The sequence below is a fragment of the Cavia porcellus genome, unplaced genomic scaffold, assembly GCF_034190915.1.
Source record: "Cavia porcellus strain 051 isolate PalLab524CR breed Dunkin Hartley unplaced genomic scaffold, mCavPor4.1 scaffold_40, whole genome shotgun sequence".
In the NCBI taxonomy this organism is placed as follows: Eukaryota; Metazoa; Chordata; class Mammalia; order Rodentia; family Caviidae; genus Cavia; species Cavia porcellus.
The window spans coordinates 8,798,388-8,916,762 of NW_026947523.1; the positions used below are offsets into that span (position 1 = coordinate 8,798,388).

General features: G+C 55.0%; 3 protein-coding genes, 1 long non-coding RNA gene and 4 other non-coding genes across 17 annotated transcripts; 7 read left to right on the plus strand and 1 right to left on the minus strand.

Moving 5' to 3' along the window:
• Positions 1-5,310: 5,310 nt before the first annotated feature.
• On the minus strand, positions 5,311-29,273 carry Syngr1 (synaptogyrin 1). Of its 3 annotated transcripts, none has more exons than XM_005003926.4 (4): positions 29,108-29,273; positions 14,032-14,269; positions 12,772-12,917; positions 5,311-8,670 (listed from the first exon to the last, which is right to left on the minus strand). In XM_005003926.4, the coding sequence occupies exons 1-4, from the start codon at positions 29,204-29,206 to the stop codon at positions 8,449-8,451; spliced, it is 705 nt and encodes a 234-aa protein (XP_005003983.2). In that variant the 5' UTR covers positions 29,207-29,273; the 3' UTR covers positions 5,311-8,448. The 3 variants fall into 3 exon arrangements, with proteins under 3 accessions (XP_005003983.2, XP_063099753.1, XP_063099752.1); XM_063243683.1 differs by lacking the exon at positions 5,311-8,670 and adding an exon at positions 11,217-11,443; XM_063243682.1 differs by lacking the exon at positions 5,311-8,670 and adding an exon at positions 11,695-11,912.
• Positions 29,274-50,418: 21,145 nt separating this feature from the next.
• Rpl3 (ribosomal protein L3) lies at positions 50,419-56,094 on the plus strand. The gene is made up of 10 exons (XM_003470506.5): positions 50,419-50,570; positions 51,389-51,581; positions 52,059-52,227; positions 52,813-52,948; positions 53,654-53,840; positions 54,138-54,298; positions 55,002-55,103; positions 55,411-55,506; positions 55,762-55,881; positions 55,995-56,094. The coding sequence occupies exons 1-10, from the start codon at positions 50,568-50,570 to the stop codon at positions 56,037-56,039; spliced, it is 1,212 nt and encodes a 403-aa protein (XP_003470554.1). The 5' UTR covers positions 50,419-50,567; the 3' UTR covers positions 56,040-56,094.
• On the plus strand, positions 51,019-51,082 carry LOC111757036 (small nucleolar RNA SNORD43). The gene has a single exon (XR_002791423.1). It is a non-coding gene; the product is annotated as a small nucleolar RNA SNORD43 (small nucleolar RNA).
• Positions 52,758-52,812, plus strand: LOC111757057 (small nucleolar RNA U82P). The gene has a single exon (XR_002791440.1). It is a non-coding gene; the product is annotated as a small nucleolar RNA U82P (small nucleolar RNA).
• On the plus strand, positions 53,878-53,971 carry LOC111757051 (small nucleolar RNA U83B). Its single transcript, XR_002791435.1, has one exon. It is a non-coding gene; the product is annotated as a small nucleolar RNA U83B (small nucleolar RNA).
• Positions 55,229-55,322, plus strand: LOC111757050 (small nucleolar RNA U83B). Its single transcript, XR_002791434.1, has one exon. It is a non-coding gene; the product is annotated as a small nucleolar RNA U83B (small nucleolar RNA).
• A 13,103-nt stretch (positions 56,095-69,197) lies between the features above and the next one.
• Positions 69,198-74,969, plus strand: LOC134474871 (uncharacterized). The gene is made up of 3 exons (XR_010045764.1): positions 69,198-69,668; positions 70,076-70,142; positions 72,342-74,969. It is a non-coding gene; the product is annotated as an uncharacterized LOC134474871 (long non-coding RNA).
• Positions 74,970-102,455: 27,486 nt separating this feature from the next.
• Positions 102,456-117,956, plus strand: Pdgfb (platelet derived growth factor subunit B). Of its 8 annotated transcripts, none has more exons than XM_005003856.3 (7): positions 102,456-102,589; positions 109,826-109,922; positions 112,040-112,129; positions 112,724-112,929; positions 113,998-114,142; positions 116,154-116,307; positions 116,550-117,956. In XM_005003856.3, exons 1-6 carry the CDS (start codon positions 102,527-102,529, stop codon positions 116,279-116,281), a joined length of 729 nt encoding a protein of 242 aa, XP_005003913.1. In that variant the 5' UTR covers positions 102,456-102,526; the 3' UTR covers positions 116,282-116,307; positions 116,550-117,956. The 8 variants fall into 8 exon arrangements, with proteins under 8 accessions (XP_005003913.1, XP_003470553.1, XP_013008530.1 ...); XM_003470505.4 differs by having other exon boundaries at positions 116,157-116,307; XM_013153076.2 differs by lacking the exon at positions 102,456-102,589 and adding an exon at positions 102,888-103,048.
• Positions 117,957-118,375: the final 419 nt, after the last annotated feature.

Consider the following 118,375-nt stretch of genomic DNA (forward strand, 5'->3'; position numbering starts at 1 on the left):
ATGCTGAAGCAGGATGATCTCAAGTTGGAGGCCAGCCTGGGCAACTTAGTGAGAGCTTGACTCAGAAATAAGAAAGGAGGGGCTGGGGGTTTAGCTCAGCGGCATAAGCACCTGCCTTGCATGCAGGCGGTAGTGAGTTCGATCCCCAGTACTGATAAAAATGAAAAAGACAAAAAAAAAAGAAAAGAAGTAAGAAAGGGGCCACGCATGGTAACGCCCAGTTGTACTCAGGAAGGAGGCTGAGGCAGGAGGGTCACTTCGAGTTTGAAGTGGGCTACACAGTGAATCCAGGCCAACCTGAACTACATAGTGAGAACCTGTCTCAAAAACAAAACAAAACAAAACAAAACAAACAAACAAAAAAAACAGGTAAAGCTCAGTGCAAAGGCCCAGGCTTCTATTCCCATTACCACAAAAAAACAACCATCAAAACAAAAAAGCCACAACAAGCTTGAACAAGCACACGGATAGAGAAAAGGCACAGAGACTGGGGATGCATGCGCTAACCAGAAGGCTTCCCCTCACAGCACCGCCGAAGGCAGGTGTGCAGTCTGCAGACTCCAGGGGCTGGAGGAAAGGGCTTCCATTTTGCCTGAAGCCTTGAAATGTTTGAAGTGGCATTTCTAGGACACATAATTGGGACAGAACTTGGGAAGACACCAGAGCTGGGCAAGCACAGGCGACAGAGGGTAACCACAGCGGTAGCCTTGGCCTGTGGAAAAACATGCAGGGCAGGAGGATTTTCACATTAAAAACAGACTGAGTCACCACGAGCATATGCCACAAACTTAATAAGAGGAGCAGAGTGGCTAAGAGCCTGGGTGTCAGTGCCAGCATATGACCCGCTAGAGTCAGGCTCTGCCCCAAGGGACCCAGCGGTGCCATGTAGCAGAGCTTCATCTGTAGAACAGGATCATCTTGAATCAGTGTGGCAGCACATGCTATTAATTCTAGCATTCTAGGAGGCTGAGGCAGAAGGATCACAAATTTGAGACTAGTCTGGGCAGCCTACTAATACAACAAATTAAAAAGAAGTGCTGGATGTGGTGGCACAGGCCTGTAATCCCAGCACTTGGGAGGCTGAAGCAGGAGGATCATTGTAAGTTCAAGAAACCAGCCTGGGCTACAAAGTGAGCTCAAGGCCAGCCTGAACTGCATAATGAGACCCTGTGTCAAAAAGATAAAAATAAATGAAAAATAAAAAGAGCTGGGGATCCAGCTCAGTGTAAGGGCTCTGGGTTCAATTCCCAGTAACACACACACACACACACACACACACACACACAAGCTCTGCCTTTGGCTGTGAAATGCTGTGTGTGGAAACTCTTAATAATTTTATCTTTGAACCTTGTGTTTTGTAAGCAAATCCAGAGAACAGAAATTACATGGCAGGGAGACTGGGCAGAGACATGGTGGGCAGCACAAGTGCCCTGGCCACCTGATGGGCACCCACATGGCTGGGCAATCTGGATCACTGTGGGGCTGAGAAGAGACTGTGGGGCTGCGACATGTGCCCAGATGAGAGCAGCAGAACAAACTGGCAGTGGCTGCAGCCCGCTGGGGCCGCGGAAGGGAAGTGACAGGCAGCGACAGCACACAGAGTGGCCATCCCTGCCGCAGGGGTACAGGGGGAGCTCCTCAGCAGATGGTTATAGGACGAAAGCTACACCTGGATGGCACACGGAAGCCCATAAGGACCACTTAGACTCCTGCAAGGCACTTAGGATCCCTGGTTTTGAAAGTGCTGCAGCCCACAAGCTTAGGCAGAAATTAAAAGAGCACTGCATGCCATGGAAAGCAATTATGCATTCATGTAAAGTTTCACTGTTAATGAGGAAGGCAATTTCCAGGTGAAGTTTTCCCTGTAAGTGAAGATACAGCACTCAAATCGCATAAATATGTTATTCAAATTATATGCAAATCATGAAGTCATGTTCAGTTCCTTCTACAAGCCCTGCAAGTTGCAGAAACTGTCAGAGGAAGCACTGAACATCGCCATACAAAGTGACAGGTGGAGCTGGGGATTTAGCTCAGAGGCATAAGCACCTGCCTGGCAAGAGGGAGGTTGTGAGTTTGATCCCCGGAACCACCAAAAAAGAAAAAAACGAAACAACAAAAAAAACCACAAAGTGACAGGTGAGATTGAATTCAGACTTTGATGAAACTGATATAGGCAATTGAACTCTTTTGGAAAAACTGTTTCACAAGAATCAGCAGTGTTTGTGATACTAAAATTTATATTTGAAATTTGTCAGAAATTTCACTTTATGTGACAGCCTATAAGATATTCTGTTTTTGTCTTTTTCCTTTTTTATCAGTACCGGGGATCGAAACTCACAACCACACACGAAACTCACAACCACATACTTGTAAGGCAGGCACTTAGGCCGCTGAGCTAAATCCTCAGTTCCAACGTTTGTTCTTTAGAGACAGGGTCTTTCTATATAGTCCAGGCTGCCTTTAACTCACTCTGTATCCCAGACAGGCCTCGAACTCCTGGTGATCCTCCTGCCTCAGCCTCCTGAGAGCCAGGACAAAAGGTGTGTGCCACCACATCTGGTTTCTGTGATACATACTTGGTGGGTACAGTCACTGTGGCACTACCAGAAAGATCCCTCTCAATATTTACAATTATTTTAAAAAGTTCTCTTGTATTTGCTTAAAATAACTACTGTAGTTTTCAACTTAAATGAAGTTGCCAAAAGTGTAAGATTTGATGACTTCAATTCACAGAAAAATCGAACCAGAGGAATCCTATGATCAGCCATGTTCTCACATTCACTTGGTATTACTATAATTTTATATAAAATGACAGCAAAATATTTTTGTAATTATAAATTTGTGGTGTTACTCAGGAACCACTGTTACATTTTTGTAATAGAATATTTTGAATGGAAAAAGCGTTCTATTTTAGTACCTGTTAGTCTGTTAGTGCACTAGTTTCTACTGTCTTTTTTTTTTTTTTTTTTTTGAGACGGGGTCTTGCTACAGAGTTCAGGCTGCCTTATGTAGCCCAGATGGCCTTGAACTCAGGGCGACCCTCCTGCCTCAGTCAACTGCTTTTGGAACAAGAGGTTTTGCATTTTCATTTTTGTATTTGGCCTTGCCAATTATGATAGAGTAATTTACACCGTAAAGCTTTGTTGTTTGATATTTTTGCATAAGTAAATATGTCTTTGAAAAATAAAGGATCAGTATTTTGATCTTTTTTTTTTTTTTTTTCTTTTTCCTTTTTATTGGTACCAGGGATCGAACTCACGACTGCCTGCGTGAAGGCAGGCGCTTATGCCGCTGAGCTAAATCCCCAGCCCCAGGATCAGTATTTTGAAAAGTAGTATTTTCAAATAAGAATTAATACTTTCTTAAATTGTTCTAACTTAGTGAAAACTCTTTCAGGTCTCTAATAATTCTCAACTCCAAAGCTTGACCATCAATTGTAACAGTTTTAAAAGCTACATCATGTGGGGCATGGTAGTATGTGTCTGTAATCTCAGCCGTTCAGGAGGCTGAGGCAGGAGGATGACAAATTGGAGTTTGGCCTAGGGAACTTAGAGGAACCCTGTTTTAAAATTTAAAAATAGAGCTATCAAAATAGCTCAGTGGTAGAGAGCATGCCTAGCATACATGAGGGCCTAGGTTTAATTACCAGTATTGTAAAAACAAAACCACATCACAGTATAGACAGCTGGCCAACTTAGCAGGCTGACACGCCCGGCTGTCCAAGTCATCCCTTTGGGAGCATCTTCTTGAAGAGCCTGCCTTTGGCTTTGGGATCACCCAGCAGGTGGCAGAGCCGGGTGGGAGATGCAGCAGGTAGAGTAGGTGAGGGCGCTCCGGCTTCGGAAGAGCGCAGACTGCAGGGGTGCACGCCTGGGGGTGGCGTGACTACTGAGCAAAGACAGGACCAGCTCCGCACCTCCTGCCATCTGGCAGGCCACCACACTGCTTGGTCTCCGGAAGCCTTTGGGGGAAGAGGCCGTCAGATGAGAATTGTTAACCGCACGCGCGAGCAGGGTGGGTCACGCACCCGCAGTCCCTAGCTGGAACTCTCTCCAGCTGTTTCCTATAACTGCTTCCCCATGGGCTTTCTGCAGCGCAGGGTCAGCCTTCTAGAGGGGTGTTGGGGCTCTTGATTTGGAGGAGCTCTGGCAGAAGCCGCCTTAAAGATTGCAGGGTGGGGGCCGGGCACGGATAAAACGGAACCGGGACCTTGACATCTGCCTATCTCGCTTTCTCCACCGGTCACTGGCCTTTCCCACTTGGCTTGACCAATCCCAATGCCCCATCCTGGAGGGAGTCAATCTGATTGGCTTATTCACCCACGCTCGGGCGTGTGGGGGTATGGCCAGCACTGTGATTGACAGCCACATTGAGGACCTGGTTCACTGATTTTTCCTTCACACCGGAGCTTCAGCGCCACCCCGACCAGAGTTGTCACATCTTACCCATGTTATTTGTTGCCTGGCGCTTCCCCAAATCTTGCTTTTTGCCACTGTTACCTCATCCTGGCACTCTATCCGCACAAGCCTCCTGACTGCATCCATCCCGCCACACCAGGTTGGCCACTCATCCTTCAGTGTTGTCCTGGCACTAATGACCCAACCCCTACGGAGGCCTGCAAGGGTCTTTCAAAGATCCCCTAGCCTGACCCTTATCCTGCCCGTCCTTCTGGCTTCCCACTGCCTCTCCCCCAGCCAGATCTCTAGAAGTCACCAGTCCAACCCGGCCACCCATCCACCTGCCTCCCAGAGAGCTCAGGCTGTGTCACCTGCTAGAAGCTGTGTCAGTTCCTCCTGGTCTCAGTTGCATCTTTGGACCTTCTCACACCCCGCGTCCACACTCACATTTGCTTGCAAGTTGATTTTATTCCCTACCCACACCCCCTGCCCGAGGTGGCTGTGTCTGTCAGGACAGGGTCTCTGCCTGGCTCCATGTTGAACTCTAGGGCTCAGAACTAACTGCCTGGGACTTTCTAGGGTCACTGTCAAGAATGAGTCCGGTTATCAAGATGTACATACAAAGGAAAAAGCCTTACCTTGGCTTCCTCTGGGGCTAGGAAGGGTCAGGCAAGAGAGGAGTGTGTGTGTGTGTGTGTGTGTGTGTGTGTGTGCACATACATGTCAGGTGGGGATCTGGGCTACAACTGCAGTGATTCTACTTTTCAAAGGAGAACATGGTCTTAACTCCACTGTGTAACTAAGATTTTAAAACAATAATAAACCTAGCCCAGGTCAGGGGAGATGGTGTCAGGCAACCCAAGCCACACTCGAGAGAACAAAGAAACGCTGGGACGCACCTGCGATGCGCTGGTGGGTTCTGAGTCTTCACTTTATTACTATGTCACCAGGAGTCACCACCTTCACTTGTTCACCACAAATGGACGGATGTCAGAAAGGAGGGGGCCCCGGGGCCACTGGATTCACTCTTGAGAGACTTAACCAGGTGGTGGGGGTCGAGAGCAGGGGCCAGGACAGGGCCCGTCCTTCACTGCACACAGATATATTTGTGGAGCTTAAATTATACATCTTATATATAGAAAATATATATATTTATACTATACACAGGCAGTAACGCTGCAAAGGGGCCAGGCACCCAGACAAGGGCTGTGGGCACCAGGGTGTGGGGCGCTGGGGTGGGGGGCAGCGCTGGGAGACAGCTGGGCCAGGCCATCCTCCACAAACTCTGGGGTGGGGGTTCCCCCTTTTTGCTCCTTTGAGAATCAAAAGGGTCTTGGACCAAGGTTAGGGTCCCCTAAGACAACAAGTAGGGGTCTTGGTTACATGAGAGAAGCCAGGGACCCCAAGTCTTTGAAGATCAAGAATCACCAGGGCAGAATGGACTGGGGAGCCGATGCTGCTTCCTGGGAGCCTGTCCATCCACGTCACACCCCCAGCTGTGTCAGGAACCACCCAGGCTCCTGTCTACGCAGAAAGCAGAGGCCTGGGCTCTCCACCTCTCTCTGTGCTTTACCTAGGATAAGTCACTGTCTTCCTGTCCCAGCTCTAAACTTATATGGAACCCCAGTATCCTGGGCCCCTTCTTGTACTTGATGGGGAGAAGGGGCCCAAACTCCACAGGACTTGGAAGGGGCATTTCCCCAAGGATAGTGTGGGAGCAAGTGCAAGCAGAGGGCAGGAGGAGGAGGGGGTGACAGGTGCTGCTGGCCTGCGGGGGTGGGACCCCCCAGGAACCCCCAGTAACGGAATCAGCAGTCTACGTCTCATCCCAACCCTGCCCTGTCTCCCTCTCCCTTCTACTGGGGTCCCTGCCAGGGTCCTGCCCAGTGGTGGACCATGCTGGGGGTCTGTATCAGGCTATACCCAGGGGCTATACCCCCAATAGGCTGTACCCAGGAATGAGGGGGTGCTTACTGAGATGACTCAGCAGCCCCACTCCTGCCCAGGGTCTTGTAAGTGCCCACAGCCTGAGCAGCAGGGCCAGTCTCCAATACACGTCCAGGATCAGCTGGAGGTTAAGGGCACCCTGCCCTCCGGCCAGCACAGCCGGCAGCTGACTGGTACCCGTGGAGAGATGGAGTCTCCCTGGGCCCACAGCAGGGGGGTCTCCTGGTGGGGCTGGGACTTATCCCAACCTCCTGCAGTGGGCACAGAACTGTACCAGCTGGAAGCACTTCCACAGCCACTGTGGCCCCACCAGGGATGCTCAGGGCAGAGGTAACTGACCCCGATGCCGTCCCCAATCCAGGCACCAGGTGGGGGTGGTCAAGAGAACCCCTTCCTCAGATGTGGAAAATGGAAATCAGCAACAGGCAGGGGCCTCTCCCATCACTGCTGCCCTTGGGGGGCCTGGAACAGATGAGTTCACATCTGTGCTTCACTGCTAACTCACTTGTGCTCAGAACATTTCCCCTTCTCGTAAGTGGGGAGAGTGACAGTACTTGTCTGCCTAAAGCGCCCACCTCCCCAGCACCCATGCTCCCTCAGGACCCTGCCTCAGGAGCCCCTGCCCCAGCACAGGTGAACTGTGTGCCCTACCGGCGGCAGACTCTGTACCGTGTTTAGTGCTTATCCGCCCCTAGCGGCCGGGAGCTCTGGGAGGCAGAGCCCACACACCCTGGGACTCTCCAGCCCAGGTGCCACAAAGGGCCAGTGAGTAGCCTGACTTGCTGGATCCTGGGAGGCCTAGGATGATGGTGGTAGGGACCCTGTCCCCCTGGGCCACCCAGAGCTCCTCTGCTCTGCTCCCCAGCATGCGCAGGGCACAGATGTGCTGCTCTCCTATTCCTAGAGGGTGCTTGCCTGGCCCTTCGAGCCCTTTTGTGCGTTTGGTGCCATCAGTTCCCCTTTCTCACTCTAAGGCTCTCCCTGTACTCCTGGGGCAGCACCCCCCATGGGCTCGTGCACCATCTGCCCTGTGACTCTACCTGACCCTGCCTCCTGCTCCCAGAGACCTCCCCACACCCACAGGGCCCCAACTCCGAATCCAGCCTGACCCCGTGTCCCACCCAGGTCACTTCCATTTCCAGGGAGGTCACAGGGTGGGGAATCTGCACCTGCTGGGTGACTCGGGGCAAGAAGTGGAGGCAGGAAGCCAGTGCTGCCACTCATTTGAAGAACCCTGGCCTCCTGGTCCACCCCCTCCTGGCCTGAATGTCGAGGACAGTGATCCCCCGAGAGGCCATAGAGGGGGCTGCTGAGCGCCCTGTGGGACAGCAGGCAGAGCACAGGGTCGGTGAGTGATGGGAGGCCAGCAAGCAGCTGGGGGAGAGCTGACTTGCAGCAGAATCTGGGTGTCTCTTGGGGCCAAGGTCCCCAAATTTCCCACAATGAGGGTAACACCGAGCGAAGGAGCCCCAGGCTTGGGGTTGGGGACAGTGGACAGGAAAGAGCAGCAGGCAGGAGCTAGGGGTCTGGGTGGCCTGAGTGTGGCCTTGCCCCTATGCCAGCTGCCTAAGGGACCCTGGGTGAGCGACCCTGTCCTCCCCGGGCCTTGGTTTCCTCCACCATACAGTGGGGACAGCCTCACCAAGCCCATCAGGCTATCACAGGGGGAGTCTGGGGGTGCCAGCCCATGTGCCGGGACTGAGCCCCCACATGGCTAGACTTCTCAGTACCATACCCATCTCTGTCCTACCATCCCCCCCACCTCGGTACTGACAGGGCCCCTCCTCAGTGTCCCCCTTCCAGGGAGCAGCACTGCCTCTCACCCCCATGGTGAGCACGGGCCTGGGCCCAGTAGCACTTCGAGTGCTCATGGACACGGAATGAATGCGCTGTCCCGGTCCCACCTTCCAGGCCCCGCTGGGGTTGGACACGCTGGCACACACAGGTAGACACTCCCACACCTGGTGACCCATCCCTGCCCCAAGCCGCCCTGGGCCTCCATGGAGCGACCTGGAAGTGTGGAGGTGCTGGACAGAATGGGCATGGGGCAGGGTGGGGCAGGGCTGGGGAAGAGGGAGGGGGTGGGGCAAGCGGTCACTGAGGCTCAGTAGCCTTGGGACTGGTAGCCCTGTGGCTCTGTGTCAAAGGCGGTGGCCGGCTGCTGGTAGGTGCCGCCCATGCTGGCGGGGTCCGGCCCTGTGCTGGGCTCCACGTAGGGGGCGTAAGGCATGCTGGAGTCCTGGCTGGGATCCATGTAGTCCTGGGAGAAGAGGGCCGAGTCGGCGCCAATCTGGTACCGCTGGAAGGCCAGCACGGCCTGGCCCGCCTGGGGACGGGCCACGGGGACAAGGATGGGAGGAAGGGGGTGGTTAGGGGAGAGACAGACAAGAGCACTGGGTTAGTAGTTGTTAGTCAACAGGACACAGGGTTAAAGATCCTCAAAGCACCAGATGCAAAGCCAAGCTGTCCCAGCTGCTACCACCAGCCATCCAGAGGCCAGAACCACAACATCCAGCCCCATGTGGCCCAGGTCACTGGAAATGTTCATCTCCACTGTGGAAGGTTAAGGGGGCCCAAAAATCTCCAGTCTTCTCCAACTGTGTCTTTAGGGATATTAATGCAGAATGGGGAAAAATGTTTTTTAATAGCACAGAGATCTCTTGGCATTTCCTAAACGCTATCCTTCTAGATCTGACAGCTAGACATAGTCATATGACTGAGTTTTGACCAAGGAGCTATCTCCATGCTCTCTGTCCTTCCCTCTGACCTGATGCCTGGAATGCATATACAATGGCTAGAGCTCTAATTACCAAAATAGAGCATGAGAGTGGCAGAGGCTTGGGTCACTGAAGATGCCTGAGTCACTATGCTAGTCCCTCCCAGACTTATCTTTAAGTCACTGTCATTTAGGAGTTCCATCACTGTTGCTGAGCCTGAAACACCTGGTCAAACAAAGATAGGGAACTGAGGAAAACAGAAAGAAGTTTCGGGGTGACCTGGCCTTGACTGCCAGAGCCTTGACTATTCGGGGAACTCTGACAAGCACCCCTGCCAGTCTCGCCTGAGCGCCAAAGCCCTTCTCACATAGCGCAGTGACTGCAGCACATATCCCTGTCAGACACCTTTTTCAGTAAAGCTATTGTTTTAAGAACAGTGACACTGACCATGACAAACTACAGAGTTAAACTGTCATTCAAACCAGCCTTGAGCAGGTAAGACAGCAGTGCACGCCCGTAATCCCACCACTCTGGAAAGCTGAGACAGGAGAACTGCAAAGCCTGAGCTCAGGCTGGGCAACCTAGCGAGACTGTTTCAAACCAAAACCAAACCAAAACACAGCTGGGGATGTTCTGGGTTCAACCTCCAGTACTACAAACAAGAAGAGCCTCAAGGTTTATGGCGAAGGCTTCTCCACCACACCTTTGCAGCTGGCCACCAGCTGGCAGTGCGAAGTGCTATGCTGCTCATTCCCGCTGGGGACTGGGGAGAATGAGGCCTAGAGAAGGCGTTAGAGCTGGAGCCCAGCCCTAAACACAGGGGTCTTGCTTCTTCCCAGGCCAGGACCCATCACTTCTTCCCCTCTGGTCAGTCTCCTGCAGAGCACTAAATTAACCAGGAACCCAAAACGGCCAACTGAACAGACGGGGCAGAGAGTCTATTTGGTACTGTCCCAGAGGGTTCTGGAAGCCCAGGTCAGGCATTACCCGGAGGACTCTAGGGTAGCCCTTCCTGGGAAGAAAAGCATAGGGGCCTGGGACATGGGGCAGAGGAGTGCACCTCGGGTCATCACAGGGCCACAGGGGGCTTGGCGCTGGAGCCTCAAGAGGTAGAGGGGTGAACCTGAGTGCTGGTGAGCCTGTGGGAGCCCAAACAAATGGATGACTCTCTGAGAGCAGGTCCACAGGCCTGGTCCCTTGAGCTCCCAGCCCCATTGTCGGAGGGTGGGGCTGGAGCGCCCTCTGCGGACTCTCCCAGGGAGCAGCTCTGGCCCAGGCACCAAGGATGGTCTGGGTATTGCTCAAGGCTGGGTAGCCAAGTTCACAGGACGGGGACAAAGGAGAGGCCTAGGACCACGCTAGACCCGGCTGCAGCGGGGGGCCTCAGAGTCCCGCTCAGGGCCCAGGGACCTCGGTCCACTGGTGTTCTTCCTGGCACACTCAGCAGCATCCCCCAGGCAGCAGGCAGTGTGCACTTATATGGCTCCTGTGCCAGGACACTCACTCCCTGTGCACTTGGCTCTGGCAAGGCTTGGGAGCTGCTCCTCACCTCTTGTGCCCAGGCAGCTGGGCCCAGGGAGGGAAACTGTACAGGCCCAAGGCCCAAGTCCTCCAGCAGAGTGCGGGTTAGGCTCACAAAGACCACCACTAAAACAGCTCACAGAGGAACCCAGCTCCCCAGGGAATGAATGAATCAGTGACTGCCTGAGCGAGCAAGTACGAGAGCTTATGTTTATGGAGCATCCCTGTGCCAAGCCCTGGGTCAGCCTGTCCCCTCTGCACAGCCAGCCCGAGAGGCTGGTCTGTCATCAGCTGTCAGCCCAAGGAGGAGGACTGAGGCCCTCAGTCCACCAGCACAGGAAGCCAGGACCAGGCCAAGAATCCCCCAGCACCCCAGGCTACATCCCTTTGGCTCCTATCTGGGGTGGGAGTGGGGACAAGATCACCCTTCACACCCCAGCTGTGGACAGGCCATCACACTGTGGCCACAGCTCAGCACCTTGGGCCATTGGTACCTCCCAGCAAGCAGAGTCGCCCGCCCCCCGCCACACACACACACTAACAGCCTGGGCAGCTCTGATGTGTCTGTCTCCCTGGCCTCAGCCTGGGGGCTCCTGGGGCCAAGGACTCTAACTCTTCATAGGCACAAAACAGCTGCTCAATAAATGTTTACTGAATGAATGAACACACAACAATGAAAGAGAAGGCACTGAAGGAAGGAAGTGGTAAGGGGTGCATCTTAAGTGCCCTGGGGTCCCCCACACTTCTGGCATCAGGCTGAGGGAGTGGCTAAGGCTGTGCAGAGGCAGGGAACAGCGTGCTGTACTCCTCCTGGAAGGTAAGGTCGTTGAATCTGCGCACGGCCAGGGCTGCGGTCAGACTCTGCCAGAGAGAGCAGGGTGAGGCCGCTGGGGGGACTGGACAGAGCAGGGGGCCGGCCGAGGCCCCTGTGAACCAGAGCGTTGGCTCCGCCCCCAGAAAGCCTGTATCCAATCACTCACTCCTCCCTTGAGCCCCGCCCAATCTCGGGGCTCAGCTTCCAGTCTCTTCCCTGGAGGCTGCCTGCTGGTCCGCAGTTCTCAGGTGCTTTCTTTGGACTGGGATCCCCTGGGGTGACCTTGTTGTTCCTGGCCAGGGTTGAAGACATCAAGAGCCACAGTGACCACAGCTAGCCTACAGAGACCTGGACTGCAGGTCTGTACCTGCTGATACTGTGTTGGGAGGCTGGATGTTGCAGAAGAAAGGGGATATCCAGGGGCCTCCAGCAAGAGAAAGAAATGTGTGCGGTGGGCCACAGCTGCAATCCCAGCTTCTCAGGAGGCTGAGGCAGGAGACTCAGCTTGGTGAGGCCCTGTCTCAAAATAATAAAAGGCTGCGAGTGTAGCTCGAGGCAGAGTGCCCTTGGGTTTGATCTTCAGTAGGGGCAGGAGAGTCACCCCGGAGAGGCGAGGGACTGGGGAGGGCTGGCTACCAGTCTACCAGCCCTGAGGTTTCCTTGTGAGGGGCTTGTGGGGGACAGAGCTGTGGACAGGGGAAGAGGAGCCCTGGGGATGGGACTTGGAGCTGAAAGGACCCTGGATCTGGCAGGAGGAAGAGAAGGACAGAAGAAAGGGGGTGGCTCAGACTCAGGGAGAGAGGGGCCAGCATTTTGAGGAGCTGCAGGGCGTCTACCACCTGGCTGATGCCTGCACTGAACTGGTCTCAGGGCTGCTGGGCCCAGGGATGTGCTTTGACTCACAGGTTTTTTTAAAACTTGAATAAACTACCAATACATAGAGGTCAGAGTTCATACCAAAACTCCAATTTCTGGCTTTTTGGGGAAAACCAGAAGGGCTGGCTTCTGCAGGGCCCCATCCCTGCTTGGCAACAGGAGCCAAGCGGAAAGGATTCTCTTAGGATGGGCAGGCAGGGGTCACCCAGCCCAAGCACCCAGGTTTGTGAGCCCCCCCACTCCTTCCCATCATTTTCCAGATGGAAGACAGGAGCCAGGACAGTAGGGACTGTTCTAGGCTATAAGACGGTCTCCTGGTTCCTCCCAGCCTCAAATCCTGGAGCCCCGCCTTCCTGTCTGGGCCTCTGCTTTCTTGGCCCTTAAAGGGGTGCTGGGTGCCATCCAGAGTACTAGTGGGGTCTGTGACCCCACAAACAGCTGGGAGGGCGCGGAGCTGCCCACCAGGGCCTGGGGTGTGGATTCGCAGTGCTGTACTCACCCAAGTAAAGATGGAGAAGAAGGAGAAGGCGATGGCGGCCCGGGCTGCGTCCGTCCCTTCGTTCAGCGGGTTGTCCTTGGGCTTGGACACTTGCCACTGGTTGGCCAGGAAGCAGAATCCCACGAACCAGAGGAAGGCCCAGAAGGCTGGGCGTTCCCAGAGCCAGGTACAACAGACGGGGTGACATGCAGGGTGAAGAGAGGAACGGGGCAGTTCAAAAGCAGGTCTCCCGTGCTCCCCCACCCACAGGTGACGCCAGGGGATGGGGTGGGGTGGGGTGGGGGGGTGAGAAGGTGCAGGTGAGAGGCAGAGGCAGCAGGGACCACAGGGGAGGGGCAGACAGGGAGGGCCAGGAGCAGACGGCAGGAGACAGCAGCGAGGGGCAGGGGGAGAGAGCAGGCCATCAGTCAGGCGCCTTCTCCCGCCCGTGTGGACACCCAGTCCCAGCACAGCCTGGCCTCGGCTCCACAGCCCACCCCTGGGTCTGGCAGCCATCAGGGCAGAGGATCACTGCCTTCCACCTTGCTCAGGCGTCCAGAGATCTAGGAATCTCAGCCAAGAAGCACCTTGCAGCCTCACAAAGCCCCTTGGAGAGCAGTGACCTGGGCACTTAGCGGGGAGACACTGTAGTGACCAGGGTCACTCAGAGATGCCCCATGCTGCCCAGGATAAAGTATATGCTACGCACAGAGGCACTGCTGGGGCCCTGGGGCTCTGTGGAAGTCTGAGAACCTTAAATTTAGTCCTGGTTCCTTCCAGAAGGAGTAAGGGGCCCAGGTCCGGAAGAAGGGGAGATCCTTCCCCAGACACCCGAGTCCCCAGTCTGGGGGTAGGGTGGCTGACATATGGCTCTGACACTTGACAGAGCATCCACCAAGCTGACTCCTGGGACTCCAGGGACAGCAGGGAGGGAGCCAATGGCAGCGGCCACTTCTGAAGGTCAGAGGGTAGCAGGTCACAACCTGCCCAGCCCTGGGCAAAGGGGAAACTGAGGCTCCCAGGTACTGCCTGTGTGCTGGGTGTCCGGCCACCCCTCATTCGTTCTCCTGAGGCTCTGCCGGGGAGGGTGCTGAAGGAAGACCTGACCCAGCCCCGTCGTGTCCCCGACCTGGAGGGCCCTCTTCTGTCCTGAGGTCACAGACTCTGCCGTGGCCTCATCCTGCCCTTGCTGCCAGTCTGTCTCTTTGTCTGTCTGCTCCTCAGTCACCCCGGTGGGAGGTTGGGAGGGGGTGCTGACCACACCCCACCGCCAGGGCTCACCCGAGACACCGATGTCAGACAGGACGGCCTTTTTGCGGTCCTTGACGCTGCTGATCTGGGGGAAGTAGACGTCCAGGGCCAGGTAGAGCAGGCAGGTGAGGAAGGTCAGCACGCCCACCGCCACACCGTAGCTGCAGGCGTTGGGGTTTCGGTTGTAGATGCAAAACTCCTCGCCTTCTGAGGGGCTATTGAGGTAGCCCTCGTTCACGATGGAGCCAAACACCACGATGGAGAACACCTGAGGGCAGACGTGGGTGTAGCAGGGACAGGTGTGAGCTCCAGTGCCAGCCCCGAGGACAGGGTGGATGCCACCTCCCTGTGCGCCTGGCAGCTGCCCCTCTGTGAGCTGCAAGGCAGGTGCTGACTAGGCATTTCAGAGGGAACCCAGAGAGGCAGGGCAACTTGCCTGGGGTCACTCAGCCAGGGTGGTGTCACCTGAGGACCCCTCTTACCAGCCATGCAGCGTCCCAACTATGGAAGCCCTCCCTGGTCCTGGCACCAAGGTTCCCTCAGGACCAGCCTGGCCTCGAAGAGCAAGTATCTCCGGGGTCATGGCCCAGCCCCCACCCAAAGCAGACTCCTCCAGAGGCCACGCTGCGTGGCCCCACCCATGTGTCCCTCTGTGCAGCAGTGGCTATCTGGGGACTCAGGCCTTGTCCTGGCTCCACATTTCCCAGTTTCCAGGGCAACCAAGGCCCTGACAAGCAAATAGGTGACAAAGAAAAAAATCACAGTTGGACAGCAGTCCCAACTCTGCTACCTCCTTCAAGACCTCAATATCCCCTGCGACAGGTACAACAGCAACAGCTCAGTAGGCAGCCAGTGAGATGGCCCTGACGACCCAGCCCCTGCATCCACGCCCTGTGTAGTCTATGTCTCACGAGGGCTCTGGACTAGGAACTTGCTTCTAAATATAGCAAAAAATGACAGGCTATCACTTTTGAGTACAGGTCACAAAAACCATGGCCAGCAGCTGTGCACAGGGGCTCATGCCTATAATCCCCACACTCTGGGAGGCCGAGGCAGGAGGGTGGCAAGCTGGAGCCCAGCGTGGGCCATTTAGCAAGACCCTGTCTTAAAAAAAAAAAAAAAAGGTTGGGGATGTAGCTCAGTACAAAGGCCTTGGATTTAATCCCTGGTACTCCCCTCCACCCAGAGAAAAGAAGGGTGGGACACAGCTACAATGCCAGCACTTGGGAGTGAGCTCAAGGCCAGCCTGGGCTACACAGTGAGTTAAAGGCCAGCCTGAAGTACAAAGCAAGACCCTGCCTCAAGAAAAGGAAAACAGAAAGCGAAAAAGGACGAGGCTCCCACCTGGGTCACTCCTCGCGTGCTGCCCCTGCTGCTGTGATGGAAGCCTGCTGCTCTGCGTTTGCTTCTCTTTTCACTGCTGGGGCTAGAGCTCGCAGGGCCTGGGGCATGACAGCCACTTACTCCACCGCTAGCTGCACCCTGGCCCTGTCTGCCTTCCCACATTGCCAAGACCTGAAGAAGTCCCTGATCGATAGCCAGCAACCATCTCCCTCAGGGGAGCTGACAGGTGAGACTGTAGCCCTGGGTGTAGCTTTGTGACACAGACACCCAGTTAAACTTTGAGATAACATGTTTGATGTTTTAAGCCACAAGTTTTGGTGCAGTTTGTTATGTGGCAACAGCTAAATAATACACTAGCTTTTTGCAGATGAAGTGGTTAAGACACAGGTGAGTTTTTTTTTGTTATCTGTTTTGTAGTCCTAGGAGATGAATCCAGGATGTTGAACCACTGAGCTTTATCCTCAACGCGTTTTTACTTTTATTTTGAAACAGAGCCTCACTTGGTTGCCCAGGATGGGCTCAGACTTGCAATCTTTCTGCTTCAGCCTCCTGAGTGGCTGGGATTACAAGTGTGTGTCACCGTCCCCAGCACAAGGCACATGTGCTGTGAATATGCCCAAGTCACACAACTGGAACACAACAGAGCTGGGCTCTAAGCCCAGAAACCTGACTTAAGTTCCCAGTTTCTCCTTGGGCTTCTTGATGCCTGTGAAACCATGTAGGACAAGGAGGCCCAGGCCCCAGGGACACATGCTTGAGAAGTGACAGCCCATGTAATAGGCTGGAGCTGGAGCCCAGAAGAGACTGCTAGTGGCTCGTGTCTGCCTGTCTTTACTTGCCATTGGTTTTGTGTGGGGTTTTGTGTGTGTGTGTCTTTTTGAGACAGTGTCTCACTATGCAGTTCAGGCTGGCCTTGAGCTCACCCTGTAGCCCAGGCTGGTCTTGAATTCACAGCAATCCTCCTGCCTCAGCCTCATGGGTGCTGGGATTACAGGTGTGTGCCATTACGCCCAGCTACACTCTCCATTTTTTTCTACAACAAAAAATCCTATAGTTAGGATGAGCCAGGTGCATTTCCTGCCACAGCAGACACCCAGGAGGGTCCCGTGGGTGTGGGGAAAACACATGTGAAGCGTTGTTTTCCTCATCTTATCTACTGAAGATGTCTAGACAGTCACGTGTCACAGAGGCTGCTTCGGTCAATGACGGGCGGTGATGATGGTGGCCTCATGTGACCGGGATCTAATGACGCTGGAGGCGTCCTAGTTTGTGTGAGCAACTCTGCCTGCGTAGTGACAGAATGGCCTATCACACGCTCAGGCTGTGTCCCCATTGCTAAGCAATGCACGACTGTCCTTTTCCTGATTTTATCAGGCCCGGGACATACAGGTACAGTAGGACACATAAAACAAGCACGTCTATGTTTCATGGGAAAATGGGCAAACATATTTCTTGAAAAGAAGGCAAACTCTGGAACCAAAGTTTAGAGACCACCAGTTCAGGACACTATGTTAAGGATTTAGATACTGGGGGTTTAGCTCAGCGGTGTAAGTGCCTGCCCGGCAAGCACAAGGTGGTGAGTTCAATCTGGTACCAAAAAAAAGGAAGGATTTGGACTCAAATGGGCACCAGGAATAACGAGTTAAGAAACTATGCCTCCTCCACCCAACGGATTATTATTCAGCCCTCAAAAAGGAACGGTGCACTAGTACAGCTACACAAGGCTGGATGACGAGTGAGAGAAAACCGCACTAGCAGCCAGGGACAAGGCGCCGAGGAGTGGCATGGGGGTGCGGCGTGTGCCTAGCACGGACTAGGAGCTCCTTGTGGTCCCCAGCACTGCAAACAGAAATCAGACATGAGGGGTCAGCAACTGTGTGTCTCTTCTCTGTGCTGCATTCTCAGGCAGAAACCCAGAGAGAAAGCAGGCCAGCGGGTACCCGGGGGCGGGGACAGCGATCATATGATGAGCCCGGGGGGGGCGGGGTTTATGGTTATGAACCCCAGAGAGGAGGGGGTCGCACAGCACTGGGAACACCCCAAACACTCCTGAGTCACACATTTGCCAACAGTTAACTGCCTAGTGAGCGACGCTGGCCAGGTCTCCTTCCCACCTGCGCAGCTGACGATGGTGGCGGTGAGTGAGTGGCTCGGCCAGAGACGTGGGGACCCGGCACCGGGACCAGCAGGGACGCAGGCTGGAGCGCAGCATGAGTGTGCCAGACCAAACCTCGAGTGCAGTCCGGTGCTCAGGGGCGCAGGACAGGAGGGACACGAAGCCAGGACTGGAGAAGAAGGCAAGGCAGAGTCCGGACGCCGGCGGGCAGAGGCAGCTCCTCACCAGCTGCCTGTGCCATCTGCCCTGCACCCCTGTGCATTGTGAACCTGAACCCTGGCACCATGACAAGTCCAAGGCTCCTACCAACAAACTGCCAGGTCAGGTTCCTGAGGCCCCATTCACGTCATCAGATGCACTAAGCCACCAGAATAGGAAAGCCTTTTGAGTAATGATTTCAGACAATGAAGAGTGAGACGGACCTCTCGGATTCAAATCAGAGACCTGCTGCTCCTCCTGTGTGGCCCTGGGCAAGTGACTTAATCTCTCTGAGTCTCACATCGGTCCTCTATAAAAATGGACCTCTTGGCTGGGGTGTAGCTCAATACAGACCACACACTTGGTTTGTACAAGTCCTGGGCCCACCACACACACCAGAGAGCGAGGGAAAGGGAGAGGGAGGGAGGGCGGGTGGGCCTTCTTTAGAATAACTCTATGGAGAGCCATGTGCCAGTACCCAGAGCAGAGCAGGGCCTCAAAGGAGCTTCACGGGGGCCTCTCATTCTCCAGGGGAGGGATAAGCCCAGTGGGCCCCTTCTGAGCAATACCTCCTAATGGTCACCTGCTGCTGGGCTGAGAAATGACAGTAAGAGGAGACCCCTTCCCAAAGAAGGAAGACTCAGGGTCCCCACAGGCTGGGAGGCGGAAGCCTGGGCCTCAGGGACAGCAGAGGAGGAACCATTACAACTGGTCCTCTTGGGAAAATGAAGCAGGAAGTCCCTGGAGAGGCTAGGAGGAAACACTGGAGATGATGTGTCCCCAGGAGGGAGAGGAGCAACATCACAACACGCTGGAGGGACCAGGCAGACTAGGCACTCTTGGCAGTGCCAGCAAATGCTGGCTGTGGCCATTCACCCTGGCCACAAGAATCTCAGTGCCCAGCACGGCGCCAGGAGGAGCGCTGAGGGTAGCTGGATCCCGATGCCCTCCGGTGCACACCTGGCTGACTGTCCAACAGGTGGTCTGGGGTGTGTGACAACCTCCCCGAGCCCTAGCCCCTACAAACGCAAGTGATGAGCACAGCGGCTGGTGACACACTGAGGCATGAGGGAGGAGGTGCAGGTGAGGAACACGGGGGACCCTGCTGAGCCAGCGGAGAGGGGGCAATGGTGAGCAGGGGGAACAGAAGTGTGAAGGCTGCAGTGGGCAGTGGCCTCATGTGGTGGGAGGGGAGGGCGGAACGACGGCACAGGGACAGGCCCATGGGACAGGCCATAGGGCTGTGGCGAGGACTGTGGCTGTAGTGTTCAGAAGTTGAGGGTGACAGGCTGGGTGGCTCTCAGGGCCCCTGATGCAGCGGCCTTTGAGCGGATGCCTGCCTGCAGTGAGCAGCCCAAGACACAGAGGCCCAGGGTGCAGCGAGCCGGAGAAGCCGCACGGAGGCCAGCAGTGGCTGGCGCAGAGACAGCGAGGGGGGACACCTGGGAAGTAAGGTCGCCAAGGGAGGCCGGAGCTGGTCCCCAGGGCCTGGAAGGGCAAGGTGAGCTCAGGAGCCCTGCACACGTCAGAGCAACCAGTGCAGCTGCCGGGTCTGACTTCGGAAGGGACAGGATTACTCAGGCGGCCTGGAGAGAAAAGATGACCGGGAAGCCACGGGGCCTGGGCCAGGAAGGTGAGGGCTTGGGGTCAGCGCAGGCAGCAGGGATGGGGGAAAGGAAGAGCTGCTGAGCACCTGCCGAAGACAGAGCCCCCCAAATCTGCCAAGAGGTCCCCAATGGGACGAAAGGAAGAGTAAAGAGCTGGCCGGGTCTGGGCTCAATGGGAGCCTGCTCTGCCCTGAGCTGCTGTCTCCCCTGCCCCCCCCCCGACTGGAAGCCCCCCCAAGAACAGCGCTCAGCCTCTCCACTCCCCCAGGCTGATGCTCCCACTCTTGTCTTACAGTGGTGTCCAGGACACCTGCCCAGTCGCGCAGCTGTCAGGTGTGGACTTGGCCCCTGACCCCGAGTCTCAATCTGGTCTGGGTTCCTTGGACCAGGCAGCCTCCCTGGAGGACCTGTGAAGGCTGGATCTGCAGGGACCACAAGGGACACACAGAGTGTGACACTGGAGGACTAGAAATTCAACCAGAATGAAATTCCACCTTGGCCAGGGGGAAATTCTCTAAACAAATAGATCTGCCTTGAGCAGCGAGCAGGTGTGCAGAGGCCGAGGGTGACAGCTGGGGGAACGCTGAAGGCTGCGGGAAGGGCGGCCACAGGAAAAGCCACCTTCCCTGAGCTGAAGGAACGCTGGGAAAACGCACCAGGCAAACAGGCCAGACCTCCCAGTTTCCCACCCCTTATGAACACCACCTTGAGCATTTTTAGAAACAGCCTCCAGATGGTGCTTAGAAAAACAAATCGGAAAAAAGGAAACTCAGAATCACACAAATTCAGAATCTTCTTCAAAGGCACAGAGAATCAGAGACCCCAGTACTGAGCTCTCCACAGTCCCAGCCCGATTCTCCTCCCTGACCCAGCGGGAGAATGGCGCAGCCATGGCGACCTGGAAGCTCTGCGCTGTGCACCTGTGCACTATCCCCACCCTTCTCCTCCATGTCTTCCTCCTTTCCTTCCGGCCGGGACTGGACACAGGATCTTTGCACTTAGCTACATTCCCAGACCTTTCCTATTTTTCATTTTGAGACAGGGTTTGCTAAATTGCTCACCTGCCTCAGCCTCCTGATTGGCTGGGATCACAGGCACACGCCACCACATCCAGCTTCGCTCCCACCTTTGTCATCGGTCAGACATAAACAGCCCTGTCACCCTTGTAAACTGTGCTGGGATGCGCTGACCCCCAGCCACCTTCCCAGCCTCTTCCCCTCTCCAGCCTTCCTGGTGGGACTCATTTATAGGCCTGCCTCCCCCAGGAGACCCTGAGCCAGCCTGCAGTCCCCTGGGGCTGGCACCTGTGGGAAGCACCTTATGAAAACTGTCCCATCAGTCCTCTAACCACAGAAGGAAAAACAAATCTGACCGCATGCCCGCAGGGCAGTCCCTGCAGTCCAATTCCAGACCCCAAGCCCTGGGGCAGCACAAGGCCACTGAGTCCTATCCCTCCCACAGATGGCAGATGGAGCCAGCACGGCTGTGCCCAGGCTTGCTGCAGGGCACTGCAGAGGGAAAGCCACGCCCAGCCAGTGTGAGGACAGAGGCTGGCTGGCAACATCTTAGACAAGCTCTGGGTTTCCCTAGGTGAGCCGCAGCCGTGACACCCGGAGCACGGACAGCGCCATCTCCCCAGCCCAGGGCATCTGTCTGCTCTCAGCCCTCTGCCTCTTGGCCTCAGCCACCATCCATGTGTGGGAAGGCAACAGTCAAGGACACTGCAGCCTCCTCTCCTGCCTCCCCAGCCGACCCCAGTGGGTCCTCGCTGAGGATAAGGTTTATGACCCTAGGACGGCTCTGCAGTCCCTCTGGGGAGCCCGCTCTCCCCTCCAGCCTCCCCTGGCTTCCTGGTGCCCTGAAGCCACCTCTCATCCATGCACCAGCTGGCATCCTGCCGCCCAACCCCATCCAGTCGAGCAGTGAGACTGTCACTTCAGCCCCCCATATAATTCTGAGCCATCCCATGTCCCCACCTGGCCTAGGCCAGTATCACCATTCTGGCAATGACAGCATTCTGGATCCCCTCGTAGCAGCCAGTCTCTTCAATCCTAAGTCACACATGTGCCTTTCACACTAGGGCTCAACCACTTCTGACATGAAATCCCCTCCTCACTGCAAGCCGCACCTCCCTGTCTTCCCCCTTAAACTCTACCAGGCTCCTCTGCAACCTTCCCATGCTCACTCCTGCCTCAGGGCCTTTGCACATGGCAGCCACTCTGCTTGGGATGCCTAACTTCCCTAGGTCTTCCCAGGGTCGGCTTCTCAATGTCCACTCCTCAGTGGGAGTGATGCCTCCTCAGAGAAAGCCCCATCAGAGTCCGGGGCCATAATGTTCTCTCACCGTGGTCAGCAACCATGATAACATCCTTACATAGCTCCTCCCTCTCAGATCCAGAGGGAGCTCAGGTCTGTGGGGCCTGAGAGCAGTGACAGTGAATCCAATGCACAAAGCATCCCTGAATCCCTGCCTTGGGCCTCTGCCTGCGTAACTCTGACCACAGGGAGCTCCCTTCTGCCCAAGGGGCTGCAGTGTGCCCTCTGGAATGGGTTCTGCCTCCCTGCCAGGACCGACCATGGGGCAGGCACCCAGGTGAGCAGAGAGAAGGGGGTGAAGCCAGTGTGGGGCGCAGGATGGCACAGGCAGCCCCTGGGCTTCCTGAAGAGCTTGCTCTCCTTTCCACCCCACAGCTCCAGAAGTGGCCTTGGGGATTAGGCAGTAATCTGCCCCAGGCTGTCCCCGTGGTGCCGGTGTGGGGGCAGGGTGGGCTGGGCTGGGGAGGGACTGGGTCAGAGACCTGAGTGGCCAGCCCAGAGGTGTGCCCAAGACTGTCGCCTTCCTCACGCTCCTATGGCTGGGGAAGCACAGTGGCCTCAGCTTCATCAAACAGGGGGAAATTGAGACCCAGAGGGGCTTGCTTGACTGTCCCAGCACCCCTGCTTGGTGGGAGAAGCGTTTGACCTGTCCCCAAAACTGCTGCCAGCCCAGGCCCTGCTGCCTGTGCCCTTTCCAAAGCTGGGAGCGGGCAAGGGATGATGTCCCACCTGGCAGAAAGGTTACCAATGCCAACCACATGGCGCTACCCAAGGAACACTAGGGATCCAACCCCAAGCATTCACCCCGAGTTACATCCCTAGTCCCTTTTTAAATTTATTTTTCTATTTTGTGACAGGGTCTCCCTAAGTTGTACAGGTTGGGTTTGAATTTGTGACCGTCTTACCTCAGCCGCCCAGAGTGCTGGGGCTGCAGGTGTGTACCGCCACACCCGGTTGGTGGATCCGTTTCACAGACAGGGCCACAGCGCTGGGAAACAGGGCTGACCAAGCAGGCGGCCATCAACCCCGACACGGCCAGCACACTGTCTCTCCGAGGATCATGAGTAGCAGTGGCAGTCCCTGCCCTCTAGCACTTACCACCTGACTGGGGCGCTGGCCACTGCCCTGCTTCACCCCCTCACTCTCCAGTTTTGTCCCTTCCTGCCCAAGGCTGAGCAGGGTCCCTCAGGGTCTGTGTCACCTCCATTTGTTGTGGGAGGCGGTGAGACAAGCTCTCACTATGTATTCTCACTATGTATTCAAGGCTGGCCTTGAACCCACTATGTAGTCCGAGCTGACTTGAACTTGCAGTGATCCTCCTGCCTCAGCCTCCTGAGTGCTGGGATCGCAGGCATGTACTGCTACTGCATCCTCAAGCTACTGACAGGGCCAGTACCCAGCGGCCTGGGATGCTGCAAAGGGAGATGGCCTACGGCGTGACATGAGGGACCCAGGCTGCAGAGGACACAGGGAGGACAGGGGTGACAGTCAGACACTGGCAAGGGCCAGGACTCAAGAGGCCCAAAGCTAAGGAGCACAGAAGACCAAGTCAGTGTGGGAGCCTGGGACAGGAGATGAGGAGGGCCGGACCTGGGGACAGGGGAGTGAGCAGCCTGCAGGTGGCAGGGACAGTGCTGAGGCAGGTGAGAACCCAGCGGTGAGCGTGGGGGCCAGAGTGTGCAAAGGCCTTGGGAACAGGCGCAACAGTGGCCAGGACGGAAGGCAGGGGTGGCGCTAGAGAAAGGGGACTGAGGCTGGGGACAGCACTGACCCGGGCTGGAAGACAGCAGTCCCCAGCAAAGGCAGGCTGTGGTAGAAAACTGTCCCCCTGGACAACAGGGTAGCGGACAGACCAGGCTACAGTGCAACTTACACAAAAAAGCCATAGACCTTAGGACATTCGAGGGGACAATGAAGGTCACGTCCTCCTCGCTGGGACTGAGCTGCCTGAGAGGCCTGAATTGCTGGGGTCCCTGCCTAGCTGCATATTGCGAATGGGTCCCTGCAGCTTGGGGCTGTCCCTGCCAAATAGCCGCCCCTTCCCTTGGCTCCCGGGAGAGGACAGTGGACACAGCTCCATTCCTGCAAGAGAAAGCGTCCCTTCCGTGAAACACCAGCGACGTTCTAGTCTCCCTACATTCATGGACCTGGGGTCCCCTCTGCTGCAGCTCCCACAGAACACGGGGTGGTATTCTTTTGCAGTATACGGACTGAACACAGGACCTTCGAGCTGTTTCCTCAACCTGTTTTATCTTTTATTTGAGACAGTTTCACTAAATTCCCCAGGTGGGACTTGAACTTGCAGCCCTCCTGCCCAGCTTCCCAGCGTTCAGGGATTACAGGCGCACAGCACCCTGCCTGGCTAGACTGTAGCTCCTGACACTGCTTCTTCAGACAGTCAAATTCAAAAGCCCCCACCTGAAGCCACTAGGAACACACATGGGGTCCCTGAAGGTGGAAGGGTTGGGAGCCACCAGCTCAATCCAGTTATGCCTTTCCCTGACAGATGGGGAAACTGAGGCCCAGCTGGCACCACCATTTTGCTCAAGACACATGGGCAAGCAGGACTGCAGGGGACTGCCACAAGGCACTCACCATGACCTGCTCTCACGTCCTGCCTGCCCTGCGTGCCTCCCCTCCCACTAGACAGCTGGTTCTTCCGGTCTGGGTGCCAAAAGTCTGGGCGCCAAGCAGCCAAGCACTAGTCCTCCAACACCCCGCCATCTGCCTCTCCCTGGCTCCAGCCCCTCCTCAGGGCTTTTCCTCCTCCCGCCTTTGTTCCTTCTCCCCCACCCCTGGGCAGGCCTAAGAGCTCTGCTCAGCAGGTCAGGCGGCCTCCCCACCCCACGCAGTCGGGGCCTCGCTTCCTCAGTCTGAGCTGTGGCGCCAGCCATCCCAGCAGCTCTTGGGCCTCCTCAGGCCTCTGTGTCCAGCTAAATGGGGATCACAGAACTGTTGAGGAAGAGCTTCCAACCTGCAAGGCCTCCTAAGACAAGCAACAACCCCATGGCACTGGTGAGGAAACAGACTGGGAGAGGCAGGGCTCCAAGATCCCCCACAGAGATCCCTGCCCTCCACGCTAAACCCAGGAACTGCCCAAGACACACATCCGAAACCCAGGCCGACACCGCCCGCAGGCCTCTTGGCAGCTGACCCGGGCCCAGACGTGAGGGAGCGGCCGAGCAGACGGCTCTTGCAGGCAGAGAGGCCAGAGGGTTCCAAGATAGTCAGTGGCAAATGCCAAATGGGACGACCACACACCTTCAGCCAGGACACCTGCTGAGGGCCCAGTGAGCTTCACAGGGCCGTGGGTGCCCTGCAGACAAGGTTCCAACTGTGCCCCTGCCAGTCTCAGGCCTTGGGCTGGTGGCAGTCACCTCTCCAGGCTAGGTCTTGCTTCTGTCATTTGGAAGATGGGTGCAAAGATACTTGGCCACTTACAGAACCCCGAAGAGACCAACCCTGGGGTCTGGGGGTACAGCATGTACAAGGTCTGCACATCAAAACAATGTCAATCATGCTAATAAATTCTGATGGTGGTGAAATGCCTAATGCTCTAGCATGTTACTTTGCCAGAACAGATTTTTGAAAACCCTCTTATGTCTCAGCACTGATCTCTCCACAGGTCATCAGCCCACAAAACGAGAATGCAAACCCCAAATAAAGTCTTTTCTACTCAACCAGTGCAGTTCCTGCTGTAAACGCATCATCCCCTCTGGCTCCAGGCCAAAGCGGGTCACTACTGACAGGCCACAGTCGTGCAGCAGATAGATAGCCTAGCGTCCTGTTCAGAGGGGAGACCAACGAACAGGGGTGAGGGGGTGACACGTGTTGAAGGTCACAGCCACTGCCTGGGAACGGAGGAGGCAGGAGTAGCAGCCAATCTCCCAGCCCCCAGCCAGGACATCCCCATCTCCCTCAAAACTTAGGTCAAGGGAGCCTGGTCTGGCCAGTGTCCCAATTCAGCCACTCCAACATGGCTCAGGTCTGACCTGAGATGGCTGAGATGGCCTCAGCCAAGGGACATGCGGGGCTGGAAGGTCCTGTTCCTGCCGGCCAGGCTCAGGGGCTTGGGACTCGGGGCCTCTGGTGGGTCCAGGTCTATCGAGGCCCTGCCACTTTATTTCTTTCCTTTTTTTTTTTTTTGTCCTTTTCCTTTTTATCGGTACCAGGGATCGAACTCACGACTGCCTGCTTACAAGGCAGGCGCTTATGCCGCTGAGCTAAATCCCCAGCCCCATATTTCTTTTCTTTTTTTGGTCTTCTCTGAGACAGAGTCTTGCTATGCAGTTCAGGCTGGCCTTGGGCTCACTTTGTAGTCCAAGCTGGTCTCAAACTTGCAACAATCCTCCTACTTCAGCCTTCTGAGTACTGGGATTACAAGGGTGTGCCATCACACCCAGCAGCCCATCTGCGTTTACAAAAACAGAAAAAGATCTTTCTTGCACAAATTTTACAAAGTCATAAATTCATATGCACAAGTTAGTGGCGCCCCTCCAGGGGGTAGAGAGGGTACCTAGTTCTGGTCTGTCCGGGACTGAGGGGCTCACACTGGATTTTCAGTGCTAAAGCCAGGAAAGTTCCAGCACACTCTGGTGATTTAGTTACCCGCATCTGGAATTCAGGCTTCATGAAGCCCACGTGTGTGTGTGTGTGTGTGTGTGTGTGTGTGTGTGTTTGTGTCTGTGTGGGGGCTTTTGTACATCCTCAGCTTTCTTTATTTTTCAAGACAGGGTCTCACTAACTTGCTAAGTAGTCCAGGCTGGGTTCTAATTTTGGATCCTCCTGCTCCAGCCTCCCAGAGTGTGGGGACTGTCACTGTCACTGTGCCAGCTCTAAGTTTTATTTAAAAAGACCTGAAGAGACACAGTATTGTATTAACTTCAGCTTTCCCTAAATGGCGCAAACTTTCTCTGTTACGATAAAACACATATAGCATGAAACTTGCCTTTGCGGTTGATCTTCCTCATTACCACAGTTTTAAGGGCACAGTTTGGCAGAATTAAGCAAGTTCACATTGTCACACAGCCACTGCATGTGATATATTTTCCAGTAATCAGAGGTATTGCCTTAATGAGATTTTATGAAAAGCTCACTTGTTTTCTAAGGTATCTGTGCGCTGCGTCAGATGCTTCTGCTTAGACAAAGGTAGCGAGCACCAGCGCGCAGGTGTGCACAGGGCTGCGAGGGCTGGGGGCATGGGCATTAGATGCAGCCAGCTCCACAACCCTTCTGTCCTTTCCAATCCTGAAATCTCAGGATTCTGCACTCTCCCTGCTTTAGGGACAGAAGACCTGATTTCCACTGCTTTGTGACAGTTATGCTCAGTTATACACAGCTAGTTACTAGGTCTTTGGAAGAAGCCTCAGATTCTTCAGTGCAAGCTTGGGGACCTCAGGGGGGGTGTGCATGCTCTTTTCCCTGCTTGCCGTGTCCTCCATTGACCCCCCTGTGCATAAGCACAGCTCCTCGCCCCCCACCATCCTGCCAGGCCTAATGGATCTCTCCCTGCTCCATGAAGTTCCTGCCATTCCCGGCCGGAAGACCCCTCCTGACTCTCATGGCTTCTACTCAGGGGCCACCTGGCTGCCCTTCCCACCAGGGCTGTGCCTGAGTCATGCCGCTTCCCTCAGGGCCTGGCATACTCAATACAGCTCTGTTAAATTGCAGGCAGCACTGACCGGAGCAGATGGTTCCCACACCCCCTCATAAGCCCGCGGCTTCACCTCTCAGGCCGGGGAGTGTCCAGGAGGGCTAACCTGAGCAGCTACACAGCACCCCCTTCCACAACAGGGCAGGTGTTCCAGGGACTCTAGGAGCTGGACACCACACCGTCACTGATGAACAAGTTCATTGCTACAATGAACTTGGATGGATGTGCCTGGGGTACAGGGACACAAACATTAACAGAACCAGGCTTTTCTGTATCCCCAGTACTGAAAAGTGCTGTCCATCTGGTGAGCATTTAAAGCTGGTCACCTTTCCTGCAGTCTCAGGAAGGTCTCTAACTTTTTCAGACAATGAAAGTATAGCTCAAGCCAGGCATGATGGTACAAGCCTGTAATCCCAGCACTTGGGAGGCTGAGGCAGGAGGATCACTGCAAAGTTTAAGGCCAACCTGGGCTACACAGTGAGTTCAAAGCCAGTCTACACTACATACCAGACTCTGCCTCAAAAACCAAAACAATAACAAGAAGCCATCCCGCCCCTCCGCCAAATACACACAAAAAAGAAAAAGGTAGCTCCCTTCTGTTCTGGGAGGCCAGAGTTAAATACCCAAGCTGGCCTGATGGATTCCCAGACTCTGTGAGGCTGAGGCAGGAGGATAAAAAGTTTAAGCCCAGCCTGAGGAACTTAATGTTTTAGCAAGAATCTGCCTAAAAATAGAAAACAGGGCAGGGGAAGGCCCTGAGTTGAACCCCCGACCCCAGTACTGCAAACGACTACAGAAAACAAACACCACAAGCTGTCCCATCCAGCCACCAAGCTGGCTGCAGGTATAGCTACCAAGGGCTCCTGACTGTCCCTGCCCAGTGTCCCAGTCCAGATCCTTCCAGTCTGGGCCCATCAGGAAGAGGTGCAAGCCTCCTGGGACAAGACTCACCACCCAACCCCTGGCAACCCCTGGATGGCGGGGGGTGGGGGGGGGGGAGCAGGATTTCTTAGCGCAGGTGCTGCCCAAGCCACCTGAACGCACCCTCTCTGCTTACTCTGTCCCAGTCCCCAGCCCAGACTCAGTACTGGGCACATTGGGCTTCTTGCAGGTCCTGTAAGGCCCTCAGCGGCTTCTGTGCTCTTGGCCTGGGGAGGGAACCTGCCTGGGGAAAGGACCTTCCTTCGGACACCCGCCCACTGGCATCCAGGTCCCTGCTGGGGGAGGGGTTATTCCGGATTCAGGAAATGTCGGAGCCCAAGGGGCCTCAAGAGGCTCCTCCCACCCTCATTATAAATCGGGAAACTGAGGCAAGACAGAAGAGGTGGCGCTCTCCACCTCGGCAATGAATTCCTCGCTCCCGGAGAATGTTTCTCGGGTGGTTCCCAGCCCAAGGTCACGCGGCGAAGGGGCTGCAGCTGCCGGAGGAAGCCAGGTCTCGCGCTTCGGCTCCTCGCTGCCACCTTCGGGGCTCAACCACACAGACCGAGCCCCCTGCCCTGTCCTCTCCAGCGTCCGCGGCGTGCGATGATCCACGCCCTGATCTGCGCTCCCCCACCAAGGCTACCTGAACCGGGGCTGCGTCCCCACAGCCACGCGCAACGCAGCCGTTAGCTGCACAGTCGCGGCCTGGAGGTCACGGCGATGGGGGTGGGAGACGCGCGAACGGGGGCCTCCGGGGAAATGGGGTGTCGGAGCGGGCACCCCCGCTGGCGCCCGGAAAGGGGGGCAGTCCACGCGCGCCTGCGAACCGAGAACCTCCCAGCCGGTTGCTGCGCCCCTGGGGTCGAGGCGTCAGGGTGACAGGGTGTCGGGGTGTTGGGGTGCACCGCTCTAGCCCACACCCCACCGCGGCCGCCCGCCCGTACTTACCCAGGACACGACGCGCAGGATGGTGTGCGGCTGCCGGATCAGGGTGTAGGGGTCAAAGGCGCCCCCGGCTTTCCCAGCTCCGTACGCACCCCCTTCCATCGTGGCTGCACCGCGCGGCGCCCCCCGCTCGGCGCGCGCCGCCGGCTTGTGCGCGTGCGCGTGCGCGGCGCCTCCTCCCCCTTCCTCGCGCGCGGCTTGCGCTGCCCCGAACTCCCGCCAGGGGGCGCCGCGCACGGGCGGGGGCGGGGCTGGGGCTGCGCGGTGCGCGTCCCGGCTCGCGAGGACGCGCTCGTCACTAGCGCGGTGACCTCTTGGCACAGTACAGGGGAGGCGGTGGCAGCAAGTGCAGACGCGTCCCCGCCCCCAGGCGCCCTTGATATCTATTTGTCCGTTTCCTGTGGCTCCGTCTGCCTCAAATATACGGAGAAGGAAAGGGCTGCGTTGGCGTCCTCACCGAGGGCAGGACATTCACGGGGCGCCGCAGGTGCCCTCACGGAATGAACGAATAACCCTCTCCCTGAGCCCCCCCAAAGCAGCTGCACCTGCTGGGACCGTCTTTCGACCTGGCTTTCTCCATGACATCAGGTGTCGTCGCGGGGTCTCTGCATCCCCGCCTGACCTGGGGGCTCCCAATGCCCAGCTTTTGTCTACCTTATTTATTGCTGTATCCAAGAGCCTGGAATACAGTAGGTGCTCAATAAACAGGATCTAGTCCCCATGGCCTCATCACATCTTGGCGAGAGCCCAGGTTTTGTGGAAGTACAGGCTGCAGAGCGGCACTCACATCCCAGGACACCCCTCTACTGAGCTGCAGCCCTTGGGGGCTCTCCATGAGGCACCTCAGTTTCACTGGGTCCCAGAGCAGATGGGACAAGAAGATCTGCAGAGGCCTTTGCCACCCCCGGGATCCTGATTTTCTGTGCTGAAGACACCAGATCTGCGCAGAAATGTGTCAGGCCAGAGGGCACCGCTTACAGCAGCCAACACGCGCCGTCCTTGTCAGATTCAGCTTCTGGAGGCTTCACTCCCTGGCAGGTTTTAAGGTAAGGGCTTTCCCTCGTCGTGGCTCTCGATCCAGCAAATGTATGAGATAGCAGTTGCCATAATGATATAAACTAGAAAAAAATCTGAGACAGGGTCTCACTATGTAGCCCAGGCCGGGCTCTAGCTCACAGTGACCCTCCTGCCTCAGCCTCCCAGGGACTAGGATTACAGGCATGTGCATTCTGTCTCAAAATTAAAAAAAAAAAATGTAAATGACTGAAATGTAGCTCAGTGAGCACATACTGGGTTAAAGTCTCAGACTGGAAGGAAAAAAAAAATGATTGAATTGGGGGCTGGGGACTTAGCTCAGCGGCATAAGCGCCTGCCTTGCAAGCAGGCAGTCGCGAGTTTGATCCCTGGTACCGATAAAAAAGAAAAAGACAAAAAAAATTTTTTTAAATGATTAAATGTTTGAGTTCCTGGATGTGGTGGCACACCCCTACCATCTCACCACTCTACAGACTGAGGCACCAGGATTGTGAGTTTGAATCCCACCTGGGCACCATATTAAATTCAAGGCAAGCATTAATGTAGCAAAATGTGGTTTCAATAGAATCAGAAAAGCAAAATATTTATGAAAGATGTATAGGATCTGAAGGAAACCAGAGTATTCAAATAATTTTTTAAAAATTTGAAAGTTAAACAACTTTTATTATTTATTTATTTATTTTGGGGTTTTTGAGACAGGATCTCACTATGTAATTCAGGCTGGCCTTGAATCCACTGTGCAACCCAGGATGGCCTCAAACTCTTGGTGATCCTCCTGCCTTGGCCTCCTGAGTGCTGGGATTACAGATTTACACCGCCACACCCAGGTTAGAAATTAACCAGTTTTTTTTTCTTTGAAATTAAACAGTTTTATGAAGATAGCGATGTCATCCAACCCCACAACAGAGCAAATCTTTGTGTATCAGATATCTGACGATTTTTGTTTTTTGAGGCTAAGCCTTGCTATGGATCCCAGACTGGCCTGGAAGTTGCTCTGTAGCTCAAACTAGCCTCAAACTCCAGATCCTCATGCCTCAGCCTCCCAGTGCTGGGAGCATGGGTTCCGGCCACTGCACTTTGACTGTCGCTGATTTAACTATTCCTAACCCAGGTGGCCCTGTCAGGGAGGAAAGGAGACCCCGTGAAGATGGACTCATCCTCAAGCCTCGAGTCGGAGGCATCAGACCGGAACCAGAGTGAGGAGGTGGGGCTGGGTCTGAGGGCTTGGCCTCCGCATGGGACTCAGTGACCTGCGACAACCGACAACCGACCACTCTGGGATTTTCAGAAAAGACCAAGGGGAAAGTGTGAGACCATCACCAGGACAGAGTTTAGAAATTAAAATGTATGGTAGTGCATACTGTAGTCCTGGCACTCAGGAAGCTGAGGCAGGAGGACTGACACAAGGTAGAAGCCAGCATGGGCTACACAGTGAGACTGCCTCAACCGACCAACCAAAATAATCTCTTTTTTTTTAATGGGAAGAGCCACCAAATAGATAGTGACAATTCTGCCACAGGGACAGTTGTCCTTACAGGCAAGGAAGGACTTTGGGCTTCACTTGGCCCCAGAAGGTTGTTTCAGAAGGGATCAGCTCAGCAAATTTTAAAGGGAATCCTCTGCTTACTGTGTGTGTGTGTGTGTGTGTGTGTGTGTGTGTGTGTCTCCAGGTTACTATGTCTGCCTACAGGGGGCAAAATCCCTTACTGCTTCAGTTGGCTGTATAAGAGGAAGATTGTTCAGCCAGGGATTTCTCACTAAAAACTGCTTTGTTAATCGATGTACAGAAAGACCCCAGCGCCAGGTGCGGTGGCGCGCACCTGTAATCCTAGCACTCAGGAGGCTGTGGTAGGAAGATACCTTTGAGTTCTTGGTCAGCCTGGGCTACAAAGTGAGTTCAAGGCCAGCCTGAACTGCAGAATGAAACCTGTCTCAAAAAGAAAAAGAAAAATGACCCAGGGGATTATGTTGTCTTGGACTAGAGACACCCTCAGCAAGACAAAATGACAGACGTAAGGGCGGGATAGTTCAGGTCCTTTACTTCAACCATGTGTTCTTTGTTTGTTTGTTTATTTCTGGTTTTAAGATGGTTCGGGCTGGCCTCAGACTCACAGTGATCTTCTTGCCTCAGCCTCCCAGAGCTGGGATTGCAGCTGCCTGCTAGCACGACAGGCTCAGGTGTGCTTTTACCATAAATTACATTAACACAGGAGAGGAATATTATCCCTCTTTGGAGACCTTTTCCTCTCCCCCCCCCCTTTCCTTCCCCCCCTCCCCTCTCCCCCTCCTCTCTCTCTCTCTCTCTCTCTCTTTCTCTCCCTCTCTGGGCTCTTGCTGTGTCTCAGGAGTCATGGGACCGGAACCTCAGGAGGCCCAGGGCGATTCCCACAGTTACAAGTTTTCCAGACATTTAAACTAGAATCTGGGCTTGCAGGCCATGGAAGCCAAGGAGGCTGGGTGTGCAGTGTCCCTTCATTTCTCATCATTTCCTCCAAACACCCAGCCAGAGACCTCAGGAGAATGACCACTTCTATAAATGCAGGTTTGTGCTCCAGGGTACAGTCCCCCAGCCCCTCACCCCCACATTATGGGCCTTTTCCTAAATGCTTTGAGTGGGGATGGAAAGCCGCACACATGTTTTCTGTTCCCAGATGAGACCGATATGCCCCGGCTGTCACCTCCAGGTGCCCAGAAGAAAGCAGGAGACATTGGCGCTTAACTAGCTCTGTGCCCAGCAGCACACAGAGAGGACTGTGGGTCCCAGGGGAGTTGGTAGCCGGACACTGGGCAGAGATCGGCTGATGTGCCCATCTGCAGCTGCCTTGTAGCCCTCAGGGAACCCAGGAGCCCAGCACAAACCCGGGCCCATGTCCCCAGTGGCTTCCGCCCGTGTCCTCATAGCTCTCTGCAAGGGCTGGAGACAGCTCCGGACCTCAGTGGCTCAGGCTGGCAGTGTGGCCTGCAGGTTCCCCCAGAAGCTGGAAACTGAGTTCCCGGGAGCTGATGAGGCCAGCAAGCAGTGGCACTGAGCTGGGCATCCTCGATGTAACAGTTCCAGGTGTCTAGGGCCATCAGGGTGGCCGAAGCAGTCTCCAGTAGAACTCAGAGTGGCTCAGAACTAAAGCTATTGTGACCCCACGCAGAGCCAGGGTGGGGATGATGTGGGCCCAAGGCCGCTGTGACACCCCAATGCTGGGCATTGATGCTGTTGATCAGGATACCCTCTTGTTGACTGAGCCCTGTCACCATACTCATGTGTCTGACGCAGTCCCCAGTCCGCACAGTGCCCCTTCCTCACTGCTGAGCAGAAAAGCACAGGTCTGGCCCGGTGACGGTGACTCCTCCATGCCTGGCTTCCTGCCATGGTGGCTGTTTGCAGACCAGCTGCCCTAAGCCAGCTCTACCTCTCCCAGAGTCACGCTAGCCTTGTCGTAGGGACACAGCAGAAACAAAATGCCTCTTAAGTCTGTAGTGCGTTCATCACTCCGGTGCTCCCTGGGTGCCACGTACGGAGCAGGGGCTTTGCTAGTGCAGCCCACGTCCACTGTCCGGAGGCCAGGACGCCCTACCACCGAGAGGGCATCACCCCATCGCAGCTGTTCCAGCGCGGGGCTCCAAACCTTGTCTCAGCTGCGCCCCTGAAGGAGGCCACCGGGGAAAGCGCACCTCGTTCCTGAAAAGGGGTGCTTCTCCGGGGCTGGGTGATTCTCCTCGTGGCCTCTGGGGGGCAGCACCGAGCGGGGTTCCAGGCCACGCCTCCTTGAAGATCAGGTGCCCCGTGCAAATCCTGGGTTTGAGCTCCTGCGTGAGGTGGGCTGGAGAGGAAGGCGTCTCACGGCTTTCCTCCTGCGTGTGTGTTCCACGTCCCCCACATCAGCAACCCTCTTCTCTACTTCTCTCCCTGCCTTTTTGCTTTTCTTTTCTTTCCTTTCCTTCCTTTCTTCTTTGTATGTTTGTTTATTTGGAGACAGGGTCTCACTTTGTAGCCCAGGCTGGCCTCAAGCTCGCAATGATTCTCCTGCCTCAGCCTCCTGAATGCTGGGATTACAGGTGTGTGCCACCATGCTCGGCTTTCTTTTTTTTTCTTTCATGCTCATAGTTGAAGCCCATGCCTCTTGCTCTCTGGGTCAGTGCTTTGAATGTCTTTCCCACCCTCTGTCTTCCTGTCCTTTCCTTCCCCTCAGTTCGCCTTGGTACCCCCTTCCAGGGTCTGAGTGATAGGAGGCATCCGTTAAAAGCCATCAGCGTGGGGCCAAAATGATGGCCAGGAGACTCTAGTCCTTATCAATGGCACCAGTCTTCTGTTCTGCTACTCACCCTCGTCTCCAGGAATCTCTGCTGTCCCTCCCTGGACACCCAGTGTCCTCTCTCCAGGATACCTGAGTCACCCCCATCCTCAGCTGGACTTGCTGGCAGTGAGTGGGTTGTGGTGCCAACGCAGGTAATCTTAGCACCCAGGAGGCTGAGGCAGGAGGATCACTGTGAGTTGGAGATCAGCCTGGGCTACATAGTGAGACCAAGAGCAGCTTGAACTACATAGCAAGATTCTGTCTCAAAAACCAAAGAAATACCCTCCTCAAAAAATAATTAAGTGAAGGCAAGGATAACAGGTCAGAGCCACAGGGTGTTAGGGTGTGACCCATGTCACCTCCTCTCCAACTTCCCCAAAAAGCCTGGGAAAATTGATGCCCTGAGTGTGCATGTAAGAGCTGCTCCTGGGGGAAGCACTGGGTTTTCAGTGTCACTACTGCCCCAGGTGTGGTGCCACATGCTGTCAACCAGCTCCTAGAAGGCTGAGGCAGGAGGATCACCAGTGTGAAGCTAGGGTGACCAAATAGTGAGACCTTGTGTCAAAATAAAATGAAAGAGGCTGGCGATGTAGCTTTTTTGAGTAGCAGTCCCTGGTTTTGGTCACCAGTCCTGGGAAAAAACAAGTGACCTTTGTCCCTTTGTAACAACTGCCATCTAGTTTCTTAGCCTCAGACAAAGGCCTTCCTATCCTTACACCTGATGCCTCAGTAACAGGCCAATTGATTGACTGACTGACTGACTGATTGATGGAGCAGGGTCTTGCTGTGTAGTTTGGGCTAGCCTTGAATTTACTATGGAGCCCAGGCTGTCCTGGAATTCTTAGCAATCCTACCTCAGTCTCCCACGAATGAACTAAGCTGAGAGAAACCAACTGGAAATGCAATCCCGGTGCTATAATCAGAACAGATAAAATCTCAGTGCCGAAGCTGGAACCCGCACCTCTGGAAGCTGCGATTTGAATTTCCTGCCACTGCATCTGAATCAGCACAGCAGGGACAGAGACACGAAAGCTCTGAGAGTGGGAATCAGCGAACCAAGTTGAGAGCAGGACTGGTGAGGAGCCCTGCATTGACCTGTGGTGAGTGAGAGGAATGGGGACCCTTCCATAGACTAGGAGGCTCCAACAGAGGACATTCTGGGACCAGGCAGACTAGCTGGAACAGGACGCTGCAGTGACTTTAGTCACATATTCCCCTCTCAAGCAGGATTGGTGGGGAGCACTTGGCCTGGGTGACGCCTCGGACTAAGACCCAGTACGCTAGCCCAAACCAGGTCCCAGCGCCTGGTGGTGTATCCTAGCAGTGAAGCCTTCAGTAGGTTGACCTGGAGGGGCGGGCCCAGCAGAGGCTGCCCAGGTCTGTGACTCCCTAGTACACTAGAGTGGGTGGGACCACCTAGCCGGCATGATTCAAACAAACTGTAACTGACAAAGAAAGAAACTGGGCCTCCTATATATGCCTGTATGGAAGGAACAAAAAATATGAGAAGAGGAGGCAAGAAGAAAGGGTCCTTGGCCCTCAATCCTGAGAACACTGATCCGGGAAAGGTAAATGCAAAGGAGAATGAGGCAGAAAACATGCAATATCAGACACGGCACCAATAGACATAAAGTGATATCTCCAGAGCCTCATAGACAAGTTCAAAAGTGAAGTATTTAATGAAGTAAAGCAAGATATAAGTAGAATAGTTAGAGAAATGCTAAGCATCACCCAAGAAAAAGCAGATGGTGGAATGGAAGAACAGAAAAAAAAGGGGAGAATTGTTTGATGGAGAAAATGGAGAAAACATAGAATATGTGAGGCAGGTTCAAAGAGATTACCAGAAAACTAAAAACCATTGAAAGCTGGCATAACAGCTCGAAAGAAACTAAGGATAGATTATCTGAACTGGAGGACAGATTTGTAATGTGGAAGCATGAAATGAAAAACTTCTTAAAAATAACAAGGAAACTAACAGCAATAATACAAAGGCTAGAAGATGATAAGAAGATCTATAACTTAAGAATTAAGAACATAAAAGAAGAAGTAGGGACACAAACAAATGAACTACAAAGTCTATTCACAGAAATAATCCAAGAGAATTTCCCTAACTTAGCAAAAGGTAAAGATACTCAGATGTATGAGGCATACAGGGCTCCGGCCACCTACAACCCAAACAGAGCTACACCCAGGCATATAATAATCAAAATTCCAGAAATCCAATATAAGAACAGAATATTAAAAGCCATCAGAGACAAGAAACAGATCACTTACAAGGAAACACCCATCAGAATTACAGCAGACTTCTCGGCACAAACCCTGAAATCACAAAGAGCGTGGGGAGAAATAATTCAAGCTTTGAAAGATAATAACCTCCAGCCAAGATTGATATATCCTGCACAACTGTCCCTAGAAATTGATGGAAAAACAAGGTGCTTCCAGGATAAAGAGGAACTAGGGGAATTTGCAACCACCAATTCAACTCTACAGAGAATACTGCAGGATATTCTAAAAATGAAAAATACCAAGATTCCAGAAACAGTGGCAGAGAGGCCACAATGAATGGAGCAGAAAGCGACATGAAGAGGACAAACTGACAACTGATGACAGAAAAAGAGCTCAACAGAAATGAGGCAGAGAAGGTTGGATGGTAGGAACAGCTATTTTGGAGAAAACAAGACATCATAATAGCTAGTGCTGATTCAATATCATCTTGTTCTGAAGTTCCATCAAGCTTTTGTTCTTCTGTCTCCATTGGTCTTAGCATATTGTATCTTATTGGATTTTATTATATGTGATAATATAAACAAAAACTTTTATAGACAAGGAGATTATACAGAAACCATTGTTCATTTTCTGTTAGTTGATTCTAAATACCATGTAATACTGTCATTCTCTTGAATGGTTTTACATTGTCTTGATATGTTTGATGTTACAATATATGAAGTTATACTCAAAGATTTCAAGGAAAGAGACACTGTGGTAACTACTTTTATGTCGGGATATCTTGTGGTCAAACACTATTTTGCTTAAATGGTTATGCTTTGACCTGTGCTGTTGTTATGTTCTCTTTTATCTCAATCTCCTTTTTTTATTATTTACTTTTTTATTTTGGTCTTTTTGTTTCTATCGGTACCAGGGATCGAACTCATGACTGCCTGCTTGCAAGGCAGGCGCTTATGTGGCTGAGCTAAATCCCAGCCCCTATTTTTATCTTTTTAATTAAGGGAAAATAAATAAAAATAGCAGCATATATTATAGTAACCCACTTTGATTTCCTATTAACTTGATTTGAAACCCTGTATTGCTCTCACCATCTTGTTTTGACTGATTTTCCTCTATTCTGTTTTGCTTGATAGTACCAAGGTCAAGAGTATAGGCAACAACTGTGAAGACAGTAAGATTCATTATGATGCCCATTCTGGTTTGACTATTATCTTCTTTTGAAGTCCTGTAATGTCTCCAATGTTTTGGTTTTATTCTTTACTGTTTTGTTCAATTTTATTATAACTGATGATATAGGCAATTCTTTTTAAGATAGCAAGAAGCATTATGGTAACCATTGTTGATCACTTTGTGTTTTGTTTTTACATTATGTACTATGTCCATCCTTTTGACTTGACTGACTCTGTTTTGTTATGTCACATTTGGTTTTATTCTCTTCAAAAACGTAATAAGAACTGTGGGAGTAATAAAACCCAAAATGTGTAATTGTTATTGTACAAAAGAGAGGAAAAGAAAGTGCTCTAAAGGATATACTGCATGTATATTTAAGTGTATAAGATAGATAACCATATTACTGAGTTTTGTTGGATCATTGAATAGAACTGTTTGCAGTCTCACTGATTGAATGTCCACTTTCTAGGCTTTAATTTTGTAATTTGAACAACTAGTTCTAAGATGACCATATGCAATCTATTAAATAGTGATTTCCTACCGGTTTTTTTTTTTTTCTGAAATTCTGTATAACTGTACCCTTTTTCTGTTTTTTTTTTTCTTTTTCTCCTTAAATAAAATTTAATAAATAAATAAATAAATGAATGAATAAAAATTTCCTAACCCAGCATGCCAGTGCATGCCTATAGTCTCGGCTACTCAGGAGGCTGAAGCAGGATTGCAAATTGTGGCATTAGCAAAACCTAGTCTCAAAATAGAATTTTAAAACCGTGCATGTTGCTGGGTGATAGAACGGCCCTAGATTCCATCCCAATACTGTAAATCCGTACAGTCTTCCATACTGTAATGCAGAGCGCCCGCAGTGCACCAGTTCACTGCTGGCTTCGTCCCCTGCCGGCCTCCTCTTTGACACCCGGCAAGACTGGTAATTCGGACGCCTCGGCGCTTTACGTGCATTCTGTAGGCAGCGGAGACCCAGGGCCGGCCTGGCCCACCGGAAACACGCTTCCTCCTGCGCCGCCAACAGGAGGCAGCGCAGGGACTCTGCAGGGCCGCGCCCCAGCCTGCCCTCCGCGGCCCCAGGTGCTCCGTGCTGCAGCAGCCGGCGGGCTGGGAGGCGGGGACGCGGATTCCCCGCGGGACGGGCGCCCTCTGCCGGTGGTCAGGCCAGATGGGCGCGGTCTTCACAAGGCCGCTGGGTGCGGTTCCGAGGCGGGGAGGGCGGCCCCCGTGACATCTGCGACGTCTTAAAACTACAAAGGAGGCCGGACGTGGTGGGACCCCTCTGCGATAAAATGGTCTGTGATTTACAGCCCAGTTTGGGCAAATTTAAGAGAACTGCCCTCAAAATTAAAAAGAAATTCAGTCGGGTGTGCTAGCATGTGCCTGTAATCCCAGCCCTTGGAGGCTGAGGCAGGGGGATCTCTGGGTGAGTTCAAGGCCAGCCTGAGTTACGTAGTGAGTTGAAGACGAATTTGAACTACATAGTGAGACCCTGTCACATACACACACACACACACACATACACACACACACAAATAAATAAATAAGCTTCAATTTCTAATCCTCTTGCCTTAGATTCCCAGAATGCTGGGGTTACAGTATATGTCACCATGCCCTGCCTTTCTCAAATATTAAAACAAATTTGCATTCCAGTTTGTCTTTTCTTTCTGGAGACAGGGTCCCTGGCCTTGAACTCATGGTAATCCTGCCTCTGCCTCCTTACTGCTGGGATTACAGGCATGCCCCAGCACACCTGGCGTGTTTAATTTTCAATTGTTAATCCAATCTTGCATTCTTGATAGATTTTCAATCCTGACCAGGTCTGGTGGCGCACATCTGTAATTCCAGCACTTAGGAGGCTGAGGCAAGAGGATCACCTTGAGTTTCAGGCCAGCCTGGGCTACATAGTGAGTTTTTTTTTTCAAAAAAATTTTTTTTTAGTCCCTAAACTAATCTTGCCTCCCTCTTGGTCTCCAGACCTGAGCAGGAGTTTCCTATGAACCTAAAGTCAAGAAAGAAATTGAAGGGCCAGGGTTATATTTCAGCAGTACAGCATCTGCCTGGCGAGCATGAGGTCCTGAGTTTGATTCCTGGTACAAAAAAAAAAGAGAGAAAAATGAAGCACCTCTGCCAGTTCTCAGTATCTAACTTTGTGTGTAGCCAGAAAAGCAGACCTGCAGCAGAATCACCGCTTTCCAAAGAACGAGGATCAGAGGCTGAATCTCAGCTTTCTTCTTTAGGGATTAATGATCACAGCCAGGCAAGGTGGTACACGCCTACAACTCCAGTGCAGAGGAGGCTGAGCAGGGATGGAAAATGGGGGTCAGTGAGGCCCTGACCAAGAAATAAGTACCAGTCATCACAGAGTAAAAAACAAAAAGATCCTTATAATACACACTAAGAATAATTTGTGCATCTATTTTGTTTGTTTTGTTTTTGAGATGGCGTCTCTCTGTGTGGCCCAGGCTGCCCTCAAACTGGTGGCAATCCTCCTGTCTCAGCCTCCCAACTTCTGGGATTATGGGCATCCAACCATACCCAGATCCAAGGTGATTTCTTTGGTGCACTCGCACTACAAGCAGTATCCAGGGATACAGAGTTCCCGAGCTTCAACTCCAGCCCCAAAACATCTTTGTGATATGCTGGATTATGTTCTAGAACTGCAGTGTGTGATGGGGAGATTGGATTTACTGCTCCTCCAAAATAGAAGCATTCCTACCATACAGAGTGGTGCATGCCTGTGATCCCAGCACTCGGGAGGCTGAGGTAGAGGGATTGTTGTACATTCAAGACCAGCCTGGGCTACAAAGTGAGCTCAAGACCAGCCTGAACTGCAGAGCAAGACCCTGTCTCAAGATAAATAAACACATACATACAGACAGACAGACAGTGTGGTGCTTTGTATAGACACCAGGAGGTGTGTGTGCATATGTGTGTGTGTCTCAGTGTTGATGACTGAAGCCAGATTTGCTTTATTTTGCTTTGGTACCAGGAATTGAACTCAGAGCCTCACCCTTGCCAGGTAGGCATTGTATTGCTGAGCTATATCCCTGGCCTCAGCCAGAGTTTTTGAACTGAGTTACATCCCTGGCCCTTTTCTTTTCTTTTTTTTCTTTTCTTTTCTTTTCGGTACCAGGGATCAAGCTCACAACTGCCTGCTTGCAAGGCAGGCGCTTATCCTGCTGAGCTAAATCCCCAGCCCTTTTCTTCTTTTCCACCACTTGTTTCTTTTTTGAGACAGGGTCTCACTGTGCAGGTCAGGCTGGACTTGAACTCATGGTGAGCCTCTTGTCTCAGCCTCCCGAGTGCTGAGATTGCATGTGTGTCACCACACCTAGCGTTTATTTTAAATTTTTGAGGGGCTTGTTTCCTTGTTAGATTGCCCAGCTGCCTCTGAACTTGTGATCATCCTGCCTCTGCTTGTCGGGTGCTCAGATGACAGCATGGTTCATAAAGACCCTGCTCCTTTTTTTTTTTTCTTTGAGGTGGTATTTTTGTTTGTACCACAGGCCAGACCCAAGCTCCTGTGTTCAAGTGACATTTCTGCCTCAGCTTCTTAGGCTTCAGGCCACTGCACCCCGACATAGTGGGTTTTATCGTATTCTATTTTCAGATCACCTTCTTTGTTAGTATGTTTACGGAGGACACTGTTGAGCCCCGAAGGGAGTGGGTGTGTGTCCGTAGACATCTTCACCCTTTCCTTCCCTTCCCTCTGGATACACTAGTTTAAGCTCAGGATCACAATCAAAATTTGGATGTGCCTGAAAATCTCCCGTCCCGATCCCTCCTTATTTTTAGAGCCGGGGTCTCCCTGTATAGTTCACGCTGTCCTCGAACGCACTGTGTGGCCCAGGCTGGCCTCAAACTCCCCAGCCTTCCTGCCTCAGCTTCCCCAGCGCTGGGATTTTAGGCATGCACTCAGCTAGAGGCCCCTTTGCTAGGCTCCTCCCTGTCTCTGTCAGGAGGGATTCTCTTGCATTTGTAGAGTAAATCAATGACTGAATGCTTAATTTGAACTCTTTCCTGAATCCCTCCCTGTTCCAGCAAAGATCTGCTAAACCAATCGAGCTAGAGAGCCACATCAGTGCTAAGAGGGTGGGGACTGAAGCATCCAATCAGGCATCAGGGCGTGGTGGGTGGGAGGAGCTGGGAAGAGAAGGTGTGGCTCACAGAGGGTAAAGGCCAGAGTGCCCAAAAAGTGGAGGCACAGTCCTGAGCCTCCAGTCCTCACCTACTCCTGCTGCGATCCTAGCCCTGCACTTGCTTTTGCACCTGATAGGTTTCTGCTTGAATGAGGGCCCCATCTGCCAGCATTCACTGGGGTTCTCTGAGGACAGGGGTCTGGGAACACTGAAGGTTTTACGATTTCTCTCTTTTCTGATGAACACGTGTTTTCAGTTTTTGTTTGTCCCTTTTATAGTGTATAAATAGTTTTTGTTTTGCTTTGATTTATTGAGACAGGGTCTCACTACATAATTTAGGCTGGCCTTGAACTCACTATATGATCCCGGCTAGCCTGGAATTTGCAACGACTTACAATGTTTTTTAAGATTTTAGTTTCATTGTTGATTACCTATTCGGATTTTTTTTTTAAATTTTAAGTTATTTTATTTTTGGTGGTACTAGGGATTGAACTCAGAACTTCACGCATGCTAGGCAAGCACTCCACCACTGAGCTACATTCTCAGCCCCATACGAGGAATACGAGGTAGCACATTCAGCCAGGGACAATATTTTAAAGGCAGAGACTTTGTTTGCATCGCAGAGTTATCATTTTCCGTCTCTGTTCCATAAAAATGTTACGCGACTTTTATCACTGCTTGCTAAGGAAGACCACAGCGTCCCACCTAAGCTGTCCCCATCAGGCTCAGGGCTGAGGTGTAGATGGGATGGGCGGAAGGCCTGTCCAGCGCTGTGGTGCCAGGGCCTTGGACTCATGAGCAGAAACCTTTCCCACAAGTGGGGCGGGCATGCGGCAACCCTTGAACCCCACTTTCCCACGGGCCTGGGCTCCTGAGGATTGTTGGTTGAAAGTGGGTGGGAGCGGGGCATCCCACTGCCCATGGGGGTGGGAGCAGGGCATGGCCTTGCGGCCTCCTAGGTCAGAGAAAGCAGAGATGCCCTTGCACTAGCAGGCTGCTATGAAGATGAGGAGCCTGGAGACCTCAAAAGCTTGGCTGGGGGAAAGGCAGCTGCAGGAGAGGAACCCGCAGACCTTCAGGGCCGTGCTGGGTGGGCTGCATATACCACTGGCCCAGAAGGATCCGCCCAGGGGAGGGGAACGTGGGAGCCTGCAGGGGGCGCTGCCCTGGGGACGAGTCAGGCTCGGGGTGCCACAGCAGGGGCAGCTGCTGAGGCTGTGAGCCAGGAGAATCCCAGGGCCTTGGCTGTCGCTCAGCAAGAAAAAGTAGGGAGGCTGGGGATACAGCTCAGCCGCACAAGCGCCTGCCTGGCAAGAATAAGGTTCTGAGTTCGAGTCCCAGTACTAACAAAGAAAAAAGTAGGGGAGCAGCTGACACCCCGAAAGGGGAAGAGACAGCATAGGCAGGAAGCTGGGTCTCCACCTCCAGCGCCGGGCATCTGGATTCGGTCCGCGAGGTGGCCGTGGCATAGCGATGGCACGAGTATTTCTTCCGACCGAGTTCACAAAGATCCCAGCCTGCGCACTTCAGCAGTCGAGTCCAAAGATCCGCAGGTGGGTGGGATCTGGGCCAGAGGGCAGGGCCGACAGGAAATACTGGAGCAAGGCTGTCTGCCCCAGGTAGCCATGGCAACGTGGGGGACATTAAGAAGGTTCAAAGAGTCACTAGGCAGGGCCCACGTGTGGCCAGACTGTAAAGTGCCGGTTAGAGGAGGTCACTCTCCTCTCCTGTCCCTCCAGGAGCCGCAACCCGCTGGAGTCCCTGTCCTTCAGCTCCAGCCCGTGGATGATGACCCAGGGGTATTACTGCATCTGACCTTTAAGCCCACCACCAGCCAGCTGAAGGGCCTGATTCTGAGGAAATTCTCCATGAAACCCTTCAGCCATGAAATCTTCCCAGAGCTGCTCAGACAGGTGGCCTGCACCCTGGGGACCCAGTGAGCCCAAAGATGCCTCCCAAACTCCTTGTCATGCTGCCCACCCTGAGCCTCCTGCTCCCGGCTCCAGATTTTCAGTTGCTATGGCAACCAGCAGTTCCTGAGCATCCTACAAGTGCTGCTGCTTCGTGACCCAAGGCCTCAGCCGAGTCACCCAGGGCCTGCACCCCACCCCTCACGAGAGCTGTGAGGCCAGGTGTGTGAGCTGGTTCCTGGACCCTGAGCAATCTTCCTGGGTTCCTGAGAGACTGACACTGCTGCTGGGGGAGAGCAGGCCATCGCCGAGGGTCCGCATCTGACCTCAGATTCCTGCGGCCTGGAGCCCAAGGGGAGCTGGGAAGTCCCTCAGCAGTGTCACTATTGAGGTCATGTTCAGTGTGTGCCTCGAGTTTGGTGCCTGTGACTGAGGTTAGTCTTCCATGGATGATTATCAAGACCTGCACCAAATAAAAGGAAGAGCCTAGGATTTAGCTCAGCAGCCTAAGCACCTGCCCTGCAAGGTCATGAGTTTGATCCCTGCTACCAAAACAATAAATAAAGGGAATGTTGGTGGAAAGTCTGTCCTTTTACTTTGTTATTTTAAGATAATACAATTAAGTATTGATGAAGAAAATGTACAAAAGCCCTCCTCTTATTTCCACAAAAAAATAAAACTTTTATAACAAAATAAGCACAGAATAACAAGTTAGTACACAGTAAGGGCCAAATGTTTCTCAGAGCCCAAGTGGTAGATAAACAAGTCTTCTTACAAAAAGCTAACTGATAACCATATAAAACTTTTTCTTCAATGAACAAAGAGAAAGTAGTATTATAAATGAAACAAATTAGCCTATGTACTAAAACATTTTTGAAACAGACTCAGTAACAGAAGACTTTTATATATGTTTGCTTTTATTAGAGACACCATCTGATACTTAGGATTGTGTCCAAGTTATTTTTACATTATATTCTCTTCTGTTTCATGACCAAAAAAAAAAAAAAAGTTTGTTTTTTATTTTGAGACAGAGTCTCACTAAGGAGCTCAGGTGGCCCAGGAGTACTCAAAATTTGCCATCCTCCTGCCTGGGCCTCTCCAGAGAGTGGAGATTACAGCCATGTGCCACCAGGCCCAGCTGGTTTGCCAGTGCTAACTCAGAAATTTCCTGTATATGGAGGAAAGCAGACATTGGGCTGTATGTTGTCTCTAGGGATTGGCCGCAGGATCTTGTAACATCAAAATGTGACAATGCCCTTCTCCCAGGACCTCTGTCACCTCCATTCTTATTTCTGGGGCCATTTCCAGATCGGCTTCCTTCACTAGGTGATGGCACTGAGATGCCCATGTCACCTCATGGCGTGACAACACTCTGCTGCAAGAAGCACAGCTGAGTTCTCAGCATCCCTGAAGGACACCAGCTCCACCCCACACAGGCAGTGATGCAAGAGCGGCTGCACACATGGGGTGGAGGTCTCCTCACATGCACCCAGGAGCCATTGCTGGTCACTGTCCCCTTGACAACCTTGCCTGGTACAGCTGCCCAGTGAAGGGCATGGCCTGGATCTCCGTTACTCTGTGTTCCAAAGCTGAGCCTGGCACGGAGCAGTAGCTACTGCTTGACCATAGGGGCATGGAGCTCCCTGACATCACTCAGTAGCTACAGACAGGCAAACTGATGAGTCAACATTAGTAAGCAAAAAATGAAGCCAAGTGTGGTAGTGCACATCTGTAATCCTAGCACCCAGGAGGCTGAGGCAGGAGAATCACCAACAGCCTGGGTTACTAGTGAGTGTTAAACCTCTACATAGTGAGATTCTCTCAAAAACAAACAGACAAACAGACACAAGAGTAAACAGAATTTAAAAAATAAAAAAAAAATTAAAATGATGTGACTAGGGCTGGGAAATAGTTCAGCAACACAGCACCTGCCTGGTAAATGCAAGGTCCTAAGTTTGCGTTCCAGTACCAAAAAAAAAGAAATACAATAGAAAATGATGTGACTGGCCAGGGATTTAGCTCAGTGGCCTAAGTGCCTGCCTGGCAAGCATGAGATTGTAAGTTTGATCCCTGGTACAAAAAAAAAAAAAGTTGGTGGTTCAACTCAGTGGTATAAGCGCCAATCTAGCAAGTGCAAGGTCATGAGTTTGATCCCCAGTACCCCCCCCCAAAAAAAAAGAAAGAAAGAAAGAAAGAAAGAAAGAAAATGATGTGACTAAGATGGATAGAGAAAATGGAAGCGTTCTGTGAGGCTGAGGCAGGATTATTACGAATTGCAACCTAGATGGGTGTGGTGGCACACATCTGTAATTTCAGTACTCAGGAGGCTGAAGCAGCAGGATTGTTCCAAATTTGAGACCATCCTGTGCTACAAAGTGAGCTCAAGGCTAGCCTGAACTACATACACAGTGAAACCCTGTCTCAAAAAGACAAAAAACAAAACAAAACAAAATCAAGCTCAGCCTGGGCAACTGAGTTACTGAATGAGACTCTACCTTAAAGTAAAAAACAAAAGAACAACAGCAAAACAAACAAACAAAAGTCCCAGAAAGTTCTGGAGAAGTAGCTCAGTGCAAAGGGCCTGGGTTCAACTCTCAACACTGAAGAAAAAAAAATGTGACAATGTTGGCAGATTTTGGAATAAGGAAAAGAGATTACTGGCTTTGCTTTCAGCGACAGGCTAGAGCTCCAGGATTACCGAGTTCTGCGTGTGGATTAAAGGCTCTGCTCTGTCCTCAGCGTTCTTTACAACGCTGTACGTTGAGGATAAAGACAGCACAGCGAGGAATCTATCTACATACATGCAAACACATTCCTTCCTGCGCAGGGCCAGGTTTACACTCATCAGAGAAACATCTAGTTCTTTGTCTTAATTAATGAGCTAAATATAACCTTTGACATATATTTACTTTATGTCAGGATGAGAGTAAAAAAATTTTTTTCTTTTTCTTTCTTTTTTTATTTTATGAGACAGGGTTTCGCCGTGCAGTTCAGGCTGGATTCGTTACATAGCTCAGGCTGGCCTGGAACTTCCAGGAAATCCTGTCTCAGCCTCCCAAGTGCTGGGATTACAGGCATGCACCACCACACCCAATTGAGAGTCAAATTTAACTTCTCCTTGGGGCTGGGGATTTAGCTCAGTGGCATAAGCACCTGCATTACAAGCAGGCGGTCGTGAGTTCGATCCCCGGTACTGATTAAAAGTTAAAAAATTTATCTTCTTCTCTGTTTCCTTCCCTCCCTTCCTCGGCCAGTACTGGGGTTGGAACTCAGGACCTTCAAACTGAGCTACATTCCCGGTCCCATTTTATTTTTTGAGACAGAGCCTTGCTAAATCACTATATTGCCCAGGCTAGGTTTGAATTTGTGATCCTCAGGCCTTAGCAGTGAGTTCAAGGCTGCTCTGGGCTACATGGTGAGTTTGAGGCCAGTTTGAACTACAAGGGGAGGGGCTAGGGAATTTAGCTCAGCGGCATAAGGACCTGCCTTGCAAGCACGCGGTCGTGAGTTCAATCCCCGGTACCGATAAAAAAGAAAAAGACAAAAAAAAAAAAAAAAACAACCAACTATACAAGGGGAGGTCCTGTCTCAAAACAAAATCACCACTCAACTTCTCCCTTTCTCTTACAAAGCTCCCCGGCCTACACTGGGCTGCTTTCAATTATGCAGAGGTTGAAGAGGTGCAGAAGCCTCCAATTGGACAGAGCTGTTTAGAGACCCAAAGGCCATCTTGCTTGGCCTGCTGTTCCACACTTCTGGCTTTACCTGGCCATAGCCAGCTCTGTCCTTCAGGTATTTGAGCAAAACCTTGCACTTTTCCCACTGCTTCTAATACCATAAGTTCTGTTTTGAAAATCAGGATTGATGAGGGGCTGGAGATTTAGTTCAGCGGTATAAGCGCTTGCCTTGCAAGCCTGGGGTCGTAAGTTTGATCCTGAGTACCGATTAAAACAAAACAAAAAAAAAAAAACCAAGGTGCTGGGGATTTAGCTCAGTGGCATAAGCACCTGCCTTACAAGCAGGCGGTCATGAGTTTGATCCCTGGTACCGATAAAAATGAAAAAGACCAAAAAAAAAAAAAAAAATCGGAATTCATGGATGACCATGATAAATAAAGTCTTCCCATTTCTTCCCAGACTAGGTGTATACTTTTTGTATTCTTTCTGCCAAGATATTAACCTCTTGGCCTCAAGCTTAGTTTTCTCTGCAAAGAGGGGTAATACAGGTCATAATCCTTTGTTTCATTCTTTTAAAAAAATACTTAAATTATTTGGCAGCAAGAGCCAGCATGTTAGACAAGTGCTCTACTACTGAGCTACACCTCCAGCCCCTAATCCACTTTATTTTTTGCTTTTTGAGATAGGGTCTCACTTTGTAGTTCAGCCTTGAGTTCACAGTATAGCCCAGGCTGGCCTTGAACTCAGGGCAATCCTTCTGTCTCAGCCTCCCAAGTACTGGGATTACAGGTGTGCAGTGCTATATAATATGCTGGCCCCATGTTCCTGGTTTTTTTTTTTTTTTTTTTTGGTCTTTCATTTTTATTGGTACCAGGGATCAAACTCAGGACTGCCTGCTTGCAAGGCAGGTGCTTATGCCGCTGAACTAAACCCCAACTCCAAGGAATCACTTTCTTGGTTCCAGGTCTTGATGTCCCTGGCGGAAGAATTTAGTCAAGACATACATAGCTGTGCAAAAGTACAGGTAGAAATTATTGTAAAGTAGGGGCTGGGGATTTAGCTCAGCGGCATAAGCGCCTGCCTTGCAAGCAGGCAGTCGTGAGTTCAATCCCTGGTACCGATAGAAAAAGACAAAAAAAAAAAAAAAAAAAAAAAAAAAGAAAAGAAATTATTGTAAAGTAGATACAGTCACACCTTCAAGGAAAAACATACACAAAACCTGGGCGTGGTGGTACATGCTTGTTCCAGCGCTCAGGAGACTGAGGCAGGAGGATCACAGTGAGTTTGAGGCCAGCCTGAACTATATATGAGAACTTTGTCTAAAAACAACAAAACCCCCGCAAACAACAATAACAACACACACACACACAAACACACACACGTTAATCCTGGGGTTCAGGGAATTAGGATAATGATGATGCTTATCAACATTTTACTTAGAATCGATTTGCGGGTTACAAATTGTTTCTGTCTTTTTTAGATGGAAGAATTAATAGTTTGTTTTTTTTTTTTTTTTGTTTTTTTTTTTGGTCTTTATCATTTTTATCGGTACTAGGGATTGAACTCACGACTGCCTGCTTGCAAGACAGGTGCTTATGCCGCTGAGCTAAATCCCCAGCCCCAGAATTAATAGTTTTAATCATGGAAAAAACTTTGGAACGGTAAGTTCTTAATTCAAACCAGGTCCCAGTCCAACAAAGGAGAGTTTTTTTAAAAAGTAGTTCCTTCCCTGATTTCATTGGGCTGCAGGTTATAGGAGCCAGGAATGCTGTATGCCTGGTTTGGAACCTAGCTGTTCAGGTATCAGGAATGTACATATGTAATCTTAAAATGCCATTGTGCTCTATGAGATAGCTTTTTGAGACCTAACAAAAGATTATATTAGACACTGAGATGTTTCCTAACATACAACACATACTATTTTAGACCCCAGCCCCCTCCCCTTCAAATTTACCAGTGTCCAAGTACCTGCCAAACAATAGATTCGTATTTCCATTCAAAAATATTAATGTGCCTAATTAGAAGGTACGTAATGTACAATATGTGCGTGCTGTTGCTCCATTTTAACTTTACATAAGCACAAACGATGCTGAATTCTGAAGCACGTCGGGTGCCAAAGATTTCCAGTAACAGGCTGAGGACGTAACAATGCTGCCCCTTGGGATGCTGTGAGGATTAAAGAAGAGCATTAAAAAAAACCCAAAAAAACAGAAATAGAAGCTAAGGCCAGGCCCAGAATGGCGATGACAGGGTGGAATGAAGGACACAGCCAGGTCAGGAGTCAGTGCCTAATACCTAGGAAACAGAGAAGCGCCAAGGGAAGCAAGCACATGATACTTGATTCTTACAAAGTTTTGCTGGGCTAGGTCATGACACAGATTTGGGAGACCCTGAAAATGAAGCGCGGGGCACTGCAGCTGGGCACTGCAATGGCCAAATGAGGCTTGATAGAGGCGTGGCCCAAATCGAGTTAACAAGCTGATTTGAGTCTTTTCACCCTACAGCTCGCTAGTATCTTCAATGGCGCTGCAAAATGGCAGCAACGCTTGGTATGTGTGTGTGTGTGTGTGTGTGTGTGAGTGGCTAAAATGGACCACCATATGTAAAAGAACCGTGGAAACGAAGCCCGCAAGAGTCCAAGCAAAAAGGCGACTGCGATCCCCACGAAGAGACGCAACGCAGCTATTTGATTTCATCAGATTTGACCGCTGCCGAACGCCGTACGTTGATCGCACTCCAAATCCTTACGCAGTATCCCCGCGGCTTTCACTAAGTTTGAACCCGACAACCCACCGTACGGTCTCTAACTCATTATCAGCAAAGAGGGCGTCGATTTGGGAATAATTTGGGCAAAGGACGGCGTGCGCGGAAGTGACGCGCGGAACCTGCCCTCTGACCTGACGTTGGTTGCGGGCGCGCGCTCGCACGCCGGAAGGGGCGGGGCTATCCATAACCTTATATAGTGAGAACCACGCTGCGCTCGGCCTCTACAGGCAGGACGAGACGACGAGATGGTATGTGGTGTATGGCGTTTTTGCTCTTGTTCCTGGAACCGCCATGGCGGAATCAGTAGTTTATCGTCGTCATCTCGGTTTGTCCTGCTCCAAAACCTTGATTAAGAAGTTCTGGGGACACAGCAGAGTCAGTGATTAGGGCTATTTTCTAGAAACTCTCAAGGTCTACGGAGAAGGGTGCGTGGATTAGTTTGCGGCCTACAGGTCGGCCAGAGAAAGGCCTCGGGGTGGGAGCAGGCCTCGAGGCTTTACATTTAATAAAACTGTCTTTCTCACCGGATTTAGTGATGAGGGCCCATGAATTCGCCTCGTCACGCGGCTTTCAGTGGGCTTACTGGATGTTTAGGATGGCGGGGCAGGCGGAAAGGGGAGATTGTGCTAGAATTGTGGACCCCGTGTTTTGAAATGCCTTGTTGCAAATCGTAAGCCCCCTGCAATTCCCAGAAACCACAAATGATGAACTTATTGACGGGCGGACAGAGACTGTGTGCTGATTGTCAAGTTCTGATTTGGCTCTGGGTTCTAGAGGCGCCTGTTGCTAGAACTGCAGGGTTCTGTAGAAAATAACACCCGCCACCGATTGTCATCGGGGTCATTCTTCCGAGATTCACACATAAATAAAGCCATTTGTTAAGTGGTTTATTGCCAGTATCTGGTGCTGTTTTGTGTTAGGGAAAATTACCTGGTTTATTTTCTTGTAAAACAGTTTCGTGTTCAGGTGTGGTGTTAGGCCAGGCTGCTTTTCGGGATTCAACATTGATGAGAACACCTAAAACTACAGAAGCCAGAGCTCAATTTGGTTATTTTCTTTCCCCCAGTCTCACAGGAAGTTCTCTGCTCCCAGGCATGGGTCTTTGGGCTTCTTGCCTCGGAAGCGCAGCAGCAGGCATCGAGGGAAGGTGAAGAGCTTCCCTAAGGATGACCCTTCCAAGCCCATCCACCTCACAGCCTTTCTGGGCTACAAGGCTGGCATGACCCACATTGTGAGGGAAGTTGATAGGCCAGGATCCAGTAAGTACACGTTGCATTGTCCTTAGGAGGATGGGAATGTTAAGCTTTAGGGCAGATTGGCCCTCCAAGGCTGCCTGTAGAGCCCTAGAACCTGCTGTGAGTAAATGTACTGACAGCCACAATAGTGTTTAAAAAAATAAAGTGCTTTGAGTTGCTGAGGCTGCAATAGAAACTGCCTTTCTGATAGGTTAACCTCAGCAGAACACAGCATTGTCTACTGAGCAAGTTAGGCACTTAATGCTGTTCTGATCCGAAATGAACTGTGTGTGACACCCTGCCTGTTGAGAGTTTTAAGTGCAGGCTCACGCAGAATGGGAGATTCACAAGGAGGGCAGTCCCCAGGGTGGCCCCACTTCTGTCAACTCTGAGTTGAAGCAAATTGTTGGCCTGGCCTAAATGGAGATTTGACTATTTTCTGCAGAACTCCTTGTGGGCATTTTTTGCCAGCTCGCTCAAGTCTGACTACTTTCTCTGCAGAGGTGAATAAGAAGGAAGTTGTAGAGGCCGTGACCATTGTGGAAACACCACCTATGGTGGTTGTAGGCATTGTGGGCTATGTGGAAACGCCCCGAGGCCTCCGGAGTTTCAAGACCGTCTTTGCAGAGCATATTAGTGATGAATGCAAAAGGCGCTTCTATAAGAACTGGTAGGTGGGGCTGGAGAACAGAGAGTGCCCAAGGAGGGCTCAGTTCTAGATGGGAGGAGCTGCTCCGTTTCCCAGCTTAGTTGCCCTCTAAACAGGCTAGCAACCTGGAGCAGCCAGCATCAGTGTGCAGACACTTGTCATGTGTGCAGGCTAGCTAGTGGGTGTTGGTTAGCAGAGAACCCAGTCACCCTGGGTTGCTGGGAAGTCCTGCATGGAGACAGCAGGTGTGGGATGATTGCACCACTGTGCTCATGGCAAGAGTGCGTGACCTTGGGTTGATAGCCCTTTTTCTGTGAGACTGCACCCACCCCCCAGATAGAAAAGGGAGCTTTCTCTGGTATCATGGAGCGAGAATTGTGTTGTGAATGTTTGTGGCTTATATTAACCTTGTGGCCCTCTGCTCAGCTCCGCTCAGCTTTGCCTGATGAGCTCCATCCAGGCTCCGCTTGCCGGTGGAAAAGGCTCCTTAGAAGCCGGCAATGAGCCCCATCCCCACGTGGTGCCAGTGTACCTTCCGCTGCCCCCGCAGAGGGGTGATGAAGGCCTGCACCCGCCCCCTTTCCCAACTCTGCTCTGCTCCTGAAGGCATAAATCTAAGAAGAAGGCCTTCACCAAGTACTGCAAGAAATGGCAGGATGACATGGGCAAGAAGCAGCTGGACAAGGACTTCAGCAGCATGAAGAAGTACTGTCAGGTCATCCGCATTATCGCCCACACCCAGGTAAGGGCCTGGCGTCCTGCCTAGTGCTGTGTGGGGTTCTCCTCTGCTGTGCAGGAACCAGAATCTTTTGGGAACTAAGGCTCACCTATATGGATGAACCAGCTAGGAACCTGACTGTGAGGTTGGAAGCTGCCTTGTGCCCTGGGGCCCTGCACTGGATGAGCTTTTCCACCAGCAGAGTGTGCTGTGTACTCAGATTCTCTGAAAGGGCAGCTGTAACCTACTTAACAAAGTGGAACTTGACCACCTGAAAGTCGGTCTGCAGTGGGCACGTGCTGGCCAGCCACTGTCACTTGAGTCAGACTTGATAAGAGCTATTTTTCTGTCCCTGTCCTGGCTGCGCATCCCTGGTTGCAGGGGTTCACTGGCTGTGTGTTGAGGGACAGATCCTGTAGTGGGTGCATTGCCCTTGCTGAGGGCCCCAAAAGTTCGAACCCCAGAATTTAAAGGGGAACCGGGGGGGGGGTATCACAGTCTAACTCTGGACCTTGTGCTTGTCAGCCAGGTGCTACACTGCTGAGCTATATCCCCAGCCCCTTGATGGGGAATTTTTCCTGTGAGCAAAAATGAAGGTGGTCCCTGTCCTTCAGAGAGGTGCAGAGTGACTGTGATGTCTTTGATACTTGACTGCTTCACCCAGTGTCAGTTCCTCCCCCAGAGGAGCCTTCGAAGCTGAGCTAAGCTGCATCTGCTCCTGTCTTCCAGATGCGCCTGCTTCCGCTGCGGCAGAAGAAGGCCCACCTCATGGAGATCCAGGTGAACGGAGGCACCGTGGCTGAGAAGCTGGACTGGGCCCGGGAGAAGCTGGAGCAGCAGATCCCTGTGAGCCAGGTGTTCGGGCAGGACGAGATGATCGATGTCATCGGGGTGACCAAGGGCAAAGGCTACAAAGGTGAGCTTTGCTGTGGGTCTGGGGCAGGGTGGGCCTGGCTGTTCTGTGATGAGGTCCTGGGATGTGTGCTGGGCATAGCACCCGAGTCAGACTGAGGAGCCTTTCCTTGTTGCCTTCCTTCTGAGAACAGCCCTGCCCTGCAAAGGTGACATCCTGCGGTGCCCTGGGGCTCTGGTAGCCCACTGCAGAAAGCAAACCTGAGCTCAGGCTGTGCTCCAGGGTGTGGGGTAATGTGGACAGGCAGAGCCAGAAGGACCAGGCCTCTGATGGCATAGTGATGACATGTGTCCTCTCCAGGGGTCACCAGTCGCTGGCACACCAAGAAGCTGCCCCGCAAGACCCACCGAGGTCTACGCAAGGTTGCCTGTATTGGAGCGTGGCACCCTGCCCGTGTGGCCTTCTCTGTGGCCCGTGCGGGGCAGAAGGGCTATCATCACCGCACGGAGATCAACAAGAAGGTGAGCGCCCTCCTGGGAAGGGGGAGTGATGTGTTGGGGTGGGTGTGGGGTCTGGTCCCTGACACTGCTCATTTTGTCAGCCAGTTTGGGTCGCTGGGTGTGATAAATGTAGAGATGCATCCTTGCTGTGACTTGGAAATAAAGAGACCAGTGAGAGGTTTGGAGAGCCAGCCCTGCCTTCACTGCCTCTTAGTCAGCAACAGCGTCTGCCCAGCACCCCAGGCATTTCCAGGGAACAGGTCCAGGGCTCCTGTCCATACACATGGTCAGGCTGGTGCAATAGGAGGTGCTTTAATTTTGGGGTGCTGGGGAATCAAACTTTATTACGGAAGAAGGCATTTAACAATAGGAACCGAGGAGCAGCCGGTGTGGTTTAAATGAAAGTTTTCCAGGGCCTTAACAGTTCTGTGACTTGGGTAGCGGCGGCTGTGTGGTATTAGGACACAAAGGCCCCAGCATTTATGTCCTGTTTGTGTGGTACTAGGCATTGGTCCTGCATTGCATTCTAGGCCTTTTTTCTCCCCTTGAGAGACTGTCTTGCTCGGTCACTAAGTTGCCCCCTTTGGGCTCAAATTCGATTCTCCTGCCTCAGCTTCATGTGCCACCACACCTAGCTCCTAGTGGTGTAGTGCTTGCTTTGGACCTTCTAGACTGCCTGGCCTCCTCTTTCCTTCCCCATGCTGATCATGGTTTTTCTTGTCAGATCTACAAGATTGGCCAGGGCTACCTTATCAAGGACGGCAAGCTGATCAAGAACAACGCCTCCACTGACTACGACCTGTCTGACAAGAGCATCAACCCTCTGGTGAGTGCTGGGAGCATCCCGGGCCTGTGGAGGGTCCTAGGCGTGTGTCCTGCTTTGGCCAGGCTGGCTGTGGTCGCAGACCAGTCCCTGTGCAGTACCCAGCTCCTGCAGAAGGGTCTCAGGCAGCTGTTCCGTGATGAGGCCTTGGAATGCGCGCTGGGCACAGCGCCCGAGTCAGACTGAGGAACCATTCCCTGTTGCCTTCCTTCTGAGAACAGCCCTGTTGTCCTGTCCACTGGAGACAGTCTGCATCTGGGTGTTGTCTCCATTCTTCTGTGCTGACTCATGGCCTTGCTTTTTCCTGCAGGGTGGCTTTGTCCACTACGGTGAAGTGACCAACGACTTTGTCATGCTGAAAGGCTGTGTGGTGGGAACCAAGAAGCGGGTACTCACCCTCCGCAAGGTGAGTGGCTCTCAGCCGCCTGCCGTGGAGGCTCCCAGGGCCGAGTAGGCTGGAAGGGGCTAGGGTGACGTCCCCAGCTGACACAGGCTTTGGAGTTCAGGCTGAGGAAGTGCACTGTCTGGCTTGTGCAGCCTCCACTGCTTAATTCTGCTCATTAGCCTGTGGGACAGGGTGGGCAGAGCTGGGCTGTGTCCTGTGATGGGGTTGGAGCAGCTGCCCTGGGAGCCACAGCTGACCGCCCTCCTCGGCCCGCAGTCCTTGCTGGTGCAGACCAAACGGCGGGCTCTGGAAAAGATTGACCTCAAATTCATCGACACCACCTCCAAGTTCGGCCACGGCCGCTTCCAGACCATGGAGGAGAAGAAGGCGTTCATGGTGAGTGTCCCCACCTGCTGCTGTGCCAGCAGAGACTGGTCCCCTGGCTGTGGGTATTCAACCCCGCTGCTGTTCTTCCCGACTTCTAACCTTTTCCACCCATGTTTCTGCAGGGACCACTCAAGAAAGACCGCATTGCCAAGGAAGAAGGCGCTTAGCAGGAGCACCCTGGGCACCTGGTGGGCTCTCAATGAACAATGTTGTTTCCAATGACTCCTGTGTGTTCTGTGAGGGCTGGGATGGAGCTGTGCTGAGAGATAGACCCAGGTGGGGTGGCCAGTGTGGATGCCAGGACATCCCTGTGTGCATATCACCAGGGCGAGACAGACACGGACAGTTTGCTCTACACAGTTTGGGAGACAGCCCTGGGGCTGTGGAGTGGGATTTGGCGTTCTTCGTGCCTTTGTGGCACTGACGCATGTGGACACAGCTGGCCCTAGAGCTGCCTGGTGTGCACAGAGGTTATTGATCCCCCCAAGCCAGTTCCCATGTGACTTTAAGGTTTTTTGTTGTTGTTTTGTTTTGTTTTTTCTTTTTTTTCCTCTGTACCGGGGAGTGAACTCACGACTGCCTGCTTGCAAGGCAGGTGCTTATGCCACTGAGCTAAATCCCCAGCCCCTGACTTTAAGGTTTTTTAGCCCAGCTGCCGGCTCAGGCCCTGGGCAAGGGAGTGACTCGCTGGAAATGAGCTGGTTTGCCTTGAGAAAAGCCCTGGTAGGCTCTGTCTTCCAGGCACAGCTGGGTCACCTGTCCAGGCCTTCATGGCTGGGGTGGGGTAGCCCATGTTATCACTCAGGAGCTCACACAACAGAAATGACCTCTGCATGTAGAGGACATAATTGGTCCCTTGTGACTGCAACCCCTGATTGCCTTTCTCAGCGCCACAGGGCAGCTCTCCTTGTCACCTGGGTACTTAAGGTTAGTGTACTGGTGGCAAGACATCTGCCTGTGGAGTGAACCTTCACACATGAGTGCCTGAGGTCCTGGAGTGTCCGAGGGACAGGTGTCTTGAGTAGGTGAGGAGGGCAGGTCTGGGCCTTGCCAGGCTCCATGTGTGTACTTTGAGACAGTGTCACTGCAGCCCAGGCTGCTGCCACCCGGCTGGGCTCCATGTGTATTTGTTTTGGGGAGACCATTGCCCTATGTCCTGATTACTGCACTTGAAGGCTGTGGCCACCAGGGGGTGAAAGTGCAGCATTCAGCCAGACTGCCCCTTCCCTAGCCCATGTCACCCTTGCAGGGAGCCGGGCCTGGGCTGTGCCTCCAGACCCAGTCCTGAATTAGGGAGCCCTGTTCAAACCCTTGACCCTCAGCCTGTGGCCTCCCATCTTTAGGATGGTCCTGGAACCCTGCTGTCCACCCATAACTGAGGAAGAAATGCTTTACCCAGAGTGCTACCGAGCTGGTGGCCTGGACAAGGAGGATATGGGTGCCAGAGTCCAGGCCCAGGGCGGTCTCCCCAGGCTGGGTGCAGCACCAGCCTAGTGCCCCAAGACTCATGGCCATCCATCCCTTCTCAGGCTTGCCTGCTCTGAAGACCCGTGTGGGGACTGGGTTACAGAGGGGTCAGTTAAAGCTGCCACCATGGCACCAGTGAACATCTCAACCTTGAGGTCCCAGTTGAAGAGAAGATGGCTTTAGGAGTAAATAGGTCACTGCGTGAAGGCCTGTCTGCAAAGGCCCTGGGGCCAGGTAAGGCTCCAGGGGTTTTATGACTGCAGAGCCCCTGACTTGGCAGCACTAAAACTGGTAGCTATTCTGGGAAAGTAAATAGAACCCTGCAACCCCGGGGGATCTATGGGGTCCTGGCAGGGGATGCGATGCTGGTCACTGTCACTTGCCACACTACCCAGTGCATGTGTGCACTTTCCGTGACACCAGCTTTGCAAGAAACCCCAGGTGGGCCTCAGGGAAGTAAGTCTTCAGGTGACAACATAGAACCTCATTCCAATCCTAAAAAGAAAATACCTGCTGGGAATTTGAGCAAGTGGGGACAGGGTCGCGGCAGCACGGGAGCTGCCATTACCTTAAAAGGTGCGAGGGAGCTAGTGTCCTGGTGCTCACCTGGAAATGGCCCAGTGCAGGCGGCAGGCCAGGCCGGCTGTCTGCCAGCTCAAGGGGTCCTGAGGCCCTGCCCTCTGTCCCTTCCCTAGGGCCCCAGCACCCCTCCAGTGGTTTGCTGCAGGCCGCTGCTTGCCTGAAGCTTCCCGAGTTTCTCTGCACCGTGTCCTGATGTCTGGGCTGGCCACTTTTGGTTCAGCCTCTGCTCAAGTGGCTCCTTCCCTTTGGCCAGGCCCAGGAGCCCAGGCTGTACCACAGAGGGAGAAGGGACTGGATCAAGCCCCTGGGAGTCCAGAAAGTGATGGGCTGAGTCCCAAAATGTGGGACGGAGGAAGAATCCAGAACCTTCCAGCACCCACCCTCCCCTTCCCTCCCATGAGAACCAGGTTCTTACTCGGTGGTGCCAGCTGCAGGTGGTCAGGATTGTGACTGCCTTGATCCCTGTCAGGCACTGAGTACCCTACGCAAAATTGAGGTTTCCAGGGCACTGCTGGAGATGGGTCCCACCATCACCCCATTTTATAGATGAGAAACAGGCACATCTATAATCCGTACTGTCAAGGCCAGTCTGGGCTATATAGTTGCAGAAGAGAACCTGAGGCTGGGGACAGGTAATGTGCTCGGGGCACACAGGTCTGGGCCCAGGTGTCCCTATCCAGGACTGGTGAGGCCTAGCAGGGGCATGGAAAATGGAGAAAGCACACTGCCTCAAGGGAGGAGAGTGCTCATCGTGTGCCCTGAGTTCTTAGTCGCTGTAGCCACCATTCCATTCCCAGAAAATGAGGCTGTTTGGGTCCGAGGCCTCTCTCAGTTCACATGCTGAAAACGCCCCAGCCAGGCCCCAAGGATGATGCTCCAGCCTGCAAGGAGGGAACAGGTACAGACGGCCAAGAGCAGCAAAGCAGGGATTCGGACTCTGGAACAAAGTGCTTACCTGCTGTCCCACTCTACCCTCACCGGGCAGTGCCACCAAGGCTGGTGATGAATGAGAGGCCGTGCTTCCCGGCAGCCCCTGTGGCCCAAGACTGATCCCCTTACTCCTGCCCAGCTCAGCTCCAGCTGTGACCTGTTAGCTTCCTGATGCCAGTGGCAGGGACTGGTGCCCCAGGTACCACAGCAGCCCCACCCTCCTGGGGCAGTGGCTGACACCACCAGACAGGAGAGAGGGCCCTCCCTGCCCTCTGCTCAGCCAGTGGTGTGGGGGCCACTGACCCGGCTCCCCATCCTCACTGGCCACCACCTGGCACTGGTGGTCTCCTCCGGCATGTCTGCCCGCCACTCCTGAGTCATCACTCAGCACAGGAGAAGAGACGGGGAGGTGGTCACAAATAGTGACAATGACAGCCAGGATGGCTGAAGTTTCTCCCCAGCCATGGGCCAGGCAGGATGTGCTGGAGACCCCGCCACAGGAAAAAGGACATTACCACCACCACCCCACAGCTCCCAGGAAGGCGCCAGTCCCCATGGACACCTCCGGACATGGGCACGACCCCATCCTGGCCCAGCCCCTGTGACCATGTCCATGATGGGGACCCCCATGTCCATGGGGTCCCACAGGCCGTTCATAGATGGATGTCATCATCTGGAAGCATCACCGCAGATCAGGAACTTCCAGCACTGGGTGAGAAGACTTCAGCGCACTGCTGGCCACCCTGACCAGAAGGGGTCAGCAGCCAGGCTGATGTCCCTAGAGGTCAGCGTCCTGGGTTCAGGGCTGGGGGAAGGGTGGTCTGAGGCTGTGGAGGGGCAGACAGGAAGCCTAAAGCCCCCCTCTAAGTGCTTTATGGATATGAACAGTTCTGTGGTTCCACGCAGCACCTGCATTCCCACACCGACAGAATTTATGAGGCACCCAGTGTGTGCCAGGAAGTCAGGGCTTCTCACAGGCTCACCCCAATCTATCACTCTCGGGGGTGTAGCAAAAGTTCATTCATTATTGTTACCATGTTTGCAGTGCTGGGGATCAAACCTAGGCTACAGTGAAAATTAAATGAATTTATATTTATTATTTTTTAATACTTTTTTTTTCCCTGGTTCTGGAGATTGAACTCACAACCTTGTGCATGCCAGGCAGGTGCTTATGCCACTGAGCTAAATCCCTGGCTATTAATATTTTTTTTTTTGAGACAAGTTCTTCCTATGTAGTTCAAGCTAGCTTTAAATTCACTATGTAGACTGAACTGGCTTTGAACTCAGTGATCCTTCTGCCTCAGCTTCCGGGTGCTATGATTATAGGTCTGCACCATCATGCCCAGCATTTTTGGGTGTGAGACAATCTTGCTATGTACTGTAGGCTGGCCTTGAATTTGCTTATGGAACCCAGGCCGGATGCCAACTCAGGGCAATTCTTCTGCTTCAGCCTCCCTAGTGCTGGGATTATAGGCATTCGCCACCACACTTGGTTTACTTTGTGTCTGAGACAGTGTTGGTTGTGTAATATCACCTGGCCTTGAATTTGCTCTGTAGCCCAGCTGGCCTTGAACCCACAGTGATCCCTGCTCATCAGCCTCCCAAGTGCTGGGATTACAGCTCTGTGTCGCCAGACCTCATCCAAGCGAAAGTCGGAGTATCCCTTGGGACTCTGGTCCCACACTTCTGGGTGGCTTCAGAGTTTAGAGAATTTCAGATTTTGGAATATCTTGCATAGGCTTTACCACTGAGCACTCTTAACCCAAAGTAGTAGCTTTCAAAAAGCTTTGGATTTGGGGCAGTTGGGGTTCAGGGTTTGGACTGGGGTGCTCAGCCTGGCGAGCATCACGTGCCCAGTGCAGGTCCAGGCAGGGACTCACCGCTCACTGTATGACCCCTTTGGGGCCGCTAAGGGCTTGGCGGGCATCGGGACTGCCCTCTGGGGTGAGGACATCGCCCCACCAGATACGCAGCTGGCAGATAGTTCTGCTTGGCCCCTTGCTCCTGAGCCCTTGATTTTATCTGAGAAGCCAGTGGCAGCAAATGAGTCCAAGGGTCAGCCCGGCCCACAGCCGTGTCTGGTGCAGCCTCAGTGTCACAAAATAAAACCGCCGGAGCTGATTTTGAAAGTACAAGAGCTCTCACTTTGAACTGGGATAGCTGGGATTTTTTCTTCACTGGGAAATGGACATTCTGGCTTTTTCTTATTTTTTAGAGAGTCTTGCTATGCAGCCCAGGCTGGCCTTGAACTCGTGATCTTCCTGCTTCAGCCTCCCGTGTGCAGGGATGACAGGTGTGCCATGCCTGGCTAATGTTTCAAAGTTTCCTTATTCCTGAGGACAAGCCAAGTTAATTAACCAGAGCTGTGATTTTTTTTTTTTTTTTTTGTCTTTTTCGTTTTTATCGGTACCAGGGATCGAACTCACGACTGCCTGCTTGCAAGGCAGGCGCTTATGCTGCTGAGCTAAATCCCCAGCCCCCCAGAGCTGTGATTTTTAAAAAGTATGTTTCCCCGGGGCCGGGGAGCCTTGGCGTGCTGTGAAGAGCTAGAGCTAGAGCTGCAGGAGGGGCCTCCCTGTGTCACTGCAAAAGAGCAAGTCCCAGGAAAATGCCCAAGTTAGGGCTACTTTCTCATTTCTTTTCCGTACATGTGAAATATTTTGGCTCATTTAAAACATGCAAGTGTTAAGCCGGGAGCAGTGGTGCATGTCTGTAATCTGAGTTGCTCAGTAGGCTGAGGCAGGAGGATCACTGCAAGTTTGAGGGCCAGCCTGGGGTACATAGTGAGATCCTGTCTCAAAAAACAAAACAGAAACAATTAGAAGACCCTATTCAGGTGGGTCCTTCCTCTGCTCTCAGCCCAAGTCCCCACAGCGGCCCTGACCCTGCTGCTGCCTGATCTTACCTCCTGCCCTCGCTCATGGTCTCACTGGCCTCCTTTCTGCTGCTCTAAGCGGGCAAACTGTTCCTGCCTCAGGACCTTTGCATTGGCAGTCCCTCTTCCTGGCCCGTTAGCCCCCTAAAAACACTCACAGCCGCCTTGTCTTCTGCTGCCCACACCCCGTCCCTCCTGGCCTGTGTCCCTTGCTGTAGCAGCTGCTGGTCAGGCTGGTAAGGACAGGGAGCTTTCAATTGGTCACTGTTGCCCAGGCTTCCAGAGAAGTAGGGGGCAGGCGGGATGTGGTCTGGAGTGCGTGAGAGAGACAAGAACCTCCAGGCAGCAGCGGATTCCTCAGTACAGATTTAGGAAAAGCAGAAGTGAAAGAGGCTCGGGCAGTGGAGGGCTTCCTGCGGCCGGGCTGGGCGAAGGCAGTGTCTGTGTCCCCGAGAGGCTGTGTGTGGCAGTGTGGTCTGCACATGACTGGCAGTGGCGGTGGGGGTGGGGTAGCTTCTGGGACAGGGCACATCTCAGGGCCTTGGAGGTTGAGCTAGGGGCCCCCTGCCCAGCCACCCCCAGTTCCCTGTCCATCCCCTCCCCAGGTGTGGGCCCTGAAGGGACTCTGGACTGGGCCTCCAGGATCCCCATCCCAGCTCTGTGCCTTACTGCATGCTGTGGAGGAAGTGAGTCAACCACACCATGCCTCAGTCTCCCAATCTAAAAAATGGGGAGAAGATTAGTTCCACTTCCTATTATTGCTCAGATGTGATGAACCAACGCAGGATGCCCCAGTGCTGGAGTGAGGGCTCCTAGGAAGTTGTCCCCTAAACACTCAGGCATGAGGTGACCAGTCCAGCAGAGGTGTGGAGGGAAAGTGCTGCAGGGCAGAGGGGGCCATGCCAGGCAGGATAGGCTCGAGTCCCAGGCTGTTTGGACTTTGCTTCGGGCAGTGGGGAGCCACAAGAGGTTTCAACAGAGGCCCAGAGGCTACTGCCCTCGGCTTCTGGGTCCAAGCAGATGGGGAGACAGTGGTGTCAGACAGAGCACAGACAGGAAGGAGACAGTGTCACAGGAACCGGTGAGAGGTGCTGCTGTGGGGGCTTGGGAAAGACCCAGAGGGCTTCCTAGAGGGGGACTCTGGCATGAGCCACAGTGAGGCCACAGGAACAGGAGGCTGAGACAGTAGGATCACAAGTTCAAGGCTAGTCTGAGCTACACAGCAAGATCCTGTCTCAAAAAACAGAACAAAAGAGTATCAGTGTGGGCTGATTTTGGGGAAACCACTGCCTCTGTGGTCTCGGTCCCCCTCCCTGCCCGACCTGGCTGGCTCTGCCTTTGTCTCTCTGCCCTGCCATTCTGCCGTCAGGGATGGGGACAAATGAGATTCACCAGGGCCCAACTCAGATGGGCCAAGACCCAGCTGCCTCAGTTTCCCCTCTGCACCAGGCTGGAGGTAGGGCAGAGAGCTCATAATGGTTGATTGTCAAAGGCCATGCACGCCTCAGGGGCCAGATGCCAAGGATTGTTCTCCAGTCCAAGGAGGGTGGGCCCTTCCTGCCAGGAGAAAATTCCAAGCTCCCGATGCCCCACGGGAGGGGAGAGATCCCGCCACCCCCGGTGACCACACACCCTCCGCGCCCAGCCGAGCCTTGGCATCCGCATTCTTTCTCTTGGCTTCTCTCCGCGGTGCAGGGGCCTCCTGGGTGGGAGGAGAGGCCCTGCACATCTCTGGTTGTGCTCGAAGCGCCTCTCTCCCCTCCAGATCCTCCTGGGGGCCTTGTTCAACAGCGCTCCTGGACGTGCTTGGCCTGGTCTGGGGAGTGTCCCATCCCCTGGAACGATGGGTTGTTACCCAGGAACTGGGGTTCTAAGAGCCCCTCAGGCTTCCCCCATCCAAGCTCCTGGTTTCTGGAAGATGCTGTGTCCCTGAAATTATCTGGTTCTAACCATTCTTGGGCCTGGGGCAGACAATACTCCCTGGTCCTGGGATTTTTCTGATGGTCAGAATGTGTGGTTTTAGAGTTTTTCTAGTTAGGGGTGGTAGGTGGGCATGGTGGCACACAGCTGTGATCCCAGCACCAGGGAGGCAGAGGCAGGGGACCGCAGTAAGGTTGAGGCCAACCTGGGCTACACAGTGAATTCAAGGCCAGTCTGAGGTACATGGCAAGACCCTGTCTCACTCCCCACCCCCCAACAAAAAAGTGCTTTGTTTCAGAAGTTGGTCCTGGTTGTCTGCGTTTGTGACACTGCCACGCTGTGGGTTGGGAGCATGGAGGTGCGGGGGGCCGGGGAGGGGCAGTGCGGGTGGGGGTGTGTGTGAAGGCCAGGTGCACTGGTGTGGGCGTTGGCAGCAGCTCTGTGCCAACAGCTGGGCAGGGGCCGCTGCCTGAGCCTATCACACCTGGCTGTGACCCAGGAAGGGGAGGGGACAAGGATAGAGGGGGCTCCAGGGGGCCACTGGTTCTGCCCTCCTGATGACCCCTTCCATTGCCTGTGAGCACACAGGGCTGAGCGGACCAGCCCGGGGCGGGGGCAGGGTTCAGACTCAGGGGCCAGGGACAGCCCAGGGCACACTCTGCCTCCTGGCTGTTGGTCTCCGGTTGCAGACTGACACCCGCTTCATCCCTGGTCTTGCTCCCAAAGCATCCCTGGCCATCTGGGATGAGTCAGGGGCTGATTTGGCCCCTGAAGGCCTCAATCTCCCCATCTGGGCATCTGCCATCCTCTGCCACCTGCCCAGGCTCCCCTGTTCCTTCCTGGCTTCCGTGATGGGGTGCCCACCTCTCCCAGCCCCACTTGGCGGCTGCCCAGCGGGCCGTGGGAGCTGGAATTCGGAGCGGTCCCTGGCGCATGCTGCTGCTCCCTCCTGCCTGCTGGGGCACCTCCTCTGGCTGGGGCCAGGAATTCCTCCTGCCTGCTCCCTGCAAGCCCCTGGGGGTGGGAAGGGTGCTGTGGGATGAGCCAGAGCACAGGCTGGAAGTGGGGAGTGGAGGGGAGGGAGCCATGGCCTGGGGACACCTGGCTGGCAGAGTGGAGGGCGAGGGGAGAGCCTTTCCCTGTGCTCAGGTGACTGGCTTGACTTCTTCTGTGCCCTTCTATGGGTTCATTCACAGACTCCATGCTTTTTTTGGAGGCAGGGTCTCTCTCTAGCCCAAGCTGGCCTTAAATTTACAATAATCCTCCTGCCTTAGCTTCCAAAGTTCTGACATTACAGATGTGTGCTATCTTAGTTACTTTTCTCTCATTGCTGAGACAAAATATCCAATGCCCAGAGTTAAGAGAAGAGAGATGTATTTAGCTCACAGTCTGTAGAGGTTTCAGTCTGCCATTGGCTGGCTGCAGGGCAGGGTGGCACATGCCAGAGGGGCAACCGTTGTTCGTGGCTGTGGAAGACAGCAAAAGCAACAAGGGGGAGGAGGGATAAGCCTCTTCCCGTCCCCTCTGTTACGTACCTTAGGGCAGGCGCAGCACTCACACGCTCCGTCCAGCATTGGACCCTGAGTCAGTCACAGACTCCAGATTCAGCCGCCTCTGATTAGCCTGCCCCACAAAGACATGAGGCTTTGGGGGGACATCCAGACACAAACCATAATGGCTGCTATGTCTGGTTCGACATGCATTTATTGAGCACCTATTATGTGCCAGGTATTACATTAGCTGCTGGAATACAGCTAGGGTGGGACAGGGAGAGTCACATTCTTGGTCAAAGACAGACATCTGGGGCCCCTTCTGCAGCAATGGGATCGGGAGCGTCTCTCAGAGGAGACGAGAGATAGGGACAGGCATGGATGACAAGAGGCTTTGAGAAGGGAGAGGCCAAAGATTCTGCAGGGCTGTGGGGAGGCAGGGAGGTCCAGGAAGGGGCGCAGTGGGCCCGGGAGTAGCAGCTCCCTCTCCTCGGGTCAGAGCTGGACTCCCAGGAGGGTCCAGGTCCGCAGCAGTGTTTGCTGAGGTCCAGGCTGTAATGTCCCTGCTGTTCCCAGGTGAAGTCCCTGGCGGGGAGCACAGGAGCCCATCGGTCTCCCGGGTAACCCAGGAGTGGAGTGCAGATTCCAGCGCAGCCTGGTGAAGGAGTGAGGAGGCGATGAGTAGGACGGGTTTCTGCGAATTTAAATACTTTAATAATGACTGGGTATAGCAGCCGGCTTGTAAAATTCCTGGAAATTCAGTAGCAGCTGAAGGAGATAAGGCTGCGGCCGGGTGGGGAGGAGGGCTCTGAGTGGCGTTCCTGGTCCTCTCACTCCAAGTCCTGGGTCCCCCTGGGGCGCAGTCCCTGCTGTCCGCTAGCCTTTGTGCTCACTAGCTGCCACCCAGCTGAGTGGGGTACAAGAGACCCCAAGACGTCCCAGGAACCTGGCCAGAGGGCAGAGTCTGGTTCTGGAGGATGGGCTGGTTTTGCTCCCAAATCTGTCATTTGCTGAGTCACCTCCACAGAGCCACCGCCCCCTCCTGGCCTCAGTTTCCCCATCTGTCAAGTCAGGCACCGTCCCAACCTCTGGCCTCTTAGTCTGGTTTCTAAGACACCCAGGTCTTTGGTTGTAGACTGCATTTGGGCTGGGGAAACTGATGCATTTCTAGCCCTGTTCCTCCCCTCGCCCTTTCCTGCTTCCAGACACTCACCGGGTCCTGCCTCAGCTCGCCCTGTCCTCCAGCTGTGCAGCCCCAGAGCAGTCTGGCTGGCCCGTGATGTCACTCCTGGGGAGACGTGACTTCAGGCGGGGTTTACCCTACCTCGGGCTCCTGCTCAGTGCCAGGACTTGCTCCCTCTGGGGAGCCCCCCACCCTGCTCACCTGCACCTTACCCGAGGTCCCAGGGCAGAGTGAGGAGCCCTCGCCAGCTGTGTGACCTTGGGCATGTCACTTTCCTGTGCCTGGCCTCAACTCTTCTGAAATAGGGGTCCATTCCTGTGCTGTGACCTTTAGGGTCCTTGTATTGGAGAGGAGGCAGGAGCCTGTGGGCAAGAGAAAATTGCACCAGCCATATGGATAATTCCTGTGACCCAACTGTCATGGTCTTAAACGCCACTGCTGCAGTGCTGCGACTGGTCACCTCCAGCCCTATCCTGGGCCCAAATGCCTCCTCCCATCTCCCATGCAGCTCAGCCCTGAGGCACAACTTGGGCCACCAACTTCCACCCTTTTCTTAAGTCAAAAGTCCTCTGTCACCTGGCACTGGCCACAGCCCAGTGACGTCCCAGGTGCAGAAGGCAGAGGACCACACTCCGCCCCTTCACACAAGGGTCAGGGCAGCTGGGCTCCTGGGAGTGCAGCCTCCCTGTACTCTGGGAGGCTGAGGCAGGAGTATTGTGTACCTGAACTCAGCCAGGACAGTTTAGTGACTTAGAGAAACCTTGTCACAGAATAAAAAATAAAAAAGGATGTCATGCACGGTGGCCCATGCCCATAATCCCAGCACTCTGGAGGTTGAGGCAGGAGGATTGCTGTAAATTCAAGGCCAGCCTGGACTATATACGGAGACCCTGTCTCAAAAAAATAAAATAAAATAAAATAAAAATAAAAGAATAAAAAGGGCCAATGATGCAGCTTAGTGTGAAAGGCCTGGGTTCAGTTCCCAGGATCACCCAGAAAAAGAGAGAAGAGAAAATACAAATCAGATAGCGAGGAGGAGGAGAGGGTGACAGCTGGGGTGCGGGGTGCTGGGGCCAAGGTGGCTCTGCCTGGACAGGGCCGTGAAGGAGGCCAGGGAGGAGCCGGCTCCCAGGGACGGTGCGGGGGGCGACGACAGTGTGGGTAGCGAGGGCCACTCAAGGGCCCTTAGCAGGCCTGCCGCAGGGAGGGCCTGGGGTGCCCGAGGAGAGGAGGGGGCTGCGGGACAGGGCAGCGGGGGAGGGGAAGGGAAGCGGCTTTCGGACGCTGTAGGTGGAGTCATCTTTATTAGCCGTGGGCACCCGGTCTCCTAAACCCCGAGGGCAGGGTGAGCCTGACCTGGCCTGGACCCCAGCTCGGAGTGAACACCTGTCCACACCCCAGCCCGGCCCGGGATCCACGCACTTGTGGACGGGAACGTGCCTGCCCGCCTCGGCTCTGCATCTCCACGGGCTGCTCCCGGTTGCTCCCTCCCTGCCCACACTGCTGAGCTGTTCCCCGCAGGGGCTGGAAAGCGCGTGGGCCGGACTCCGGATGACCCGGGCTGGCTGTCAGCTCAGCTGCCGCCTGCTGGGTGGCCTTGGCAAGCGGCTTCCCTCTCTCCATGTCAGCCTGCTGGTCGAGAAAATGGGGCAATGCAGGGGACCAGGTTGAGGGGGAGCCAGGTGAGCGGGCATAGGGCTGGGAGATGGCTGTGTCCCTAGGGAAGAGCGATTAATCCATTAACTGATTAATTAATCGGGGCTCCAGGGCCCTGGTATCAGATGGCAGTGTGACCTGGAGCACTTCCCTGCTGTGACCCCTGCTTGATTCCCATGTGCCTGGCACACTGCCCTTTGGGGCTGGGGACCCAGAGGGGTGTTTGGGGCCCCACCTGGGAAGGGGAGGCGTGGCAGGTGTTATGGGCTGGAGGCAGCGGCAGCTCAAAGTGTCTGGGGCAGACAATGGGCACTGTGTGTGGGGTCCGGGTGGGATGGGCAGGGTGGCACCCCAGCAGGAATGTGCCCAGCCTGTCTGGGAATGCGAGGGCACTGCTCCCCTCGCGGCTGGCTCCCTGGTGCTGGCTCCTGCCTGGCAGCCTGCCTGCCTAGAGGCACTGGGGTTTGGGTCAGAGCCTGGGACAGCAGGTGGCTGGGGAGGGTCTGGTGGGCCAGGACTCCCCCGGGTCCACCTGCTTGCCAGCCTGAGCGGCCTCTCTGGATCCTGGAAGGACAGCGGTGGGCCCCAGCTCTCCATGCCTCCGGCTTCTGGGGGAACGCCTGCTGGGCCTCAGTTTCCCCACAGGTGTAAATGGTCTCTGATCACACTGAGGGGCTTCTCCTGGGCCAACTCATCTCGCTCCTTCATGGAGCAGGACTTGTATGGTCATCACTCTACCCCTGGCCCGGGCCGGACCTGGCTGCCTGGGCTTCTGTCGTAACTACGATCATCTTTTGCCTGCTGTTTCTAGGTCCGTTAGCCCACGCAGCGGGGCCCCTGGGCAGCAGGCTCAGCCCTTGGCCTCAGTGGTCCCTGAGAGGCAGAGGGGAGGGTGCAGTTTTTCCCCTGCCCCCACCCACCCGGGACTCCCAGGACCCTGCCGAAGCTCTGCAGACCCCGGCCACTCCCAAGGGCTTCCCCTTCTCCCCGGACTTGGTTTCCTGCCAGGCACCGGTGCACAGCTCTGTCCTTACAGCCACAGCTCTATAGACAGGAACCCAAGGCCTGGGAGATGATTCCCACGGCTGCAGGCTCTGAACTTGGAGTTTCAGGGTATGAACCTGGTCTCTGTCACCCACCAGCACGGGCAGTGAGCAATCTGATCATCCCAGCCTGAAAGCTGAGATGCTCAGGCTGGGCAGCAGCCCTGTCCTGACCTCACTCACTCTGTCCAGCCCCAACCGGCGCCAGCCCCGCCTGCCTTCCTCCTTCCAGGACACAAGGCCTGCATTTCAGGCCCAGGGTTGAGGTCTCCACCCTGCAGCCCAGGAAGCCGGGAATCCCCAGATCAGCAGTACAGGGTCCTGGCCCAGACAGCTCAGGAGCTCCGAGGTGGTCCAGGCCGTGGATGACCTCATGGGTCTTTCCCATGCCTGAGTCACTGCAGCTCACCGACTGACCCTGAGGACACCAGGGGAGGAGGGGACGTGGCAGCTCCGCTCGGTGGTTGGTGGTTGTCCGGGGCAGGCCAGGCCTGGCCTCTGCTGCCCACTCTGCAGGGGAGATGGGAAGGAGGCGGAGCTACCTTGGGGTGCTCTTGGATGGAGGTGCCCCTACCTCTCTGGGCTGTGTCACTCTCTCTACACGTGGCCTGTGGATGTGGCTGTCCTCTCTGTCCCTTCTCCTTGTACAGGTGAGAATAAACCCAGCAAGCAAGCTGACTCACCCTCCCACACACACACACTTTCTCTTGAATTGAATTTGAACTTGACTGTTACTCTCAGAAGACAGTGTCTCAAGCCAGGCATGGGGGCACCTACCAGTGATCCAGCATTTGGGAGGCTGAGGCAGGAGGATAGCCACGAGTTCCAGACCAACCTGGGCCATGGAATGAGTTAAGGCCAGCCTGAGTTACACAGCAAGACCCTGCTCTCAAACCAAAACCACCAAAAAGGACAGTGGTTCAGCTATGGGGGATCAGTGTTGGGTCCCTAAAATGACCATATTACTGAGCACCTACTAAGCACCTGGCACAGGGCATCCACTTGCCAGACCTTACCCCGCTGATCCTCACTCCTTGTCTGTGCTCTCGTTTTGCAGATGGAGAAACTGAGGTACAGAGAGGAGCAGGGATTCACTGAAGATCACAAAGTCCTGGTGGATCAAGGTCTGAGCCAAGTCCTGGATTCTTGTTGTCTGAGGACTTTTTTGTCTTTTGAGATGCGGGGTCTTGGTATATATTCCAGACTGGCCTTGAACTTGCTTTGATCCTCCTGCCTCAGCCTCCTGAGTGCTGGAATCACAGGCTTGTGTACACACCCAGCAAGAGGAACTTGCCTGCCCATTTTCCGCCTCCTGGCCGGCACTGTGAGCCCAGCCCTGCTTCCTGGGGACCAGGAAGAGCTGGGGCAGGGCAGGGAGGACAGGGGCAGCAGGTGAACCCTTTCACACCCCTGCTGGGTGGCGGGACCCCTGCCTCCTCTGGTGGGGTTTGCCTGTGAGAACACAGCTGCCACAGTTAATCTTTAAACAGCCGGGTGAAGAATTAATTACCCAGGAACCACGTGCACTTGGAGATTGTGACCCAGCAGGCAGGAGATACATGAAGCGGCCTCCAGGCACACAGACACTGGCAGGGTCACGGTCAGCACTGTCAGCAAATCACTGGTCTCAGCACAGCCCACAGGGGACTGGGAGGGGGTGAAGGGCTGGCAGAGCCATCAGAGGGAGGGGGCAGAACCCTGTGGGGCCACATGTGAGCCGGGTGCTTCCCTGTATCCTCAGCGTGTAGGTCAGAGCCCCTCTGCCTCTCCCCTAGTTGGAGCCTCAGTTTCCCTCATCTGCCAGGAAGGTTGATTTGCCTTTCTGCTTTTCTGCTGGGTATGGGGAGAATGACTCTGTCTGGCCCAGGACACGTGGCTCCTTAATGGGAGGAGTAACCTTGGCCAAACCCCTCTTTCCTCTAGACTCGGTTTCCCCATTTCCCCATCTGTGAAACGGGGGACCACGAATGCCCAGAACCCTCTCTAGGAGCCTGACCGGGCTCTGAGTCACCTGCGCCCCTCCTCCCTGGCCCTCAAGCAGGGCTGGGCTGTGACTGCCACTGGTCATCTGGAGCCCCAGGGAGCCCACCACAGTGACTCCCGGCCTGGTCACCAGGGCGAGAGGGGCAGAGGAGAAACCCAGGCACCAGGCTGAGGCTGGAGCCATGCGGCCTGCAGCCAGGGAGTGAGTCACAGCTACCAAAAGCTGTGACTCCAGCAACTCTGGGAGACCGAGGCAGGAAGATCTCAGGCTTGATTCCAGCCTGGGCAATAGAGCGACTGTGAGACACTGTCTCAAAAAGGAAAAATAAAAGATTTACCAGGTGCGTAGAGGGGCTGAGGATATAACTGAGTGACACAAGTGCCTGCCTGCAAGAACAAGGTCCTAAATTCGATTTTTAGTACCAAAAAAAAAAAGTGGTATTTACCAGGCACGTACCCTGTTTTGTCAGTGGCTCTGTCAGTCAGTCCCTTGTCTCACCTAATACCTGGGAGGTGCTCCATGTTCATAACCCCAAAGCTGACCCTGACCTCTCTGTCAGGGGGCCCTGAGTCCATCATGTGGCTCTGCTGTTCCTCACTTAACGGGCCCTCTGTGAGGCACAGCGGACACCTTCACACGGCTTCTTTGCAAAGGTTCGATGGTGTCAGAGGCTCTGAGGTGGCTCAGAAGGAGAATCTCCGGGTGAGAAGAGCCAGGGCCTCTGTACCTTGCTGAGTGTGGTCCGGGTGAATCAAACATGTTAGAAAGATGTGATTAAGAAGACTAGAAATAGGCTTCTGCTTTCAGAGTGTCAGACTTTTCCAACCTTATATCACTGATTTGTAGGCAACAGGAAGAACAGAGCTTAGAAAGACATCTGTGCTAGGGGCCCAGCCAAACTGGAGGCAATCCTCCTGCCTCAGCCTCCTGAGTACTGAGATTTTGGACAGGCATCAGCCACCACACTCAGCTTAGGAAACTCTGCCTGGGCTTTTATGTCCCCTGGGAGTGGATAAGGAAAAAGAGGAGACAGATAGGGGCCCTGGAACTGGGGGCTTCCTCTGGAGCTCTGGCAGGTGCTCAGGGAGGCCCCCCTCCCAGGACTTGTCATCTAGATTCTGTCCCAGGGCTGTTGTCCCCTTTAGGTTAAGGTGCCAGGTGAAGTGCTAGGTGAACACACTCACAGAAATGTGAATGGAAAGTATGGGGGTGGTGCGGGGAGGGGAATGATGCCCCTGCCCCGTAATGACCTTCAGGCCTGGCTGGAGAGCTGAGGCCTGGGACTAGGTAGGAGGCTCTGGAGGATTCAGACCATGGCCTCCTCCTCTTCTGCTGACAGATGAGGGGCTCCGTACCTTCCCTGGAATTTGGGCTCTGCAGATGTCTGGTGAGTATGATGGCATGATGCCAAGGAAACATCTGGACCCAGGCTGGAAGAACTCAAGGCTCCATGCGCACCTCCAGAAGGCTTCTGCTGGGAAGCTGGCCTCCATGTTATAAGGAAGCTCAATAGCCCCACGAAAAGGACCGGCAAGAATGACTCTCCACTGCAGCAGGCGGCCCCACTGATGCTGCGTGGAGCATTTCTTCGGTGATATGAGTGATCGATCGCATTTGTTTGAAGCCACTAATTTTTCTTTGGTTTTTTGAGACAGAGTCTCGCTAAATTGGCTGAGCTGGCTTTGAACTCACTATGTAGTTTAGCTAGTCTCAAACTCCAGCTGGGGTTGTGGCTCAGTGGCAGAGCTTTTACCTTGCATGCACAAGGCCTTGGGTTCAGACCCCACCACTACCCACTCAAACCTGCAGTGACGCCCCAGCAGGGTGGTCTGGGGGTTCAAAAGGAGGCTGCCAAGGTGATCACGTAGGCCTTAGAATGTCATGTGCCCATGTTTGTCACATGTGCACACCTGTGAGTGTACGCATGAGCACCCTGGTGCGGAGCACACATCTGTGTACATATTACTGTGCATGTCACATACACAATCCCATACGAGGCCATGCAACTGTGTGAGTGCTGTGTGAACAGCGTGTCCTTATGCTGTGCCCTCCTGCTGGGCGTGTGCCCTGGTGGCCAGCAAAGTACAGCACAGTAGCAGCTGCTTCATCTGGCCCTGCTACTCTGCATTTGGGAACTAAATATAGCTGGTGTCCAGCCCTGTTCCAGCCCCACAGGACACCCTGGCTGGGCCTTGGGCTCCCATGAGCTTATGCAGGCCAGGCCCAGCCAGGGCACAGGGAGGCCAAGGCCCTGCCCACGGTCCCACAGTGGACACAGCCAAGCCTGATAAGGTCAAGCAGGGAGTAGGGGCTGCCCCTCCCTCAGCCAGGGCCAGCTGGGCGGATGTGAGTCAGCACAGGGGGCACAGACAGCCAGGCCTGACCAAGGCTTGGTGATAGGGAAGCCTAGTGCAGGGCTGCCTTCCTGGGCAGGCTTGGCATCGATGGGAGGAACCACCTGCCAGGTTGGCCAGGCTCTAACCTCATTCTCCACCTTGAGGAACCCCATGTCCTCTTCTGCCCAGAAAACCCCTGGCCGAGGCCCTAGCTACTTCCTGCTGGGTCTGGCCGGACCCTGGGCCTCTGGAGGGCTGTTCCCAGCCTTCCACTCTGCATGGGTCGCCCCCAGGGCTTCCCTGACCCCTTCCTCAGGAAGCCCCCTGACTTCAGCTCCTGGCTCCTTCTGGGGGAGTCCCTTCCAGGCCCAGATCTGAACTTCTGAAGGCTCTGTATGTTTTCTTGTCTCTGTTCCCCTGGTGCTCCATCTGGGGTCCCTGTCACCATGCAGGAGGCCCTTTGGACACTAGTAGAGGCCCCAGGTGGACACGGGAAACTGCGGTGAGGTAGGCATCATCAGGGCCTCTAGGGCTTTTGCACTGTGCTGCTAGTCCAGTTGTTTAGAGAAATAAAAGAAATTTTTTTGAGACTGAGTCTCTCTATGTTGCTAAATTGTCCAGGCCGGGCTTGAATTTGCAATCCACCTGCCTCAGCCTCCCAGCAGATGCTTCACTTAACAGATGAGGACCCTGAGGCTTAGAGAGGGGGTGTGACCAGCCCGAGGTCACACAGTGCAGAGCAGCCCAGGCAGATCTTGAGAAATGCTCCTCACGTGTTTCCGAGCAGCCTCGTGGCTCTGTGGTGACAGTGAAAGAGGAAAAGACACCGGTCTGTCCTCTACATGGAGGGCGGCATGAAAGGCTCCACCTGCAGGCACCAGATGGCACCATGTCCAATGAAGAAGTACTTTTTGCTGGGCTGGACGGCACCTGTAATCTTTAGCATTCAGAAGGCTGGGACAGGAGGGTCACAAGTTTGAGCCCAGCCTGGTCAACTCAATGACTTACTGAGATCTTGTCATAAAATAAAATAGGGCTGGGGGCATAACTCAGTGCAAAGTCCCTGGGTTCAATCCCTTGTACTGCGAATAAAAATTCATGAGTGATGCACACAGCTTTTTTTTAGCAAATATAAATTCAGGGCCAGAGGTGTAGCTCAGCGTCAGAGCGCTGGCCCTGCTTTTCACTCCCAGGACATTAAAAAAAAAGGAAATTCAGAAAAACTCATTCCTGATGGGGTCACACTGTCACGCATTAGTTTCCTATTGCTGCTGTAGCGAGTGACACAAACTTGCTGCTTCAAATGACACGACAGAATCCTTCCTGGTCCCGGAAGTCAGGAATGGGAGAAGGATCTCAGGGCCTGCGACACGGCAGCCGCAGCAGCAGCAGGACTGGTCCCTTCTATCTGCCTTCTTCCCGATGCCAACTGGTGCCCTGACCCCTGTGACATCTCTGTCTCCGCCCCTGGCTCCTTTGCCCCCACTTCCACAGCTACATTGGGGACCCCGGGAAGCATGGCTGGGGAGGAATTGAACAAAGGGGTCGGGGGCTTCCTCCTCATAGCTCGACAGGTGAGCGGTGTCTGCACATTTCTCCTGTAACCAGCACAGCTCTGAACGACTGAATCACAGCAGTTTATCTTCCTGCCCTTTTGCTGTGTGACTTCAGGCAAATGGCCTAACCTCTCTAGGCTCTTCATTGGAAGGAGGTCATGGATATAGCCCGAGAGGACAGCAGGAATCCCCTGGGTATGGCTCCTGCCCGTCTGACCTTTCTCAGGAAGCACTGGGAGAACCAGGCACATGATTTGTTGGGGCTGCTGCAGCCTCCAGCTGGACCAGCGGCAAGCCATTTGGGGAAGGCGGGCAGGAGTGCAGGAGTGCGGTGGCTGGAACAGGAAGGACCCTGAGGCTGAGTCGTGGGCCAGAGCTGGGCTGTCACAGACCCTTGGCTTTTAATCTTCAGCGGGGAAAGGGGAAGGGCCTGGGGAGGACCTGCCCTTGGCCTCTGCTCTGGCTAGCAGCCAGCTTCCCTAACTTCTAGCGTGTGACTCAGTTTCCCCTTGTGCGAAATACTGTCTGCAGCGACCTCAAATGCAAGTCACGGCGAGACTGAAGGTGCTGGAGCCCAGGGAGGAGGTGGCTGGCACGCGGTAGCCCCCTCCACGAAGAGCTCCTCATCCTCTGGTTCCCAGGGAAGGGGCCCCCAGATCCCCCAGATCCCCCAGGTCCCCCAGATCCCCGGAACACCTGCAAGGGGAAGAGGGAACAATGAAAACATGCAAAGGGAACAACCGCAGCGTCCAGCAACCAAACTACGTCACAGCGTGCGCAGGGGAAGCTGCCCCGCCCCCACTTGTTCCCCAGAAGTCTGCAGGGAGTCAGGAGGATCTGCTGTCCTGTCTCTGCCTGGGACACCCGCCTGCAGGCGGGCAGCCTCTTCCAGGCCGAGATCCGGATTCTGATCCGGATCCGGATCCGGAGAAAGCGCTTCCCGCCTACTGGTATCGAGGTGGACCGATGCGTCCTTGTTACTTAGGCAAACTTTTAAAATCACTTTTCCAAAGTCCGGAGATTTCCCATTAAAAGCCAGGCTAAGATAGTTACACTGCTGATTTCCTTTAGTTCATTGAAAAGAAAACGTTTTGTGCTTGTATTGTTTGATCAATTATGCACGCCTGTATTTTGTAATCTGAGCAACTACTTTGAAGATAATAACACGCAGTATAGTAACCATGATTGACTTCCTGTTATCTTGTTTTGAAATTCTCTATCATTGTTTTTGTTGGTTTATGTTCTCGTTTTAAAAAACTCTAGAATTTTGACTTTTTTTGAACACAGAGTCTTTCCGTGTATTCCAGGCTGGCCTTGACTTCCCTTTGATCCTCCTGAGTGCTGGGATTACAGGCCTGCACTGCCCCACCCGGCTGGATTTCTGGTTTCTCATAAAATTTAAAAGCGGAGGTCTAGCGCCAGCTAGCTGAGGTCAAGGTGCAGCCGCCCCTCTGGACGGACAAAGGTGGGGTCATCTGGCCTCAGGACCCTTGGCTCCTGATTGCTCACTTTCCCAGCTGACCCTATAAATCCCCAGCCTAGGGTTGTCAAGGCAGGGCTCTGCAGGGGGTTATTATGCAGATCTAGTAACTGTGTCCCCACACCCAGCTCAGGCCCAGTTTCCCCCTCTTGGAGAGTCTGGGTGACCAGAACATCAGCGAATCCAGCTCCAGTCCCAGGCCTCAGCAAGAGGCCCCAGGGCGTTTCCCCTGCCCACAAGGGAAGCGGAAGTGCCAGCGCTGGGTCCAGGAAGGGCTGTGGGCTCCCAGCCAGGCGGCCCAGCTTCTTCCCTAGGCTGGAGCCGGAAGCTGGATCACCAGCACCTGGAATCCCCATCTCCTGGTCCCCAGGATGTGGATTCCAGTGCACCCCACCCCCACGCCTTCCTCTTCCCTACCTATGTTTGGCAGCCACATCCTGCCTCCGAGGGGTGGGCCAGGCGTGAGAGGGAGACAGGGACATGGGTGGAGCCCGGGGACCTTGGAGACATCCTTTCTCCAAGGTGGTTGACATGTTTTCTTGGTCCCAAGGTGCCTGGGAGCACAGTTTGAAAACCACTGATGAAGCCCATTCTATGGGAGGGCAGAGGCCTGGCCTCTGGTACAGGAGGCCTGGCTGTTAGGGAGCCTGAGGAGGGGCTCTGCTTTTCATGGTCCTGCTGTCTGTACTGGCCGGGCCAGTGCTGGACCCCTGGCTTGGGATGCTGGGTATTTTTGTTTTTGGTCCTGGAGATCGAACTCACGACCTCATGCTTGCCAGGCAGGTGCTTACACAGCTGAGCTGAATCCCCGGCTGGGATGCTATTTTTTAAGGGCTCTCTTGAGAGATAATTTACATACCATAAAAGCACATCCATTTAAAATCTACATATGATAAAATCAATATATGAGTCAATGGTTGTAGTGCTTACCGAGTTGTACAACTGTCATCACAAGCTAATTTTAGAATTTTTTTTTTTTTTGAGATAAGGTTGGTTCTGCAGTCCAGGCTGGCCTTGGACCCAATATGAAGCCCAGGTTGGCCTCGAACTCCTGGGAATCCTACTGCCTCAGCCTCCTGAGCACTGGGATGACAGGCATGTGCCGCCACGTCTGGCCATTTTAGAACATTTTTATCACGCCCCCTAGGGAAACCACATACTCTCCAGCAGTCAGTCTCCACACAGCTTCTCCCACAGCTCTGGAAAACTTGAATTATATTCTATCTCTGGATTTGCCTGTTTTGAAGATTGCAGATAAATGGAATTGTGCACTTCATGATGGCTTCTTTTTTTTTTGTCTTTTTCTTTTTTATCGGTACCAGGGATCAAACTCACGACTGCACACTTGCAAAGCAGGCACTTACACCACTGAGCTGAATCCCCAGCCCCGATGGCTTCTGTCTTTAAAACAGTGTTCTCATTCCTTTTTATGGCTGAATAATATTCCATGGATACCACAGTGTGGCTCTGCTGTGTTTTCTTGTGTGCCCCTGTTATCAGCTGACAGACATGTGGGATTTTCCCAGCTTGTGTCTGTGAAGACTAACATTACTGTGAGTGTTTGTGGACAAGTCTGTGTGTGCACAAGCTTTCGTTTCCCTCTTGAACATGTCTAGCAAGGGAAGCACTCTATTATGTGGCAACCCTGCATTTCCCATTCTGTATTTTCCTAAGACGAAGTCTTGATAATTGCCCAGGCTTGTCTCCAAAGCCTAGGTTTGAGCGATTCTCCTGCCTCAGCTTCCTAAATAGGCTAGAGCTGTGTGTCTCCATGCCTGGCTCTTAGGGATAATATTTTAAATATTGTTTTTTGGGGAAAAAAGTAATGTTATTTTTGTACTAAAACAAACACAGGGATACTAAGGATTTGAGGACAGAATTTACCCAGTCAAAATAAATAAACATTTAACATTTTGATGAGCTGCTCAGTGTTTTCCCAAAGCAGCCGCAGATCAGGACTGGGGTGTCTCCCCATCTCTCCTGCTGCTTATTGCTGTCCTTTCGGGGGTGCTGGGGTCTGAACCCCGGGCCTTGCAGACGCTCTGCCTGTCAGCCAGGACTGAGCTCCGCATCACTGTTAACACTGCTCATTTCCATGTCTACACTGGCTCCCCTGCTGGCTCTGGGCTTCGAATAACACAGCAGAGTTGCTCATCCACTGGCCTGTTCTCCTGTAACCACTGAGGGAAGAGTAACAGCCGGGCAGGGGCGCGGCAGGCGGGCGAGGCTGTCATTGTGGTTTGTGTCGCCGCTGCTGCTTCCCTGGACGTCAGTCAGTCCGGCGGGGCATCCTGCATGCATCTGTCGGGGAGAAAAGTCCATCCAGGCGACAGCCTCTCATTTAATCCTCCAACCGCCCATGAGACCAAACTGTTATCAGCAACACCCACAGTGAGGAAATTGAGGTTCCCTGGCTTGGTGAAGCTGGGGACACAGGTCCTCTAACTTGACAGGGCCCTGGAGTGGAGGGTGTCAGGGGCATGAAGTGTAAGGAGACCCCACCCCACCCCTGCACTGGAGCTTAGACCTGGAGCTCTTTCACGTGCAGGCCCCCCTCTCCGTGTTTGATCAGTGTTTTCTGGCGTGCTGAAGAGAATCACTGGGGGTCTGAGTTCAAGTCCTCGTGCTGCTATCAAAATGTCACAAGCATCCAGGTAGGGTGGCACGTACCCATAATGCCAGTGCTCTGGGAGGCCGAGGCAGGAGGATCGCATCAAGCCTACCTGGGAAACTCAGTGACTTAGAAGGGCTGGGGAGGTAACTCAGTATGAAGGTGCTGGGTTTAAGCCTGGTACTGAAAGAAAATGCTGTGTGATTTTCTTTAAGCCCCCAAACTCCTTGTTTTCGGCTTCTTCACTGGTCAGTGAAGGCACTGGGTGGTATCGGCTGCAGGAGATGTAGGGTGAGGGTAGATGGGGCACCAAGCTTGGGGAAGGGACAGCTGCTACCTGGAAGCCATTGTCCAAGGGATGCTGGAGGGGGCTCCTCAGCCCTGCCTGGCTTATCACCTGCCTGTCTCGGCCGCTCTTCCGCGCAGCTCCTTGGGTTTCAGGCCAGAGTCTGTGATAGCGTGGTCGTGGGAGACCTGGGGGCAGGTGGGTGGCCGTGCTGAGAGCAGACCGGGCCTGGCTCCTCCTGGGTTATCTGTGCTAGGGACAGCGGGAACGTGAGAGGTTGTTATCACCCACTTCCCTCCAGAGATAGGCGCCTCAAAGCCCTCTTGTTCTGCCCATGTCTGCCCCTGGCCCCCCAGGAGAACCGGGGCACCACCTGAGGACTGGGTGCCTTTCCTCCTGAGGCGCAGCGAGGACGAGGAGTGGGCGAGGGCTCAGAGGCAGGGAGGGCCCCAGGACTGTCACTTGCTACCTCCACATCCTTACTGGAGCATCTACAACGCACCAGTACATAGGGAGATTTCAAAGCCGTCACACCCCGTGTGCCCTGGCACAGGCAGTGACCCCCTCCTAGGTCCAGGGCTGGGGTGGGAGCATTTGGGGCCTGGAGCAGGCAGTGTGGCCAGGTGGAGCTGCTGTGTTTCAGGATTTCAGGGTTTTTTTTGGTCTTTTTCATTTTTATCGGTACCAGGAATCGAACTCACGACTGCCTGCTTGCAAGGCAGGCGCTTATGCCGCTGAGCTAAATCCCCAGCCCGTTTCAGGAGTTCAGCAACCTGCAGTGACTTCCACAGTCCCCAGTGCCCCAATGTCCTGGCGAGGAACTGGGGGCGAGATACCTGTGTGTGAACATGGGCCTGCACACGTGGGCACCTCAGGTCCTCAGCTGAGAAATGGGCCTGAGAGTGGCTCTCACTGCAGGCAGCAGGACAGAAAAGCTGTGCACAGGGCCACCACAGGGGAGGGGAATGGAAGACAGTGCTGGACTGGCCATTTCCCCAGCAGCGGCTGCTTCGTGTGTCGGGGTTAGAGTGTGCACCGGCGCGTGTGGGGACTCAGTGTCCTGGGCCTTGTTCTAGGGGCTGGGGCTGCAGCCTTGAGCAGGGATGGCTGGGCCCTGCATTCAGGCAGCCCGCGGACACTGGCAATCCTGGGCATGAGAGTCTGGTGGCTGGGTCAGTGTCTGAGGGCTTATTCTACCAACCTACAGGGATTGAGCAGGTGTGGTTAAGGGCTTGAGATGAGAGGTAGCCCTGGACCACCCTGGGGGCCCCCAGTAAATATGAGGTCATTAAAGAGGGAGGCAGACTGAGCTGCACACCTACAAGATCTTATGCACCCACTACCACTATTAAAAATCAATAATGGAGCTGGGGGCTGGGGATTTAGCTAAGCACCCTAAGCTAAGCGCCTGCTTGACTAGCATGAGGTCATGAGTTTGATTCCCGATACAAAAAAAAAAAAAAAAAAAAAATGGAGTTGAGCTTGGTGGTACAAATCTGTAACCCCAGCATTCTGGGAGGCTGAAGCAGGAGGATCAAAATTTCAAACCCATCCTGGACAATTTGTAATTTAGAACCTGTCTTAAAATAAAAATAGAAGGGCTGGGGTATAGCTCAGTGGGGTTCAATTCCCAGTACTACAGTCAATCAATCAATCAATAAACAAGAATAAATCCAATCTTACTGAACCATAGATTTTAAATGGGTGAATTGTATAGCATACAAATTGTATCTCAATATGGCTGTTTAAAAAATGCAAATGGAACCAGGCATGGTGACACACGCCTCTAATCCCAGCACTCTGGAGGCTGAGGCAGGGGGGTCGCTGCAAATTCTAGGTCAGCCTGGGCTACATAGTGAGTTCAAGGCCTGCCTGAACCACATAAGGAGACCAAAAAAATAACAAACAAGTAAACAAACAAAATCCCAAAACCCAAAAGGAGGACATTCTACAAAATACACAGCCAGTGTGCCTTGAAAAGTGCTGAGATCATCACACATACAGGGGACCAAGGAGACTCAGTGACCAAAGTCACAGGGTCCTGGAAGAGGAAAGAATGTTGGGGGGGGTCAGAATGGGGTCTTTGTTTTATAGGGTCAAATCAGTGCTGCTACACACACCAAGGTTATGCAAGCAGCTAACACCAGGAAAGTTGGGCAAAAGGTGTCGGGGAGCCCTCTGCGCCAGCCTCACTGCTCTTCCTTAAATCCAAGGGCTTCAAAATGCAAAGTTCAACAGAATACAGGGAGGGGAGCGCTTCAAAGCTGGAGAAGAGATGTGACCACAGGGAGAAGGCAGACAGTGCGTTTGAAGATGCTTGGCTGTGGACTGGGAAACTGGAGGAAGTGGTCACAATGTAAGCAATCCAGGAGGCCTCCAGAGGCTGAGAAGGTGAAGGGAGGATTCTCTTCCAACCCTGCACGGGGATCACAGCTCTGCTGGCACCCAGGCTGTCAGAACCATAAAAATGTGTAAGTCAGATTAGCACGGTGGCACATGCTTGGAATCCCAGCACTCAGGAGGCTGAGGCAGGAGGATCATTGCAAGTTTGAGTCCAGCCTGGGTTACAAAGTGAGCTCAAGGCCAGCCTGAACTGCATAGTGAGAACTTGTCTCAAAAAAACAAAAAACAAAAACAAACAAAAAAAGAAGTTCAAACTCAGCCTGGGCAACTAGTGAGATCCTGTCTTAAAAAAAAAAAAAAAAAAAAAAAAAATATATATATATATATATATATATATATATAAAGGGCTGGGGATGTAGCTCAGTGCAAGGAGCCTAGGTTCAATTCCCATTATTGAAGAAAAAAAAAAAGGTGTAAGTCGTCATGATCAGCTGCTATAATAGAACACGGGACAGTGGGTAGTTTACAAGAAGGTTGTTTGGCTCACAGTTCTGGAGGCCAGGAAGTCCCAGGGCACAGTACTGGCCCTTGCTCGGTCCCTGGGAGGTGTCTCAAGATGCCAGCCTCATGCTGGCCCTGCCCCGAGGAGACACAGAAGGGCAAGGAAGGGCAAGCCGATGTGGGTGGGAGTGAGAACCCAAGGGGCAGCCTTGCTTGGTGAGAACCTGTTCTCAGGGCAGCTGGTCCAGTTCTGCAAGAGCAGAACTCCTTGCTCCTGAACGAATCCAGTTCTGTGAAAAGGCATTAATCCTTCCTGGTGACTGAATCACATCAGGGATCAAGCCCTAGCATGAGTTTTCGTGGGGACAGACTGTCTTCAAACCATAGCGCCCAGGCTGTGGTCAGCAGCGATGGGAAGGAACCTCATCCCAGACACCTGGTGACGCTGGGGAGGGACCGTGTTCTCCAGGCTCCTCGCCTGTGTCGGCTCTGCGCATGCTGGGATGGCCTTTGCAGAAGGACTACTGTTCTGTCCTCACAGATGAGGAAAAAGGCACAGAGATATTAAGTAAATTGTCCAAGGCCACCCAGCTGCCAACAGCAGTGAGAGTCTCCCCCAGGCAGGTGGTGGCTAACTCTTGTGTGTGACCCCTTGCTGCCTGTCCTCACGAGGCCTGGCCAATCTCACACCCCTGTGTGAGCGGATGTTCTGTCACTCTCCACTTTACAGAAGGAAAAACCGAGGCCCAGTAAAGTACACCCTGACTCTTGCTCAGGCTCCCGAAGCCTGGAGCGTTCCCAATCTATTTCTGCTCTGCCTCTCTACTGCCCTCATCTTCTGTGCTCTCTGACTAGCAGTGTCTTTGCCAGACGTTCTCTGTACACCAGAGGCGGAGGGACATCCTGGTTCCATTGTTCAGGTTAGGACGCTGCCTTCCCTCCTGGGTCTTAACCAGGAAGGCTGGGGCCCTGCCCGAGGCTGGGTGCAAAGCAGAAGACCCACGCTGGCCCTTTAAGGGGGAAGGGAGCAGGCCGAATGGGCGGGGCCAGTGAGCCCTTTATTTAGGAGGCGTGGCCTCAGACCAAGGGCAGAGGGTGCACAGCCAGTAACCGGGAAGCTTGGGGTATGCACGGGGTTGGGGTTCCCTGGTCCGCAGCTCTTCTCCCCTTATCTCCTACCCACACAGAGCCAAGGGGGGCCGGGTGGGGAGCTGGGGGTGGGAGTGGGGACAGCAGGATGTGCTTCTCCCTGGTGGCCCAGGCTTCCTCTCCCAGCCAGTCTGTGCCCTCACAGCTGGGCCAGGGCTCAGAGCCAGCTGTGAGGGCTCCTTGGAGGAGGTGACAGCTCAGCAGAGCAGAGGAGGGGAGGAGCGAGGGTGTTGTGGCAGAGGACACCCTTGTCAGAGAGCAGAAGTCTCCAGCCAACATTTAAGTTCCAGCTCCAGCCTGTTATCTCAGTGGGGACCATCTGAATGTCCCCTGCCTGCGGCAGGCCCCATACCTGGTCCCTTTCCCCTGGGACAGCTGGCCGCGTGCAGCTGGGACCTTGGCTGGCCCTCTTCAGATTCTGCCTCTGCCTCTTGAAGTTCGGTCACCTCGGCTTCACCTTCTTGTCACCTGTCCCTCCAGCTGGTTCATATCAGCCAAGCCCATGGACTGCACCCATGTCCTCAAGAAGGACACTAAGGGGCTGAGCACAAGGTGCAGGAGGTGGCAGGATGGGGTCTGGGCAGAGGGATGTAGGTCCACAAGGACCTCTGGGAATGGGGCTGGGGTGGCCAGGTCTGCAGTGGCCAGGAGAACCAGGCAATACAGGCTCTGGGGACATCTCTGGGTTTGTAAGGGAAGGTCTGATGTTGGAGAACAGTCCTGACCACAGAAAATCTGGCCTCTTGCCCTGGAAGCTGCCAAAGTCACCTTGACCCTCTGGTTTCTCCCTGGGTGACATGCAAATAAGATGTTATGCAAATGAGCACCCAGATTTGCATATAGCCAAAGGTCAGAGGTGTGAGGATGCACTTGACCTCCTTCCTGTTTGCTTCCTCCCTTGGTACCTTGTAGGTGTGAGCGCTTGAGGACAGGGTTTGCTGTTGCTCTGCAGCATCTTGGCCTCGTCTCTCTTATTGGTTGCATTAAACCCAATAAAGGAATGAGTGAGTAATGAGGAAGGGGATGGGCACTGCTGATGGCCATCCCCTCTGGAGTGGCTCTGCTCATCTGTAGCATGGGTGTGGCTCAAGCCCTCCCAGGACCATTGGACCCAAAGCTCGGACTCTTCCCCCCTCCCCCAACTGCTGTGTGACCTTGGACAAGTCACCTAACCTTCCTGGATCTCAGGGTCCTCTGTGCAACAGGGCAGAGCTGGCTCACCGGTCCTGTAATTCCATCCCAGCCAAAGAGCTCTCCCTACACACGGAAAACACAGCACTTTCTGCCCAAAGATACAGTCAGACTCTATTATTTATAGCTTCAAAAAACTGGAAATAACCGAGATGAGATGTCCAACAATAAGGGGACGGCTACATAAACTATGGAACTTCTACTTGACAAAATATTAGGCAACCAATAAAAGTGAGGTTTGGAGAAAGGAAAATGCCAGCGGGTTCAGGGAGGAAAGGCCGTGATATAATGGCAGGGCAGAAAAAAAAGCAGGCCGTGGCCGCTTTGCCTTTTTCATTTAATATTCAGTATGATCTCAGCTGTGTTTTTACAAAAGTCCTCCAACAAAAAACTATGGGAGGAAATACATCAAACCTCAACAATGATTGTCTCTGGGTGCTGGGGCCGTGGGTGGTGATTTTTCTTCCTTATTTTGACTTTACTGCATTTTTTTCAGATTTTCATGAGTAAGATGCATTGTCCCTTTTATAGTAAAGACACTAAAAATGGGGAAAAAAACATTCAGATTTTGGGCGTGGGGGGTCAGTGCTAGGATCTGTCCAGGTGCAGGGAGGCTCTGGCCTTGGGAGAGGGCGGCCCAGTGTAGGAACCAGGGCCGCCCACATGATCCTGGTGAATCCTTTGGGCCCTAGGAGCACTTGCTGTTAACGCAAGCTTAGTCACCTGTGTGGCAGGGGTAACAAGACTAGGACCTGGCTTAAAATGTCATGGTGCCTATGAATTCCCAAGATGCCGAGTGCTGCTTTTGGACAGCCTAGAAAGATGTCAGCTTCCTTGCCTGGGAGTCCCTGAGAATATTTTTGGCCCTGGAGGTACAAATGTTCTTGACTCATTTTGGAAAGTAGAAGTGGGGTGATTTCCAGAAACGCATCACTGCGGAGGAGGGGCGCGGCCAGCCACGGTCAGCGTCCTGCATTCAGGGCGGTCTCCTCCCGACCGACCGCGTGACCTTGGGCCTCTGCTTTGCTGCAGGCTCAGCGCAGTCATCCCTCCGAACCCTAAACTCTGATTCCAGGAGGCCATCTCCCCAGACCCTCAGGGGCAGGGCCCCAGGATCCTGAGAAGCGGCCCCTTCCTGGCTCCAGTCCCAGAAAGTCTGGCCTGGGGCCTATTTCCAGCATGGTTCCCCGGGGAGTGCCTGTGTAGGAGTGGGCGTTTCCCGGGAGGGGTCCCTGGAAGCTCAGCACATCCCGATGGGGTTGCCTCAGTTTGCCTCAGTCCTCTTTGGGGCAATCTTGGCCTCGGATCCACCAGCAGTGGGGAAGACAAGGCTGCTTGAGTGGTAGTTTGCACCCCAGCTCCAAGCCTGGGATGACTGGCACCGTGCGCATGCGCACACGTTTCCTGTTGCTGGGTTTCGGAGTGACCCTGTCCTGGATGTCTCCTGGAACCTCAGAACCTCAGAACCTCAGTCCAGGTGCTCTGAGGCTCCTGCTCCAACACACGTAGTAGATGTGTGCGCACAAACACGTCCCGACCCTGCAGACGCACAGCAAGGACCGCAGAACTGTTAATGAGTCATGTGTGCCCAGTACTTTCCATGGGCCGCTCCTGCCCAGCGCCACCTGGGTGAATATTCGGAAGGATTCTGTGAGCCAGGCGCTGAAGCTCTTCACGGTCAGGGATGGGGACTCTGAGCTCAGAGACCACCCAAGGTCACACAGGCAGCGAGGTCAGGATTTGAACCCAGGCCACCTGGCTCGAGTTCACCTTCCGACTTGTACCCTGAGAACAGGTGGACGCTCCCAGCTGCTGCTGTGGGAAGGAGAACTCAGCATAGATCAGCGGCTTCTGCAGGTCACATAGCAGGTGATCTCCGGACCCACATCTGGTCCCAAACCCTAGGCTCTTGGCACCTGCGTGTGAGTGGGGCCCTGCTGTGCGGAGCACACAAGCCTGATTGGATCTGACCGACTTCCCCATTCGTTCATTCGCTCATTCACTTTCCATCTGTCTGTGCTGGGCCATGGACCAGCCCAGGATATAGAGGTGACCAAGCCTCAAAGCTGGGGATACAGCTCAGTGGCACAGCAAGCCTGAGGTTGTGAGTTCGATCCCCAGTACTAAAAACAAACAAACAAACAAACAACAAAAACAGATGACCAAGCCTCAGTTTCAACTCTTAACCCAGGGACATTCAGGAGGAGGCAGCAGCTGCGTTCTGGTCAGCTAGAGAAGGGCAGGAAGGGCGTTCCAGGCTCAGAGAATGTCTGATGCCTTGGGGACGGCCAGGCTCTTGCAAGGATCGCAAAGGGGAAGGGGAAGGAGTATCTGGGTCTGGTGCTGCTGGGGGCCAGCTGTTGGGCCCACTCCATCTCTGGAGGGATGCAGCCGCCCCTGTGAGGGAGTCCAGGGAGGGGGAAGTGCAGTCTAGGAAAGGATGTGGCCGCTGCCTTCTTGGGTCATCACCCAGAAGGGGAAGTGAGTGCTGGGGGTTGGGCTGGTGGGATGAGGTCATAAGGCAGGAGAGGGTGGCCCAACAGCACCCCACTAGTCCCAAAGTGGGGAAGGTGCGAGGGAGGCAAACCAGCTCCCTGGTTTTCTGACAGCACCTCTTGCCATGCCCCTCCTCCCTCCCTTTCTCCCTGGCCTTGTTGCTGTTTCTCTAGTGAATGTGCTTATACCTACCACAGGGTCTTGGCACTTGCCACCCAAAATGGTTCTTTTCTTTTAACTATTCATCTTTCCCAGTGCCACCTCCACAGAGGGTCTCCTGGTTCTTCTGAGCTTCGCTGCCCAAACCTGCAGCCCTCACTCTCCCCAACACCACCCATTCCTCACTGCCCAGTGGCTGCCTGCCCATCTGCTTCACATGTACGTCATCTGTCCCCTTCCTGGGACCTGAGCTCCCTGGGGACAGGGCTTGGTCTCTTCTTCTCACTGCTGAGTCCCAGCACCAAGTGTGGCATGCGGCGGGGGACGGGGGAGCCTCAGCAGCATAGCACTGAGCACTCCCTAGGTGCCAGGCACCACCTGAGCCCACTCTGCGAGGGTCAACCCAGTTAATTGGCCAGTGTGGTGGTTATGCCCAAGTTAGAGTTGTGGAAACTGAGGCACAGAGAGCAAAGTAGCTCACAGGTGGCAGCCCTGGACGTTCAGAGATCCTGGAAGGTTTAGATACTCACTGTTGGTGGGAATGGAAACTGGTACAATCAGTGTGGGGATTCCTCAAAAAACCCAAACTAGAAACTCCATTCAACCCAGCTGTTCCTCTTCTAGGTATCTCCCTGCAAAAGCTGAAAATACCATATTACTATAGTTCTTGCATACCCACATTTATAGCAGCACAATTCAAGGTAGCTAAGTCCTTGAAGAATCCTCTGCGCCCATCGGTAGATAAAGAAAATACAGCTTTTACTCTATTTCTGATGGTGCTGGGCAAGTGCTCTACCCCTGAGCTACGCTCCTGGCCTGGGTGCTTGGCTCCTGTATCCGGCACTGCATGAAGACAACGGTGCCGCTGGCTCTTGGACCTGTTGAGTTCCTTCCTTGGGCGCGCACCCTGGCCTGGGCTGGGCTGAGCTGGCTGGACCACAGCGAAGTTCTCGCAGTCTTTCTGAGCAACGGCCATGCTGTTTCCACGATGGCCATGTCCACCAACAGTGTGCAGAGGTGCTCCTTTCTCCACATCCCGGCCAACGTTTGTTCGTTTTTGTTTTTGATGATGGCCACCCTGCAGGGTTAGATGACCCTGGTGGTTTCGATTTGCATTTCCCTGTTGATGAGCATAAGGGATGTTTTTTGTGCCTCCTGGCCATTCACTTGTCTTCAGAGAAACGTGATTTGGATCCTTTGCCTGCTTTTTAATTGGATTATTATTATTATTATCTTTCTGACAGCAGTCTGTCTTAAAGGTTCAGTACCCTTTTTTTACCCTCTCCCCCAGGGGTTTCCCTTGAGTGGAGGTTGTAGAATCATCCATCCATCCATTTGTCCATCCATTCACAGCTGTGCCCTGTGCCAGGCCCCACTCTGGGCATTAAGGGTAAAAAAATATAAAGTTTTCCCCTCGCAAGATGCTCAGGTAATGAGGGAGGAAGACGGCGGGGGGGGGGGGGAGAATTGGTTGGAGGTGGGCAGAGGAGGAGGCCTCAGTGGTTTTGAGCAGCACCCCAGATCTGCAGTGGGGCAGCACCAGGCAGCCCTCAAAGTAGATTCTCCGAGCAGTGAGGACCACCTCATCCCTTTTTACCCCTTCATTCTGAGCTCAGGGCTCTGGGAAGGGCTCACAAGGTGGCCTGGCTTGGATCTCCGTGGCTGCAGCTGGACGGAGGGTGGCAGCAGCTGTCTCCGTGTGGTCGGACAGCTTCCTTCCAGTCTACCGGGCTCGAGGGGAGGAGGCTTCCACCCCGTAGAAGGCGGCAGGGCGTTGTGAGGTGAGTTGTCACCTGTGGACCACACACCTGCTGCCCAGGTCAGCTCCATGAACCTGGGCTTTCCCTTGTTGTGCAGACTGTGGAAGGCTCGGCCATGTACATGTGTGTGTGTGCATGCATGTGCACACATGTATTCACACTTGCATACACATGTTCCCCATGCGCACCTCTCTCCCCCAACCCAGCTAGAATGGCTTCCTCTCCAAGTCCCGTACAGCCGCGGGAGTGGGCTCTGCAGAGGCAGTGGGGATCTACTCACTCCCAGGCTTAGGAAGAATTCTAGGAAAGGCAAAATTACAGTGCCAGAAGGCAGGAGGTGGGTGGCTGCTACAGGTGAAGGGGAGAGGGGCCATCAAGAAGACACACTAAAGAAGCTTTTTCGGGGGGCAGTACTGGGAATTAAACCCAGGTCTCTGGCACTGTGCTTCACCCCATTCCTTTTATTTTTCAAGACAGGTTCTTACTGAATTGTCCAGGCTGGGCTCAAACTTGCAATCCTCCTGCTTCAGCTTCCCAGAGTGCTGGGATAACAGGCATGTGCAATCCAGTTATATCCAGCTACAAAGGGACATTCAGGGTCAAGCAGAGTGTGCTACATTCTGATGCAGGCAGTGGTTTTGCGACTGTAGCCATCGAGCTCGGATCATCATTGGCGAGTTTTGTTGTGTGCAATTCCGCCGCAGTAAACCCCACACCCCACCTCACCTTCCGGTCTCCTCATTCACCCAAGTGCTTGTTCAGCATCTACCGTGTGCCTCGTACCAACTGGGCAGGGCCAGCAGCGGCCAAAACATCAGTCTCATGGCCAGGAGATAGCCCGGAAGGTGATCCCTAGGAGTAGCACGGGTGGGGTGGGGACATAATGAGGGCGCTGAGGGGAAGTGAGAGAGGCCTGGGGAGCCAGAGTGACCAGGGGCTGCCTGGAGGCCTCTGTGACCTGCCCCCTTCCCATCTCCTCCGTCCAGAAGGCTTCCTCTGAGTCGGGCCCACAGTGGCCTGGGGTAGGGCCAAGCTGGGGAAGGAGGGGTGCTGGTGATCTGTTCTAGCAGAAGGATGGCACTGAGGAGGGGATCCATCTCACTCAAAGTCAAGGGCACCTACACCCAGGGCCTGGGCACGGGTTCCTACTGGGATACAGTGCACACGCACTGACACCGGGCTCCTTTGCATACAAATTCACAGCTCCAAGTTGGTGCCCGTGACTTCTGTGTGCCTCCAATGGCTTCTATGCCCTGGGACCGCGGTCTCTGGCACAAACACAGTGGATGGTGCACACTCACACACCTGCTTGCACACATGGTGAGAACTAATGCGCACGTCCTTTTTTTTTTTTTTTTGGTGGTCCTGGGGGTGGAGCCCAAGGCCTCCTAGCCTGCACTGTCCAGTGAAGGATAAGAGCTATGGAGGGCTTTCTCTTTAGCAGTGGTTTCGCTAGCTCGCCCGGAGCTCTGTGGGGCAGGATGGGCCTGCATCTGTGGAACAGATACCTAGGATGGGCCTGTTTTGTAGGTGAGAACACAGAGATCCTGCCCAGGTTCTAAGATGGTCAGTGGTGGCCCTGGGAAGAGAAGTTAGGCTTCCAGTCTGGGGCGCGCTGTCTGCAGTCACCATAGAGACCCTCGGATGCTAGGGACCCCCCCTTTATTGTCTTTCCTGCCCACTGGGAAACCCCGTGCCTATCTGTGTTTAGTGCTGATGGTATACAAAGCCCTCCTCCCACCCCATGGCATAGAAGAGAATTTGAGGGACAAAGGGGTGGACCTTTGTCAAATGGGGGTGGACGCCTCGATGACTCCTATCTTGCTCTTGGGTGGAGTGGTCTCAAGTGGGGCGCCCTCCCACTGGCCACAGCAAGGGAAGTTTTGAGGGGTGAGAGTGTCTCAGATGCCCCTGGGCAAAGCAGGAGCCTCCTCAGGAGTAAGAAAGCTTTGTCTAGCTTTTGGGGGGCTGGAAGGGGTACAAAGCACAGCAGGTATGACTCAGCTATGCTGTCTGGGGGGTGGCAGTCAAGCCAGAGCACAGCGATGACTGAGGATTCTGGGCCCCGGAGGGTAAGAAGGGCTGGCATGGTGAGTGGCACCACAGCAGGCTCCGAGCAGTGTTCCCTGGCACCTGTCTGGGGTGCAGAATTCGGGCCTGGAGTGTGGCTCCCTCCCTCCCTCCTAGCTCTGCTGTCCTCTGCAGGAGGCCATGCCCTGCCAGCCATTGTTCCAAGGTTTAAAAATAAAGGCTTCTTGGCCTGGGCTCTGCAGGCAGAGGGGAGGGGGCACCGCCAGCCTAGGCCTGAAGGGCATCTGGCTGGCAAACGAGGCCTCACCCACCCCACAATCGGTGTGGCCAGGGGTCCCCGGTCAGCAGCACGTTCCTCCTCCTGCCAAGGAAGGCATGAGCTGGCAGGGTCAGGGTGCTCCTCTCCTCACCAAGAGCCCCCAGCACCCTGGGGCCAATGAGGGGGGCATGAGCTCCCCAGTCCTCTCTTTCGCCCATCACCCATTCACCCAGGAGTAACAATGTCCCAGTATCCCCAGTGGGTTAGACACCAGCATTAGGTGAAAATCAAGACTCAGAGAGGGTTAGTGACACATGGCTGGCCAGGGGAGGTCTGCTGAGCCAGGGTCCCGAGCTCCCTCCTGCCCTTGAGCTCAGGCAAGGCTCCACTTTTCTGGCTTCCGTTCCAGGGCCTGCCTCTGGCCAGCAGTCAGACAGCTTTCTACTTCCCCTGTGTGGCCAGGGACAGGGAACACCAAGGGGGACGTGGAGGAAGGCAGGGAAGTGATGGATCTGGGGCCTGGAGTGTGCCGGGGCCTGGGGTGGGGTCTGCACTCACTCCAACCTGAGGCAGGGGTAGAGGAGGACCTGAGGTCCAGAGGGGGGCGGTCACTGTGAGGTGGGGTTCAAATCCAGAGCATCCTCCATCCACGGCTTTCTCCTGCCAGTGTCCTCCAGCGCACACAGGAACCACCAACACGGGAGCCTACCTGTCCTCCCACAGGAGTCAAGGGTAAACTGAGGCACCAAAGGGTAGATGGGGGGAGTGTTGCTGGGCACTAGCGCCTCACCCTGGAGGAGGGGGAAAGCAGGCAAGGGGTGCAGAGTGCTGCAGCAGCTCCCATGGGGGTCCCCCCTCTGCAGGCGAGAGCTGGCATTCCAGAGCACCCCATCCCCACCCCCTGCCAAGCCTGGATTCTTGACAGAGCAGGAGAGCAGGGACTCTGGGGCAATGCTCAAGGTGGAAGTGTGGGGAGGATTTCAGGAGTGACCAGGCAGGACCCTGCTCTTTCTCCCTTGGGATGGGGACTCTGGAGCAGACAGGGACAGAGCTGGGCCAAAGGCAGGTGATGAACACCTCTCACTCCTGTCAAAGGTGTTCAGGGACAGTTCTGACTGTGTGTGACCTTGGGCAAGACACCTGGCCGCTCTGGGCCTCAGCGACTCATAAAAGGTCACCCACTGAAGCAGGTGACTCCTGAAGGTGTCTTCTAGCAAACCGTGTGGGATGCTCAGGTTTTATCGGTGCAAGCTTCTGAGACTTCAGCCCTCTGGCTTCCGCCCGCCCATCCTCAGCAGCAGCTAACTTGTCCTTCTAAAACTGTGAGTCAGGCTCCCCCGCTGGGCACTGGTGGGACATGGGGCTGCCACACAAAGGCAAGGCTGTGGCCTCCTCCCCTCCGGCCCTGGCTCTCTGCTGACCCACAAGCGCCTGTCCCAGTCACCTCCCTGCAGCCGCACGGGCCTCCTGGGGATGCCTGGATCTGGCCAAGTCTCTCCTCTGCCCTAGAGGGCTTAGCCCCACCCAGGTCTTCGAATAGTTCTTTCTGGTGATCCCAGCCGCAGCTCAAATGTCACCCATCTGAGTGGCCTTCTCTGACCCCTTCACCCACTCGGCGTCTCCATCGCACTTGTGATTTGTCTTCTTTGGGCCACTTTCTCATGACTGAAACCGTCTTGCTCCTTTATGGTTTACTGGCTGTTCCTCTTCTGGACTGTCACCTCTGGGAGGACAGGGACACCTTGCCAAGGCTGACCCAGCTCACTGCAGGCTGTCCAGAAGACACTTTGGTGACATTCAGGGAGGAGGGAGGAAGGAAGATTCACAACCTGTGAGCCCCATGAGGCTTGGAGCCCCAAGAGTGCCATAGCCCCAGACCCGGAAACCCCCAGATCTGACCACTGGCCTGGTTCTGGGGTGACTTCATCGCTGCAAAAAGAGGGCACAGGGGCAGGAAGCGGAGGACGCATCAGATGGGCTAAATTTAGAGTGTTTGATTCAGCCCAGGCGGGACAGTATTCCTGGAGCCCCCATTGTTTGTGAGGGGCCAGAGGGCAGGCTGGCCATTGAATGGGGGCCTGGCCATGCCAAGGCGCCTGGGCATGCGGGCTGGGGCAGGGGCGTGGCTGCTCCCACTGGAGAAGCAGACAGACCAAGGGTCAGGCAGAGCGGGTGGGGGATGGGCTGCCCCTCAGATGCAGGCTAAAGGTGGGAAGGGGTGCTGCTCTGGTGAGGAGGGGTTCAGGTGGTCCTGGTCACCGGCCAGAAGCTGCGTGACCGCCTGGCAATCATTAGTCTGCACCCCACCATGCCACTCTCCTGGCTGTGACAGGAATGGAGCTGTCAAAGGCCACACCAGGGCCCCGACTCACAGCCTAGGACAGCAGCACCAGCTGTGCCCCCTGCCCACACCCTCCCACCCTGACAGGTGCCATGAGCTCCTTCCGTGACACAGCCCTGCTGTCCCTACCGGGCCAGGCAGCTGCAGGTGACAGGAGCCTCAGCCTGCACAGGCTCTAGTGCCCATTACCATGGCAGCCAGGGGTCTGGGCCTGTGAGAGGAGCCTGGAGAGAGGGCCTGGGGCCGGCTGGCTTCTGACCCCTGGCCTGCCAGAACTGGGCCTGGCCGAGCTGGCTGGCTAATCCCGCTGGCCCTCTCGGTGTCCTGTTTCTGCGCCCACTCGTAACCAGGCAGCTCAGGGAAGGTGGTGATGGGATTGTCCTTGATTCAGGGCCACCTGGTGGGTGAAGGATCAGCAGGCCAAATGCCTGGGACCTTCCGGCCGCTGTCCAACTCCCCTGTTCCTCTCCGGCATGTCCCACTGAGGCTCAGGAATCCCTCAGGCCACTTGCCCTGGAAGTGAGGGGGAGGGGAGCAGAGGTCCCATGGACTTGCTCTGCACCCTGATATGTGACAGGCATCAAGAGAGAAGACTCACGATGCTCAGAGCAGGGTCCCTGCCTGCCCTCTTTCCTCCTCCTGTCTCAGGGGGTCTTGGAAACGACCCATGCTCCAGATGAGTAAACTGAGGTGCAAGCCAGGTTCCCCAGACCGTTCTCTGCTCCACAGCTCTGTCTGACCGTCAGGCCTGCCCAGCCCGGGTCTGCAGGAACTGCGTCTCCCTCCCAGGCCCCTGCCCTGCCCTCCTCTTGATTTCACATCATGACTCATGTTATCATGTTCTTGGGGCTGAGTAACCACCTGAGTTATTTATACTCTGGCTTAGCAGGCTTCCTTCCCTCCTCCTGGCTGGCCGAGCCCAGGAGGACGAGGTGGGGGTGGCGAGGAGCCTGGGAGAGGGGGATGCAGCTGAGCACCCCCCACATCCCCTCCCCTGGGGCACCACCCCCGTAAAAGCACCCAAAATAACCATGACTGGCCCAGCACAACAGGATGGGCTTGGATCTATGGCATCGATACCTAGGATCAGGATAGTTTGGGGAGGGGGGAATTCCTTTCCAGAGCGAGTCACCCGTCTGGAAAAATAAAGAAGGAAAAAGCTGAAAAATTTCCTTCCATCAAAACAGGAAGGAGCTGGGGCGGTGGGGGCGGGCAGGAGAGTCGGGGTGGAGGCTGCGATGCGTCCTCTGTAGTGAGGTGGTCTTCAGGGCGGGGGCTACCGTTGTCTGAGCATAGAACTCACGGGCTGTGCCCTGGGTAGCTCCCTCTCTGGTCATCGGGGTCACCTGGGGGCGTTTCCATCCCGGCTCCCAGGCTGTGTGGTGTGCAAGTCTCACTCACACCCAAGTCACAGACACGCTCACGCTCCCTACACGGGAGTGTCTCGCTCACCCGGACGGCCACACAGGGCCTCTGTCTCCCCGACTTGTTCTCCTTCCTCCCCCAGCCCTGTCCTGGGAGTCCTGGGGGAGGAAGTCCAAGTCCACTGCCATCTCTATCAGCAGAGTGGTCCTGGGGAGGTCACTGTCCCCCTCTGAGCCTGTTTCTTCCCTGTGGTCACAGCGGTGTGGTCGCCGCCAGGCTGCTCCCTGAAGCCAATCGTGAGGACTGAGTGAAATCTGCAGCCCACAGCCACAGTCGGGCCAGGGAAACGTGCCCGTGGCTTCCCTTTCCTGAATGATCGTAGGCAGCAGCCCATTCATTCATTCATCCATTCGATCAACCCCACCTCCAGATGTGGCAGGTTTTAGAACCCCACTCCCCCAGGCCACGCGGCGGGATGGCCGGACGAAGAGAGCGCTGTTCTCACCCAAGGGAGAATGAAGGAGGCCACCTCAGGGCCTCAGATGGAAGCAGTGGCCCATTTTCCCTGCGCTTTGCAGCTGGGACACTGGTGATGATCTGGAGGCTTCTGCAGGGATGCGCCAGAGACTGCGGGTGTGTGCACTCCAGAAGCCTGGCCGGCCATGGCAGTCACCACGGAGGCCAGCAGTCACTCCCTGGGCTGCCCTCCCTTATGTAACTGTGCCTCAGGGCGTCTGTGCAACTGTCTGCATCTTCCCATCTGTCTTCACACCTGCCTGCCTCGGCCTGTAGCACCACCTCCAGGGCAGGGGGCTCTGCCATGGGGAGCTGGCACTGCTATGCCCAGTTCTTCATGAGGACAACCTTATGGGCACCATGCCCATCTGTACAGTTCCCTCCCCAGAGGGGGTCTGGAACCCCCATTCCACAGGTGAGGCCTGGACTCCGCTTCTCTAAGCTCTGGCTCAGCTTCCTCCACTAAAAAATGGGAAGAATAATATATTCTTCCTAGATTGTAGGGGGTTGATGCATCAGTCGTAACCCCCAGAAACTAGCATTTGACTTTAATAAAAGACGTTTGGGCTGGGAATTTAGTTCAGTGGCTCAAGTGTGAGGAGGTCATGAGTTCAATCCAAGGTACCAAAAAAAAAGAAAGAAAAAGAAAAAAAAGACCTTTTATCTATTAAAGGAAAACGCTGCAATCTTAAAAATAAACAAATAAAAGACTTTCCTTCTTTATTGGTTCACAGTAAAAGCAAGAGATACAGAAATACCCCATAGCAGCCTGTGGGTTGGGCACTGGGCAGTTGTGTCCCCTCTGCCTGGGGATGGGTAGAGAGGCCACCAGGTGATGATATTGGCACATGCTGCATGGGTTCGAATCATAGCCCTGCCCCGGGCAGAGCTGCTGGAGGCCTTGGTTTCTCTGCCTATGAACGACACCAGGACTCAGCTCCCCAGGCGAGTCACACAGCGAATGGGACTGCGTGCACCCCAGACCCCGGAGCAACTGCCTGACACACCAAGTGCCACCCAGCGCCTGCGCTTATGAATATTGATGGAGGATTTGTGACTTTTACGCTGTGGCTGGCTTCCCATTCTTCTGACAGGCCTGCCACATTCTCGTTCCCGCAGTTACAAATAGTTCCCTCTGGCAAGCTGGTTCCCCACCAGGAGGGGCTGCCTGCTATCTGCCGCCACTCCCTTTCGGGACCCTCGGACCCCCAGGAAGCACATCCTAACCCACCCTGGCCCCCCACCTGGGGGCAGCAACTGGCCTCCTACCCTGGGGTGATAGGTGAGTCCTAAGCCTACCCCCAGCCCTGCACAGCCTCCCCCTCACCTGCTGTACAAATCTTGACGAACCGAAGGCCAGGCAGCCCTGATTCAGGCCATGGTGGGGGCATCACGAATCAGGGAGAAGGTGGTATGTGGGCTCTGGTGCCACCGTCTTGGGCCCAAGGCTGGCAGTGACTCTTTTTGCTGGGTGATGCTGAGCAAGCTAGAACACCACCCTGAACCTGAGTCTCCTCCCCTCCAAATGTGAATGGGATTAGAGTGCCAGCCGGCAGGCCATGTGGGGAAGACTCCGCAGGCCTCTCCTGGCCTTGCTGGCAAAGGGCAATAATGTCCTACCTCCACTGGGGACTGGGATTCAGGAAGAGGCGCTGGCTCTGCCAGGGAGGCCAATGGTTATTACAGTGCCGGAAGCTGGAGGCGCCTCTGGGTTGGCCTAGGCCTGGGCTCCAGCTAGGTAGGATCTGGCTGGGCCTCTACCTTGCACCTGGGACCACTGGTGTCAATCTGGTGGCTTCTACAGGGATGTGCTAGTGGCTGTGGTGTGTGCATCCTCCGAGCACTTTGCCTGACCGTAAGAGTGAACTTAGGATGGGCCTTAGAGAGCAGCTCAGCGATAGCCCCTCACTTCCCAGCCCACCTGGCCGGGCTCCCTCACTCCAGGAAGGCTGGACTCCAACTCCAGCTGCTTTCCAGGCAGGTAGACATAGCTGCCCGTCCAAACACCCACATCCTCTTCCTCGTCTGGAGCCTGGAGGAGCTAAAAATTCACTGGCTTGGCCCTAGGAAAACAAACAAAGCTTCCCTACCCTTTGTACACAGCCCAGGCCCGAGGATGCTCTGACAGGGCTCGGGCTGGGGTCTGTCTGCCTGCCTTCCTGGGGTCTCCCTGCAACTCACCGTGTGGCAGCCGGAGACTCACCAGGTGGGGACCCTGTGTGGACACAACTGGCCGGGATAAAGGTGGCAGCTTTTCCAGCCTTGAGCCCTTTTCTTAGCCCTGGCTCTGGAGCTCAAAGACTAGGGAGTGTGTAAGGCTGCACACATGTGTTCATGCACACAAAGCTTGGGGTGGTAACAAGGACCACCGCCACTTTCGGCACTAAGTATTGACTAATCTAACCCAATGAGGTGGGTGCTATTGGTCCTGTGCTTTACAGATAAGGAAACCAAAGCTCCGAAAGATTACAGAATTTGCCCAAGGTCACACAGCTAGCCAATGGGTAAAGCAGGGCTTTTGCTCAGGTCGAAGACTCTTGCACCCTCTTTGAGCTTCACTTTGCCTAGCTGTAAAATGGGTACATATGATGGCAACAGCTTCCTGCCCAGGAGACTGTGGGTGACCCAGTGCAAAAGGCCAGGAAGTGCTTTATCCATTGGGAAGGCCTCCTGAGCAGGGAGGAGACACCAAGGGCTTAGGACAGCCAGTGGTCCCCAGATAATGTAGCAGTGGAGCCCGGCCTCTGCTGTCACACAGGGCCCTGGCTGGAAGATGCCAGACCGCCCTGCCATGGCCTTGGCAGCCCTGCTCCCCCTCTACCAGGTGGACAAAGGAAACCCGCCTGGGTCAGTCAGGGCCAGCACTTCAGTACAGAGGGGGATGCAGCACAGAGCTTTGCTACCCTGCTGGACTTGCGGGCCTGGGACCGGAGTCGCCTTTCACAGCATCTCCTTGCCTGCCCCTGGCGCAGTCCAGCGCCCACTCTGGGGTTAGGATGATCTTTCTGGAGGGAGCCTTGGATGTGACTGAACCCATTTAAAAAGCCTGGGCCCTGGCAGGCCCACCCTGTACCTACTCAGGGTGCACAGCCTGCTGCTTTTCCTGCTTGGTTCAGAACCCTCAGGGCAGGGAGGGGGTGTGCGAGGGTGCTAACCCACCCCAGGGCCTCCAGAACACAATTCCTCAGCAATGGGCTCTGAAACTCCAGGTTCTTCTTTGGGTTGTTGGAAGTGGGGTGGAGTGGGGGGAATGCCCCGAAGCCCCTGTGCTGCTCCAGTTTAAAGTCTCATGCTGCAAACCCCTTCCTACCTCCTGCCACCTTTTAGGAAGGGCCTGGCATCTCTGTGCCACCTGACCATGATTCAGAGGGAAAAACAGGCAAGGTGTTTTCCTCACTTATTTGTTCTTTCAGGGAGTATTTATTGAGCACCGACTGTACACAAGGGCTACATCCTTTGCTCACCAAGAGCTCAGTCTAGGATGAGCAACTTTGAGACAGTACCATGGAGCACGTGCTATGGGGCCCAGAGTGAGCGCCAGGCCTGTGGGCTTCCTGGAGGTGGTGCCAGCTACAAACTCAGCAGAAGTAAGAGATGGAGAGTTTGGGAGAGGTCCCATCTGCAAGGTAGGGTGCAGGGCAGTGTTCCCCTCGGCACGGCATTTGAGCCAAGGTACCAGGTGGCCCCGGCTGCTTCTGCTGGTCTCTGTCAGGCCGCCTCTATCTGCTCAGACATCTGCATTCATCACGATGATTTGTGACCCTGAGTGCCAGGACTGGGTCATTTCATTCTGCAGTGCTTCACACGGGGCCTGCACACAGCAGATGCTCAATGCTGCTGCTCAGCATGGCCTCGCCCACCCTCACTACATCCCTGAGCCGTGCTGCGTGCCCCTGTAGTGCTCCAGACAGAAGGCAGAATCCTGCTGCGCCAGTGATGTTGGGGGAAGAGAGGGAGTGCGTTCACATGTATTAATGCACTCATGCTCACCGAAGCCCTCGGGAACGTGTGTCACTGTTGAGCCAGGGGTGGTGGTGCACACTTGTAATCCCAGCTACTCTGAGGCTGAGGCAGGTGGATGCTAGTTCCAAGCCAGCCTGTGCAACTTAGTGAGACCTGGTTTGAAAGTGAAATTTTAAAAAAGGGGTAGGGATATAGCTTAGCTGCTGGTTGAATGTGCTTGCTCAGCATGTATGAGACCTGGGGTTTAACACCCAGCACTACTACCAAAAAACAAAACAAAACCAAAAAAAACCCTCAAGTTGTCATGCCTGTCACAACACCTGCCAGGAAACAGCACATCTCAGCAGTCAAAGCACGTGATTCTGTAGCTGGACCACCTTGGTTCAGGTCACGGCTCTAGCACTCTGACCTTGAACAAATTGCTTGGCCTTTCTGTGCTCAATTCCCTGCCTGTGAGACCCGACTAACACAGCACACAAAAGCACTGCCCCACTGCTCAGAGAAAGAACGCGCCCGCTCGGGGTCAGCCCAGTGGTAATGGTAGCTATGATTCCTCCACTTGGAGTCAAGGATGCAGGTCAAGGTCAGTATTACCTGGCTGTCTGATGGGACAGGGTTTTTTAACCTCTAAATCTTTAGACATACAGTGTGTCCATGATCCTTCCCTGATCTTGTTTGTCACTTTGTCTCCTGGTGTATCTGTTTACTCAGTTCTATCCAGGGCAGGGCCAGAATTAGCATGGACTGTGTCTCATCTGAGCTCGGAAAGTGGGCAAAATTCTTTTGCAACTGTACTGAGAGGTACAACTCACAGCACGAATCTGTCCTGATATGTGGGTACGCCCATGAAGCCTCTGCCACAAAGACAGCAAACATTTCCACCACCCTAAAAATTTCCCATGCCTCTCTGAAATCCTTCCCCGCCCCTGATAGCTACATCCCCAACTCACTGAGGGGAAAAGCAAGGTACCGAGAGGTTAAATGGTTCTCCGGGAATCACTCGGGTATTGGAACCAAGGCCACCTATGCCCAGGGTGCCTCCCAGCCAAGGAGCCGTGGCACTTGGTGGGGAGGAGGAGCGTGGGTGCCTGCAGCTGCTGGTAGAAGAGGCCACCTGGGAAGTCTTCCCTGGCCGGCTCCGCCCGAACAGGACCATGAAGAGGCTTGGGTGCTACTCAGGGTGTGCCTGTGTGAGGAAGGGCTGGCACTCCAAAGGGACGCATGTGGCGACAAAAGGCAGGTGACAGAGACAGTGTAAATGGATGAGATCAAGATGCCCTGAAGCCAGGAGACTGGGCGACGCAGTCTCCTGCGGGTCCCGTGGTGGGTGCTGGGCTTGGCGTGCCTGCGTGTGACTGTGTCACTGTGACAGTGTGACTGCTGGAGGCTGGGACACAGCAGCTCCCTGAGCTGGGAGTGGAAGGCGTTAACTGTGAGAATGCTGGTGTGGGTGGGCAGGCCCTGGGTCTGCAGCAGGGGGCTGAGGGAGGTAGTAAACATCAGGGAAAGGCAAGATCATGCTGCCAACCCTGCCAGGATGCTGCAGGGTTGTGGGGGTTTGTGTGACTTTGCAGTTCCACAAATCCCAATTCAGCCTATGCTGGCAGAGTCTGTTGTGTGCCAGGCAACCAGCTAGGAGGAGGAGACAAGGACCGGCTTGCAGCTGAATGGTACGGCTGCGGGGTTTGGAGCATTCACCTTGTGGTTGGCTCCTGCTGGATGCTTTTTGATCTTTCTGACGTTTCATGCACACAATGAGCAGCTCCCACTTTGAGGCTAGATGGAGGAGCACAGAAGGAAAGTGACTTGCCCAAGGTGACCCAGCTACTCGAGCCAGACAGGCTCTGATTGAAGCGGTCAGGCTGCAGAGGCTGAGTCCTTCCTGAGTGAGTCTTGGCCTCCAGGCCTGGTCCTGAGACCCCCCCCCCCCGCAACCACGTGGGCACCTAACCTGTGGAGATCACTGTGTTGACGTGAGGCTGTGGGTCGCTCCCAGTTCTTTCCCAGGGGCGGGATTCGCTGACAGCGGGACTAACCAGGGCTGTCAGAGACCCCCTATGTGCCCCGCCCTCGCCCCAGGCCCTCCTCCAGCTCTGCCCCCCCCTCCTGGCTCTGACTCCCGGCCAGAAGAGGAAAGGCTGTCTCCACCCACCTCTCGCACTCTCCCTTCTCCTTTATAAAGGCCGGAACAGCTGAAAGGGTGGCAACTTCTGCAGTCGGGAGCGGCCCGCCTGCCTCCCTGCGCGCCCGAGCCCCCAACCCCCGCTGCTTCCCTGAAGGTTTCCCTCCGGCCGCCAGCGCCCATCTTTCATTCGAGAGAAGGAGAGATACTTTGCGCGCACACATACACGCGCAAAAGAGGGGGGAAAAAAGCCCACCCTCCAACCTAGTTGCAACGGGAAAGCCGGAGCAGCCGCAGCCCGCAGCCCGCAGAGGACGCCCAGAGCGGCAAGCCCGCGGGCAGACTGACAGACCGACTCGCGCCGCGTCCACCTGTCAGCCCGGCAGTGCGCGCAACGGGAACGCAGCGCGCGCCGAGCAGCCGTGCCCGCCGCCCGGGCCCCGCGCCAGGGCGCACACGCTCCTGCCCCCCCACCCGGCCCGGGCGGGAGTTTGCACCTCTCCCTGCCCGGGTGCTCCTGCCGCCGCTGCAAAGACAACTTTGGAAAAAGTTTTTTGGGGAAGATTTGGGCTTTGAGGTGCCAAGCCCTGAGCTTTTTGATTTGGGGGACCTCTTCAGAAAATGTTGCAAAAAAGCTAAGCCAGCGGGCAGAGGAAAACGCCTGCAGCCGGCGAGTGAAGACGAACCATCGCCTGCCTGGCGTGTTCCTTTTCCTCTTGGAGGTTGGAGTACCCTGCGCGCCCCCACACGGCTAGACGCCTTGGCTGGTTCGCGACGCAGCCCCCCGGCCGTGGATGCTCACGCGGGCTCGGGATCCGCCCAGGTAGCAGTCTCGGACCCTGGTCATCCCCAGCCCCCCAGCGACGGAGCCGGGGCCGGGGGCGGCGGCGCCCAGGGGCCATGCGGGTGAGCCGCGGCGGCGGCTGCAGCGGCCTGAGCTCCTGATCGCCGCGGACCCGAGCGGAGCCCACCCTCCTTCCCAGCCCCCCACCCTGGCCGCGGGGGCGGCGCGCTCGGTCTACGCGTCCGGGGCCCCGCGGGGCCGGGCCCGGAGTCGGCATGAATCGCTGCTGGGCGCTCTTGCTGTCTCTCTGCTGCTACCTGCGTCTGGTCAGCGCCGAGGTGAGTCGCGACGGCGGCGGGGGCGCTGGTTCCCTGCGTTCACCCACCCCCACTCCTGGCCGCCCCCTCTTCTCCTGCTGTGAACTTTGGACCTCTGCAGCTCGTGAGCTGGGCGCCCGGTGACCCAGAGGGCTGGGAGGCAAGGTCCGGAGGAGCCAGATTCTAAGGGGAAGGGGCAGCGGCGGCTTTCTTGCCAAGGGGCGAACCCAGATCCTGCAGCTCCCTAGCGTCTGGACAGGGTGTGTGTGTGGAGCCCTGCCCCCTCCCTCAGGAACCCGAGAGTCAGCTCCATCCCTGGTGGGGGAGAAGAGGTGGGGTGGAGCCCAGGGCAGAAGACGGCGGCGAGTCCTCCCAAACCCAGGTCGGCTCCAAGGTGGCCTTCGCGTTTGTCCAGGACCCACACTGCTGGGGAGGCGTGAGCTCGCACGCCTGTGACATCCATGCCGACCTTTGGCGAAGGTTCGGGTCTCGCCCTGGCTTCTGCTCTAGGTTGGGTTGGGCACCTCGGGGCCACGCAGAGCATGCCCGACACTCGCCCCAGGAGCTGTTTGTGGCCTGAGCGCGGGGGTCCCAAAGAGAAACAGGCAAGCAGCCAGGCGCGGGTGGGCTTCGGGCGCCTGGAGGGATAGGAGGACCGGGGCTCTTCAGAAATCCAGCCGTCAGGGGGAGTGCGCCTAAGGCCCGCCAGACCTGCGCTCGCGCCCCCGAGGGGAAGCGCCCCTCTCCCCCCCGCGTGGAGGGTGCAGAGGGAGCGCGCCGCCTGCCAAAAGCTCGCTGACAGCGAGGTGGGGCGCGGGGACGTCTGCGGAGCGATCGGGTCGGATCGGCGCCGCCACCCCTCCCGGCCTCACGTAGCAGTGAGTTGGCAAGTCCACCCGGAACCCAGGTGGGAAGGGGCGGAGCCGGGCGGCGCGAGGTGCGGGCTGCGAGGGCGGCGGAGCGCGGCGCGCCCGGGTCCCGTCCCGCCTCGGCCCGCAGCCCGCGCCAGGCCGGTCCCGGGAGGGCCACCGCTCTCGGCCTGCGGCGAGGCGCAGGAGGCGGGCGGCGGCGGCGAAGGGGTTAAGGCGCTGAGCTGTGAGGCCGCGGCCCGGCCTTGGGCCGCCGCCAGCGCAGGTTGTTTTGACCACGGAGGAGCCGTCGCCGTCTCCTTTTGTTCTCGGGGCTCCTCGAGGGCCGCCGACCGCCGGTCCCGGGGCCCCGCCCTTCCGCGGCCGTCCCCGCGGCCCGCACCCGGGAGGGAGGACGCGGGGCTTGGCCGGATCGCCTGCAGGCCCCTCGCGACGCGTCCTCCCCGCCTCTCCCGCAGCCACCCGGGTCGCCGCCAGCTGTTGGGGAAGGGGACGCCGGCCGGCTCCAGCTGCCGCCTCGCCGCGGGACCTGGGCTGGCCCAGCGCCAGGGCGTCCTGGGAACGGAGGCGCCCGCGGCTGCTCTCCGCAGCCCATCCCGCCCGGCCCCCCGACTCGCTCACTCACCCCACGCATGCACACTCCTGGCCGGAGGCGATGGTGCGCTCCGGCGGGCGGGCGCGCAGAGCGACGGGCACGCACTACCGTGGCCAGGTCGCGCGCCCGACGCCGCCGCCACGCCCGTGCACAAGCGGGCCAGACGCGCGCGCATCGCACACGAACGCACGCATGGCCGCTGCACACGCGGCTCGAGTACACGTGCGCGCACACCCACGCACGGACACAGGCACGTAGAGTCCCAGTACACTCGGCACCAGGTGACCGCCCCCGCGCAACAGGTGGGCCCTGGCACCTCGCCGCCTCTGTAACGACCCCGTTTCCTTCCTGGGGCTCTAGGACGGAATAGAGCTCTCCTGTTAGGTCATGGAACCGGGGCAGTTTTCTTATTATTTTTGTTTTTGCCCGGTCAGGCTAGCTTCGCACCCCTCAAATCTTAGTCCTCAGAGATTGCTTTTATTTTCTTTAAAAATGCTCCCCTGTGGCAGAAAATGGCGTGGATTTGACTGAAGGGCACGGGGCTGTCCCGAGCGTTTCTCTTTTCAAGGTGCCCTCATGGGGATCTCCGGGACAGCAGGGATGCTTCGCGCCACTGTGGAGGTCGCTCCCACCCCGAGTGGTTCCCTCTTGGCTGATCCCTGGTGCTTGGGACAGCCCCTCCCATCCCCCTTGCACCTCTCCTCTCCTACACCTCCTCCTGTGTGCATTTGGGGTGGAGGCCTGGGAGTGCAGAAACTCAGCTTTTCAGCTCCCTTGAGTTCCAGCAGCCTGGACCACACCCCTGCAGGGCCTGGCCATTGTACTTGCAGCTTTGCTGTTTGTGAGGCACTTTTAAAAAATAAATCCTGCACAAGCTCTGTGGCCCGGGGCGAAGGGGCCTACTTGGTAGTGTGAGAAGCTACCTCCTGGTTGCCTTTGCAGGGAAACTCAGGGAAGGTTGCCGCAGGGGGGTGGGTCTGAAGCTGCCCATGCCCTTGGGCATTCTTGCGCTGAATCTTCTGAAGGCCTCCGTAGCCGCGAAGGAAGGTGGGAGCCGTGAGGTGGGGTCAGCCGGGGGTCTGCAGAGCGCTGAGGTCCCGTCCGCATCAGCTGAGCTGGCTTCCCGGAAGGTGACTCCCACTGTCATGTGATGGTCTTCTGCCCCAGCACCCTTCTGCCGGGAAGCAGAGTGGGGGCCCATAGCTTCAAAATACCCAGCTTTTCCTGGTTTTCCGATGGCCTGAGGGGATAGGAAACCAACTTGCTGGAATCCCCCAGCCCTGGAGGTGTGCAAGGTCAAGGTCAAACAGAATTTGAGTCTTTGGTGCTAGAGCCAGGAAGTGTGCCTGAGAGGTTAACTCAAGGTGTTTACTGTAAGTGGCTGGCAGCCTTCTCTTCCCCTCTTCCAGATGTTCTTTCTGTGGCAACTCTGCATTTTCTGGTTGATTCTGTTGTTTACTGTCTTTCTCCATGGGACTGTAGACTGCACCTGAGTGCTTTGCTCTGAGTCCCAGCACAGTGCCTGGAGATTGAACAGTAAATGTGGCCAGGACAGTGAATGAAGCCAACCATGTGTTTCTCCTCCCTGTCTTGGGTCCTGGACTGTCAGGATTGGAAAGGACAGAGAACACACAAAAGGAAGAATCAGACTGTCTCTTTCTAGCTGGGCCTTGGTTTCTGCCACCTAACACACACAGGAGCAGTCTGGGTCAGCTGAGAGTTTCATGGACAGCAGTTACTTGCCTGGGAGCTGGGATGCTGATTGCTATGGGCTGCCAGGATTGTGGGCTGCTCCTGAGTTCTTCTTGATCTGGCATTTTTTTTCTTGCTTCAGCAAGAGGTGGGCAGGTCAGTGGGCTGGGCTGCTGGAGGAAGGGAGGCTGAGCAGGAGGCGGTGTCCCAGGAGCCATGAGGAAGGGAACTGCTTTTGGGAAAAGCTGGTGCAAAACTGTTTCTGTGGTCTGCTTGGAGAGGGCTTCTCCAAGGGCTTGGCTTTGGTATCCGATCTAAATAAGGCCTGAGAGTCCTAGGCAGGCAGGCAGGCAGGCAGGCAGGCTGGAGGAGGCCTTGTCAACTCCTCTCTGCCAGCTGCAGACACCACCCTTGGTTGCTGAGGAGTGTGGTGTGTGTGTGTGTGTGTGTGTGTGTGTCTGTGTGTGCACGCTCTTGTGTGTGTTCTCCTGTGTGTGCTGGGGCCCAGGTGGAGGGTGGGGCTCGAGCCCCTTTGATCTGCAGCCTGCTTGGGAGCAGGTAACTCACCTGGCCTCACACATGCTGGTGCCCTTCCTGCCTCCTGCAGCTGGCGTTGGGGGCGGGGTGGGGAGCAGGCTGTTTGCCTTGGCTCCCAGGGCTGGCTTTGCCCCAGCTGTTTGCTTGCCCTCACCCTGCCAGCAGCCCCAGACCTGAGATCTAGGGCAGCTTCTTCAGGGTCTTCAGCTCTTATGTCTGTGGTGCCCACCTGGAGGCCTCCAGAACCTGGAGGTGACCAGGAAAACCAGGCTCAGAGCTGCTCACCCACCTACGCTCAGTGGGGGGTTCTGACACTCAACAGGTGTCCTGCAAGGGTCCCCCAGGGCATTGCTTCCCAGAGTTGAGCACAGGCTGGCTGTTACCGCCCCCAGTCCTGCCCGGAAGGGACCCTTCAACCCACACAGGGCCAGCTGGTGTCAGTGGGACCAGGGTGCCACTTCCTGTGGCCCGGCACAGGGGAACAGCGCAGTCACGTGCCCTCCCATAAGCACGGGACTCTTCACCTACCCACTGACCTCCTTAAAAATGTCTCAGGGCATCTGTGCCACTTGCTGCTGTCCTCAAAGGTGCCATGATGAAAGAAGGAATCATGGTGACAATGAAATTCTTAAAGCACTTGTCATTTGGTGGATTCTCTGCTGCATGCAATTGTGCCTTGCAGTGACCTACCTGGTCGAGGTGTTTCTAGCTCAGTTTCTAAGATGAAGAAGGTGAGATTTGCGATGGTTAAAAAGAAAGGATCTGCCCTGAGGGCCCAGGTTCCCCTGGCATCCGAAGCCCTTGCCCTCTGACCCCTGTGCTCCTAGTGTTTGGACCAGTGATGTTTTATTTTGCAGCATTGTCCTGGGCCTGCTAGATGTCAGTATTCGCCTTAGTTGTGGCCTCTGAAAATGTCTTCAGACCCTTCCAGGGTCTTACCACTGCGCCTGGGAGTAAAGAGCCTGACAAGGGCCTTAATGGTGCCAGGGCTACTGGTGTCGGAATGGAGGAGCAACCCCCCCATAGGGGGCAGAAAAGTGGGCGGGTTCCGGGGCCTGGGAAGCACCCAGTTGGTCATCTACACCTGTGGCTGCTTATTTAATTTCTCAAAGCCTCAGTTGTCTCATCTGCAAGATGGGAATAAAAATAATGCCAGCCAGGCTGGTTGTGGTAGCATACACCTGTAATCTCGGGAGGCTGAGACAAGAGGATCGCTGTGAGTTTGAGGTCAACCTGGGCTACAAATCGAATTCAAGGCCAGCCTGGACTGCATAGTGAGACCCTGTCTCAAAAAGACAAGAAAAAAAAGATACTGCCAGCCTTTGAAGATTGGCAGTTTGTCCTGCATTTTGCTCAGCCAGTGCCTGGCTGTGGTCACCGGTTGGTGATATGAGTTGTGGTGGTGTCTGGGGGTTTGGAGTGAATGTTGGGCATCTAGTGACCTGGTCACCAGCAGGAGGCATAGCAATGGCCTCCCTGCTTGGAGGAGAGGATTTTCCTGAGGTGAGGGAAGAACTTCCCAGCTGGCCCTCGTGTGTGTGTGTGTGTGTGTGTGTGTGTGTGTGTGTGTGTGTGAGAAGCATGCGGAGAGGACCAGGGACAATGCGGTGATTTTGCCAGCATCCATGTGTGCATCCCCCACCTCTATGCTCTCTAACCCGGACCTTTCTCCATTCCGTCTCCTAAGCCCTGAGTGGGTTCCAACAAGTCAGCTCCTCTACATCATAGGTCAGGGCCTGGGGCCCCCAGGGGTCCTGTTGGGGGTCTCCTTGTTTTGCCCCAGCTCTCTAGTGGGCAAGCAGAACTTGGCACAAGCTCCAAATGTCATCTTGGTGGGGCCTGTTGAATCATTACTCCACAAACACTCCTTACCCCCCTTCTGGGGGTGACCCAGGGTGGCCAGCCTGGGCATCCTCACTTTGTTGTTCCTCTGCTGTTGCTTCCACCCTGAGGCAGTGTTAGAATCAAATGAAATACTTTTCAACCTTCTTGATCGACTAGTGAGAGTGAGGATCAGAGAGGGACAGTGACTAACCTGAGGTCACACAGCAGCTGGTAACAGAGCTCTGTGGACTGGCATTTCTGTGTGTCTGACAAAAGTCGGGGCAGTGGCCTTCTCTGATCTTCACTGGACACCAGCTGCCAGCCTTCTGTCCCATGGGTTGGGTGCTTGATCAACAATCAGAGGGCACCAAAGACATGGTCTCTTCCCCTGGATTAGGGAGCATGGGTAGGATGGGAAGGAGGGACCCTGATCTCAGCCCAGCCCCACCTCTCTTCCCCAGCCTCACAGCAACCTGAGGCACAGAGGGGCTGCCAGCTGCTCGGTGGAGGAGGGGTTTCAGGAAGGAGATTTCCAAGGGGCCTCGTCCACCCTGGTCCTGGCTCTTACAGCTCCCAGCCCACAGTGTGGGTCAGAGCCACACAGCTGCATCCTGCGTAGCTTTGGGGGGCTGAGATGCTCCCTTCGGCCCCAGGCAGTGCGAGAGCCACAGGAGCTCAGTTTCCAGACTGTAGTCCCAGGGGTGCTCAGTGAACAGAGGCGGGCAGGGCTTTCTCTTGGCCTAGGGAAACTGAGGCACAGTGTGGTGTGCCCCAGTGTTAGGCCGCGTGGCCCTGCACACTTTGCCTGAATGTGTGCGGCTGTGTTGGGGCAGAGCCTCCGGGTGTGTGGCTGTCCACGGTGGCTGCCGATGGGACTGTGTGTCTTGGTTCTCTGTGCCCTCTTCTTCCTCTTGGGACTGTTGGCCCCAGGCCATTGGGTCTCCCAGGCTCCCGGGGGATGCAGCAGCGACCTTCCTATCAGGCCTGTCTCATGTTATTGCAGGACCTGCGGTTTCCCTGGAGGAAGCCTGGCTCCGAGCAAGGCCTGTTAAAGTGCTTATTAAGTTTCAAGTGTGTTTGGTGACAGGCCAGAGGGGCTCTAAAAATAGGGGTTGGCCGGGCATGGGCATGGGTAAGCTTTCAGGTTTCCCGGCTGGGAAGGATTCCCTCCTCTCTTTTGGGTGCGAGTCTGAATAGGCATGGCTGGAACATGTGGCCTCCTAAGACCGTAGGACTCTGCGGAATCGCTCGCACCTCTTATTCCCCGGAGGCTGGGGTGCAGGCTCTTGTCACAAAGGCTACAGCTCTGGTGAGCTTTCGTGATAATAGGCTGTTGGATTCCGGGCAGAGGGTGTTCACTAATTGAGCCTCTGTTTTTTATCTACAGAATGGGGTACTTAGATCACCTGTGATACATGTCAGTTGTCCTTAGCTATCAGATTCGGCAGAAGCAGATAGGAACTGGGTTGTCGGCGCCTCCCTGGGCCTGGTAGTCTGATGGGGAGACGATGTTGACAGGCAGGTCTAGCTGGCAGCAGGCTGGGGCTCCCGGCTGTAGGGTGGCGCCAGGGTAGTTTCAGAGCTAGGTCTTGGAGGTTCAAGTCCCCAGGGTTGTCAGCCCAGGTCCTGCCTGCCCCAGCCTGAAGGGGCCCAGAGGAAGTTTCCATAGAGAAAGTCAGTGACTGGGGAGAGGGCCACCCCTGCCAGCTCACTCAGCACCCCCTGGTATCTGCCTGGCAGGGGGACCCCATTCCCGAGGAACTCTATGAGATGCTGAGTGACCAGTCCATCCGATCCTTCGATGACCTCCAGCGCCTGCTGCACGGAGACTCCGTAGGTAAATGAAATCTTCTAGCACTCTGATCTCTACCGGGCCTTAGGCAATCTGGGGGTTGGGAGAAGGCAAGGCCACCCCTCCATGGACGTCTAGGGGCCCACCGTTGCCCCTCTGCAGTGCAAAGAGGGTTGACTACACCCACCCAGGGTGGGCATAGGAGGCAGATGGATCAGTACCTGGGACCTAGGGTGTGGCAGGAGAAGCACCCATGTGTCTCTGGCATGGTTCTGGGGCAGAGCGGGCAGGGGGAAGGTGCCCAGGACCTCCACCGAGTGTCTCTGCAGGTGTGGGCACAGCCGGGCAGGGCGGTGCCTCAGGAGCCGTCTCCCTGCCCCTCTGGCCCTGGGCCCAATCTGCGAGGTCTCTTGGGGACACCTGGCCCGGACCAGCCCGCAGCCCTGCCCATGCCCAAGAGCGAGCCCAGCGAGTGGGCACGTGCTCGGTGGCACACACGTGGCGGGGCCGGCCGGCGGGCTGGGCTGGGAATGTATTTATAAACGCTGTCTTCAGAGCAAATTCCATTCTATTCTAACCTCTGGCCTGGTCCCTGGAGCCTCAGTCAGCACCCCCCTGCACCCCCGGGTCCCCTTCCCTCTGGGGTTCTGTCTCTTTGTCACTTTGTAATCCTTGCCCAGACGCTATCTACGGGGGAACAGCATTTCCTGCCTTTGTCTCCTCTCCCTGTTGGGCCCCTGGCTCCTTCTCAAAAGCATTCCCGGGCCCTTTCAATCCTGCTTGCACTGGGAGGCGGTGAGGCAGGCAGGAGGGGGCCCCAGCTGGGCCCACCTATTGTTTACCAGGGCCCCCACCCAGTGTCTCCCACCACCCCCAGCCCTGTGCCCGACTAGCCAACCCTGGCCACACAATGGGGCAACTTCCAAATTTAGCTTTTCTGCCATTTTTTCCAAGGTCCCCGCCACCCTTGCCGGCCCTCCACACCCCTGGTGGGGGTCAGGATCTTGGACGTGAGGTTTTCAATAGCCGGCCTGTTTCGAGGCAGCCATGTGGCTATTTTTTCCTAATCGACTTAACCTTTCCACAAAGCCCATCTTTCCCCATCTCCTCCCCACCAGGGACATTCCAGAGATGGCAGGGAGAAAGGAAGGGAGAGGGACAGACAGACGCAGACGTGGGAGCCGTCCTGCGGAAGTCGACCAGTCACAGGCTATACTGCAGGACGGTCTTCTCCAAACAGGATCCCCTGAGATCCTGGACAATGGACAGCAGCCTGCAGGGGCCTTTGTCTTTGACAAGGACATGGGCTGGGGCAGGGTGTGAGCTATTGGTGCCAGGGGAGGTGGCCTGGGCTTGTCTGTCCCCAGGAGGCTTGAATTGGCTTGGGGGCTCTGGCCCCATCAGAGTGACACAGGGGCCCTCCCCCTTCAAGTTCAAGCTCAAAGCCTCCTCCCCAGCCTCACTTCCCAGTGGGCAGCTCTGGCTACCCTTTCTAGAGGAAGGTGATGTCCCCGAGGAGTGCTGGTGGCACTGAGGTGAGAGTTGGCCAGACTGGAGAGCTTAAAGAAGGAGGCTGAGAACGAGGGGGCAACCCAGGCCTAGCGGGGCACGTGGCACCGAGTCACCAGCCTCTTCTCCGCCTTCGGCCACCACCTCTGTCCCCTCCGCCCCCTCTCTGGCCTGCAAGGCCATTGTCCAGGCTCCAGAGGGGCTGTGATCAGGGCCTGCTGCCCCCCTGGGGATTCTGGGAATTTCTCCATTCAGCACTTCCTATGGGAATGCTGGGCGGAGGGGCACTGGGAACCGGCCTGCGCGCAGGCCTGCGTGGTGCTGGGGCCTTGCCCCCCCCCCCCAGGCTGAGGAGGGTTCGCTTACAGTAGCAAAGGGGAAGGTTATTTTTAACTCCGTGGATACGGGTTATGGCCAGAAAACGTGTTTGAAGAACCCAGAGTGGGGGTGGGGGCACCCTGAAGATGCAGCCAGGCCCCACCACCCCCGAGCTTGGCCACCTGGAGTTTCCTGGGCAGCTTTGCCCAGGGCCAGGAGCCCCGAGTACCAAGCTGTCCTGGGGTTCGAAGAGCAGGCCACCCGGAGTCCCGTGGGAACCCCGCACAGCGTCACCATCAGCCCTGCAGAGTGAGACCCAATGCTTTCTCCCGCAGATGAAGATGGGGCCGAGCTGGACCTGAATGTGACCCGGGCCCACTCAGGACGCGAGGCAGGAGGCTCATCTCGCGGGAGGAGGAGCCTGGGTAAGACCCAGGGTCCCAGTCGTGGCCCTCAAAGTTTGGGAGCCCGAGGAGGAGAAGGCGGGGGCAGTATGACTCCAGGACTGCCCCAGACTCCCTTCCCCACACTCAGGACACTGTGACAGCCTCAGCGTGAGCCAGTACAGCCCCTGTGCTCCTGATAGCGCTTCTTAAATAGAGAGCTTCTCCTGTGTGTTCCATACCGTACCCCTGGAGGTAAACCGCACCAGACAGTTTCCCAGAGCTGCAAACAAGAGCCCAGAGAGGGTAAAGAAGTAGGTGAGGTCACACAGCTTAGAATTGGTAGAGCTGGGGAGCCCCTAGATCTTTAGGCCTCAGAGAAGCTCGCTGGGGCCTCCTCTTCTTCGCCCACCTGAGGTCTCCAAAACCCTGCAGATGTGGCCAGGGGAACCTACAGGGAAGAGTCAGGAAGGTCCCTTAGCTCCATCTGTGACATTGGTGGGCTCTTGGAGCCTCGGTTTCCCTGAGTGTCAGTGACAGGAGCCCCAGCAGGTGAGGATGGGCATTGGCCATAGGAGGGGGGGAGGAACTCGCAGAGCTCTCTGGCCATGAGATGCTGACCAGCCCCTCCTGCAGGTTCCCTGACGGTGGCCGAGCCAGCCATGATCGCCGAGTGCAAGACGCGCACGGAGGTGTTCCAGATCTCCAGGAACCTCATCGACCGCACCAACGCCAACTTCCTGGTGTGGCCGCCCTGCGTGGAGGTACAGCGCTGCTCCGGCTGCTGTAACAACCGCAATGTGCAGTGCCGGCCCACGCAGGTGCAGCTGCGGCCTGTGCAGGTGCGAGGTCCCGTCCCCTGCCTTGGTGAAGTGCGTGTGCGTGAAGGTCCCATCCCCTGCTGTGTGCGTGAAGGGGGATCCTGCGGTGTCCTGAGCTCTGCACCATTCGTTCTCCAAGGTGGCTGAAAGCCACAGCAAGAGCTTTTCCAGCTCGGGCTGGGTGTGGGCACCACCATGCTCTTTCCCAGGGGTGAAGTCCCGCGATGCCCCTCAAAGAGTCTGCCAGTATCTGCCACCTCAGATGCCCTGGAGAGCTCCTCAATATTTGGATCTCTCAGAGAAAGATTCAGGCAGGGCCCCTGCACACTGTCACCTGCTCATGTCACCTTGGCAATCTGTGCTGTGTCACTTCTTTTCTGGAGGTAGTGGGCACATGGGCGTGGGTGTCAAGGCTGTTTGTGCCAGGGAACCCCAGGAACGTGTCTTCTGATCACGTGGACAGGCTTCTGCACCCGAGGACCCCTGCACCCATGTGGGTTGGCTGCACTGCCAGGTCCATGCTGGGGGCTCAGCACTGTCCCTGGCTGAATGCTGTCACCTGCTTGGCCACACACAGCTGGTGGCCTATTCCCTGCTCCCTGCCTACCTTCCATCCCTGGCCTGGGCCCTGTGCTTGAAATTACAAATGTCCCTCTCCGGCTGGCCACCGACTGTCATGGTGTCTCCTGTCCCAAAGGCTTCCAGTTCCATGCAGGGACACCTGACCTCCCTTTCCCGCCGCCCTCCTAGATAAAGCTCCCCCTTCCTTTCAGACCGCCAGTGGCTTCTGCCGCAGCCCCTGGCCTTGGCCACTGGCGTTCCAGGAATGAGCACACTGCAGCTCCATGCACAACCCGGAAATGCCTTTCGTGCTCTCTGGGGGCCCCTGGGGGCTGCAGCAAAGCCACAGGCCAGGTTGGAGGGCTTGTTTTGATGGAAAAGCTCTGAGAAGGGCAGAGGGCAAGGCCTTGCTATTGTTTGGGCCGCAGCAGAGGCGAGCAGGCCAGCGCAGGGCTTTCGAGGAAAGTTCTGCCTTGGGCAGGCACAAGCCTGGGTCTCTACAGAGCGGTTTGGTGTCCTGTCCTCCAGGTGAGGAAGATCGAGATCGTGCGGGGGAAGCCAACCTTTAAGAAGGCCACGGTGACCTTGGAAGACCACCTGGCCTGCAAGTGTGAGACGGTGGTGTCTGCTCGGCCTGTGACCCGAAGCCAGGGGGGTTCCCAGGAGCAGCGAGGTAACCTCCTTCCCAGGGGTTACTCTGAATGTTTGACCACAGCCTCCTTTTCCTGCAGCAGCTGGGGTCCCCGGAGGCCTGAAGGCCCTATACTGAGAAGTAGCCCTCAGCTGGCCTTCTGGCCTGGACAGCAAGCAGTCCCATTCATTCATGCCACCCTGGCGGGGCTGTATCCTTGGGCCAAGCCTTTGCACGTGCAGGCCTCGGGATCACATTTCCCCCAGCTCTTCATGAGCCGGGCTCCTCCTAGAGGTCTGCCTTGGCTACAGATGCTCTGCAGATGATTGGACAACTCACTCTCAGGATAAGGACTCCAATTAATTGCTTGTGGCCTTACATCAGGAAACTAAGACCAGTGAGTAAAACCACTGGAGAATCTTAGCTCCAGATATGGAAAGGCTGGTGACCAGTCCAGGCTCCCCAGTGGATTTGGCTGCCTTGGGAGGCAGTGAGCTCCCCATCCGTGGAGGTGTGCAAGGGAAGGCCAGACGCCCGTGTAGCTGGAATGTGACTGATGGGGTTCACACATTCAACAGATGGATGAGTGGCATTAGAGTGGTGTCCGTGCCCGTGGATTGCATGAGTTTATAGCTGGCATGGATCCGGCCCTGCACATTTTACAGAGCAGGTTCCTGAGGCCCAGATGTGATGATCTCTTGCCCAAGGCCACACAGCCTGTCCCAGGCAGGGATGTGGCTGGAACCAGGTGTCCCAAAGTTCTGTTCTTGGCTTTCACCTGTCTTCTCATAAATTTCTTTTCCTGTGGCCTTTGTAATCTGCCCTTTGCACTGAGCTACATTCCCAGCCCTTTTTAAATTTTTTTTGGGACAGGGCCTCACTGAGGCACTCAGTTGCCAGGCTGGACTCTAATCTTGCAGCCTCCTGTTTCAGCCTCCCAGAGTGCTGGGGTTTTTATATTCTGCACTGTGCCTTGCAGTCCCGTGTGGTAATCGAGGCTGCTGGAGCAGATGGTAAGGGCCTAGCTGAGAACCCCGGGTTTGTAATGACAAGATTCAGGTTCTTTGAACCTTTTCTTCCTTAAGCACATCCAATAAGGATCAAATTATTAAGTGAATACAATTATATGAACATTTTTTAAAAAATCAGAGCAGTGACAATTTTGATTGCCAGCACTTTTTTTATTGTTAGGGAGGTTATTTGTTTATTTATTTTTGTGCCAGGGATCAAATTGACAACCTCGCACTTGCCAGGCAGGCGCTTGTGCCACTGAGCTCTATCTCCACCCTGGTCAGGGTCCTTCTTGCCCTGACCTTTTATTAATGAGCATGAGGCTAGGGCTGCTTGTCTGTCTCTGTGCTAAGGGGCTGTGACCAAGGGGCTGGTCAGGGACAGCTTCAGATGGGCGCGCTGTAAATGAACCATTGACTTCACGCTGTAACTGGGGAGTCACGTTCAACCAGTAGGTGTAGGTGACTGGAAGTCCAGCCAGCTTAGTGGTAGCACTTCTGACAACAATGGCAGCCGCTTGGGACACTGTCCCTGGCTGGGCTGAGGCTCAATCATGTGTTCCACACTGTGCTGGTCAGTGTCAGACCTCCTGAGACCCACTGGGTCTTCCAAAGGTTCCTGCCCTGAGTGCATGTGGCCATGCATCTGCCTCCTTCTGTCACAGCTCGAATGCAGGCCAGATTTAAGGGGCAGGAAGTGAACCCCACCTGTCCGTGTGTCACAACAACAAACTGGAAGCCATGTTAAACCCACCCTGTCAAGCACTGCCCAAAGAACTTCACCAGCATGCTTGTTTCTCTCACCAGCCTTGTGATGCTGGATTGCTACCCATTTGACAGATGGAGAAACTGAGGCATAGAGGGATTCAGTCATTCTTCTTAGACATACAGAGCTGGTGAACAGTGGAGCTGGGATTGGAGCCCCAGTGACCTGGTCCCCAACTCCTCTGCTGTCCCTTGCTTAAGCTCAGGGACAGCCTCGGTGAAGAGAGACAGAGCCCATGGTTGTCTGAATTCTGCTGATAAGCTCTCTTTTTCTCAAGCAGCCAGGACGCCCCAAATTCGGACGGCCATCCGGGTGGTGCGAGTCCGCAGGCCCCCTAAGGGGAAGCACCGCAAGTTCAAGCACACGCATGACAAGGAGGCCCTGAAAGAGACGCTTGGAGCATAAGGGCGGCAGGAGGAGAATGTGGGCAGGTGAGACCTGGTGGGGAAACTGAGGCCCGGGCCCTGCGATTCCTTTCCCTTAACCTGTGCCCTGGGCCGTGGGGCTGGTGGGGTCAGGGGCTCTGGAGACCCGGGCGGCTGCGTCCCAGCCCACTCCGAGAGACCAGTCTAGCCGTCACATTACCGTGTCCGAGCGCTCGGCGGTCTTCGCCGGCTCCCTGGCCTGGCCCAGGAGCCAGCTCTGACCTGGTGTCCCTCTGCTCCGTCCACAGGGTTATTTAATATGGTATTCGCTGTATTGCCCCCATGGGGTCCTTGGAGTGATAGTGTCGCCCCCTCGTCCGTCTCGATGCCTGATTCGGACGGCCAATGGTGCTCCCCCCGCCCTCCACGCGTGGGTCCGTCCCCTCCACACGGTCGGTCGTCAGTCCTGCCGGCAGCCCTGCCCTGCGGCTGGAGGAAGAAACAGGACTCCATCACTCCTGCCTCCCTCAACCCGGGGAGAGCTCGGGGCAAGAGCAGACAGACTGGTGGGGACGGGGCTCCCCGCACAGCTGGCCCCAGGAGCGCTGCACCTCCAGGCAGACTGTCGCCCGTCCTGAGACTGAGACCATGTGGGGAGCACAGACTGGGGGAGCCCCTCCCGGTGCCCAGATGGCCGTTGCCCTCCGTCAGCTCTGCCCACTCAGCGGCTTCCTCCATCTCCTCTGCATGAGATCCTCGGAGACCGACTCACCCTGCCGGGGTGGGTGTCCGTGCGCCCCCTCCAGCAGATGAAGTTTACAGATGAAGTTTGCTGTTCTGGTGAAAGCTGATGGCGACCGGGGGACCCCGTGCTAACCCCCCAGTTCATTTCTTCCTCTGTTTCCTTTCATTTCTCTACCTCCACCCTGCAGCTTCCACTTCTGGCCCTTCAGTCTGTATGTTCTACCAATGGCTCTTGGACCCTGGATTGAGACCCCAGTCATTCTTCTGTAGGACAGAAGGCCAGGGGCCAGGGCGGTAGGAGACCTGCCTATCATATTCTAACCTAGCCGAGACTGCCGTGCAAGGTTGTGCAGGGTGTGGACTGCACAAGGGCGCTGCATGCAGGGAGCTCTCTCATACCCTACATCCGACCCGTTTGTCTATTTATTCTGACAGTTTCTGGCAGATGGAGGTCAGGTGTCTGAGGCAAGGGATCCTCTTCCTAATTCACACAAAGGCTCCATGGGCACCGGCTTGTGTCCCTGCCCCAGCCTTCTGCCTGGGGTAGCCGGACAGGAGTGAACCAGTGGTGTGTGGGCCGTCACCTCCATTCCCCAGGCCTCAGCGCCAGCTGTTTCCTTGTGGGCAGATGTGAGAAGCCCAGGCCAAGGTCTGGGACAGGGGAGCCCCTCTACCCGCAGCCCCCTCTCCCCACTTTGGGTTCTTGGAGCCCCACCTGGTGGCTCCACCCAGGACCACAGCGGGTAGGTGTGGGGCGGAGAAAAGGGAGAGGAGCCTGGCAGCCCCTCGGTGCGGATCTGAGCTCACTGTCCCGCTGTGCTTGCCCTCTCCCCACCGAGATCTGCTTCCTTCAGTTTGTAAAGTTGGTGATTATATTTTTGGGGGCTTTCCTTTTATTTTTTAAATGTAAAATTTATTTATATTCCGTATTTAAAGTTGTAAAAAAAAAATAACCACAAAACCAAACCAAATGAATCCGCCTGAGGTCTGTCTGTTGGCATCGCGCGTGACAATTAACCTTTCCGCCTTGGCAGGCTCTGCCAACAGCTTGCAACGTGGTTCTTCTCGCTCGGGCGCGAGCACACACGCATGCGCAGATGCACTCACACACACATGCGCACACGGCCTCGTCGCCAAAGGAGGCTTCTGTGTGGCGGGAGGGTGACCACTTAGCAACTCTGCCACCCCAAGGCCTGCACTGTACCTGTCCCAGACATTGATGGACCCTGGCTTCAGTGTGGCAGGTGGAGTAGGAGGATCCCCAGGGACTGCGGGTTCCCAGGCAACAGCAGAACGTTGGGCCTGGGCTCTTGTTCAGCCCCGGCCTCTGTGTGGCCTCTGGAGTTTTGTGCTTTCTCTGGGAACCGAACCCTGGGCCCCACGCATGCTT

Excerpts from the sequence above, each read along its gene's own strand:
- Syngr1 (XM_005003926.4), bottom strand. The coding sequence starts at position 29,206 with ATGGAAGGGGGTGCGTACGGAGCTGGGAAAGCCGGGGGCGCCTTTGAC. Across the intron at positions 14,270-29,107 it reads TCCTGCGCGTCGTGTCCTGG|GTGTTCTCCATCGTGGTGTT; the intron begins GTAAGTACGGGC and ends GTCTGCCCTCAG. Across the intron at positions 8,671-12,771 it reads TCTTCTCCATCTTTACTTGG|GCGGGCCAGGCCGTGCTGGC; the intron begins GTGAGTACAGCA and ends GCCCGTCCCCAG.
- Rpl3 (XM_003470506.5), top strand. Across the intron at positions 51,582-52,058 it reads AGTTGATAGGCCAGGATCCA|AGGTGAATAAGAAGGAAGTT; the intron begins GTAAGTACACGT and ends CTTTCTCTGCAG. Across the intron at positions 52,228-52,812 it reads AGGCGCTTCTATAAGAACTG|GCATAAATCTAAGAAGAAGG; the intron begins GTAGGTGGGGCT and ends CTGCTCCTGAAG.
- Pdgfb (XM_013153075.3), top strand. The coding sequence starts at position 109,296 with ATGTGGCCTCCTAAGACCGTAGGACTCTGCGGAATCGCTCGCACCTCT. Across the intron at positions 109,923-112,039 it reads GCTGCACGGAGACTCCGTAG|ATGAAGATGGGGCCGAGCTG; the intron begins GTAAATGAAATC and ends TTTCTCCCGCAG. Across the intron at positions 112,930-113,997 it reads TGCAGCTGCGGCCTGTGCAG|GTGAGGAAGATCGAGATCGT; the intron begins GTGCGAGGTCCC and ends CCTGTCCTCCAG.